At 43.5% G+C, this 112,254-nt stretch overlaps 1 protein-coding gene across 2 annotated transcripts; it reads right to left on the reverse strand.

Moving 5' to 3' along the window:
* Window positions 1-8,546: 8,546 nt before the first annotated feature.
* Window positions 8,547-105,347, reverse strand: LOC124031686 (FYVE, RhoGEF and PH domain-containing protein 3-like). Of its 2 annotated transcripts, none has more exons than XM_046343247.1 (19): window positions 104,995-105,347; window positions 33,352-33,516; window positions 32,157-32,364; window positions 31,130-31,781; window positions 28,841-28,930; window positions 26,689-26,825; window positions 24,477-24,633; window positions 24,197-24,335; window positions 23,341-23,399; window positions 22,539-22,685; window positions 22,299-22,403; window positions 22,087-22,166; window positions 21,908-21,938; window positions 20,813-20,917; window positions 19,903-19,956; window positions 19,051-19,146; window positions 18,750-18,884; window positions 16,973-17,113; window positions 8,547-10,686 (listed from the first exon to the last, which is right to left on the reverse strand). In XM_046343247.1, exons 1-19 carry the CDS (start codon window positions 105,017-105,019, stop codon window positions 10,441-10,443), a joined length of 2,772 nt encoding a protein of 923 aa, XP_046199203.1. In that variant the 5' UTR covers window positions 105,020-105,347; the 3' UTR covers window positions 8,547-10,440. The 2 variants fall into 2 exon arrangements, with proteins under 2 accessions (XP_046199203.1, XP_046199202.1); XM_046343246.1 differs by having other exon boundaries at window positions 31,121-31,781; window positions 104,995-105,346.
* Between the last annotated feature and the right edge of the window lie 6,907 nt (window positions 105,348-112,254).

Genomic DNA, 112,254 nt, shown 5'->3' on the forward strand with positions numbered 1-112,254 from the left:
ACCGTTCGCTGATCGATGATTTCCTCCGTTGCCGCCAGGTTTCCTCCTCGAGTGCGCCAGGAGGCGCTCGGTGAGTGGGGGGGTACTGTCATGTATTGTATCGTCATGTCTTGTCCCTATGCTTTCTCTTCTCTTCGTTTCCCCCTGCTGGTCTTATTAGGTTTCTTTCTCTCTCTCTATTCCTCTCTCTCTCTATCGTTCCGTTCCTGCTCCCAGCTGTTCCTCATTCTCCTAACAACCTCGTTTACTCTTTCACACCTGTCCCCTATTTTGCCCTCTGATTAAGTCTCTATTTCTCTCTCTGTTTCTGCTTCTGTCCTTGTCGGATTCTTGTTTGCCGTTTGCTGTACCCTTGTTCCGTTCTGTTGTATTCTGCCTCGTCTTCAGATACTGCGTGTGAGCAGGTGTCTCTATCCTCTACGGCCCGCGCCTACCCGTAGGGACCTGCAGTCTGTTGCCGCAAGCCCTGCAACTCTCCCCAACTATGAGGATTTATGTTTTCCCTGTTTGGACATTTCCTGTTAAGGACTGAGCATTATGTTTTCTCTGTTTGGACTTTAATAAACACAGTTTCTGTTAAGTCGCTTTTGGGTCCTCACTCACCTGCATAACACATATACAGTTGTGTCAGAAGTTTACATACACCTTAGCCAAATACATTTAAACTCAGTTTCTCACAGGTTGTTTTCAGGTTGCACACTCTCAAGGGGGAAGCTGATATCTGTTGTGAGATGTGTTAATGTCCCATGAAATTACTCTGGTTCTGTCCTGATAAATGTCTCCTCTACAGGGATAGGTTTTTAAGGGTGGAGAAAGACACACTTAGTCGATTTATCTTTCTTTAGTTGGAAAAATCGCAGTTGTTCTAGTTCCCTGCGCAGGGAAAACACTGGTCACTCTCTGAAACACACTCCCACAGTTAAATGAACCTTGCACTCATCAACATTACATTCAGCTTAAAGTAGAACTGACAGCGTTTTAACTATGCAGATATGAAACAAACAGACAATCATAATATCAGTCAAAATGTAAAATTCCCAGTTTATGTTACAAAAAAACACTTTATAAGAGGCTGTAAAAATAGGTTATACTCAACTCAGAGTTCCATGACATCGAGTAAGGTATAATTCTCCAATAAATGTCTTGGTATTCCAACAAATACTGTTTTCAGGTTTTAAACCACAGCTGGCCTGGTACATGGTTTGATTCCTCCAGCCATCCGTTTCAGTTTCAATTACTCAATATTTTGGACAAAACAGAAGAATGTAAATAAGGCTGGGAATGTCAATACAATGAAACTAGAAATAATCACAAGTCAGTCATATCATAGCTAATAGGCTATCTTATCTATTAATGTAGCTATTCCTTAACCAAGCTAAAAACAAGAAATGTGAATCACTTTGCTCAGACTGGTCTCACAGACTATTTGTATATACAAATAAACATAGTTCCTATGAATGTATGAAAATGTACAAAATGTGTCATATTCTTCTTGGCGGTGTGTATGAAAATATTTTAATAAGAGTTCATGTTCCTAAAACGTTGTCAGTTCAACAGCTTTAATTAGCGAGTAATGATGCAGTAATGATGCAATGTTAAGCCTCCTGCTTCTGGCTGTGAGTCTGTGAATGGGAATGCATGCTTTTTAAGATGTGGGATAGTATTGTATTGTGTTATTATGTTATCTAGTAAATGTATTTATACAGTATATTCAAACACAGGACCACCTTTCAGGGCTTGAGGTTACAGCTTGTGATTCCTAGATTTTGAAAGCTGTGAGTAAGACTGTAGCTGTTGAAGGACTGTTTAGATTAAAATTGTCAAGGCAAATCACCTGTGAAGCTTTGTCCTCTTTTGAGACTGACTTGTGACACAATACAAAACCGGATAAAGTTTGTTCCTTTACCACACAGGACAGATATGACAGGAACCTATGGCTTCTGAAACACAACCTCTGAGAAAACCAACTTCTGAGGACATTTACATCTCAACATGCTGTACCACGGAAATGCCAGGAAACCAAATGACAGTTGCAACCGACTTCCCCGACACAAATGAAGAAATGTCGACATAGTCTTGCCAAGCAGCGCAACAAAAGCTTTGCTGTGGGTGTGTCTGTCTGTGTGACAAACAGTCACTGGAAACGCTAGCTTTGTGTGTGAACCCACTCACAAACAGTCACTGGAAACGCTAGCTTTGTGTGTGAACCCACTCACAAACAGTCACTGGAAATGCTAGCTTTGTGTGTGAACCCACTCACAAACAGTCACTGGAAACGCTAGCTTTGTGTGTGAACCCACTCACAAACAGTCACTGGAAACGCTAGCTTTGTGTTTGAACCCACTCACAAACAGTCACTGAAAACGCTAGCTTTGTGTGTGAACCCACTCACAAACAGTCACTGGAAACGCTAGCTTTGTGTGTGAACCCACTCACAAACAGTCACTGGAAACGCTAGCTTTGTGTGTGAACCCACTCACAAACAGTCACTGGAAACGCTAGCTTTGTGTGTCAACCCACTCAAAAAACAGTCACTGGAAACACTAGCTTTGTGTGAGAACCCACTCACAAACAGTCACTGGTAAGAGCCTTTACATTCCAATGGCCTTAAAAAGCATCCACATCTACATTAAGAAAATTCTAATCAGCTGTGTTTGGGGAATATTAGACATCCAATCCCACCCTGCAGCCTGGTACCCAGGCTACCCTGGTACCCAGGCTACCCTGATCAGTGTGTAAAAATATTGCTTGGCACGGGGTGGTAAGATATCTCACAGCAGAACTAAGGCTGTATGGAAATGTGTGTTCTTTGACCTGACTTAAAGAGGTTCCCTATTGAGTTGCTGGCAATGATAGCAGCCATGTTGGACCTAACATGTCTGTTGTGTTGATGAAAGCAGGTTTGTGGCCGTGATGAATGAAGTCATTCGGACGAGCCTTGAGGCTCCTGGTAGAGGCCAAAGTAACACACCCTACGCTACCTTGGTGGATCTGACTGTACACAGAAGAACTGGGTTGGGTACTCTGTCTTTTTCTTTCTGTGCTATTTTCTAATGCACACACACACAAACACATGCGCACATACACATTTTATTAGCCAGTCAGCTGGTGCCTACAGAGAGGAGCAGGAGAGAAAGGATCCGTATGAAACAGAGTAGCAACCCTAATACACAAAAACAAAATATGGCATTATGAACAATTAGGGAAAGACAAAACAGTTTTGCTGCTCTACTTCAAAAGCCCCAGCCTCCAGATACTTGAAACTGCCTCTGCTGCCTGGGGAGATATGCTGCTCGAAATCTGGCTTTGCTACCAACCAAAAAGTTGGGGAAAAAATCCCATAGAAATGTAGTTTTCTTTTGAAAGGAAAAATGTGAAGAGTTTCTCAGCATGGTCTCTGTCTAGCAGTGACACAATGCACCCAGCACTCAGTTCTAACTGCATGTAAACTATGACAGGAAGTAACCGTCAGCATTTTAGGGACTATCTCTCTGCACCACAGCTCTCAGCTTGGGAGAGGGGCACATTTTTAATACATCACTTTGGCAGCTCAAATTGCTTTAAAAAGATGGGGTTCACACTATCTATAACTGTCCTTCTTTATCACACACAGCACACACACACACAACCATCACACACACATCCACAGACCCACACACAAATATGCAGGTGTTAACACACACAAACCTAAATGTTGTATCACAGAAGGTCATTGCATGGCTGGAAAACAAAGAGCTGAAAAAAGGTATAAGAGTTTGTGGAATGTGTGTTAGGGCCGCCCTGTTATTCCCCACTGCTCTCTTGCTGTGGTTTAACCCTCCTACTATACCTGGGTTTCGCCATTCCCCTCCTTTCTGAACAAACCAGATCAGATTTAAAAAAATCCAAGATGGCGTAGCAGTCGGATGTCTTGTCGTGTCGTGTCCATTGTATATATTGTTTTTTACATTTTGTAAATTAACATATTTAACATATTTTTCTTCGCAGATCTTTTAAAACATTTTGCTAAACCTCAACTTCTAAATACTCTCCTGCAACCCGCCTCACCCAATGTAGCTATTTTTTTCTAAAGTATTTATATCTACTTGGGATCCGGAACCCCCTCAACAGAAGCTAGCCAGCTAGCTACCAGCTATCAGTCAGCAAACCATTGCTAGCGGTCTTCAGCTTACCGGTCATCAGCTAACCTTTAGCTCGGAAAGCTCTCGCCAGTTCGAACAACGCGACTCTAACCAGAGCATAACGGACCTATTATTTTTTATCCCCGGATTCCCACCGCAAACGGAACATTTTCAGCTGGATTCTTCACAACTAGCTGGCTAGCGTTTCCACCCACTTAGCTTGAATCTAGCCCGGCCAGAGCTCCAGTGCTACCACCGAAGCATACTCCTGGGCTACAATATCCGGACCAACGACCGGTCTATCGATGTCACCGCATGAAGAGGAATAAACAGACTCGCCCCATCGCGACGTCCACCAAAGGCTAACTTTCTCCTTGCTTGCTAATTCGGACTGCTAACTACTAGCTTGTTTAGCCCCGGTCCGCTAACTGCTACCTTGTTTAGCCCTGGCCTACTAACTGTTAGCTTGTTAGCACAGGCCTGCTAACCGTCTGAATCACCGCGTCCCAAACACTCACTGGAACCATATTTACTTTCTATCTCTTTTCGATTTTTTATTTGTTTATACCTTCCGGTAACCTGCCTCATCCAATGTGATACGGAATCGCTATTATTTTTAATTTGTAGAACACACTCAAGAACCTCCAGAAGCTAACCAGCTAACTAGCTACAAGCTATTTAGTCATTGTTAGCCACTGCTAGCGGCTTTTACCTTTTGCACAGCCAGACAGTTTTAAAAAAACATGGATAACACTCGCCAGTCCAGCTTCCCTGCCCCATCCACCGCTGCCCCCCTGGACACTGATCACTTGGCTACATAGCTGATGCATGCTGGACTGTCCATTTAATCACGGTACTCCATTCTGCTTGTTTATGTTTTATCTGTCGGCCCCAGCCGCACTCGGGCTCTGTGTGTAGTTAATCCGACCCTCCCTGCCTAGTCAACACCATTTTACCTGCTGTTGTTGTGCTAGCTGATTAGCTGTTGTTGTCTCACCTACTGTTTTAGCTACTGTTTTAGCTAGCTCTCCCAATTCAACACCTGTGATTACTGTATGCCTCGCTGTATGTCTCTCTCAAATGTCAATATGCCTTGTATACTGTTGTTCAGGTTAGTTATCATTGTTTTAGTTTACAATGGAGCCCCTAGTTCCACTCTTCATACCCCTGATACCTCCTTTGTCCCACCTCCCACACATGCGGTGATCTCACCCATTACAACCAGCATGTCCAGAGATACAACCTCTCTCATCATCACCCAGTGCCTGGGCTTACCTCCGCTGTACCCGCACCCCACCATACCCCTGTCTGCGCATTATGCCCTGAATATATTCTACCATGCCCAGAAATCTGCTCCTTTTATTCTCTGTCCCCAACACTCTAGGCAACCAGTTTTAATAGCCTTTAGCCGCACCCTCATACTACTCCTCCTCTGTCCGCGGGTGATGTGGAGGTAAACCCAGGCCTGCATGTCCCCAGGCACCCTCATTTGTTGACTTCTGTGATTGAAAAAGCCTTGGTTTCATGCATGTCAACATCAGAAGCCTCCTCCCTAAGTTTGTTTTACTCACTGCTTTAGCACACTCTGCTAACCCTGATGTCCTTGCCGTGTCTGAATCCTGGCTCAGGAAGGCCACCAAAAATTCTGAGATTTCCATACCCAACTATAACATCTTCCGTCAAGATAGAACTGCCAAAGGGGGAGGAGTTGCAGTCTACTGCAGATATAGCCTGCAAAGTAATGTCATACCCAAACAGTTCGAACTACAACTGTTCAGGGAAGTCAGGAACCAATACACACAGTCAGCCAGGAAAGCTAAGGCCAGCTTCTTCAGGCAGAAGTTTGCATCCTGTAGCTCCAACTCCAAAAAGTTCTGGGACACTGTGAAGTCCATGGAGAACAAGAACACCTCCTCCCAGCTGCCCACTGCACTGAGGCTAGGTAACACAGTCACCACCGATAAATCCATGATTATCGAAAACTTCAACAAGCATTTCTCAACGGCTGGCCATGCCTTCCGCCTGGCTACTCCAACCTCGGCCAACAGCTCCGCCCCCCCGCAGCTACTCGCCCAAGCCTCTCCAGGTTCTCCTTTACCCAAATCCAGATAGCAGATGTTCTGAAAGAGCTGCAAAACCTGGACCCGTACAAATCAGCTGGGCTTGACAATCTGGACCCTCTATAACTATCCGCCACCATTGTCGCAACTCCTATTACCAGCCTGTTCAACCTCTCTTTCATATCGTCTGAGATCCCCAAGGATTGGAAAGCTGCCGCAATCATCCCCCTCTTCAAAGGGGGAGACACCCTGGACCCGACTCGGTCAATCACCATATTCTTATCGGCAGAATCAGTAGCCTCGGTTTTTCGGATGACTGCCTTGCCTGGTTCACCAATTACTTTGCAGACAGAGTTCAGTGTGCTTCCAACACTCTACTCAGCAAACTGGATGCAGTTTATCACAGTGCCATCCGTTTTGTCACTAAAGCACCTTATACCACCCACCACTGCGACTTGTATGCTCTAGACGGCTGGCCCTCACTACATATTCATCGCCAGACCCACTGGCTCCAGGTCATCTACAAGTCCATGCTAGGTAAAGCTCTGCCTTATCTCAGTTCACTGGTCACGATGGCAACACCCATCCGTAGCACGCGCTCCAGCAGGTGTATCTCACTGATCATCCCTAAAGCCAACACCTCATTTGGCCGCCTTTCATTCCAGTTCTCTGCTGCCCGTGACTGGAACGAATTGCAAAAATCGCTGAAGTTGGAGACTTTTATCTCCCTCACCAACTTCAAACATCTGCTATCTGAGCAGCTAACCGATCGCTGCAGCTGTACATAGTCTATCGGTAAATAGCCCACACATTTTTACCTACCTCATCCCCATACTGTTTTTATTTATTTATTTACTTTTCTGCTCTTTTGCACACCAATATCTCTACCTGTACATGACCATCTGATCATTTATCACTCCAGTGTTAATCTGCAAAATTGTAATTATTCGCCTACCTCATGCCTTTTGCACACAATGTATATAGACTCCCCTTTTTTTCTACTGTGTTATTGACTTGTTAATTGTTTACTCCATGTGTAACTCTGTGTTGTCTGTTCACACTGCTATGCTTTATCTTGGCCAGGTCGCAGTTGCAAATGAGAACTTGTTCTCAACTAGCCTACCTGGTTAAATAAAGGTGAAATATATATATATTTTTTTTAATCAGTCTGTGTAGTTTCAGACACAGACACTTGACCTCTGGTACGAAGGCAGAAGCACGTACGTCCTGGAGACACCCAGCGAGACAGTCAAAGACATTATAGAATCACTGACCATCACATACAAGTACTGTAATACAACGACCAAAGGACATGTCAAAAGCACACAGACAAAAATTCACATGATCAGTGATGTCATTTGTAACGTTCTACTCTCTAGTACACATAACCCTTCTCAGGGACACACTCACACTGTGGCTTAGATAAGCTCAAAGGCTTTATGACTACTTGTGTTGTATTACAAAATGTTCTGGCTTACCAACCCGAGAGGCTTTTGTTTTCATAATGTAAAGTAGATACGTATTGTTCTGTTCTCATGGAGAGATGCGACTGGGGAATGACGGTATAAAATTGTCCCACAGCACCATAGGCCTTCTGTTAATTCAGATAGGAAACCTATCTTCATCAAGGCCAGTTATTCATCCTGACTATCTATCTCTCTCTCTCTCTCGCGCACGCACACACACACCCTTAATCCATATGCACCCTATCCAAAGATAAGGTCAAATATCTGCTGGCATTTTATATCTGATGGATGTTTGATGTATGATATCACTGTGAGGAGAGACTGTCAACCCAGTCAATGGAGGATCTAATTTCAGTTACATGGTAACATTCCAAGACGATTGGTCCATCACTTTACATTCATGATAAACTAAATCCTAAATCCATAGACGTTGCATTTACATTTTATCCAGAGTGACTTAAAGTTAGCACATTCATCTTAAGATAGCTAGGTTAGACAACCACATATTATGCTCACAATAAGTAAATGTTTTCCTCAATAAATTAGCTATCAGCAAATTCGTCGCTATTAAGAAAAGACAAGTTCAAGAAGTCACTTACACATCAGGTTTGCATAGTTTGCAAGTAAGCATTCAGTACCTCTCTCCATCTATTAGTGTAGTGTAGGGCTACTTGACAAACATAGCATGAGATCCAATATTCATACTTGATCAAACATTGCCTCAACTTGGGGAATGGAAATGACATAAGAAAGAGACCCATTTACAGAGAGATAGGAGGAAGGAGACAATGAGAGAGAGAGAGAGAGAGAGAGAGAGAGAGAGAGAGAGAGAGAGAGAGAGAGAGAGAGAGAGAGAGAGAGAACACTAGAGGGATCATGTTGGACAGTATGACACTGAGTGAGCCATTCGTCTCTTTATTGATGGTATGCTTGACTGCTTGTCCACAGTGCACAAGCCAGGGTTAAAACACGCAATACAGAGTCTGCTCACTTTACAGTACGACAAAGAGGAAATAGGGGCACTGGGGTTTTCAGAGTACGGTACATAAATATGAGTGAGTTTATACATGCACATAGAGAGCCACTGAACAGTCCTCTGGTTATTTACAAGCTGGTGCCAGGGGGATTGGGGGGTAGAGGGGGACAAGGCAAAAAACACTGTCTTAAAGGCTTTGCATGGTCAATCCGAGATCTAAAGTGACTGCCTCTGCGATGCAGCCTCCGTCTTGCGTTTAGCGGAGCAGGGCAGAGCTATTGTGAAGGAAGTTGTCAAGAAAGTGAGTTTGTATTTATACAGGATGTACCGCCCCCACCTACCATCAACCAATCATGTCAATGTGGAGCTATACAGAGCCCTCCACATTGTTACAAAATTTGAGAGGTGCATGGCGATGTGGTAGGAAGATTGATTTGGCTTCTACGAAGCCTCTGACCACATTTTTGGATCAAGCTTAAATTAGCTTAGCCAGTACTTGTATTGTGGATATGGTTTCTATCACGTGACCAGAAGGGGCAGAGCAGGTGAGCAGTAGAAACAGGAAGTGGGAGTATATTTCTGGCCGCTGAGGGCAGAGTTGATAGAGAGGGGAGGGCGGGAGCAAGACCATACAGGAGCCAGGGACTAGCTAAATTGTCTGTAGAAGCTGATGTAAGGCCAGTTGTGCATTGTTTCCCAACATGGTGATTTGGGGAGGGGAAGCTGATCTTAGATCTGTGGTAAGTAATGTCCTAATCCTTTACAGTGGCTTCCTCTCTTCAGTTACTGGACAGGTCAAAACAACATTGGCAGGAACTCCACCCAGTCTACTAGTGGAAGAGGAACAAAATCCACCATATTGAATCGACTATCCAGTCAGATTAAGTGGCTTACAAAGGAGAGCAAAGAAAGAACATCATTTTTAAAAGAATGGGACACAGCAAGGGAGTAGGGTGTGTTTGGGGTGTGAGGAGTTTGGGAGGCTGATTGTGGGAGCTTCAGGTGGCCAGCCACAAGCGTTCGTTCACATCTCTTAAGTTAAAATTTAGTTATTTTAGTTAATGACACACGATAGTATACACACTGTACAATCACCACTGAGCTGCCACTGGGTCCACAGTGGTGGGGAGAGGGGGTATCTGCATGTGGGGTTCAATACGCTAACATTGAATACTGAAATAAAACACAGGGGCAACACACACACACATACAGACAGACCGACAGGGGTTAATGGTTCACAGTCACACAATGTACAAGGAACTTCACCTTTTTACAAAATCATACAGGATCCATTTAATAAATGCCTTCGGCTATAATTCTAAACATTAAATCAAAGAGTTCTGTTCTTCTTGAACTGCAGAGAACACCGAGAGAAATATAACATAACCACGCATACAATGGTGGCGGAGTTGGTGAAACAGGTGTGTATGTGTAATGTGTGTGTGTGTGTGTGTGTGTGTGTGTGTGTGTGTGTGTGTGTGTGTGTGTGTGTGTGTGTGTGTGTGTGTGTGTGTGTGTGTGTGTGTGTGTGTGTGTGTGTGTGTGTGTGTGTGTGTGTGTGTGTGTGTGTGTGTGTGTGTGAGAGAGAGAGAGAGAGAGAGTGTGCGAATGAAAGAGAGAGCAAGTCTGTGTGTAAATGAAAGTGTGTCTGGTGGAGGAAAGGGTGAAGTGGCAGCAGAGGGGGGTAGGGAATCTTCCCTCCCTTCAAAGAAAATAAAAAGTGCAAAGGAAAAGTGAATTCAAGTAACTTGTATTCTGTCCACAGGAGAGGGGTGAAAGGTGGGATGGGGGGGTCATGTGGTTTCAGCGGAGCCGCCCTATTGACTTTCCCTGTGCTCCGTCAGGCTGAACGGCGTGTCTGTGGGCGTTTCCCCGCGGGCGGCTCTAGAGAGAAGCTCCACCCACTTGGCCTGGACTTCTGTATCCTGGGCGCTGAACAGCAAAGCCTGCTGGGAGTGACTCAGCTGGAATGCGTGCTTAAGCTCAGACTTCTCTGTTGCCGATGGCGCTGCCACGCTCACCTCAAACCCCGGAAGGGGTATGGCCCGTGCCCCGCGAGAGTCCTGAAGAGACACAACAAACATGCCAATCAGAGTCAAAAGGAAGCATAACAGTGTAGTTTTCCCCTCCTTTAATGCAGGGGGATAGATTTTATTTCATAAGGCACATGCATACAGTGCATTCGGAAAGTATTCAGACCCACATTTTATTACGTTACAGCCTTTTTCTAAAATGTATTAAATTAAATATTTTCCTCATCAATCTACACACAATACCCCATAATGACAAAGCAAAAAATATTTTTTGACATTTTTGCAAATTTATTAAAAATAAAAAACTGAAATACATTATTTATATAAGTATTCACACCCTGCTATGAGACTCAAAATTGAGCTCAGGTGCATGCTGTTTCACTTCTACAGCTTGATTGGAGTCCACCTGTGATAAATTCAATTGATTGGACATGATTTGGAAAGGCACACACCTGTCTATATAAGGTCCTACAGTTGACAGTGCATGTCAGAGCAAAAACCAAGCCATGATGTCAAAGGAACTGTCAGTAGAGCTCCCAGACAGGATTGTGTTGAGGCACAGATCTGGGGAAGGGTACCAAAAAATGTTCTGCAGCAGTGAAGGTCCCCAAGAACACATTGGCCTCCATCATTCTTAAATGGAAGAAGTTTATAACCACCAAGAGTTCCTAGAGCTGGCTGCCCAGCCAGATTGAGCAATCAGGGGAGAAGGGCCTTGGTCAGGGAAGTGACCTACAACTCAATGGTCACTCTAACAGAGCTCCAGAGTTCCTCTGTGGAGTTGGAAGAACCTTCCAGAAGGACAACCATCTCTGCAGCACCCCACCAATCAGGTCTTTATGGTAGAGTGGCCAGACGGAAGCCACATCTCAGTAAAAAGGCACATGACAGCCCGCTTGGTGTTTGCCAAAAGGCACCTAAAGGACTCTCAAACCATGAGAAGCAAGATTCTCTGGTCTGATGAAACCAAGATTGAACTCTTTGGCCTGAATGCCAAGAGTCTCGTCTGGAGGAAACCTGGCAGCATCCCTACGGTGAAGCATGGTAGTGGCAGCATCTTGCTGTGGGGATGTTTTTCAGCAGCAGGGACAGGGAAACTAGTCAGGATCGAGGGGAAGATGAACGGAGCAATGAGATCCTTGATGAAAACCTGTTCCAGAGCGCTCAGGACCTCAGACTGGGGCAAAGGTTCACCTTCCAACTGGACAATGACCCTAAGCACACAACCAAGACAACGCAGGACTGGCTTCGGGACAAGTCTCTGAATTTCCTTGAGTGGCCCAGCCAGAGCCCGGACTTGAACCGGATCGAACATCTCTGGAGAGACCTGAAAATAGCTGTGCAGAGACGCTCCCCATCCAACATGACAGAACTTGAGAGGATCTGCAGAGCAGAATAGGAGAAACTCCCCAAATATAGGCAGTGGTGTAACAATTACATTAAGAACTACTTTCATGTATTTTTACTTAAGTTGTTTTTTTGTGTATCTGCACTTTACTATTTATATTTTTTACAACTTTTACTTCACTACATTCCTAAAGAAAATAATGTACTTTTTACTCCATACATTTTCCCTGACACTCAAAAGTACTGTTACATTTTCTTTGGTGAGCAGGACAGAAAAATTGTCTAATTCACACAAGATAACATTGCTGGTCATCCCTACTGTCACTGATCTGGCGGACTCACCAAACACATGCTTTGTTTGTAAATTATCTCTGATTGTTGGAGCATGACCCTGGATATCGATACATTTAAAATGAAAGAAAATGGTGCTGTCTGTCTGGTTTGCTTAATATAAGGAATTTTAAAATATTTATATTTTTACTTTTGATACTTTCAGTATGTTTCAGTAATTACATTTACTTTGATACATAAGTATATTTAAAACAATAATACTTTTAGATTTCTACTCAAGTAGTACTTTACTGGGTTACTTTCACTTTTACTTGAGTTATTTTCTATTAAGGTATCTTTACTTTTACTCCAGTATGACAATTGGGTACTTTTGCCACCACTGAATATAGGTTTGCCAATCTTTTAATGTCATACCTAAGAAGACTTGATGCTGTAATCGCTGCCAAAGGTGCTTCAACAAAGTACTGAGTAAAGGGTCTGAATATTTCATAGATTTTTTTTATACATTTGTAAACATTTCTAAAAACATGTTTTTGTTTTGTCATTATGAGGAATTGTGTGTAGATTGATGATGAAAAAAAAACAGTTAAATTAATTTTAGAATAAGGCTGTAACCGTAACAAAATGTGGAAAAAGTCAAGGTGTCTGAAGAGAGTACTTTCCGAATGCACTGTAAGCTTCCTCCCTCCCCCTCCTCTTTCCACAGTTTCTATCGAATCATACAAAAATGCTCATCTAACAAACACTAATCTTAATCTTTTGCCAGGGGATGTCAGCTTTCTGTCTGCCTGGGATTGTCGCAGAGAAAGGATTTTGTTGGGATTTTGGACTGTAAAACGGAATGGGCAGAGGCTACAGTGACTGGTTTTCAGTAGCTTTTGGGGCTTTTACAAATTGTGCCGGAAAAACGTTCACTATGCTGAGCTTTTAACACAATGCACATTAGTGACATCTACTGGTCGGCAAAAACATTGTTTTATGTTCAAATAGACTACAATATTCAGCAAATCTCTGTGGCGTGGAGGTTAGTTGCAGGTCTAGTAGCCTACTATCAGTTACAATACAGGTTCGCAACCTTCCATCACGCTTCCATTTTTTGCTGTCAAAAACTGTAAATCTATGGCATTATTTAGGATGCTTAAGACAGAAGCTTACACTTCACTAAATAAAACTAATTGTTTGCACAACAATGTGCAGAAAGTATGGTTTCACATAAAACAATTTTCTAAATAATATGACTTTGCCAGTATTCGACCCCATTCCCTGTCGTAGGGTGTCAAGTAGAGGTCGGTGTTTGAAAGCAGCTTGGAATCGAAGAAAGCACCGGAACCACAGCGAAATCATTGGGGTCTCGCATTTGGCAACACACAGTTTGAAAAACCACGTGATCAAACGAAGCTTCGTACTTCATTGATGTCAAAGTAATGTTACTTTGAAACGAGCATCGGTACATTGTTTCGGATCAGTAGTGCTTTGGAAACTGCATTGGAGCATTGGTGGTCCGGTATCGTCTCATTGCGAGTTTTCAGCCCCGGTTATGTCTGCATACTGTACCTATACTATACAGTGGTGGACAGTGGGGAAGCACCCTGAGGAGAGGGAAGAAGGTTTCCCCTAACAGTTATTTTTCATTCCATCAATGGTTAGAATTCCACCTAGCAAGTCCCCGCCACCTTTAAGAAGAGGCCCCAGAGTGCCACCACTGGTCACACAGTGAAATAATAAGAGTAATGCCGCCATGGTAATTACTGTATAATAATAAAGTAATAACGCCATGGTAATTACAGTGAAATAATAGAGTAATAACACAATGGTAATAACAGAGTAATAGCACCATGGTAATTATTGTAATAGAGTAACACTGTGATATGTAAGGTGTAATAGAGTAATAACACTATGGGAATTAGTGTAATAACAGTAATAACGCCATGGTAATTACAGTGAAATAATAGAGTAATAACACAATGGTAATAACAGAGTAATAGCACCATGGTAATTAGTGTAATAGAGTAACACAGTGATATTTACAGTGTAATAGAGTAATAACACTATGGGAATTAGTGTAATAACAGTAATAACGCCATGGTAATTACAGTGAAATAGAGTAATAACACAATGGTAATAACAAAGTAATAGCACCATGGTAATTATTGTAATAGAGTAACACAGTGATATTTACAGTGTAATAGAGTAATAACACTATGGGAATTAGTGTAATAACAGTAATAACGCCATGGTAATTACAGTGAAATAATAGAGTAATAACACAATGGTAGTAACAGAGTAATAGCACCATCATAATTATTGTAATAGAGTAACACCGTGATATTTACAGTGTAATAGAGTAATAACACTATGGGAATTAGAATGTAATAGAGTAATAACACCATGAAAATTACAGTCTAATAACGGAGTAATACCGCCATGGTAATTGCAGTGTAATAATAGAGTTATAACACCATGGTAATTACAGCTTAGAGTAATAACACCATGTTAATTACAGTGTAATAATAGAGTAATAACACCATGGTAAATACAGTTTATTAGAGTAATAACACAATGGTAATTACTGTTTATTACAGTAATGACGCCATGATAATTACAGTGTAACAAATTAATACCGCCATGTAATTAGTGTAATAATAGAGTAATAACACAATGGTAAATAGTTTATTAGAGTAATAACACCATGGTAATTACAGTTTATTGGAGTAATAACTTCATGGTAATTACAGTTTATCAGAGAGTAACACCATGGTAATTACAGTGTAATAACAGAGTCATAACACCATGGTAATTACAGTTCATTTGAGTCATAACACCATGATAATTAGATTTTTTAGAGTAATAACACCATGGTAATTACAGTTTATTAAAGTAATACCACCATGTTAATTGGTTTATTAGAGTAATAACACCATGACAACAAGTGTAATAATAGAGTAATAACACCATGGTAACTGGTTTATTAGAGTAATAACACCATGGTAATTACAGTTTATTAAAGTAATACCACCATGTTAATTGGTTTATTAGAGTAATAACACCATGACAACTAGTTTAATAATAGAGTAATACCACCATGGTAACTGGTTTATTAGAGTAATAACACCATGGTAATTACAGTTTATTAAAGTAATACCACCATGTTAATTGGTTTATTATAGTAATAACACCATGACAACTAGTTTAATAATAGAGTAATAACACCATGGTAACTGGTTTATTAGAGTAATAACACCATGGTAATTACAGTTTATTAGAGTAATACCACCATGACAACAAGTTTAATAATAGAGTAATAACACCATGGTAACTGGTTTATTAGAGTAAAAACACCATGGTAATTACAGTGTATTAACAGAGTAATAACATCATGGTAATTACAGTTAATTTGAGTAATAACACCATGGTAATTAGTTTATTAGAGTAAAAACACCATGGTAATTACAGTGTATTAAGAGTAATAACATCATGGTAATTACAGTGTAATAGAGTAATACCACCATGGAAATAAGATTAATACCATCGTGGTAATTTGTTTATTAGACTAATAACACCATGCAAATTGGGGTAATAATAGAATAATAACACCATGGCAATTGCAGTTTATAAGAGTAATAACTACATGGTAATTACAATGTAACAGATGAATAAAGCTATGGTAATTACAGCTTATTAGAATAATAACACCATGGTAATTGCAGTTTATAAGAGTAATAACACCACGGCAATTACAATGTAACAGATGAATAAAGCTATGGTAATTACAGTTTATTAGAGTATTAACACCATGGTAATTTGTTTATTAGAGTAATAATACCATGGTAATTAGTGTGGTAATAGAGTAATACCACCATTGTAATTAGTTTAATAACACCTTGGTAATTACAGTGTAATAACAGAATAACACCATGGTAATTAGTTTATTAGGGTAAACACACCATGGTAATTACATTTTACTAGAGTAATAACACCATGGTAATTACAATGTAACAGAGTAATAACACCATGGTAATTACAGATTATTAGAGTAATAACATGGTAATTACAGTTTATTAGAGTAATAACACCATGGTAATTACATTTTACTAGAGTAATAACACCATGGTAATTACAGATTATTAGAGTAATGACACCATGGTAATTAGTTTATTAGAGTAAACACGCCATTGTAATTACAGTGTAATAAGAGTAATATCACTATTGTAATTATAGCGTAGAATGAGTAATATCGTCATGGTAATTCAAGTGTAGTAATAGAGTAATAATGACATGGTAATAACAGTGTAATAATCGAGTAATAACACCATGGTATTAACAGTCTGACAGTCAGCCAGCTGAGCAGCAGAAGCTCCATCTGATGTCAGATTGAGGACAGACAAATCCCCCTGACCCAAATCTACTGAGTACAGACAGTGGGAACACATGACAAGGACACAGACTTTACAGTACAGGAGGTGTAAAGCACATTGACACACAAAATATCATTGATGGGATGAAAAATCACTGACCCTGTGTCAGTTGTTAGGGGAAACCTCTACCTACATATACAGGTGACCTGGGCATGGAGACAGGATGTAGACAAGACAGCGGTACAAAGACACTAACAAACAGACAGACAGACAGGAACACAGACACAGATAAAGACAGACGTGTGTGTGAGTTTAACCCTTACCTGTCCGCTGGTCTGCAGGTAGAGCACCAGTGGTTCAGTCTTGGTGATGGCCACCCAGGTCTTGGTCCAGCTCTTGCCCTTCTCCTGCACCTGCAGCTGAGCACACAGCAGACAGTTGTCCCCCGACAGAGACACCTGCTTCTGGAGAGACAGAGACACACACGGGAGGCAGAGTTAAAGGCCCAGTCCCAAAGTTGATCTACTGCAGTGGGTGCCAATACTCAAATAATATTCTATAGTTCAACACAATTACAGTAGCTCTTTCCCCCATGCACAAACCAACGTTTGGATTTGGAATTCACCTTCCTCCTAGTTTTAATTCAAAGTGATAATCAGCCTGGACGTTTAAGGGGCACTCAAGGATAAAGGTCTGGGACATTCGCTTACATAACAAACCTGGTGTCCAGCATATACGAAACATTTATTGGGAGATTTGGACATGGACAGGTGTTCATGCTGCTGCCCCACTGTTACTGATATGGTGCTGTAGCCCCCCCTTGATGGGAAATAATACCACTGCAGATCACTGTCATTATGGTACTGCTACTGTGAAAGATCTAGTTTGTGCGTGTGAGACAGTATAACCCCAAGACAGACAGATTAGACTGCTCAGTTGCTGCATCATAGGCACGAAGTATAGAGACTACTTACTCAGCAGGGTCTGCTGCTTTCCACTAAGCCCCTTAACTAGTCATGGTACTTGTTCTCAAATAGAGGTTACTTAATATTGCTGTGTGTGTGTGTGTGTGTGTGTGTGTGTGTGTGTGTGTGTGTGTGTGTGTGTGTGTGTGTGTGTGTGTGTGTGTGTGTGTGTGTGTGTGTGTGTGTGTGTGAGTGAGTGAGTGAGTGAGTGAGTGAGTGAGTGAGTGAGTGAGTGAGTGAGTGAGTGAGTGAGTGAGTGAGTGAGTGAGTGAGTGAGTGAGTGAGTGAGTTTCTTAGCAGTTTATTTTACAGCAGCACTGTGGGCTTGATAGACATGGATAATGATACTGCAATAAAACAAAGATATTACAGTATATTAGAGATATTGTTCAGGATTGCTTACCGGCTTTAAGACACAACAATCTGCTTCATCCAGTTTCTGTTATACGCTGTGCTCTACACAAGCAGTCTATTGAACACTAGTTCACCTTGACTCCTGGTACACACACAGAGATGGATCTTATTGAGCCGTGCAGGCTATAGACTGTTCTATTTCTCTAGTGTGTGTGTGTGTGTGTGTGTGTGTGTGTGTGTGTGTGTGTGTGTGTGTGTGTGTGTGTGTGTGTGTGTGTGTGTGTGTGTGTGTGTGTGTGTGTGTGTGTGTGTGTGTGTGTGTGTGTGTGTGTGTGTGTGTGTGTGTAGGCCCAAATACCCATAAAAAACACCTGAGTTTAGACAGCCTGAAACTGACACAGATAAGAATATGTGTGTTTGATTGATAGAGGTGCATGATGCTCTGTGGGCCTGTCTGGGCTGGGCTCTGTCTTCTCTGTCCTGCTGGTGCAACTAACGTGCTTATGCCGCTCTCTCCAGAGGCTGCAACTGAGATAGTGTGCCCGCTGCTAACCTCCATACTCCAACTCCCTTCCTCAGACCTGCTCTGCTGGGAGTCCACTCTGTGCAGCCTGTCCATGCTAGCATCTCAACAACACTGTGCATTATACAATAAGTATGATGTTTGATTGTCTTATGTTGTTTGTGAGGGGAAGCCAAAAGGAAGTCTCTGGATGGATTTTTTTTTCTAAATTAAGTTATATTCTCTTTTCTAGAGTATAAGCTGAGAGTCGGTCCTCACCTCGGCTGTAGCTTTCCTCTTCAGCTCTACTGGGGCCCCTGCAGGCCCCTCAGGGCCCTGGCTAGTCTCGAAGCACTCGGGACACACACGACACGTCTTATTCTCCAACATCTTAGAGCATTTACCACAGATGGCCTGCAGAGGGAGGGGAAGTGTGAAAGAGGAAGAGAGAGGAATGGTGAGAGAAAAATACATATTTAGACAACTGAAAATCAATTATACAGGACATCAACTGATGAAAATGCAGCATCCTGGCACCAACTGTTCCAGGCCCCAACCTCCTCTCCCTCTCTGTGCTCACCGCTCCACAGGCTTTGCAGTGGTGCTTGCGCTTGGTAAAGTTGAAGCTCTCGTTGCAGCCTTTACATGTCTCCTTTTCCTTCTTCTTGGAACTTTTCTGGAAAACAGAGAAACACATACAAACAATGTATCAAGATCTGTCCAATTACAAGGGTCATCTTGTCTCAATACATCTTGGTGTTACCTAAGTAACCCTGCCCTGAAATAGTTGGATGAAGGGGACTATGAGGGCCCTTTCTCTCTCTATCTTGCCATTTCCCCACTCGCTCTGTCATCTACCCTATTCTTTCTCTCCCACTCCCAACATCTTCCTCTATAAACAAAAAGTGAAAATAGAAGCCCCTCCCTCTGCTCTCTCAGACTGGGGCATAGATAGACCCACCAGCCGTTTAGCACATTTGCATTGTGGTAGCGAGTGTGAAATTCACCCCCTGATCGTGTCTCATCTCTCCACAGCCACCCCCCACCGCTACTAGAGAGTGAGCTAGTGATGCTATCCCCATAGAGAAGACAACTTGCTATTTATACCTCTCTGCAGCCTACTGTGTGGATTATAGATCCACTACCATTGTAACACTACCATTGTCTTGCTACCTCAAACACAGACAGACATCCAGGCTTTAGAATAGGAGAGATCAATGTACTTCTTGTTATGAACTCAGTCATTCGTGGTACAATGTATTCACATTTTATTGCCCATTGTATGGTTTCTATTACTATGTGGGGGCGATGCCATTCATGCTGTAGCAAGGAAAGATACTGACTCTGCGTTCGATTTGAAGAGCATGTAACACAACAGCATCAGGCAATAGAGCCTGAGGAAATGTATTGTGTTAGGACGTTTGACACCTACCCTTTCTTGCAGTCTTTCACTGTCTGAGTCTACGGATGTGCTGCTCCAGGGACCCTGAGAAGAGAAGAACATGAATACCTGATCAGAGTGACATATTTAACCCTGGGAGAGATGTATGAGTTACATTGAAAGTACATCCAGTGTTATTACATGGCTAGCACTTCATTTCAGGTGTCAACAAAGCTCTCTCACACATTGCCAGAGAATGGGACCATCAACCTCTGAATATTACTTAAAGCTGCTGTGTGTGTTTGTCCCCTGACTAGATGGCAGCCATGCCTCAGAGACAGACAACAGGCCTGGCATGTGTTCCTACTTTGGCCTGTGTCCAGGTCCAGCCAGCCCAAAGTGGGTCAGTGGAGATTCAGAAGAGATTTTTGTACAGCGTGCATGAGGGCTTCCCCTATTAGGTCATGAGAGAGTGCCGGGGAACTAAAGACAGACCCTGATAGTGTGTGTGTTCGTTTGTGTGGATGTGCAACGGATTAAAGAGCGCCTTCATAAGTATACATGTTTGTGTGTTTGTGTGTGTATGTGTGAGTTAAGTAAGAGCTTCTTTGTGTGTCTATCAGTGTCTGCAGTGAGGGACACGTGACACACACGGCTGTGTGTGTGTGTGTGTGTGTGTGTGTGTGTGTGTGTGTGTGTGTGTGTGTGTGTGTGTGTGTGTGTGTGTGTGTGTGTGTGTGTGTGTGTGTGTGTGTGTGTGTGTGTGTGTGTGTGTGTGTGTGTGTGTGTGTGTGTGTGTGTGTGTGTGTGTGTGTATAGGTGCTTTGTCAGACAAAGACCTGACGGTGACACACTTTCTGACAAAGCCATAGTGCTTTCTTATTGATATATACGTGCATAGAGATGGTTAACGCATGGCTTGACAGACAGAAAAGAAAGAAACACAGACAGACTGACTGACCGGTGAGTCTGGCAGGTGGTCTTCGTCCCTGGAGAAGGAGCTATTGAAGGCTTTGTTAAAGGTCTCACTGTTCTGCTTGTGCTTCTCTATGGTGGCCAGGATCACCTGGAAGTGGAAGGGATGGGGGAGAGGGAAACAGGAGAAGGTGGAGGGGAGAGAAGGAGATAAGGAGATAAGCCGTTAACAGTTTCAGACCGTTAAAATAGTCTTCACTGGTTTACCGTAAAAGTGAAGAGGCAGACAAGTCACAGATTTTACAATGGGAGAAATTCTACAACAATCTACAGCCCCTTAGGAGACAGACAGAGAGAGACAGAGGGAGAGACAGGGAGAGAGAGGGCCTCTGCCTGTCTGAGTTAAAGACAGCTAATATTAATAATATGCATGTCAGTCTCTCCTGGCTGAAAGAGATTGACTTCATCACTACTTTTATTTATGAGGTATTGACATGTTGAATGTACCGAGCTGTCTGTCTAAACTACTGGCACACAGAACAGACTATGGGAGGCACACAGTACTACATAGAGCCATGACTACATGGAACTCTATTCCATATCAAGCAACTGACGCAAGCAGTAAAATGACATCAGCCATGACATCAGAGGGACAAATGTATCAGGGACCTCTGATCCAGCCTAGTGGTCTGTGTCAGAGACTGGCCTCTCTATTGCACTAACAGAGAGTGTGTATGTGTGGGTGTGTGTATGTCTGTGTGTGTAGTGAGCACTGTATTCATGTGTGAATAATAGACCGTGTATGCACAATCTTTGTGCAGCCCTCTCCAAAGTCTCGAGACACCACACGTTCCTCTGTGTCCTTCAGAATGCCGAAGGGCCCTTCCACTCCTTTCCACACACTCCCAGATCCCCTGCCTGGCACACACTCATCCCCTCCAGCCTACGAGCCCTTTTAACCAGCTTTAGTTAGCTGTAATGGGCTAAATGAGCTTTAATGAGCAGCTTAACGAGAGGAAACAATTTCCCAACTCAGTATGGCAGTGTGGAGGAAAGATGCAGTAACACGAATACTGTTCCTAATACACAAATCCCTTATTAAAAAAACATTCCATGTTAGTGTTGGTCTGGTATTCCTGACCTGTATCCAGTCTTCCTTTTCTTCAGCCGTCCTGAAAAACAGAGGGAATGTTTCAACAACAGCCCTCTAGCTATTAATACTTCTATGAGTTCCCGCTGTGCCTGCGATGTTGTGTTTCTGTTACAAACAAAAAGGCACAGTTCTACAGTTCTCCGATGTAATTGCTCCATAGTTCTTACCTGGCCTGTAGCTCTAGTGAGCGCTGCTTGCCGATGATGGCGAACGTGTGAGGGAGGTTCTGCTTCACGTTCTCTTGCACCTGAAGCCGCAGAGGAGAACAGTGCCACTTTACCTGTGAGATACTCAAGAGCAATGGCCCTTCTACGCGTCACCCATTCAGAATGGAAGGAAATTAGGAGCAAGAGAAGAGAAGATGAGTGGCTTCCGTTACCTCTTTCCTGACCTCCATCCCAGCGATGTCGATCCTCTCTCTCACACTGAACTTCTGCCCCATCAGCCTCAGCTTGGGAACGCAGTACAGCACCATGTTGTTGAACTGCAGCACGGACACACAGAGAGAAGGGACAACGGATGAGAATACACAGTAAATAGACACATGAATACACACACACACTTTGATGTAGTCCAATTCCTACACATTCTCTTCATTCCAACTCCTTCTGCCACTCACCAGGTAGAGGTATCGGTCCTGGGCCGTCCCATTCTTGGCAGACATCTTCTTGATGTGTCCTTCTTTGATGAGCTCGTTGGCTGGGTTCACGATGTCCTCCTCTCCCCCCAGTCTCTCATAGACCTGCAGCAGTTTGTTCATCTTCTCCTGAGGAACACCAAGGATATGGAACAATGTGAAACACACACATACAGAGCAAAATTATACATTGATTTAAGTCAGGGGAACTAAAACTGTTGAGACAGAATAAGACACGATAAGTCACACCAGAGGGCAGAAGTGTGACTGTGTGTGTGTGTCATAGAGACAGAATTCACTCTTCTGCAGGCTGTGAAACTAGTGGCAGGAAACGGCAGCTTCCTGTCTGCACTGAAGCACCCTCCCTCCCCGCAAGTCGTCGCATCCAACGCAGTTTGGACAGCTGGCTGGCTAGTTCTGCGAGCTATTCCCAAGGAGAGTAACCACTGTCATCTGGGGAACTATTTAAAATGTGTTGTGTTTAGGTCTTTGCACAGTCGTTTCATTATTCAGGCCATGTGATGTTTATTGCACTTTTCCTTTCTTTTTTTTAATCATCAACACATGTTTTAAGTGCATTGTATCTACGTTGGTGGTTGTATTGTGTTTTTAAATTGTCAAATAAAAATCAAAACTCTCTCCCTCCTCCCCACACTGTTGTGAACTACAACACCACCATCACGAAAACCATGAAAAGTAGGAGAAGTATGTCAGAGAGATTCACAGATGGAGGGAACTGAGAGGGGAGGGAGGGCTCCAAGCAGGGAAAAAAACACAATCTTACCATTTTCCTGATGGCAGCATTGGAGTGGTTGGCTGCTGTGGATATGAGCTCCAGTGCTTCTATAAAACACACACACAGACAGTGTTACACCGGTCTGCAGCAACTCTACATAACCATGCATCAGCCCTACACACTGGAAACACTCATTGTTCATACACTAAGTGCATAAAACATTAGGAGTTGCATCCCCCCCCTTTTGCCCTCAGAACAGCCTCAATTCATTGGGGCGCGGACTCTTACAAGGCGTTGAAAGCGTTCCACGAGGATTGTTGACTCCAAAGCTTGGCCCATGTCGACTCCAAAGCATCCCACATTTGTGTCAAGTTGGTGGGATGTACTTTTGGTGGTTGACCATTCTTGATTCATGTGGGAAACTGCTGAGCGTGAAAAACCCAGCAGTGTTGCAGTTCTTGAGACACTCAAACCGGTGTCCCTGGCACCTACTACCATACCCCGTTCAAAGGCACTTAAATATTTTGTCTTGCCCATCCACCCTCTGAATAACAACATCATTAAGGGATCATAGCTTTCACCTGGATTCACCTGGTCAGTCTATGTCATGGAAAGAGCAGGTGTTCCTAATGTTTTGTATCCTCATTGTATATACGACTCTTAGTAATTGAATTGAATACTGTGACAAATGGGTCAGTGTCCAACCTTTCACTGCAGCCAGCCTGTGCATCATCAGACTGTGGGCCAACTGTAAATTACCATACAAGCTTGTAGAGTGGCTAGTATGGGTCCTAGTTTAGGAAGGGTAGTGAGGACAGACAGACAGACAGACAGACAGGTAATGAGTGGGTGAGCAGTGTGTAGGTACAGACAAACAGACGGACGGACGGGCAGACAGACATACTCTCCGTGTCCTTCCTGTCCAGTGCATCATCAGGCAGTTTCTTTAGATAGTCCTTGAGCAGGAGTTCATAGCGTGGAATCCTCTGCACAGGCTCCAACATGTGGTGCTGGAGAGTCAGGTTCCCACACACATCCTGCTTCTGCAGGGATAGAACACACAGCAACACAGTTACGCATACAGTACTGTAAACATACTGTAGGTACACCACACTTCAATTCACAGATAACAACAGCATACATTACCATATATACACATTGATTCTGTGGGAGATGCCACCTACTTGTATGTTCTGGACCACACTCTTGAACTGTGATGACCGCTGGCTCCAGGTGTTGACCAGGTCCATAGCACGGTCAAAGTTCTTCACGTACTCTCCGTACATCTTCATAAATGGAGCCAGCTTCTGGAGGATGTCTCCAATACGTGGGTTTGAGTCCCTAACACACAGAACACACACCCGTCCATAGGGCTTAATACTCTCAAAAAATATATGTTTTAAAACACTCATGGTCGATTTCCATGTGTATTTTTGTACTGTACTCTGAACTTAGAGTATACTTGCAGTACACATTCCATTCAATGCAAAATTACAATATGGAATTCATAGAAAGAGTAACCTACAATACATTTACTGTTTAATGTGCGCAGAAGGGGACAGGTGGAATCCCTCTACATCATTTCTATGAAACAATAATCTCTAGACAGAGAGAGACTAGCGTTGGCACACACACTTTTGGTAAATTTACTCCCAGCAGATGAATGACCCCATTCTACCAGCCTGCCCCCCCCCCCCCCCCATTGACTCAGTACCGGTACCACCTGTATAGAGCCTCATTATTGTTATTTTATTGTGTTACGTTTTTATTCAAATAATTATTTTACCCCTTTTTCTCCCCAATTGGTAGTTACAGTCTTGTCCCATCGCTGCAACTCCCGTACAGACTCAGGAGAGGTCACGGTCAAGAGCCATGAGTCCTCCGAAACACAACCCAGCCAAGCCACACTGCTTCTTGACACAATGCCCGCTTAATCTGGAAGCCAGCCGCATCAACATGTTGGAGGAAACACTGTACACCTGGTGACCATGTCAGCGTGCATTGCACCCAACCAACCACAGGAGTCACTAGTGTGGGATGGGACAAGAACATCCCTGCCGGCCAAAACCTCCCCTAAGCCGGACGACGCTGGGCCAATTGTGCGCCACCCCATGGGTCTCCTGGTCGCGGCAGGCTGCGACAGAGCCTGGACTCGAACCCAGAATCTCTAGTGGCACAGATAGCACTGCGATGCAGTGCCTTTGGCTATGGTGTCAATTTTTTACAATTCCTGACATTTAATCCTAGTAAAAACTCCCTGTTTTAGGTCCGCTAGGATCACCACTTTATTGGGCTGGTGTTCTTTGGCTTGTAAGCCTCCCCTTTTTTCTCCAAACATAACAATGGTCATTATGGCCAAACAGTTCTATTTTTGTTTCATCAGAACAGAGGACATTTCTCCAAAAGTACAATCTTCGTCCCCGTGTGCAGTTGCAAACCGTAGTCTGGCTTTTTTATGGCGGTTTTGGAGCGGTGGCTTCTGCCTTGCTGAGCGGCTTTTCAGGTTATGTTGATATAGGACTCGTTTAACTGTGGATATAGATACTTTTGTACCTGTTTCCTCCAGTATCTTCACATGGTCCTTTGCTGTTCTTATGGGATTGATTTGCACTATTCGCACCACAGTACATTCATCTCTAGGAGACAGAATGGCTGTGTTGTCCCATGGTGTTCATACTTGCGTATTATTGTTTGTACAGATGAACGTGGTACCTTCAGGCGTTTGGAAATTGCTCCCAAGGATGAACCAGACTTGTGGAGGTCTACAATTTATTTTCTGAGGTCTTGGCTGATTTCTTTTGATTTTCCCTTGATGTCAAGCAAAGAGGTACTGAGTTTGAAGGTTGTGCTTGAAATACATCCACAGGTACACCTCCAATGGACTCAAATGATGTCAATTAGCCTATCAGAAGCTTCTAAAGCCATGACAACATTTTCGGGATTTTTCCCAGCTGTTTAAAGGCACAGTCAACTTAGTGTATGTAAACTTCTGACCCACTGGAATTGTGATACACTGAATTCCAAGTGAAATAATCTGTCTGTAAACAATTGTTGGAAAAATGACTTGTGTCATGCACAAAGTAGATGTCCTAACCGACTTGCCAAAACTATAGTTTGTTAAGTGGTTAAAAAACAAGTTTTAATGACTCCAACTCAAGTGTATGTAAACTTCCGACTTCAACTGTATATATATATAAAACATTTTTTACTTTAGTTTATTTAGTAAATATTTCCTTAACTCTTATTTTCTTTAATCTGCATTGTTGGTTAAGGGCTTGTAAAGTAAGCATTTCAAGGTAAGGTCTACCGTGCATGTGATAAATAACATTTGATTTGCTAATAGAACCAAATAATGTTAAGGAAACACTATTACAACATTGTCCCTGGTCTCCTCACCATTCTCCAGTGATGCGTGTCTTGAGCTCAGGGAGCAGAAACTTGTGGTGAAAGCAGTAGATGGAGGAGATGTTGGAGAAGATCCCCGTTATCACGTCCTGAGGGATTCCAGCTTCAGTCAGCTTTGTGCAAAATACCTACAAACAACAGGAGAACTATGATAGAAATTATATCAAACACACAGTAACATTACTAACTACATTACTATAAATTATATAACAAACCATGGGCTCCTTGATCGAATAATATTTTTTATAGGGGGATGTGTATGATGGTTAGATCTGTCTGTTATCATCAGGTCCGTGACCTTTCACCTCCCTGTCAGTCACCCAACCACAGGCCTGCGTGCACCTGAGTTTCCGTGACAAACGGTACCAATGTGAGGGAGCAGAGGCTTGACAAAAACAGGAAGCAGCTCTGAGATTAGCCTACTGTCTGTGCCAGCACATATCCTTTTGTCTGTAGTCATGTAATTGACGGACAACTTCAACAACAAATATGTATATCTCACACCAGATATAAAACAATATGAATATGGCCTAATATGGGAGGAGTAGGCCTTCATTAAGGACAGTGAATTCAGAAAGTATTCAGACCCCTTGACTTTTTCACTATTGTTTTATGTTACAGCTTTATTCTAAAATGGATTAAATAGTGATTTCCCCTCATAAATCTACACACTCAATAATGACAAAGAAAAACAAGATTTTCTTTTGTGCAAATGTATAAAAAATACAAAACTGAAATATCACATTTATATTAGCATTCAGACCATTTACTCAGAACTTTGTTGAAGCACCTTTGGCAGCGATTACAGCCATGGAGTCGTCTTGGGTATGACGCTACAAGCTTGATACACCTGTATTTGGGGAGTTTCTCCCATTCTTCCCTGCAGATCCTCTCAAGCTCTGTCAGGTTGGATTGGGAGCGTAGCTGCCCAGCTATTTTCAGGTCTCTCCAGAGATGTCCGATCGGGTTCAAGTCCGGGCTCTGGCTGGGCCACTCAAGGACATTCAGAGACTTGTCCCAAAGCCACTCCTTTGTTGTCTTGGCTGTGTGCTTAGGGTTGTTGATCTGTTGGAAGGTGAACCTTCACCCCAGTCTGAGGTCCTCAGTGCTCTAGAACAGGTTTTCATCATCAAGAATCTCTCTGTACTTTGCTCCGTTCATCTTCCCCTTGATCCTGACTTGTCACCCAGTCCCTACAGCTGAAAACCCCCACAGAATGCTGCCACCACTAGGCTTCACTGTAGGGATGGTGCCAGGTTTCCTCCAGACGTGACGCTTGGCATTCAGGCCAAAATGTTCAATGTTCGTTTCATCAGACCTGAGAAGCAAGATTCTCTGCTCTGATGAAACGAACATTGAACTTTTTGAGAGTCCTTTAGGTGCCTTTCGGGCAAACTCCTAGCGGGCTGTCATGTGCCTTTTACTGAGGAGTGTCTTCCGTCGACCATAAAGGCCTGATTGGTGGAGTGCTGCAGTGATGGTTGTCCTTCTGGAAGGTTCTCCCATCTCCACAGAGAAACTCTGGAGCTCTGTCAGAGTGGCCATCGGGTTCTTGGTCAACCTTCTCCCACGATTTCTCAGTTTGGTCGGGCGGCCAGCTCTAGGAAGAGTTGGTGGTTCCAAACTTCTTCCATTTAAGAATGATGAAGACTATTGTGTTCTTGTGGACCGTCAATGTTGCAGAAATGTTATATATGTTTTATGTTATAATTCCAAAAATGTCCAAAAACCTGTTTTCACTTTGTCTTTATGGGGCATTGTGTGTTGATTGATGAGGAAAAAAATAATTGAATCAATTTTAGAACAAGGCTGTAACGTAACAAAATGTGGAGAAAGGGAAGGGGTCTGAATACTTTCCGAATGCACTGTATGTGTTTTACCATGACTTGGTGTGTATGTGTAGCACATGGAGATGTGTGAAACTTACTCCTCAGCCTTAAGTGTCCACATTTGCACTAGCGACAGGTAGAGGCACTTGAGGGAGAACGGTAACGTGTGTTCATGAAGCTGAGGCCCCAGGTTCAAGCCAAGTATGTGCCGAATCGGGAAGAAGTGGTACTCTCTAAGCAAGCAGTCTGACGTCCTTTGCATGCGGTTGTGTTTTTCAGAGTACACAACCCACTGTGTGTGAGTGTGTGCATACCTGGTCTAGGAGGTTGAGTCTTTTGACGTAGGCCTCCTCAGTGTGAAGGAGCTCTCTGGCGATGTTCAGTAACCTCTGTGTCTCTGAGTACTGAGGGAGAGAAGTGGACACAAACAGTCAGAGCCATAGCATACCATATAGAATACACTCCCTACACTTACCTACATTATACCTGTATGATACAATAAACATATGCCTCTGAGCCTATGACCTTTGAGAGAGAATATCAGCAACATTAACACAAAACCTATTAGGTGAAAGCAAGCAAACTCTAACCAGTGATTACATGTAAGATAAAAGTGGTCTGAAATGGGGATGTCCGCAGGTGCTCTTTTCATCTCGGTTGTTGTGCATGTTGTAACAATCGGCAGTCAGTGCTGCTTCACTGAGAGCTGAGTTAGTCACCAAGACTGTGTTTACTACCGGAGCTGAGATGACATGTAAATGTGCTGCGGATGTGCATTCAGTTTGACTACTTCAGGAACAGGAATTAACTTATGACGTGTGACTGAGACCCGTCCTCAGAAAGGGAGGGTGTGCGACATTGTGACATTGTGTTTTGCAACAGCTGTCCGGTACACAATCACATGCACGCACAAAATTGGGAAATTGGTGGAAATTGTGAAACATACACTCTTAGACAAAAAGGTGCTATGTAGAACCTAAAAGGGTTCTTCACCTGTCCCCATAGAGGGACCATTTAAAGAACCCTTTTAGGTTCCAGGTAGAACCCTTTTCTCTTTCAAGTATTTCAAGTATGTCACCTGGTGGCAGAAAAGCCTCACAACATTAGTAAACAACAAATTCATACAATAAAAAAAAAACAACTCTGACAAACAATTGACAGAAAAAACGAAAGCAATTACAAGTGAAAAAGTTTGGGTCCTTTTGGTTCCAGGTGCAACCCTTTTGGGTTCCATATAGAACCCTTTCCACAGAGGGTTCTACCCAAAAGGGTTCTACCTGGAACCAAAAAGGGTTCTACCTGGAACCAAAAGGGGTTCTCCTATGGGGACAGCTGAATAACCCTTTTGGAATGTACAGTAGAGATATGTCCACAAACAAACGCACACTCACATCCTTTAAGCATGACACACACACTTGAACACACTCACATACACATTCAAACACAAACAACATATCTAATCTATTTCTGTAGCAGACGATGCTAAACACTGAAAGAAGAGAAATACATTTCTTTCTTTTCCTGTTTCAATGTGCATCCCCAAAACCCACATCCTCTGCGACAGCAGCGTCATTAAAAAGCTATCAACTTGTCAGCTATTAGTGTCAGAGAGAAGTGGCACTGTTCCCTCACACCCATCCACACACACCTTTCCTCTGGGCAGTAAATGCTGATATCAGGAAACACAGGATACCAGAGATCCCTTCCACATGAGGCAAAGGGTGTTGGCTGCCAATACAGGGCGTGTGTGTGTCTGTGTGTGCTCTTGTGTGTTTGGTGTGGTGCCTAGGTACAGGGTGTGTCGGGCTTTGCCCCATTATAACAATGCTGAGGTGATAAAAACTGACTGTACTGTGCCAACACACAACAACTCGAACCAGAGTTCCAGCTCCCACTCACACACCCCTCCTTGTCTCTTTCTCTTTCACAGACTAATTTTCATTACACGCTCTCACTTTTCTGCCTCTCTATTTTTTCTCTACCTCCTTTTCTCCCTCTCCCTATTTATGTCTGATGTTTCTTGACCTTCCCGCCATCCTTTTATTTCAATAAATAGACAGTATTTTTCTGTCAGGGGATTCATGAATACCGGTATGATGCAAAGTTCTCTTTTGGAGGTGTCGGTAACACTCACACACAGATCAATGGTGGAAACAGTAGCTGAGCTGAGAGCTCTTTTGTTTCTGTCTGTCCTCTAGCAGTAGCAGTCACAAGCTCCCGTTTACAGCCCTGGGCAGGTACTCTTTCCTCCACACCCCACAGCACATCCATTTTTAGATACAGCAAAGACGCTTGTGACCACCACACACACTTGAGCGTCTGAAATAGTGTGTCTGTTTGTTTGTGTGTGTGTGTGTGTGTGTGTGTGTGTGTGTGTGTGTGTGTGTGTGTGTGTGTGTGTGTGTGTGTGTGTGTGTGTGTGTGTGTGTGTGTGTGTGTGTGTGTGTGTGTGTGTGTGTGTGTTTAGGCCCAAATACCCATAAAAAAACACCTGAGTCTAGACAGCCTGAAACTGACACAGATAAGAATAGAAAGACAAGTTACAGCTGCTGAACTGAAGGAGATTGATAAGAATGTGTGTGTGTGTGACTCACCCTGTGTACCTCTGTGTGTGTGTCCGCCTTCTCCCCTCCCTCTGTCTCGCCACTGCTGACCTCATCCAGGTCACTGTCCTCGTCCTGCGTGGAGTCACGCTTGTTGCCCAGTGTTACGCAGCAGGACACGCTAGTCTCTGTCTCCGTGACGCTGTCGTAGCGCTCCTCCTCGTCGATGGCGTCTTCGTTGGGGAACACCTCGCCCTCTGCTGCGCACGATGGGCTGTCAATCCCGCTGTCCCGGTTGGGAATCTTCCCGTTTCCGTTCTGCTCCGAGGACTGTGAGTCCGGATTGTCCTGGAGCTCATGGGAAGAGTCTCTCTCCTCCCTCTCCGTGTTGTCAAGGCAACCAACTCGATCGCCGTGGACGATGTTGAGGTCTTCCTCTGTAGGGTCCAAAGGAATGCCGCCGGGGCCGTCAATGCGGAGTGAGGCCAGGCACGAAAGCTCCGTCAGCTCGGTGAACTCATCAGTCTGCTCCGAGACGAGAAGAGCAAGTTTGTCGGCGGGGGAGGGTTCCCCAGAGTCCTTTGCTCCTGCTGACCCTGAAGGGGCGTGTGCTATGGGGTCTGGGGCAGAACGAGCTGTGGTTTCGGATGTCGCGTCCATACTCAGGCACAAGTGGAGCTGATTCCTTGGAGGGACACCAAGAATTGGAACCCTGGGATATAAAAAACAATCACTTGTGAAATTAAACCTTTCTCAGTTTCAGCCTTGATTGGGCTGAAACCACAACACACCATCAGAGCCTAACATTCCCACAGACAGAAGTGTGAAACACAGGTTGGGTAACATCATAAAAACAGAGTGCGTATTACGAGACAGAGGGTAAGAGAGTGTGTATTCCGTGCAAAACATTCAAAGTCCTACTCATAGTGTATAACAATACCCACATCATAAATCATCAAACGAAATATATGTCTCATCCCTCCAGTTTTTTTTACACACAAACACATGCACAAAACACTCATCTGATGCGTCAACAGGGCAAGAGCACCTTGTGGAATACCCTACCCCCTGCAGGACAGTACAGTACCTGGAGTTCTCAAACCTTTCGATGAGCAGCCCCACGCTCTGGGCCTCTGGGCCTCTCTGAGGCTGTGTGGCCAGGCCAGGTGGTGTCTGACTGGGCCGCGGTTTGGGTGGAGGTGGAGGGGCAGGCAGAGGCCTGGAGGGAGCTGGGGGAATCCTCTTGGGCTTCTTGTCCTGTCCGAGGACCAGCAGGAAGGGGGGTTTAGGGGGCACTGCAGGTCCAGGTTCAGGAAGAGGGGTGATGGAGGGAGGAAGAAGGAAAGAGAGAAAAAGAGAGAGACGAAGTCAGGTCACTGGCGTAACCACGGAAAGAGTCCTGTTTCAAGTGCCCCGTGGAGTTCCGAGGGAGAAAGCCTCCATTACTGTATCCCAGATGGCTGCTGCTGCTACCTACTACAGATGACAAAACCACAGTCCAAATACCGCCACAAAACACAACATATAATCGCTAAACTCTGAGAGTAGGTTCTCGAACGCAGCGCAGGAGACGGTTCTGATCGTGCTTCACAGAGCTAAGACAGCTTCCTGATTTCAGAACAGGATGTGGAGATGAGTGTGTCTAAGTCACTGTGGTTTCACAGACAGAGAAAGAAAAAAAAAACATGCACACGCAGTCGCACAAATTACAGGCCGAGAGTGGTCCAGAAACCGACTGCACAAATGGCCGCCCACGCTATCAGAAGCTAAAATACTACTGTTTGGCTACCGACATGTTCTTAAAACATGGTTACTGCAGAATGCATTTAGAGGACAGTAGGCTTTCTCCATATATTTTATGTGGACCAGTCTTTGCTGTGTTCTTGGCATTGCATTAGGGCTGAATGAGGAAGCAGGTATCTCTGCCTCAGCTCTCTCTGTGTGAGGTGCCTCTGCTTCCTTCCTCTCTGATTGTGTGTGTGCAGCTACAGCACTGCAGAGAATGGCAGGGTGTATTGTATGGAAATTAAACTCATGCATCAACAGGCAGATAGCATGAGTCTATAGTAGGATTAACAAGGAGTTTTTTTAGAGCCATCCATGTGTCTATCTGACTGATGTGTTTGTGGGATAAATACTGTACGCAGGTAAAACTCTGGGGTTAGGCTGATAAACACAAGGTTTTATATTGTAACCAACACTCTTAGTCAATGATAATGACATTATTGATATTATAAACAACAAGTAGTAGTGCTTAAATTAGTGATAAACCAACAGTGTACCTTGAGGTTTCTGAGAGGTGGGTGTGGCTGTGGGCTGGGGGCGGGGCTTGACTGCAGGCCGGACGTGACATTGTCTGGGAGGGGGCAGGGCTTTCTTTGCCAGCCGCGGGGAACACAGGAAGTCCACCGATCCACACTGGCACTGTAGAGAAGAGGGAGGGAGGTCTGAGAGAGAGAGAGAATATATTAGATTGACTGAGTGGATTACTTCCATTCACACAACATGCAGGAACGCAACCTGTTTGGAAGGTTGCGTTAGATTTCAAAAAGGAGAACCCTTTTGGTTCCAGGTAGAACTCTTTGTGTAAAGGGTTCTACCTGGAACCAAAAGGGGTTCTTCAAAGGGTTCTCCTGTTGGGACACCCAAATAACCCTTTTTGGTTCTAGATAGCATAGTTTTTTTCTAAGAGTGCAGTGTGCAGTTTTTTTTCTAAGAGTGCAGTGTTGGGTATTTGGCTGAGACCAAATACCCAACAGCTTCAGCCCCAGTCCAAACAATCAAACAAAGAGAGGAACCATAGATGGAGCAGAGATGAACCAGAGAGGAACCAGAGATGGAGCAGAGAGGAACCAGAGAGGAACCAGAGATGGAGCAGAGATGGAGCAGAGAGGAACCAGAGAGGAACCAGAGATGGAACCAGAGAGGAACCAGAGATGGAACCAGAGAGGAACCAGAGATGAACCAGAGATGAACCGGAGATGGAGCAGAGAGGAACCAGAGAGGAACCAGAGATGGAGCAGAGAGGAACCATAGATGGAGCAGAGATGAACCAGAGAGGACCAGAGATGGAGCAGAGAGGAACCAGAGAGGAACCAGAGATGGAGCAGAGATGGAGCAGAGATGAACCAGAGAGGAACCAGAGATGGAGCAGAGTGGAAGCAAAGATGAACCAGAGAGGAACCAGAGATGGAGCAGAGAGGAACCATAGAAGGAGCAGAGATGAACCAGAGAGGAACCAGAGATGGAGCAGAGAGGAACCAGAGATGAACCAGAGAGGAACCAGAGATGGAGCAGAGAGGACCCATAGATGGAGCAGAGATGAACCAGAGAGGAACCAGAGATGGAGCAGAGAGGAACCAGAGAGGAACCAGAGATGGAGCAGAGAGGAACCATAGATGGAGCAGAGATGGAGCAGAGATGAACCAGAGAGGAACCAGAGATGGAGCAGAGAGGAACCAGAGAGGAACCAGAGATGGAGCAGAGAGGAACCAGAGATGGAGCAGAGATGGAGCAGAGATGAACCAGAGAGGAACCAGAGATGGAGCAGAGAGGAACCATAGATGGAGCAGAGATGAACCAGAGAGGAACCAGAGATGGAGCAGGGAGGAACCAGAGAGGAACCAGAGATGGAGCAGAGATGGAGCAGAGATGAACCAGAGAGGAACCAGAGATGCAGCAGAGATGAACCAGAGAGGAACCAGAGATGGAGCAGATATGAACCAGAGAGGAACCAGAGGTGGAGCAGAGAGGATCCAGAGAGGGAGCAGAGATGAACCAGAGATGAACCAGAGAGGAACCAGAGATGAACCAGAGATGAACCGGAGATGGAGCAGAGAGGAACCAGAGAGGAACCAGAGATGAACCAGAGAGGAACCAGAGAGGAACCAGAGAGGAACCAGAGAGGAACCAGAGAGGAACCATAGATGGAGCAGAGATGAACCAGAGAGGAACCAGAGATGGAGCAGAGAGGAACCAGAGAGGAACCAGAGATGGAGCAGAGATGGAGCAGAGAGGAACCAGAGAGGAACCAGAGATGGAACCAGAGAGGAACCAGAGATGAACCAGAGAGGAACCAGAGATGAACCAGAGATGAACCGGAGATGGAGCAGAGAGGAACCAGAGAGGAACCAGAGATGGAGCAGAGAGGAACCATAGATGGAGCAGAGATGAACCAGAGAGGAACCAGAGATGGAGCAGAGAGGAACCAGAGAGGAACCAGAGATGGAGCAGAGATGGAGCAGAGATGAACCAGAGAGGAACCAGAGATGGAGCAGAGTGGAAGCAAAGATGAACCAGAGAGGAACCAGAGATGGAGCAGAGAGGAACCATAGAAGGAGCAGAGATGAACCAGAGAGGAACCAGAGATGGAGCAGAGAGGAACCAGAGATGAACCAGAGAGGAACCAGAGATGGAGCAGAGAGGACCCATAGATGGAGCAGAGATTAACCAGAGAGGAACCAGAGATGGAGCAGAGAGGAACCAGAGAGGAACCAGAGATGGAGCAGAGAGGAACCATAGATGGAGCAGAGATGGAGCAGAGATGAACCAGAGAGGAACCAGAGATGGAGCAGAGAGGAACCAGAGAGGAACCAGAGATGGAGCAGAGAGGAACCAGAGATGGAGCAGAGATGGAGCAGAGATGAACCAGAGAGGAACCAGAGATGGAGCAGAGAGGAACCATAGATGGAGCAGAGATGAACCAGAGAGGAACCAGAGATGGAGCAGAGAGGAACCAGAGAGGAACCAGAGATGGAGCAGAGATGGAGCAGAGATGAACCAGAGAGGAACCAGAGATGAACCAGAGAGGAACCAGAGATGGAGCAGATATGAACCAGAGAGGAACCAGAGGTGGAGCAGAGAGGATCCAGAGAGGGAGCAGAGATGAACCAGAGATGAACCAGAGAGGAACCAGAGATGAACCAGAGATGAACCGGAGATGGAGCAGAGAGGAACCAGAGAGGAACCAGAGATGAACCAGAGAGGAACCAGAGAGGAACCAGAGAGGAACCAGAGAGGAACCAGAGATGGAGCAGAGAGGGAGCAGAGAAGAACCAGAGATGGAGCAGAGAGGAACCAGAGATGGAGCAGAGAGGAACCAGAGATGGAGCAGAGAGGAACCAGAGAGGGACAAGAGAGGGAGCAGAGAGGAACCAGAGATCAACCAGAAAGGAACCAGAAAGGGAGCAGAGATGAACCAGAGAGGAACCAGATATGGAGCAGAGAGGAACCAGAGATGGAGCAGAGAGGACCAGAGAGGAACCAGAGAGGAAGCAGAGAGGAACCAGCGAGGAACCATAGAGGGAGCAGAGATGAACCAGAGAGGGAGCAGACAGCCCCTGCATCAATCCTGACACCAGGCCAGGGGAGAGAGAGGTGAGGCTTCTGCCTCATTGCGTCTTCAGAGAGCTCTTTGATAGGCCTGCCTATATTTAATACATCTCTATATCCTGATCCTCCATCCATTCAGACTGTCTGGGAGTGATACTGGCCTGTGTATGTGTGTGTCTTACTTTCTCTCTGTATGTCTGTGATATCAGGCTTTTTGAGAAAGTGTGTGTGTGTGTGTGTTCCTGTAAAAGCGCATCACAACCCACTCAACATAACTACAAACACTGGGACAATGAGACCTTTAGCAGCTAGCTAGTTACATCAGGGAATTAATTGTATGTCAGTGAGTCCAATCATGTGATGCCTATAGGGGCTCTTTGAAATCCAGTCAAGTGAATTGAAGTGTGGACTTTGTAATGAGTGCTGTTTTGTGCAATATGTTGGTATGGTCACATAATATATGGTTTGTGTTTGCATTGAAAGATGGGGAAGTGTGTGTTTACAGTATATACACAGTATACGAGTTTACAGTTTAGCAGACGCTCTTATCCAAAGCGACTTACAGGAGAAATTAGGGTTAAGGACTCATCGGCAGATTTTTCACCGAATTGGCTCTGGGATTCGAACCAGTAATTTTTCGGTTAATGGACGAAAAATTGTGCGTTTGTGTGTACGCCTGTGTGTGTGTGTGTGTGTGTGTGTGTGTGTGTGTGTGTGTGTGTGTGTGTGTGTGTGTGTGTGTGTGTGTGTGTGTGTGTGTGTGTGTGTGTGTGTGTGTGTGTGTGTGTGTGTGTGTGTGTACTTATGTATTACTGTGCCTATGTGTGTGTTCCTGTGTACTGTATGTGTGTCTATGTGTGTGCGCCTGTGTGTGTGTCTAAGTGCTGCTGTCTTTGTTCCAAGGGCCCTTATCACAGCCTTTGTTTAGACTGGCTGTGTGTTATCGGATGTGGTTGTCCATTAGACGTCAACGATAACCCCCGCAGTACATTATGATAATCGCTATGTAAACTAACATCCACACTGCTCTATCTCATGCAGGCTTGGGGGCAGTATCTATTCACGCCACACGCATCTCCAAGGATTAGTCCGGAGATGGTTGTGAGACCCCTGAGGAGTGCTTCCATGTGTAATTTGCTGTTTTCCAGCCCAGCTCCAGCCTGCAGCTTCAGGCACTGGAGAAAGAGCTCTGTGAGTCTGCAATAAGTCCTGCTACGCTGTCTGCCCCCATGACGCCCTGCTTGAAAGGCTGGCTTTCCCACCCTGTTATACAGTTTTACCAAACCACAGAGGGAGACGGAGAGAGAGACTTTACATGCATCTGTGAAAGACACATATTTTCACTTCAGACATAAACAGTATCTGTATTACACAGCCAATAGTGTGTGCAGCTGCTGGGTCAATAGATGTACAGTAGCAAATCGTAAAATATATAGCCCAGTTCCAGCTCTCACCTTACCACTGTTGCAACAGAAATGGACTATACACTGTAAAGGGGTTACCGTGAATTTGACAGTAATTTACAGGCAGCTGTACATCTACTGTAATATACATACGGTACCAAAGCAAGTACTGTGTAATGACGCACAGTAAAATACTGTATTATATCATGTAAAAAAGCAAATTCTACCGTAATCTGAATTCATGAATGAAATTCATTGAGGGGAGGGGTATGCATTTCACAGTATTTTACAAGGGACGGTGCAAGCAAGATGGATGCTAGGTAAAGTGTTCACACACTACGGGATATGAATTCATGTATGGTGTTTTATATTACTTGCATTTCTAGAGGCCGTAACAAAGGCTTCCAAACTGGCATTGACTTAAGGGTTAAAAAATACCAAAACGGCATGGCAAAATGTAGTTGCCCCTTCCAATCTGTCCCCTCTACATTTTAAATTGATGGGGCACTTTAACCACATAGAAGTTAAATAAGTACAGAATTCTCACTCACGGGCGCAACAAATATAGCCTCGTACAAGGCATGGCTGAAACTATGTTGATGAGCCAGAAACAACAATACTATGAACCCACTATTGGTCAAAAGGATTTTTCACTCTCCAAGGATACGTTACTGTATTCTGTGGGGTAGAATTACAGTACCATTTGAAATACAGCACTTTTCCCACAATGCACAGTAATTTACAGTATGCTGCAGTAAAACATTTCAGTTCTTTTAAATGTTGATAATACCTAAAATGACCGTATAAATGCCAGTTTTCTGTTACAGTGGTGAGGAAAAAGCAGTCTACAGTCTCCGATAGAGGAAAGCTGATTTCCGCCATTCATCAAAAATAATTGGTGTCTTGAACATCGTAAAACAGACTCTGGGATCAGCTTTTCGACACTCGATCCTAACCTTAACCATTAGGGGGATGAAATTAGAGCAAGTGGTTAGGGGCAACATCTATCTACTCTGACGATGTCCAGCTAAACCACTGAGAAAGTCTTTGACTCTAGACACAGGTCAGGTCTTGGGAAAAACAAACAGTCTATAGCCGACAGACACTAATGAGACCGATGGTGCCATAGGGGTCTGGCATATGGAAACATTCCATAGTCATGGTTACCTAAGACAGTGAAATCTGGCCCGCAGATCAAACATCCTAACAGTAAACTGGAACTTGATGACACAGCACCGAGAGAGGAACTACATCTACTTAACTCAACTCTACATAACACTCAACTCACCTTTATACAACTCTATACAACTTCATACCACTGTATACAACTCTACACAACTATACAACTCTACACAACACTCACAACTCTACACAACACTCACAATTATACTACGCCTCTGTACGATACTGAAAACTCAAACGTTTCCAAAGGTCTTAAAGACTAAAGGTTGTTCAATTGAACAACGACCTAAATCTGATAGCCAGACTGTGCTTATTTTAGGAGTGTCAAAGACAAGAAAAGACAAGAACAAGAAAGAAAAAGCTACCGTCTCGTTGAATATTCTGCCTTTCCTTAGATACCAAGAATCCAGTGAACCATTTCAATAGGAAAATCCAACACACCTTCCTTGGCCAACAAGGTAACTCACAATCTCCCAGTGTGTGTGTGTGTGTGTGTGTGTGTGTGTGTGTGTGTGTGTGTGTGTGTGTGTGTGTGTGTGTGTGTGTGTGTGTGTGTGTGTGTGTGTGTGTGTGTGTGTGTGTGTGTGTGTGTGTGTGTGTGTGTGTGTGTGTGTGTGTGTGTGTGTGTGTGTGTGTGTGTGTGTGTGTGTAAGACCGGAAAGCTCTCTGTGCCAGCTCCCTGCACACACACACCCTGGAGCAAAAACTAAAACTCAGTCCTGCACAACACACATCTGTAGTTAGGTGTGCTTTAGTCTAACTGCACCTGCCAAACCTGCCTTATACACACCTGTCCCCGTGCCCAGCTGTCGTGTGTGTATGTGTGTGTGTGTCTGCACTTCACAGAAACAGACACATTTGAATAGTAACCACACACATGCAGATTGACAGTTATGGCAACAGGAGGTAAACAGATTTCCTGATGAGATTAACATTCTGTAATTATGAGAATCTATTTAACCGCAATTTAATAAACACACACGAGAGAATAGAGAAGTGGATTTCCTCTTCTAAACTCCAATCATGATGAGGAACAAGAGAAATAGAACAACTTGCTTCCAAGGACAACCATCGCCACGGTGCTCTGGGGATCAGCGGGTTGCCAGGACGACCTGACTTCGAAGGCCAACTCATCAATGACCATACACCATCATTATGGACAGGCAAAGGACTGCGTCTCTTAGGCAAGCTGTTGCCTGTTCCTTGAGAGTGGAGATGGCGATGTCATCGCCACACACTCTAGTCAGAAGAGAACAGGAGAGAGTGAGACGGACTCAGAGAGAACAGAACAACACTAGAGAGAGCAGTAAACGGAAAGACAGCAGTACTGCTAGCGCTAAGACAGTGGAAAGGTAGTGTGTGTTCGGATACACTGAGTTATTCTGATACTCTAAAGTCATTTGGACTGCGGATATGGAAGCATAAAGGCATCGTGTGTGTATTGTGTATTGTGTGTGTGTGTGTGTGTGTGTGTGTGTGTGTGTGTGTGTGTGTGTGTGTGTGTGTGTGTGTGTGTGTGTGTGTGTGTGTGTGTGTGTGTGTGTGTGTGTGTGTGTGTGTGTGTGTGTGTGTGTGTGTGTGTGTGTGTGTGAGACCTTGGTCTCAGTCTGAAATAAAGGTATGGTAATTTATACTACTGCAGAGAGTAGCGAGAGTGGAGAGGGCGGCATTTAAATAAATAAATAAATAAAATATATCCTTGGCCATTCAGACTTGACCTCTAATGACAATCCTTACCCATCTCCTGCATGCACATGTACACACAGGCATTCACATGCACTAAGTACATACACACACAATATTCACTCTTCCCCTCCCCCTTTCTCTCGCTGAACATTGAATGTTGAACACACACACACACACACACAAACACACACACACACACACACACACACACACACACACACACACACACACACACACACACACACACACACACACACACACACACACACACACACACACACACACACACACACACACACACACACACACACACACACACACACACACACACACACACACACACACACTGCTGCCAATCACTGCCAGGCCTGAGGCGACCCTGTTGGAGTTGTTTATTACCCACCATCCCTAGAGTAAAGTCTTCCTGCCCCAGTGCTGTCTGGGAGATGGATCACTCCCGACGTGGGAGCGTCTTGTCCGTCAGTCACCACTCCCCCCCCCCCCCCCCCCCAAGCCCCATCTCCCAATCACACAGCTACCCCCACACCTACCAGCACTCTCTCTCTCCCCTTCACTCAGTAAGTCAGTATGCCCTTCTCTGTGCGTCTCTCTCTCTCTCTTTCTCACAATCTCCCTCTTACGCTCTCTTATCTGCCTCTTCTTCTCTATTAGACAGTCCTTCTATCCGTCTTTCCCTCTCTCTGTCCACCTTTCCCCCAACTTCTCTTTCTCTACAACTCATCCCTACCTCCCTTTCTCTCTGACCGTGGCCTCCGCTGTTTGTTGTCCTGACATATCGAGACAGACTGGAACAGACTCTCATCTAATGGCACTTGATTTATAATGGTCAATGATCAGAGCAGTGTTACACACGCAGACTAACAAAGAGACACACAGAGACACACATACACACAGTGGATTGCATCCAATCTACTTCTCCATACTGCCACACTACACTGACAGAGGCATCCAATGGGTTTCTCTTACTCTCCATACATCTCTCTCAATCCATCTCTCTTTCCTTTCTGCAACTCTGAGACAGTAACGAGTGCTCTGGCCTTGAAGTGTTTCTGATATTTATCCCCTGACGGTCAAACTCCCGTAATTACACACAGAGCTCCATAAAGGAGCTCCACAGGAGACATGTACACAGAGAGAGAGAGAGAGAGAGAGACAGACTGGAAAACACATGGAAATACACACACAGAGACATATACAAAGGCCCACAGAGACAACACAGAGATACACATAATAGACAATGGAAAACACATTGATTGAATTACTGTAAATACACAAATCAGACATATAAATGCAACATGTAACAATTTAAAAGCGTTAAAAGTTCATATTAGGAAGTAAGTCAATTGTAATGAATTAATTAGGCCATAATGTATTGATTTCACATGACTGGGAATACAGATATGCATCTGTTGGTCACATATACCTTAAAAGAAAAGTAGGGGCGTGGATCAGAAAACCAGTCAGTATCAGGTATGACCAACATTTGCCTTGTGCAGTGCGACACATCTCCTTTGCATAGAGTTGATCAGGCTTGTCCCAACGCTCTTCAATGGCTGCCCGAAGTTGCTGGACATTGTCGGGATCTGGAACACGCTGTCGTACACGTCAATACAGAGCATCCCAAACATGCTCAATAGGTGACATGACTGGTGAGCATGCAGGCCATGGAATAACTGGGACATTCTCAAGAATTGTGTAAAGATCCTTGCTACATGTGGCCTTGTATTATCATGCTGAAACACAAGGTGATGGTGGAGCAAGAATGGCACAACAATGGGCCTCAGGATCAGAGTGTATCTGTGCATGGTTACACGTGGTCTGTGGTTGGGAGGCCGGTTCGACCTACTGCCAAATTCTCTAAAACAACGTTGGAGGTGGCTTATGGTAGAGAAATTAACTTCTCTGGCAACAGCTCTGGTGTACAGTCCTGCAGTCAGCATGCCAATTACACACTCCATCAAAACTTGGGACATCTGTTACATTGTGTTGTGTGACAAAACTGCAAATTTCAGTGGCCTTTTATTGTCCACAGCACAAAGTGCACCTGTGTAATTATTATGCTGTTTAATCAGCTTCTTGATATTCCACACCTGTCAGGGAGATGGATTATCTTGGCAAAGGAGAAATGCTCACCAACAGGGATGCAAACACATTTGTGCACACATTTTTGAGAAATAAGCTTTTTTTGTGAGTATGGAACATTTCTGGGATCTTTTATTTCAGCTCATGAAACATGGGACCGACACTTTACATGTTGCGTCTATGTTTTTGTTCAGTACAGTTTGAAACCACAGAGATCGATAAACACAGCCTGGCACCTGTACTGTACAAGTCAGACTAGCCTAGATCTACAGGGTAAGGTCCGGCATGGTTTGCTGTTGGACTGACGTCTACCTAGAACCAGAGGTGTACTGCTTAGAACTAAAGGACAGGATTCATATTTGCTAACTAGAGCAGATCTCTACAGCTCTAACAGCTCAAAAAAAGGATCCCTATTTTCTACACAGGGGAAAGGCTCAACAGTGGAAATGCAGTACAACAGCTGTTCTAGGGACACAAGGTATATAGAATAGAGGTTAGAGCTCTTCGTAATCGATGGCAACTCAGCAGATTTCTCAGTCAGGTACAGTAGGCTACAGTACATTAGAGTGATACTGCAGCGTGCCTAGTTCAATCTGTGGATAATCCATACACATACAGAGGGATAAGGATCTCATCCAATCACACAGGCAAAAGTACAGTAACAGCTGGCCTCCCTCATTCAGATTACTACTCTACTACTACACATCCATTCATTTATCTCCTCCTATCTGTTTGATTTAACCAGACAACATCAGACAGCGCCTCTCTCAGACATTTAGACCTAAAACCAGGCAGCGTTTCTCCTAGGAAAGAGCCATGCCTCAAAGCCTCCATGGTATCATGGCTCCCCAAGCTACGCTACAGACGGAAAGGGAACGGGGTAAGAGAGGGATCAGGGATAAGTCATCCTGCTCCTGCCCCTGTCGGTCCTAAATCAGGTCAGTGGGCACAGCAGTAGAGTGAATCAACCCAGCTCACACACTAAGTAGGAGTATTTCACCAGCTCCCACAGAATAAGACGGAAGGATTTTGGGGGGGATGAGAAAGAGGAGAGAGAGGATAGAGGATGAGACAGAAGGAAGGGGGGAGAGAAAGAAATAGAGAGTATGTTTAGAAGGGAGAACAAGGGAAGTGATAGAGGAGAACATTCAAGGGAGGCAAAGCTGTAGTTATTAGAGAGGTCTAAATGACATGTGGACAATAATAAGCAAAGAGAGTGCTGACGCGTGCACACACACACACACACACACACACACACACACACACACACACACACACACACACACACACACACACACACACACACACACACACACACACACACACACACACACACACACACACACACACACACACACACACACACACACACACACACACACACACACACACAGTAAGCAGTATGTAGGGTGCAGGCAGACAAAAAGCTAGCACCAACAAGGCCTGATGAGTTAATGCCAGAGAGACATCCTGCCTGTGGAGTCGGAGGCTAAATGAAGCAATGCCAGAGTGAATATGCTCTGGAGCAGGGGAAACCAGTGGAACAGGGCATTGTCATGGCAACAGGCCAGTTGATCCATATTGGTAAGATAGCAGGTGGGTCAGGGAGACTGGGACTACTACCACAGCTGCCCAGTTTCACACTTAGCCTATATATACACTGTTCATTTTCAGCAGGCACTTTTTCAAAAGGACTACATACTCTGAAAACCATGCCTAAACCGTCTGAGCTGACCAGAAGCAAACACTTCTACCCAAAGGTGTGTAGAAATCAAGTTTATCTGTTTGCCATTTAATGAGCTGTCCAGTCTTCTTCTCCTTCTACAAGAGAGCAGTGTGGCGTGCAGACACCAGGTACTATGACAAAGCACTCTGTCAAACCAGTAACACACAGCCTCACACGCATGCACACACATGTACACAGGCAAACCGCAAGGGGGAGAAACGTCTCAGGGGGAGAAAGTGTAAACATAAAGCCCATAAAGTCAGCGTACTGTTCATGTCGTGTGGTGTACAGGAGAGGTCAGATGTATGGGAGGATACAGATCCACTGTGGTGAGCTGATCCTCGTCAACAATGGCTAAAGTGCATCACAGCCGAACACACTCACCAAACACACTTGTACCATACGTGATGTAATATCAGAGCACTTAGAAGGTTACGGTGAGTCCACTGTTGCTTCCACTAACTGAGGATGTTAAGAGAAAAAGAGTGGGTGGTTGAACACAGAGCTGAATCATCATGCATGCTGCTCACCAACCATGGCGGATGGATATTACTGGGACTGGAAAACAAGCCCTTTATCTTCGGCTGGATCACTTTCTTATGTTCTAAAATACATGTCACCAAGACAAATAGGATTGCTCATGTTCTGAATCGTTCAGCGGGGTTCTTTCTCTAACACATCATTAACATGACATCCAAAAAGTCCGATTTCGTAACCCAGTACATCCCATAATAATCACCAAGCTTTGTCTACAGAGCGGTGTGCTTTCTCAAAGCGACTTTCGAGGATTTGACACGTTGTGGTGGTTATCTGAAAAGTTGTTGACACGTGGGTCGCAAAAAGTTAAACTAACCTGACACGAACGGAATAAAATGAGCTCAGGGGCTCTGTGTCATTTCGCAAAACACGCTTGTTGTGATAAATCTTCAAAATAAGAGCAGGAACATCGCATACCAAAATGTCATGTCTCAAAATCGATATCTATCGATATCGTTTTGTGCTCCGGATTCGAGAAGAAAGATGGCGAAATCAACGGCCGGACCTGGCGTCTGGTATAATGCATTTAGACAGAGAGTTAGGTTAAGTTGACTGCACAAATGGATTGATTGCACAAATCAGTTGACCACATGTGTGGGTAGGATGTGGGGTATGCAGACCCGCAAACCACTGTGGCCCCTCATGATGCGTTCAGATTTTTTTGTGGCCCTCACCCCCATCAAAGATGCCCCATCACTGATCTACAGCTACTCAGACAGACACACAGCCTCTCATCGGAAAAGAGACCACACACATACAGTAGCTGGTTGAAAACGACAGTCCCACCCTGACCACTGTCACTAGGGGGTGTTGGTTGCACTACAGTAAACATGAGTCATGGCCCTACCAACAACTAGCCTACTATAAAGAGATTTAACTTGGTATTCCTTGATTATGTAGATTCTGAGACTTGATTCCCTCTAGATTACAGGTCAATACTCTGTCTGCTATCTTCTACTGACTAAAGGCTTCTGATGTGTGAAAGTAGTGATTATCTTAATTAATATTGACTGTTCTGATTTCATCAATCACTATGACGGACAGGACCGGCTTACTGAATGACCAGCAGGTGACAGCATGATTGATTAATTGCTGATTTTAAATGTGATTTTGAATGTTAATTATTATGTATTAAAGTCCACCCCCATATTCCCGCACCCAATGCTACTGGTTACACACGTACAAATGCCAGCACAAACACGCTGAACACACACTCTCAGCTCAGTGTGGGTCCACTACTACTCATTGCTTCTGCAGGTAAGCCACATCCTCTAAAATGTCAAGCACTAAACTGAGAGAGACCACAGCATTCCTGTGACACGTAACTCATTACATTCCCACGGACACATTTTACATCTCTTACTAACAGTCCCACCGCTACCACAAAATAACATTCTACCGAGACCAAAAACATAGCCCTACAAAAGCAAACATTTCCCACCGCTACCGCACAATAACATTCTACCGAGACCAAAAACATAGCCCTACAAAAGCAAACATTTCACACACCGCCCGCAAAAAACACACACTCCACACTTACAACAATCTTGACACCTCTCACTGCCGCAAAATAACATTTCACACAAACCCTAAATTCTCTCCCACACTGTAATTTACTGGCTATGTAACAGTACAGACAGTAGGGAGAGAGAAACACCCTGTGTGCTTGTGTGTGTGTAGTACAGCCTGCAGTATCACTTGGAGACAGTTTATCAAGAGACCAGCAGCAGGAAGTGGCATTTAAAGAGGCAGTGTGTGTGTGTGTGCGTTTATTTAGTGTGGTTTGCTATCACTGACAGGGAGGGATGAGACCAGCTTCCCCCTCATCCTCACCCCTAACCTCTCTCCAGCCTGGCTTCATACCCCTCCTCCCTCTCTTTTCCTTCACACGTGTGGTGGGGTCCTCCGTAGGACCGGACGGGTGTGTGCCTGTAGAGGGGAGTGTCACCCTGTTTGTTGACAGTCAGAGTGGTCCTGTGGGGGAAGATAGATACAGTACTGCCTGGGTCTGGGGTTGGGATTGGGCTATCGCCCAGGACAGGACAGGCCGTGTCCAGACCACACCAGTACACTGATGGAAGGGGATGAGAGGAGTGGAGATGGAGGAGAGAGAGGTGAAAGGGGTGTGGACAGAACAGAAGAGACCAGGGAGAGGATGTGTGCTAGAGGTGGGATAGGTGGAGAAAAGAGAAGTGGAGGTGAGAGAAGAGGAGATGGAAGGGGTGAGGGTGGGTGTGCTGAGGGCATGACAGGGGGTGACACCCCCCACTGATCTCCTGTGCTGATACACGACTCTACCCAACAAACAGACAAAGGTCACTGCATATTAACTGGGCTTTAGTATCTTAATTTGATGTCAGTACCTGTTTTATAAAGTCACTCAGGGTTTTGGGCCTCAAAATGGCAGCGTCAGCATGGGAACGTTCCAAACTTTGAAGAGCTCTCGCCAATCATGCTCCTGTTTTCAAAACTATGTGGGGAATAATATGTGAGACTCAGGACTCAGAGAGAAAGGTTTAAGATTTCATGTGACTCTTGTACTTGAAACAATAACAAAACGGGACATGGTCATGTGATATCCCTGGAAAAGACAACAACTGCTGACCTTCTCTCAAAACACCTCAAACCGTAGTCTACAGTCTTCAGCAGAGCCTCCCATCAAAAAAAGAGTAATGTTGTGTTGCTACCATGCTGTGTTGTCATGTGTTGCTGCCATGCTATGTTGTTGTCTTATAGGTCTTTCTTTATGTAGTGTTGTGGTGTCTCGCTTGTCGTGATGTGATTTTGTCCTATATTTTCATTTTATTTGGTATTTTTCATCCCAGCTCCTGTCCCCGCAGAAAGCCTTTTGGTAGGCCGTCATTGTAAATCAGAATTAGTTCTTAACTGACTGGCCTACTTAAACAAAGGTTAAATAAAAACAATATATATATTTTTAAATCCCTCAGTTCATCGTGATAGCTAGCAAACACACACACAAACACAGTGGAGAGTGGGAAAACGTGGCCTTGGTTATAGAGCACAGAGTGTTGCTCTGCTATAGGGGGAAACTCTGGAGCCATTAGAGAGGAAATAAGGTCCTTTATTACCCTGTCTACTCTACACCTGAGGCATGTTAGCAAGCCCACAGGAGACATGCCACTTTCCTGTTCACTCAGTTAAATCATGTAAACTGGCCAGGCCAGTGGGCTCTTAATGAGAGGGCTGTCACCAGGGTCTGTTCTTGCCTCTCTGGCGCCCAAGGCAAGACCAAAAAATGCTGCCACCACAAAACTAAAATAGTTCCAGTAAGCAAAATTACTTTGAAAAGACATCTAAAAGATACATTTTCCAGAATTTGAAGTTAGGTTCAATTTAGGTTCGGGATGAAAGGTGAAAGGACGTATTTTCTGAACGTATAAAATACACATCCTCCAGGATGTTGAAAAGGCACCAAAGATGTTGAAAAATATGTATTTTCCAGACTTTGAAATCAGGTTCATTTTTGGTTCTGAATTAAAGTTGAAAATACTTATTTTTTTCCAGAGGTTGAAAATATGTTTTTTCTGGACGTTGAAATTAGGTTTATTTTTTTGTTCTGAACGAAAGTTGAAAATACGTCATTTATAGACGTCTATGTTGGACTGGTCCAAACCGGACCAAATCTGAACCAAACATAGACATCTATGATCATTTCAGATTTGGTTCGGACCGTGACAAAAATGTGGATATGGAAATCAAGGCAGGTATGGGCTACACCAAAAAAAGTCCAAAAGGCATCAGCATCTGTCCGTGCTTACTGAGGTGTAGCCTGAAATAGAGTTTTATGAACACCCATCTACGTGATAAGCCTACTGTTTGTAAAACACCAAAAGAAGACGTCCCAAGGACGTTGGCTCCTGCTTACTGAAGTGTAGCCTTCCATGTCAGCCAGCAATGGAATGTTATGAATGCCCATCCATGTGGTAGGCCCACCATTTCTAAAACAGGCTATTGAACTGACTTTATTAGTCCTGATTCCTGTGACCAATTCAATTTGGCTATTTAAACTCTGAATATCAGCTGCACAATTATTGGGGGAGATATCGTGAGCCTATTTACAATGTGTTTACACAGCAGGAAATGCAGGAGTATTTTATTTTTCGCTGTGATCAGCTTGTCAACAATCACTGAATCACGAAAACAGTTGTAATTGACACCGCATGTTAATTTTGTTGATTGGGCGTGATTTAGCTTAGCCTATTTGAGCGGAAAAACCTGCATGGATGATGTAGAAAGTGTCGATCTCAATAAATTGTCATACATTTTGTCTCCAGCCTGTAAGCCACATACTATTTTGTACCATATCCTGTATCATCTACATGATTTTTGTTAGATGTTTTTTTGTTTACGGAACGTTGGTGGAGCACCACAGCGATGCATCTCTCCAACAGCATCCTGGAAAGGTGGGCTGGGAATGGACAAGCTAAATATGTTGCCTTTGACAAAGTGGGCACTGCTTATCACAGGGCCGCATCAGGTGTATAAAATTCAAGCACACCGCCATGCAATCTCCATAGACAAACATTGGCAGTAGAATGGCCTTACTGTAGAGCTCAGTGACGTTCAACGTGGCACCGTCATAGGATGCCACCTTTCCATCAAGACAGTTTGTGAAATGTTTGACCTGCTAGAGCTGCCCCGATCAACTGTAAGTGCTGTTATTGTGAAATGGAAAGGTCTAGGAGCAACAATGGCTCAGTCGCAAAGTGGTAGGCCACACAAGCTCACAGAATGGGACCGCTGAGTGCTGAAGCGCATTAAAAATTGCCTGTCCTCAATTGCAACACTCACTACTGAGTTCCAAACTGCCTCTGGAAGAAACGTCAGCACTGTTTGTCGGAAGCTTCAGCAAATGGGTCTCCATGGCCGAGCAGCCATAAGCCGAAGATCACCATGCACAATGCCAAGCGTTGGCTGGAGTGGTGTAAAGCTCGCCGCCATTGGAATCTGGAGCAGTGGCAAGTACAAATGGCAAGTCTAAATGTGCAAGGAAGGCAAATTGAAAGTGCAAGGAGGCATGCAACTGAAATGCAGGGATAGCAGCAATGAGGTTACCGAGGTAGACATGTACATGTACAACTGAATAATGTCCTTAATCAGACTTTGCAAAGCAATGTCAGAGTCCAGTAGTACCATAAAGAGTGCAAAGAGAGTACTGCAACAAGGTCCCTGAGAGACAGTACTAGGATGTGAGCGGGTGGAGATGGCTAGTGCCGTATCACAGATTCAGCGGGGTTACAGTAGCTGGAAAGAAACTGTTCTTGAGGCTGCTAGTGTGGGAATGTAGAGACCTGTACTGCCTGCCTGATGGTAGGAGGGCAAACAGTTTGTGGCATGGACGTGAAGGGTCCCTGATGATACCGCGCACCCTACGCAGACACCGCTTGTGTTTGAGATCTATGATGGCAGGGAGCTGAGCACCAGTGATGTGCTGGGCGGTTTTCACCACCCGTTGCAGGGCCTTCCAGTCGGCCACGGAGTATACCCCAAACTACACTGTGGCACAGTTAGTCAGAATGCTCTCAACCGTGCAGCGGTAAAAGTTCACCAGGATCTTGGGAGACAGGCGGACCTTCTTCAGCCTCCTCAAAAAGTACAGGCGCTGCTGCACCTTTTTGACCAGGGTTGAGGTGTTGATGGTCCAGGAGAGGTCATCAGAGATGTAGACATCCAGGAATTTGAAGCTGGGCACATGCTCCAACTCAGTGCCATCAATGAGAACTGGGGCGTGGCTGCAGCTTTTAGACTTCCTGTAATCCACAATGAGCTCCTGGGTTTTATTTGCATTGAGGGCCAGGTTGTTGTCAGATCACCATGCAACCAGGTGCTTGACCTCCTCCCTGTAGGCTGACTCGTCATTGTCACTGATCAGGCCTACCACTGTGGTGTCGTCTGCAAACTTGATGATGGTGTTGGAAGCGTGTACAGGAACGCAGTCATAGGTGAAGAGGGAGTGCAGGAGGGGACTCAGCACGCAGCCCTGTGGCACACCGGTGTTCAGGTTCAGGGTTGAGGAAGTGAAGTTGTCTACCCTGACAGACAGGAAGTCCAAAGTCCAGTTACAGAGAGAGGGACTGATCCCTAGGTCATGGAGTTTGGTGATCAGCCTATAGGGAATGATCGTATTGAATGCTGAGCTAAAGTCTATGAACAGCATTCTCACATAGGTGTTGGTTTTGTCCAGGTGTGTCAGTGCAGAGTGTAAAGCTGTGGAGATGGCGTCCTCTGTAGACCTGTTTGGTCGGTATGCAAACTGGTGGGGATCCAGTGGTGGAGGGAGGCAGAACTTAAGGTAGGCCAAAACCAGTCTTTCGAAGCACTTAATGATCGTGGAGGTGAGTGCAACAGGTCGGAGGTCATTCAGGCTTGATGCGGTAGACTGCTTCGGCACTGGCATAATGGCTGCGGTCTTGAAGCACGTGGGGACAACCGCCTGGGCCAGTGACAGGTTGAAAATGTCAGTGAAGACCTCGGCCAGCTGCCCAGCACATGCTCTGAGCAGACGACCGGGGACGCCATCAGGGCCAGCAGGCTTGCGTGCATTCACCCTACTCAGTGCAGACAACACATCTGCAATGGATAGTCTGAGGGGGAGGTCGTCTGGGGGGAGCTCAGCTTTGATGGCTGGATCTTTGTTGTCCCTGTTGAAGCCAGCATAGAACCTATTTAACTCGTCGGCGATGGAGACGTCGCTGGCTGTGGGGGTAGGGTTTTTTGGTCGGTAGTCTGTGATGGCTTAGATGCCCTGGCACATTCGTCGAGGGTCGGAGTTGTTGTTGAAGTGCTCCTAAATCTGCAATTTGTGGTCATGTTTAGCCATCTTGATGCCCTTTTTCTAGGTTGACCCTGGATGAGGGTCACCAGATCTAAAAGCCTTTAGCCTTTACTGCCTTTAGCAGTAGTCGGATCTCTCTGTTCATCCAAGGCTTCTGGTTGGGGAAGGTCTTTATTAGTTCATGGGTGATGACATTGGTTATGCAGATGTTGATGTAATCCATAATGGAAGAAGCATATGTTTCAATGTCCGTATGGGAGTCAAGGGTGGCCTGTGTGGCAACCAATCTCCAGTCTGTGTGTTGAAACTGGTGCTGTAGCAATGAGTCTGACCCCTCTGGCCACACTTTGATTGTCCTCACTGATGGTTTCACGCCTTTAACGAGGGGTAAATACTTGGTGAGCAGGAACAGTGAAAGGTGATCAGACTGTCCAAGGTGGGGGAGGGGAACGGCTTTGCAAGCCTGTTTGTATACACGTGGTCTAGTGTATTGTCTCCTCTAGTGGGGCAGGTGACAATTGTGGAATTTAGGAACAACACTTTTCAGATTTGAGTGACTAAAATCCCCTGCAACAATAAAAGCATGAACAGGATGTGCAGTTTGCTGTTTGCTAATAGCAACCTGCAGTTCTTTCATTGCTAGTTTAGCATTAGCATCCGGAGGTACAGTATATAGGCTGCAGTAACAACAATGGATTTAAGCTCCAGAGGCAAGTAGAAAGGCCTGCACCTAATCATCAGGTACTCCGGATTGGTTGAGCAGTGACTCTATTACTGTCTGTACTAGAGGTCGACCGATTATGATTTTTCAACGCCGATACCGATTAGTGGGGGACCAAAAAAAAAACCCTGATACCGATTAATCAGCCGATGTTTTTTATATATATATATTTATATATATTTATATATTTTTGGAGAAGAAAGTAAAAGTGCAAAATGTGCCATGTAAAAAAAAGCTAACGTTTAAGTTCCTTGCTCAGAACATGATTACATATGAAAGCTGGGGGTTCCTTTTAACATGAGTCTTCAATATTCCCACTTAAGAAGTTTTAGGTTGTAGTTATTATAGGAATTATATGGCTATTTCTCTCTATACCATTTTGTATTTCATATACCTTTGACTATTGGATGTTCTTATAGGCACTATAGTATTGCCAGCCTAATCTCAGGAGTTTATAGGCTTGAAGTCATAAACTGCGCTGTGCTTCAAGCATTTTGAAGAGCTGCTGTTAAACGCAGGAAATGTTTGAATGAATGCTTAATAGCCTTCTGCTGCCTAACACCGCTCAGTCAGACTGGTCTATCAAATATTAAATCATAGACTTAATTATAATAAACACACAGAACACGAGCCTTAGGTCATTAATATGATCAAATCCGGAAACTATAATTTCAAAACAAAAAATGTATTCTTTCAGGGAAATACGGAATTGTAACATATTTTATCGAACAGGTGGCATCCATAAGTCTAAATATTGCTGTTACATTGCACAACCTTCAATGTCTTGACTTTGGATAAAACAATTCTGCTAAGATAAATTACCACATTAGCCAAAGCCAGGCCAATGATATGAGGAGGATGTACATTTGTGGAGCTTTAGTCTGGGTGGAGAGAATTCCTGAAGGTAAATTCATAAAAGGTAAGTAAAAAATGCAGTGTTCTTCAGGAAATTGCATCACAAAACAAATGTGGTACCCATAAAAGCATTTAACATTCATATACTGCGGTAACCCTGGTGGAAAAACAGAACAACAATACTGTTTCCCCATTTCTATTCCTGCAACAGTAGTACCCACTAGCCTAACTAGTAACCGAGCACAGCAGCATCATATGCACCAACTACAGTTCTTTGTGATGCATTTATGAGTATCTATAAAACATCATATGACAGCTGAAGGTATTCCTGTCACATGCCCATTGGTGAGTATAAGCACGGAGTTTCCAGCTTTAAAGCAGCCTTTAAAATTGCCTCCTGATGTTAGTCTAGAGGGCCTTGACTCCAGGGTCTTACATCCTCACACACATACACACAACGTGGCCTACGGCGGAGAGAGGGGCTCTTTGGGTTTGTTAAATATCCTGCAACTCATCCCTCTTCTTGAGACTAGAGGAGGGCACTACAAAGGCACAGCTCCAGCATCACTGATACCTCACGGCTCCTGCTTCCTTTTGAAGTAATGAAGCGCTTTAAAACAGGAGACGCAAATGGCCTCCCCTCCAAGAGATGTTAAATATCATCCTGGCTGCTAGCACTACAGAGACTTGACTCTCAAACCCCGTGTGCGTGTGTGTGTGTCTGGACATGTTTAAAAACAACAACAAAAATTCACCAACTGGGGACATTTTGTTAGTCCCCACAAGGTCAAATGCTATTTCTAGGGGGTTTAGGGTTAAGGTTAGAATTAGTGTTAGAATCAGGTTTAGGGTTAAGGTTAGAAGTTAGGGTTAGTTTTACAGTTAGGGTAAGGAGCTAGGGTTAGGTTTAGGGTTAAGGTTATGGTAAGAGTATGGGTTAGGGGTAGGTCCGCTAAAACACCTCTTTCGACATCCAACAATATTTAAACCCTCAGCCAAATCCTAAAATGACACACTGCAGGCAGGGAGGTAATGGAAGTTCTCCAGTGAAGGACCCCAGGTGCCCTGTATCAACTAGCCCAGGATAATTACAGCTGTGATACAGCAGCCTGATCATGCTGACTGTTCAACCTGGTATTTGGATGTGTGGTGTGGTGTAGCCAGCCAATCAGATCTACTCCTCCTGTCCCTCCAGACTTACCAAGGACAGGAGATCAGACAACCACCATCTGACACTCAAGGAGAGGTTCAATCAATCTTCATATTCATCATGGTTAGAATCTTTAGTCATAGTTATGCTTAATAGCCCAAAATGTAACGATAACATATAATATATATAAACAAATCTGACTTAATAGTTGGTTTCATCTTTGCAGCAGCTGTAGATATTAAAGGCTGTAGATATTGAAGGTTGTCGATATTGAACGCTGTACATATTGAAGGCTGTAGATATTGAATGCTGTAGATAGTGAAGGATGTAGATATTGAAGGCTGTAGATATTGAAGGTTATATATATTGAAGGCTGTAGATATTGAACGCCGTAGATATTGAACAATGTAGATATTGAAGGCTGTAGATATTGAATGTTACAGATATTAAAGGATGAAAATATTGAAAGTTGTAGAAATTGAAGGCTGTAGATAGTGAAGGCTGTAGATAGTGAAGACTGTAGATAGTGAAGGTTGTAGATAGTGAAAACTGTAGATAGCGAAGATTGTAGATATTGATGGTTGTAGATATTGAAGACTGTAAATAGTGAAAGCTGTAGATAGTGAAGGCTGTAGATATTGAAGGCTGTAGATATTGAAGGCTGTAGATAGTGAACGCTGTAGATATTGAACGCTGTAGATATTGAAGGCTGTAGATATTGAATGTTGTAGATATTAAAGGATGTAAATATTAAAAGTTGCACATAGTGAAGATTGTAGATAGTGAAAGATGTGGATATTGAAGGCTGTTGATAGTGAAGGCTGTAGAAAGTGAAGGTTGTAGATATTGAAGGGTGTAGATAGTGAAGGCTGTAGATAGTGAAGGTTGTAGATAGTGGAGGCTGTGGATATTGAAGGCTGTGGATATTGAAGGCTGTTGATAGTGAAGGCTGTAGATAGTGAAGGTTGTAGATAGTGAAGGCTGTAGATAGTGAAGGCTGTAGATAGTGAAGGCTGTGGATATTGAAGGTTGTAGCTATTGAAGGTTGTAGCTATTGAAGGTTGTAGATATTGAAGGTTGTAGATATTGAAGGGTATAGATAGTGAAGGCTGTAGATAGTGAAGGTTGTAGATTTTGAAGGCTGTAGATATTTAATCCTTGAGAGCTTTACTCCTGGATTGATCCCCGGTCACAAGGTCGGTGAGTACACAAACACAACAGTCCCCTGCCTCGCACAGCTGGCGCCGGTTGTCATGGAAACACTACGACTCCAAACGACTCAAGATAACACCCTTTGTCAGCTGAAGGATGGTGTGGCGAAATACAAAGAGTGAATAGACACATGATAGTAAAATACCTCCAAAATAGTAATAATAGTGGTTCAATTAGCTTGATGTTATAGCTGAGTAATCTTTGGGGATAGTGTGGGATGTGGTCATGCCCTAGATGATATTGGACAGTTGACTGAGGTCACTGGTGTGTCACCTTGTTTCAACATGACCTCTTCCTCCTGCTGATGGGACCGAGCGTTGTCAAATCATCAGAAGGACATTTGAAAACCCCCATAAATGATCTAAACAGCGGGAGGAAGGGGCAACTCTTACTCACCTCATCAGTCAAACACCCAGTAATATAGACAAACTGAGCAGGAATGTAAAGCAGTTAACGTAGTTCACACACTCATTCCCACACTGCTCGGCTAACATCACTCTTTCAAGGAGTAAAAATACACCCAGCACTGTAGTATTCACTGAAATAACACCAGCGGGGAGACTGAAGGCAGCATAAATTGTCCCCAATGTTAGTCTCTCAATAAAACATGCAGGCTCGCATGAATATTTCAACAGGCTAAAAGAATTAGGCCACATTCAGCAGACAGCTTCTACCCCATACATCCCTGCACACCCCCTCGACCCAGACAGAGGTTCAGAGAAAACTCATATACACACACATACTTAGACGGTCTGAGACGAACGTTACAGACATTACTACAACTGGCTACGGCTGCACAGATGAGCAATGTGCATAAACAGAGAATATGAAAACACAAGTCAATGATATAACCACATACACATATTTATCATAAATGAGAGTGTTAAAACATTTCTACTTTTGCAAAAACAGACACACACACACACACAGATACGCACATGCACACACACACACTGGAACTCACCAGCTAAGCATAGGCTGCCATCTGCACTATATGTTTTTCCTGTTCTCTCTCTCTCCCTGAAATCTCTGTAGGGTCACTCTTCTCCAGTCCGACACACATCACACACACACTAACACCAATCACAAGGGTCCAGTTTAGTCCAGCAGCATGTCGTTACAGCCACAGGGTTGTTGTGAGAGAAACCTGGAAGGGTTTATTACAGTAGTAATGTGGATCTTCAGTCAGTCAGTCAGGCAGCATGACTCTCCTACTCCAGGCTCTCTCTCTCTCTCTCTCTCTTCCCTCCTCCTTCTCCTCCTTCCCCCACTCTACAAACACACCCAGTGTTTGTAGAGCCCCAAAAGTGTGCTCCTGTCCTCCTCCTCGCTCTCCCTGTCCTGATCCCTCTCTCCCATTCAGCAGAGCGCTGGTGAACAATGCCCCAACCGCCGCAACTCTCAAAGCCGTTCTCAGCTGGCAATAATGCCTTTCCACCGTCACTATGGAAACTAATGAAGGCCCAGCCGGGTGGGGGAGAGGGAGGGCAAGCAAGAGAGAGAGAATGAGGAGGAGCGATAGAGAATGGAGAGGACTGGTTGAATGAAAGATGGGGAAGTGTGTGATTGAATGAGCGATAGGGGGAAGGTTTGAGAATTCTAGTTTCAGGCGGTGATGATATACAGTACATATTTTATTGTTCAAGGGGCAATCCTAAAATAGAACTCCATAAATTCCATACCTCCAGAGAGCTAGTTACTCCACAGCGGATCACTAGAGTCTAGGGTGCAGCATACCCCAAGTGACTTCAACCAGACGCGCCCAAGCCTTCTTCATATGCACAGACTATTATACCTCTTTTTTTCTCTCCCTTTCCCCTCCTTCCCTCAATGGGCCAAGTATCTGTCAGGGTAACGGGCGAGGGGCTTGTTTGAAAGAAGCAGGTGACATCGCCTGACGCCCGCATGGAACCCACCACGAATAGTTGTGATTTCCATGGAAATGGCGTCGAAGTAATCACTGTTCCCTAAATCATGACGTTGAATTAGAAAAGAGGAAGAGTGGGGGATGGGTGAAATTTTGTCAAGAGACGCACGTGCAAATTTAGGAAAGAGAGTCAAAAAGCTAGCATGAGAGCTTGTTCATTTTGTGTTGATCCTGCCTTTGCCTTACGAGGCTGTAAATGTACTGTGGCATATAGGGAGGTAACCTGTATTAATTCACATGCCTCAGCATTTACTGCACTGTTGCTGTCTGAAGCATGCATGGTGGTTGATATTCTCTGCTGTCGATCAGCTGCTCCTCTCCATTGTACTAAAGCAGGGTGCTGAACCGAACACAACTGCTCAGGTAAAATCAATCTGAGGAAAAACACAAGGAGGGCAGCAGACCTAATCTTCTACTTAGGAGTAGATAGCAGGGGAGCGATATGGAAAGGATTGATGAAGAGACACTTTTACTCTTCACACGGACGAGAGGAATTTGGGACACTGTGAAACAGAAAGGAATTCAAAAACTTCCCCATCATCCTTCCTGCTACATCCCTTTGGCTTATGCAACACTGGAGAACAGGGACGGTGTGTGTGTGTGTGTCTTGGGAAAGTAGGGCTGAGTTAAGTTGGTCAACTCTCCCTGGCCTATACGTGTGCCCTCTTTCCTTATGTCCTACATCCAGGTCATTCTCACCATCTAAACTGCTTGTACTCTACTCTCATCTACGACTTTAGTCAGATTCATTATATCTTCACAGTACAGTGTAGGGGTTTATTCTGATCAAGTCACCGAGATGCAAACGCACACACTGAAGGATGCACACACACATTGACATATACACACTGCGAAGAACACCAGTCTAAATCTCCTGTTCTTCATGCATATGCTCCACTGACCTGAGCACAGCATCTGTCTCACAGCTGCCTGAGGGGGTCAACACACATATGCATGGAATAGCACTCGTTTTGACCAACAGTGCTCAAATAACACTAGAACACACACTTGCATACACAGACAGACACACAGAGACAGATGGAAGACACTATTTGGAGATGTTTTCTAATTTGAGGGAAGGTTATATTCCTTTGGCAAGGTCTGACACTGAAAAAGTCAAGGTCGGCCAACTTGACTGCCTGTGCGTGTGTGTCTGCGTGGGTGTGTGTGTGTTTTTATGTGTGTCTGTGTGTGTGCTCTCGCAGAGAACAAGGCACATGAAGTCCTGCAGCAAACCATTCCCCATTACAACCTGACTAACTACCCCCTACCTACACACACACACACTCTCACACACACTACCCCCTCACCCACTCACATGCAGACAAAAACATTTAAACAACATTTCTTACGAAAGCCTGCCATAGTCTTGCCAAAGCCTTCAAAGACTATGTCTGCATTTGCCTCACAAACCCCCCCCCCGAGGACATTACCTGCTTCCATATCAGGGGACATGATACTGAATTCTACAGATACTTCAACTAAAATGATTGTTTAATAGTTAATATAAATCGATGAGATGTCGCCATGGTGAGGGTCAGTGCACCCTACGGGTGTGAGTCGGAAGGAGGACACTGGGCTGTTGTCATGGAGACCACGCGCACAGTTCACTCACAACTACAAATACATAACGTGAATGCAGGACGCACATGCACGTGCAAGCATGCCCCATACCCTATCCTGTGAGGACAGACCGCGTTTCAGTGATCTCAGGCTTATCTCTGAAGGTCTGTGTGTGTGAATATCGCCAATGTCAGAGACACAACATGCTGCCTGGCTTCTATTCTGTAGGGGGAAGAGGTCGCGAAAGGACACTGGCATCGCAACAGAAGGGCCCTCTACAGCTACTAAGACACACTCTTTATACACACTAACCATCAAAGAGATTCTGGTCTAATTCTATTGCTAAGCTACTAACATAATGTAATTGAATGAGAGTTTGGTAATAACAAATAGGAAAAGAATGGATGGAGCATTGTAGGCTTTGCACAAGTGTGTATACCTACTCAGATCGGTCTCCAGATGATCAAATACACTGAGTGTTCTAATGTTGACACTGACAATCCCGTCCAAAACAGTTCAGACAAGTTTCTGCTTACAGTATATTATGTTTTTATTCAATTTGATCTTCGTCAAGGTTTTTTTGGGCTCTTCATGTACACAAAACAAATTCTCGAGGCAAGCTGAAGTTTGGTAGCCAAAGTCTACAGCCCTTCATCGGTGATTGATCAACAGTAGGGATTCTTCAATAAAGCGTTTGATGTCATTCAATGAGACGACTCGTTTTCATGTCATTTTTTTTCACGAGAAATACTGCACCAAACATCTTAGTTAGATGTACAATTGTGTGACTAAGATTTCGTCGGCCAAAATGTCAAAATTAATTACAGATTTCTTGAGTTATCCCAAGATAAAATCTGCCTATTTTGAGGAAGCGTATACTGGCAACGGCATCTCAAGATGAAAAACAGTACTAATGCCGCTTTTTCTTGTTTTTCAAGCAAAGGTCTTTTAAGGGAGTATACGAGCATACTCATTCAGTTCACCTAAGGCGCCACCTGAACCAAAGCACGCGGAAGGCTTTACTTAGCTCCTCAAATATTCAGTAGCCCAAATCACAATGGGGTTTAAAACCCTCTGATCTGCTCATCTCTTTCACCCATTATCATCAGCCACAGTGTATCTTTAAAGGAGCAAAGCCATTAATATTTCACCCAGCTAGAGGAGCCTTTAATTTATTATTACAATTAAAACAGATCTGGTGGAGTGAAGAAGAAACAGAATAACAAAGTGGGCAAACCACTGTATAATCCCTGTAGTGCCCTCTAGATAGAGTTACTAGACCTGCTCTCCCAATGAGAGCAGAGGTCAGGCATGTCAGTGGACTAGAGTGGAATGATCTGGCGACTGTATATCTATGCTTGTCACGCTGTTTGAGGTTGACTGGCCCTGGGGCTGAGAGAGAGATAGAGTCACATGATCTGTTAGCGTGTGTAACAGATGACACTGCCCCAGGGGGTGACAGTTAGAGGTGCTGGACCATGGAGACCCAGTAATGAGGCACTGCCCCCCCAGAGTACCCCTCAACACCCGCTGAGCCCGTCTCATGACCCCCTTTCCCTGGGGCATGGAATCCACTGTGGCCTGAACATAGACTCAGTCATATTAGAGCTTTTTTTATCTATCTAAAATAAGACTACTACAAGTTGATAGTTGCAAAAGAGTGCAGTTTGTATTGACTTAACTTCTATGTGGGTATCGATTAACTTGAACTTCAAAGAGCAGAGACATTATACGTGTTGTAGTTTATTATGTTGTAATGGTGGTGGCGGGAACTCTGACTGTGCTTTATAATATTGAAATGGTGTAGTTTAGTGAGGTGTAATACTATAGTAGCAGTAGCTGCAATATGACTCCGAACCAGAAGTGAAATAATGATACATCATTAAGCTCATAGTGTTGCGTTCAATCAGTGTGACTGCATAATGACAGGAAGCAGAGTGGGACTACAACACTGTGGGATTACAACCCCAAACAGGCCCCAGGCCAGGATGGACAGAGATATGACAAGGGAGCTAGAATATTACTAACTACATTTATATTAGCTTCATCAGGAACTTTACTTAATCATCCTACAGTAATATACTGAGAAATACCAGGTAATATACAGTACACTGTACACAATTGTTATTGGGCAGACACACTGGCTGTAGACTTGTTTACGTGTTGCTGTGCGTTTTGTTGCCAACCTTACTTTGCTACCTGACAACTTTATGGTTTTTACTTTTTAATGACCGTTTATATTTTGTTTTTTTTCCTCAACTTTTTCACTCCCGACGCTTTATCTGGACATGGTTCGTCAGGACCTCCAACAGCCGAAGCTAAGTAGTAACATTAACATGATGCCTTCTAATTGCAGTCGCCGTACTCATAATATAGAGGAGAACGATCGCCTTACGGCGAGGATAGCTGTGCTACAAGCCCAGCTTCAGACGCAATCGCTAGGCAAGGGTAATTTCAGTGTAGGAAAGGATGAAACAGCATCTGTGCCACCAGTAAGTACAGATAGTAACGTTAGTATAAATCCCCTCTCACGGTCCCCGCAGCCGGACAACTTTCTCATGGTTTCTGGAGGGAAATGCTGTAGGAATGCTCAACCAGTGTCGCTCATTCAGCCGACAGAAACTTTCAACCGGTTTTCCCCATTAAGCAACGAGTCGGAGTCAGAGGCCGAGCCTTCTCCTGTCTCTACTCCTCCCATTACGGGGTCTGAGACGCCGAAGCTTCCCACCATTAGCTCTGACAAATTGAAAACTCTAGTCATTGGCGACTCCATTACCCGCAGTATTAGACTTCAAACGAATCATCCAGCGATCATACACTGTTTACCAGGGGGCAGGGCTACTGACATTAAGGCTAATCTGAAGATGGTGCTGGCTAAAGATAAAACTGGCGAGTGTAGAGAGTATAGATATTGTTATCCACGTCGGCACCAACGATGTTAGGATGAAACAGTCAGAGATTACTAAACCCAACATAGCTTCAGCGTGTAAATCAGCTAGAAAGATGTGTCGGCATCGAGTAATTGTCTCTGGCCCCCTCCCAGTTAGGGGGAGTGATGAGCTCTACAGCAGAGTCTCACAACTCAATCGCTGGTTGACAACTGTTTTCTGCCCCTCCCAAAAGATAGAATTTGTAGATAATTCTGGGACTCACCCACAAACAGGACCAAGCCTGACCTACTGAGGAGTGACGAACTCCATCCTAGCTGGAGGTGTGCTCTCATCTTATCTACCAACATAGACAGGGCTCTAACTCCTCTAGCTCCACAATGAAATAGGGTGCAGGCCAGGCAGCAGGCTGTTAGCCAGCCTGCAAGCATAGTGAAGTCTGCCACTAGCACAGTCAGTGTAGTCAGCTCAGCTATCCCCATTGAGACCGTGCCTGTGCCTCGACCTAGGTTGGGCAAAACTAAACATGGCGGTGTTCGCCTTAGCAATCTCACTAGGATAAAGACGTCCTCCATTCCTGTCATTATTGAAAGAGATCATGATACCTCACATCTCAAAATCGGGCTACTTAATGTTAGATCCCTTACTTCAAAGGCAATTATAGTCAATGAACTGATCATAATCTTGATGTGATTGGCCTGACTGAAACATGAGGCCTCACCTCCTGGCTACACTAGTGACCATATCCCCCGTGCATCCTGCAAAGGCAGAGGTGTTGCAAACATTTACGATAGCAAATTTAAATTTACACAAAAAAATGACATTTTCGTCTTTTGAGCTTCTAGTCATGAAATCTATGCAGCCTTATCAATCACTTTTTATAGCTACTGTTTTACAGGCCTCCTGGGCCATATACAGCGTTCCTCATTGAGTTCCCCGAATTCCTATCGGACCTTGTAGTCATAGCAGATAATAATCTAATCTTTGGTGACTTTAATATTCACATGGAAAAGTCCACAGACCCACTCCAAAAGGATTTCGGAGCCATCATCGACTCAGTGGGTTTTGTCCAACATGTCTCTGGACCTACTCACTGTCAGTCATACTCTGGACCTAGTTTTGTCCCATGGAATAAATGTTGTGGATCTTAATGTTTTTCCTCATAATCCTGGACTATCGGACCACCATTTTATTACGTTTGCAATTGCAACAAATAATCTGCTCAGACCCCAGCCAAGGAACATCAAAAGTCGTGCTATAAATTCACAGACAAAACAAAGATTCCTTGGTGTCCTTCCAGACTCCCTCTGTCTACCCAAGGACGTCAGAGGACAAAATCAGTTAACTACCTAACTGAGGAACTCAATTTAACCTTGCGCAATACCCTAAACGCAGTTGCACCCCTAAAAACTAAAAACATTTCTCATAAGAAACTAGCTCCCTGGTATACAGAAAATACCCGAGCTCTGAAGCAAGCTTCCAGAAAATTGGAACGGAAATGGCGCCACACCAAACTGGAAGTCTTCCGACTAGCTTGGAAAGACAGCACCGTGCAGTATCGAAGAGCCCTTACTGCTTGCTCGATCATCCTATTTTTCCAACTTAATTGAGGAAAATAAGAACAATCCGAAATTCCTTTTTGATACTGTCGCAAAGCTAACTAAAAAGCAGCATTCCCCAAGAGAGGATGGCTTTCACTTCAGCAGTAATAAATTAATGAACGTCAATGAGGAAAAGATCACGATTATTAGAAAGCAAATTATGGACTCCTCTTTAAATTTGCATTTTCCTTCAAAGCTCAGTTGTTCTGAGTCTGCACAACTCTGCCAGGACGTAGGATCAAGAGAGGCACTAAAGTGTTTTAGTACTATATCTCTTGATGAAAATAATCATGGCCTCCAAACCTTCAAGCTGCACACTGGACCCTATTCCAACTAAACTACTGAAAGAGCTGCTTCCTGTGCTTGGCCCTCCTATGTTGAACATAATAAACGGCTCTCTATCCACCAGATGTGTACCAAACTCTCTAAAAGTGTCAGTAATAAAGCTCTCTTGAAAAAGCCAAACCTTGACCCAGAAAATATAAAAAACTATCGGCTATATCGAATCTTCCATTCCTCTCAAATGTTTTAGAAAAGCCTGTTTCTGTAACGGCGTTCGTCTGTTGAATGAAGAGAGTCAGACCGAAATGCAGCGTGTAGGTTAGTCATGACTTTAATGAAAGTATCGCGGTACATGAAATAACTGAACTAAATACAAAAACAACAGAACGGAACGTGAAACTAATTACAGCCTATCTGGTGACTACAACACAGAGACAGGAATAAACACCCACAAAATACAAAGCGAACTCAGGCTACCTAAATACGGTTCCCAATCAGAGACAACGATAAGCACCTGACTCTAATTGAGAATCGCCTCAGGCAGCCAAGCGTATACCACACCCCTAATCAGCCGCGATCCCAAATATTACAAACCCCAGTACGAATACAACATATAAACCCATGTCACACCCTGGCCTACCCAAACATATAACAAAACCACAAAATACAATGACCAAGGCGTGACAGTTGCACAGCAACTCACTGCCTTCCTGAAGACAAACAATGTATACAAAATCTTCAGTCTGGTTTTAGACCCCATCATAGCACTGAGACTGCACTTTTGATGGTGGTAAATTACATTTTAATGGCATCAGACCGAGGCTCTGCATCTGTCCTTGTGCTCCTAAACCTTAGTGCTGCTTTTGATACCATCGATCACCACATTCTTTTGGAGAGATTGGAAACCCAAATTGGTCTACATGGACAAGTTCTGGCCTGGTTTAGATCTTATCTGTCGGAAAGATTTCGGTGTTCCTCAAGGTTCCGTTTTAGGACCACTATTGTTTTCACTATATATTTTACCTCTTGGGGGATGTCATTCAAAAACATAATGTTAACTTCCACTGCTATGCGGATGACACACAGCTAGACATTTCAATGAAACATGGTGAAGCCCCAAAATTGCCCTCACTAGAAGCCTGTGTTTCAGACATAAGGAAGTGGATGGCTGCAAAAAAAACAGAGATGCTTGTTCTAGGTCCCAAGAAACAAAGAGATCTTCTGTTGAATCTGACAATTAATCTTAATGGTTGTACAGTCGTCTCAAATAAAACTGTGAAGGACCTCGGCGTTACTCTAGACCCTGATCTCTCTTTTGGCGAACATATCAAGACTGTTTCAAGGACTTTTTTCCATCTACGTAACATTGCAAAAATCAGAAACTTTCTGTCCAAAAATTATGCAGAAAAATTCAGCCATGCTTTTGGTACTTATAGGTTAGACTACTGCAATGTTCTCCTTTCCGGCTACCCAGATAAAGCACTAAATAAACTTCAGTTAGTGCTAAATACGGCTGCTAGAATCCTGACTAGAACCCCCAAAAATTGATCATATTACTCCAGTGCTAGCCTCCCTACACTGGCAAGGGCTGATTTCAAAGTTTTACTGCTAACCTACAAAGCATTACATGGGCTTGCTCCTACCTATCTCTCTGATTTGGTCCTGCCGTACATACCTACACGTACGCTACGGTCACAAGTCGCAGGCCTCCTAATTGTCCCTAGAATTTCTAAGCAAACAGGTGGAGGCAGGGCTTTCTCCTATATAGCTCCATTCTTATGGAATGGTCTGCCTACCCATGTGAGAGACGCAAACTCGGTCTCAACCTTTAAGTCTTTACTGAAGACTCAACTCTACAGTGGGTCAAATGATTGAGTGTAGTCTGGCCCAGGAGTGTGAAGGTGAACGGAAAGGCTCTGGAGCAACGAACCGCCCTTGCTGTCTCTGCCTGGCCGGTTCCCCTCTCTCCAATGGGATTCCCTAGCTCTAACCCTATTACAGGGGCTGAGTCACTGGCTTACTGGTGCTCTTTCATGCCATCCCTAGGAGGGGTGCGTCACTTGAGTGGGTTGAGTCACTGATGTGATCTTCCTGTCTGGATTGGCACCCCCCCTTGGGTTGTGCCGTGGCGGAGATCTTTGTGGGCTATACTCAGCCTTGTCTCAGGATGGTAAGTTGGTGGTTGAATATATCCCTCTCGTGGTGTGGGGGCTGTGCTTTGGCAAAGTGGGTGGGGTTATATCCTTCCTGTTTGGCCCTGTCCGGGGGTATCATCGGATGGAGCCACAGTGTCTCCTAACCCCTCCTGTCTCAGCCTCCAGTATTTATGCTGCAGTAGTTTATGTGTCGGGGGGCTAGGGTCAGTTTGTTATATCTGGAGTACTTCTCCTGTCCTATCGGGTGTCCTGTGTGAATTTAAGTATGCTCTCTCTAATTATCTCTTGCTCTCTTTCTTTCTCTCTCAGAGGACCTGAGCCCTAGGACCATGCCTCAGGACTACCTGGCATGATGACTCCTTGCTGTCCCCAGTCCACCTGGCCATGCTGCTGCTCCAGATTCAACTGTTCTGACTGTGATTATTATTTTTGATCATGCTGGTCATTTATGAACATTTGAACATCTTGGCAATGTTATGTTATAATCTCCACCCGGCACAGCCAGAAGAGGACTGGCCACCCCACATAGCCTGGTTCCTCTCTAGGTTTCTTCCTTGGTTTTGGCCTTTCTAGGGAGTTTTTCCTAGCCACCGTGCTTCACACCTGCATTGCTTGCTGTTTGGGGTTTTAGGCTGGGTTTCTGTACAGCACTTTGAGATATCAGCTGATGTACGAAGGGCTTCATGAATAAATTTGATTTTGATTTGATTGGGATTGGAAAAGGCTGGAGAGGTCAGATATGTGACATCTGTGCAGTGAGGAGATTGTATACACCAAATCAAATAATGCACAGCTCGAATTTCAGAGCTCTGCCGTTTTTACATTAGGGTGCAGAGAGCAGAACTGAAGAGAGCAGAACCACAAATATGCAACTTTTCAGGGAAGTCAGGAACCAATATACTCAGTCAGATAGGAAAGCTAGGGCTAGCTTTTTCAAACAGAAATGTGCTTCCTGTAGCACTAATTCCAAAAAGTTTTGGGACACTGTAAAGTCCATGGAGAATAAGAGCAACTCCTCCCAGCTGCCCACTGCACTGAGGAGAGGTAACACTGTCACCACCGATAAATCTACAATAATCGATAATTTCAAGAAGCATTTTCCATGGCTGGCCACGCTTTCCACCTGGCTACCCCTACCCTGGCTAACATCTCAGCACCCCCAGCAGCAACTTGCCCAACCCCACCCCTTCGCTTCACCTTCACTCAAAACCAGACTGCTGATGTTCTGGAAGAACTGCAAAATCTGGATCCCTACATATCAGCTGGGCTAGACAATCTGGACCCTCTCTTTCTAAAATAATCTGCCGAAATTGTTGCAACCCCTACTACTAGCCTGTTAAACCTCTATTTCGTATTGTCTGAGATCCCCAAAGATTGGAAAGCTGCAGTGGTCATCCCCCACTTCAAAAGGGGGAGACACTCTAGACCAAAACTGTTATAGACCTACAGTATATCCATCCTGCCTTTCCTTTCTAAAATCTTTGAAAGCCAAGTTAATAAACAGATCACCGACCATTTCGAAACCCACCGTACCTTCTCCACTATGCAATCTGGTTTCCGAGCTGGTCATGGGTGCACCTCAGCCACGCTCAAGGTCCTAAAAGATATCATAACCGTCATCGATAAAATACAGTACTGTGCAGCCGTCTTCTTCGAGTCTGGCCAAGGCTTCGACTGTGTCAATCACAGCATTCTTACTGCAGGCTCAATAGCTTTGGCTTCTCAAATGATTGCCTCGCCTGGTTCACCAACTAATTCTCAGATAGAGTTCAGTGTGTCAAATCAGAGGGCCTGGAATTCTCTATGGGGATCCCACAGGGTTCAATTCTCGGGCTGACTCTTTTCTCTGTATATATCAATGATGTCACTCTTGCTGCTGGTGATTCTTTGTATACATCTTGCCCTTCTCTGGACACTGTGCTAACAAACCTCCAAATGAGCGTCAACGCCATACAACACTCCTTCCATGGCCTCCAACTGCTTTTAAATACTCGTAAAACTAAGTGCATGCTCTTCAACCGATTGCTGCCAACACCCTCCCGCCCAACTAGCATAACTACTCTGGATGGTTCAGGTCATCTATAAGTCTTTGCTAGGTAAAACCCCGCCTTATCTCAGGTCACTGGTCACCATAGCAACACCCACCTGTAGCACGCGCTCCAGCAGGTATATTGCACTGGTCATCCCCAAAGCCAACACTTCATTTGGCCACCTTTCCTTCCAGTTCTCTGCTGTCAATGACTGGAACGAATTGCAAAAATCTCTGAAACTGGAGTCTTATATCTCCCTCTCTAACCATCAGCTGTCTGAGCAGCTCACTGTACCTGTACACAGCCAATCTGTATATAGCACACCCGACTACCTCATCCCCATATATTACTTACCCTCTTGCTCTTTTGCACCCCAGTATCTCTATTTGCACATCATCATCTGCACATCTATCACTCAAGTATTAATGCTAAATTGTAATTATTTTCACCTCTATGGCCTATTTATTGCCTACCTCTCTACTCTTCTACATTTGCACACACTGTACATAGATTTTTAAATTTGTATTTTATTTGTGTAATTGTTTGTGTAACTCTGTGTTGTTGTTTTTGTTGCACTGCTTTGCTTAGTCTTGGCCAGGTCACAGTTGTAAATGAGAACTTGTTCTTGACTGGCTTACCTGGTTAAACAAAAGGTGAAATAAAACTTGTTTTTTTAATGACCGATATCATTAATATTGGCATATCACATGCTCTTTTCAGTGGGGTTTGACAGAGAGTAATTAAGGTGTGATATCCCGCTCTTTTGTTTCTATCCCTTTGTGCCAGAGCATGTGTGATGTTCTGTGTTTGAGAGACCGTGGCTTTATCCTGGTCCACTAGAAAAGGTGTGATATTATTTAAAGTGCTTCTGTGCATACTGTTCATTTTCCGCTTCTAGTAAAGGTGTGATATTTTGTGTATTGCCAAGCTTGTTAGAATCTTTTTCTGCCCGCTGTGTTTAGTACCCAGTATACTGTGTGTGATTGTATTTATCTATGCAAGTTATATTGTGTAAATATGTATATTCCTGTGTGATGTAAGTTTAGGGGTGATTTTGTGTCTGTGCATTGTATGGTGCTATTGTTAAAGGTGTGATTGTGTGTGTAGTGAGCAGGATCCTCGGTGGTGTTTGTTCATCTGACAAGCTGCCGGCTCATCTCATCTCCCCAACAAGCCCAGATGGCCTGTTATTACACACGGCTCAGCAGAGATTAACACAGGGAGAGAGAGGGAGAGAGAGGAGGAGGGAGGAAGGGAGCAGGAGTTGGAGGAAACGAGAGGGAGGGAGAGAGAGAGGTAGTGGCAGTAGGATGCAGCAGGGTAGGACACCTGGCATAGAGCAGAGGATTGACAATGCTACGTCATTCCCACATCCTTTCCCATAACTGACTATCTCAACCGTATTCTAACCATAGCCATTAAAACCAGTAGATAGTGATGGAGCTGACATCATCCATGTATTCCTATGGAAAACTCCTGATGGAGCATGAAGCTGGAAGTATTTGAATTTGAAGATCACCATATTGCTGAAGGCGGCTGAATGGCACCAAAAAAAAGGGTCATGGTGAAAGTGGCCATAACTAGAAAAGGATCATGGTCGATGTAGTCATTTTCATCCTGCCTGAGTCAACCTTAATGTCTATGGCATGAGGGCGTGAGCGACCTCGTAGCCTGCTGGCTAGTGATTGGTTTGTGTCAGTACGTGGTCCTGTGTGACGAAAAATGTACTATTTAATTAAATATCTCGATTTGAAGCAAAGTTCAAAATAATTCACTGTGGGGATAGAACTAGCTCATTATAAACTCATTTTACAGCCCAGAATGGCCATCAACATTTTTGTTGCTTGGCCGTTCTGGCTATCATACTTTACATATAGGCTTTCTAGGGCAGACCAGGACTTTTGGCTTGTGACTTCACGCTCTAGACCGGACACAGGGGGCCTGATTCTAATACAGACTCCCTAAATCTCATCATCATCCCTCAACATGCAACCAACATTCCCTAACTAAAATGTCACCTCAACATTTCTCTGACACACAGATGTGGAGGCTGTCAATGTGATAACTGAATAGAGCTCCTATCTACATTCTGTGAGGTGATACGCACACGGCAGCAGCAGTTGATGGATTGGGGCCTATTCCAGTGTGACTCTGTCAGCCCAGAGTTCCACATGAGGACTTTCGTCACTAGACTCCAGGGTGACATGATGGATCACACCATTGCTCATGAAGCACACCGACATAGCCCACAAAAATAAGTACCGCCTCACCTTTCCAAAATACCAAGTTTAAGTTATACAGTTTATGTTAGAAGCTGGAGGCTGATTCTGGAGTGGCTTTGAAAGGTTTATGTTAAATATGAAGGGACATTCCAAGTGAAAGTATCTGCAGACTCAGTTTATAGAGCTAAATGTATGATGTGGTTAGAAAAACAGACTTATACAACAGTAGAGATTTACAGATTTTATAAACATATATGTACAGTATACGTACTGTACGTAGTACAGTGGGGCAAAAAAGTATTTAGTCAGCCACCAATTGTGCAAGTATTTGGTCACCTACAAACAAGCAAGATTTCTGGCTCTCACAGACCTGTAACTTCTTCTTTAAGAGGCTCCTCTGTCCTCCACTCGTTACCTGTATTAATGGCACCTGTTTGAACTTGTTATCAGTATAAAATACACATGTCCACAACTGTGGGAGCAATTATTAGGAAATGGAAGACATACAAGACCACTGATAATCTCCCTCGATCTGGGGCTCCACATAAGATCTCACCCCGTGGGGTCAAAATGATCACAAGAACGGTGAGCAAAAATCCCAGAACCACACGGGGGGACCTAGTGAATGACCTGCAGAGAGGTGGGACCAAAGTAACAAAGCCTACCATCAGTAACACACTATGCCCCCAGGGACTCAAATCCTGCAGTGCCAGACGTGTCCCCCTGCTTAAGCCAGTACATGTCCAGGCCCGTCTGAAGTTTGCTAGAGAGCATTTGGATGATCCAGAAGAAGATTGGGAGAATGTCAAATGGTCAGATGAAACCAAAATATAACTTTTTGGTAAAAATTCAACTCGTGTTTGGAGGACAAAGAATGCTGAGTTGCATCCAAAGAACACCATACCTACTGTGAAGCATGGGGGTGGAAACATCATGCTTTAGGGCTGTTTTTCTGCAAAGGGACCAGGACGACTGATCCGTGTAAAGGAAAGAATGAATGGGGCCATGTATCGTGAGATTTTGAGTGAAAACCTCCTTCCATCAGCAAGGGCATTGAAGATGAAAAGTGGCTGGGTCTTTCAGCATGACAATGATCCCAAACACACCGCCCGGGCAACGAAGGAGTGGCTTCGTAAGAAGCATTTCAAGGTCCTGGAGTGGCCTAGCCAGTCTCCAGATCTCATCCCCATAGAAAATCTTTGGAGGGAGTTGAAAGTCCGTGTTGCCCAGCAACAGCCCCAAAACATCACTGCTCTAGAGGAGATCTGCATGGAGGAATGGGCCAAAATACCAGCAACAGTGTGTGAAAACCTTGTGAAGACTGACAGAAAACGTTTGACCTCTGTCATTGCCAACAAAGTGTATATAACAAAGTATTGAGATAAACTTTTGTTATTGACCAAATAATTATTTTCCACCATAATTTGCAAATAAATTCATTAAAAATCCTACAATGTGATTATTGAAGAACGCAATCCATGCAGAGATCCTGTTTGTGGTTATGACAGTACTACCAGGCTCCAATTAGTTGTCAGTGTGACTGGTTCACCTCTGAGTGTGTTGCTGGCACGTCCTGGCTGTCAAAATAGTTGAAAGACAGTAGCGTGCTGTTGTTACTATTATGAGTCGAGAAACAGTAACAACGTAGACCAGACATATGCTATAGCAGGGGAGTCATGTTAGCTGGAAGGCAGATTGAATTGTGTGAGTGTTCTCTAGAGTTGGGCGGTATCCAAATTTGTATACTGACATACCATTTCTGTACCATACTGGGTTATATGGTATTGCCCAAAAGGGACTCTATAAAATAATTAGCAAAGTATATGGTGCTTGCCTACGGAGCTGTGAGGGGAACGGCACCTCAGTACCTCCAGGCTCTGATCAGGCCCTACACCCAAACAAGGGCACTGCGTTCATCCACCTCTGGCCTGCTCGCCTCCCTACCACTGAGGAAGTACAGTTCCCGCTCAGCCCAGTCAAAACTGTTCGCTGCTCTGGCCCCCCAATGGTGGAACAAACTCCCTCACGACGTCAGGACAGCGGAGTCAATCACCACCTTCCGGAGACACCTGAAACCCCACCTCTTTAAGGAATACCTAGGATAGGATAAAGTAATCCCCCCCCCCTTAAAAGATTTAGATGCACTATTGTAAAGTGGCTGTTCCACTGGATGTCATAAGGTGAATGCACCAATTTGTAAGTCGCTCTGGATAAGAGCGTCTGCTAACTGACTTAAATGTAATGTAATGTAAATTTATATGTACAGTACCAGTCAAAAGTTTGGAAACAGCTACTCTTTCAAGGGTTTTTATTTATTTTTTACTATTTTCTACATTGTAGAATAATAGTGAAGACATCAAAACTATGAAATAACACATATGGAATCATGTAGTAACCAAAAAAGAACAGTACCAAAGTAGCCACCTTCTGCCTTGATGACAGCTAAGCACACTCTTGCCATACTCTCAACCAGCTTCATGAGGTAGTCACCTGGAATGCATTTCAATTAACAGGTGTTCCATGTTACCCTAACAGGTTTGGGTTAGGGTAATTTGTGGAATTTACTTCCTTCTTAATGCTTTTGAGACAATCAGTTGTGTTGTGACAAAGTAGGGGTGGTATACAGGAGATACAGGAGCCCTATTTGATACAGTTGAAGTCGGAAGTTTACATACACCCTAGCCGAATACATTTAAACTCAATTCCTGACATTTAATCCTCGTAAAAAGATCTGTCATAGGTCAGTTAGGATCACCACTTCATTTTAAGAATGTGAAATGTCAGAATAATACTAGAGAGAATGACTTATTTCAGCTTTTATTTATTTGATCACATTCCCAGTGGGTCAAACATTTCAGGTAGCCTTCCACAACAATAAGTTGGGTGAATTTGGACCATTCCTCTTGACAGAGCTGGTGTAACTGAGTCAGGTTTGTAGGCCTCCATGCTCACACACGCTTTTTCAGTTCTGCCCACACATTTTCTATAGGATTGAGGCCAGGGCTTTGTGTTGGCCACACCAATACCTTGACTTTGTTGTCCTTAAGCCATTTTGCCACAACTTTGGAAGTATGCTTGGGTCATTGTCCATTTGGAAGACCCATTTGCGATCAAGCTTAACTTCCTGACTGATATCTTGAGATGTTGCTTCAATATATCCACATAATTTTCCTACCTCATGATGCTATCTATTTGTGAAGAGCACCAGTCCCTCCTGCAGCAAAGCACACCCACAACATGATGCTGCCACCCCCATGCTTCATGATTGGGATGGTGTTCTTCGGCTTGCAAGCCTCCCCTTTTTCCTCCAAGCATAATGATGCTCATTATGGCCAAACTGTTATATTTTGTTTCATCAGAACAGAGGACATTTCTCCAAAAAGTACGATATTTGTCCCCATGTGCTGTTGCAAACAGTAACCTGGCTTTTTTTATGGCCGTTTTTGAGCAGTGGCTTCTTCCTTGCTGAGTGGCCTTTCAGGTTATGTCGATATAGGACTCGTTGTACTGTGGATATATATACTTTTGTACCTGTTTCCCCCAGCATCTCCACAAGGTCATTTTCTGTTGTTCTGGGATTGATTTGCACTTTTCGCACCAAAGCACGTTCATCTCTAGGAGACCCAATGAGTCTCCTTCCTGAGCGGTATGATGGCTGCGTGGGCCCATGGTGTTTATACTTGCGTACTATTGTTTGTACAGATTAATGTGGTACCTTCAGGCGTTTGGAAATTGCTCCCAAGGAGGAACCAGACTTGTGGTCTACCATTTTTTTTCTGAGGTCTTGGCTGATCTATTTTGATTTTCCCATGATGTCAAGCAGAGGCACTGAGTTTGAAGGTAGGCCTCAAATTATGTCAAATAGCCTATCAGAAGCTTCTAAAGCCATGACATAATTTTCTGGAATTTTCCAAGCTGTTTAAAGGCACAGTCAACTTAGTGTATGTAAACTTCTGACCTACTGGAATTGTGATACAGTGAATCATAAGTGAAATAATCTGTCTGTAAACAAATGTTGGAAAAATGACTTGTGTCATGCACAAAGTAGATGTCAGAACTGACTTGCCAAAACTATAGTTTGTTAACAAGAAATGTGTGGAGTGGTTGAAAAACGAGTTTTAATGACTCCAATCTAAGGTGTATGTAAACTTCCGACTTCAACTCTCTCTATATATATATATATATATATATATTTATTTTACGGTAAAGAAAACCATACCATTGGTTTTTCTTAAATATCCCGGTGTATGCTATTAATGGTTTACCCCAAGCCTAGTGTTCTCTATAATGAGCCCAATCATTCAGCTGTGTCTTGCTCCACATTGATAGATGGCAGCTGAAGAGGGTACATGCGCTTCATATTTCAGACATATTCCAATGAGGTAATTAATTACATCCATTTACCTGAGGGCATTTGGAACAGTAGAAACAGGAAGGAAGCCCTGCAAGCTCTCACGCTCTCTTTCACACACACACACACACACACACACACACACACACACACACACACACACACACACACACACACACACACACACACACACACACACACACACACACACACACACACACACACACACACACACACACACACACACACACACAGCTGCCAGTGTGCCCGAGGCGTGTTGTTGGTTTTTATTATATTTTGACGCGACTGGATTGTTGTTAATCTAATAAAGTGCTTGTTAGTGAATTAGAGCCTCAATGAGAAAATAAAACCTTAACTACAATAACTGAAGGAGGAAATGGATGTACAAAGACCAGAGTGACAGGATCCATCTGTTTGGGATGTAGCCCTCATCCCCTCATTAAGGCCTGGGTGTTGTATTGCTCCTGTGATGACAGCTAGAGCTGTCAAGGTGTGGTGATGTAGTGGTTAGTGAAGGGGACACGAGACCAAAGAGTTCCCGGTTCAAATCACACTGAACAGGAAGTAGCATTTATAGTGAATTAGTTAAAGGGATAGTTCCCCCAAAGTATTTGATTACATATTGGTTTCCTTACCCTGTAAGCAGTCAATAGACAAAGTACAATATGACAGTAATGAGTGGTTTGGTTTAGTTTTCCTGGCATTGTCACATGCTAACGTTTTAACATTTGTGGCACAAATCAAATTTAAGTCATACAGTGCACATATAATACCATTATAATTTATAATAAATCATCTATAAGTGACCTTGATGAGATTCACAATCAATTTTAGATAATTTCGGATGATTTGGAATTTGTGCTTAAAAAATGCTAATATCAGTCCCATGACTTGAATGGGATGTGTACCACAAACATGTCAGCATGTTGAAACAGTGCCAGGGAATCTTAACCAAAGCATTAATTGCTGTCATACCTTCTCCATAGACTGTTTACAGCGTAAGGAAACATTTACATTTACATTTAAGTCATTTAGCAGACGCTCTTATCCAGAGCGACTTACATTTTTTTTTTTTGGTTGACCTATGCCTTTAACATCTCACATCATAGCTCTGATAATGTGTGGTGTGGGGTGCTGTGGGAAAAGTGCAAATCACATTTGAGATATCTATATAATACACTGCTCAAAACAATAAAGGGAACACTTAGACAACACAATGTAACTCCAAGTCAATCACACTTCTGTGAAATCAAACTGTCCACTTAGGAAGCAACACTGATTAACAATAGATTTCATTATTCCATTTGTCCAAATGGTGGAAATTATAGGCAATTAGCAAGACACCCCAATAAAGGAGTGGTTCTGCAGGTGGTGACCACAGACCACTTCTCAGTTCCTATGCTTCCTGGCTGATGTTTTTGTCACTTTTGAATGCTGGCGGTGCTTTCACTCTAGTGGTAGCATGAGACGGAGTCTACAACCACACAAGTGGCTCAGGTAGTGCAGCTCATCCAGGATGGCACATCAATGCGAGCTGTGGAAAGAAGGTTTGCTGTGTCCGTCAGCGTAGTGTCCAGAGCAGACGTGGAGGAGGCCGTAGGAGGGACACAACCCAGCAGCAGGACCACTACCTCCGCCTTTGTGCAAGGAGTGGCAGGAGAAGCACTGGCAGAGCCCTGCAAAATGACCTCCAGCAGGCCACAAATGTCCACAGGTGATGGTTGTGCTTTACAGGCGAACACCGTGCAGGACGTTTGGCATTTGCCAGAGAGCACCAAGATTTGCAAATTCGCCACTGGCGCCCTGTGCTCTTCACAGATGAAAGCAGTTTCACACTGAGCACATGTGACAGACGTGACAGAGTCTGGAGACGCCGTGGAGAACGTTTTGCTGACTGCAACATCCTCCAGCATGACCGGTTTGGCGGTGAGTCACTCATGGTGTGGGGTGGCATTTTTTCCGGGGGCTGCACAGCCCTCCATGTGCTCACCAGAGGTATCCTGACTGCCATTAGGTACCGAGATGAGATCCTGAGACCATATGCTGGTGTGGTTGGCCCTGGGTTCCTCCTAATGCAAGACAATGCTAGACCTCATGTGGCTGGAGTGTGTCAGCAGTTCCTGCAAGAGGAAGGCATTGATGCTATGGACTGGCCCGCCCGTTCCCCAGACCTGAATCCAATTGAGCACATCTGGGACATCATGTCTCGCTCCATCCACTAACGCCACGTTGCACCACAGACTGTCCAGGAGTTGGCAGATGCTTTAGTCCAGGTCTGGGAGGAGATCCCTCAGGAGACCATCCGCCACCTCATCAGGAGCATGCCCAGGCATTGTAGGGAGGTCATACAGGCATGTGGAGGCCACACACACTACAGAGCCTCATTTTGACTTGTTTTAAGGACATTACATCAAAGTTGGATCAGCCTATAGTGTGGTTTTCCACTTTAATTTTGAGTGTGACTCCAAATCCAAACCTCCATAGGTTGATAAATTGGATTTCCATTGATCATTTTTGTGTGATTTTGTTGTCAGGACATTCAACTATGTAAAGAAAAAAGTATTTAATAAGAATATTTCATTCATTCAGATCCAAGATGTGTTATTTTAGTGTTCCCTTTATTTTTTTGAGCAGTGTATATATATACAGTTGAAGTCGGAAATAAGGCATTTAAAGCCATTTTGCCACAACTTTGGAAGTATGCTTGGGGTCATTGTCCATTTGGAAGACCCATTTGCGACCAAGCTTTAACTTCCTGACTGATGTCTTCAGATGTTGCTTCAATATATCCACATAATTCTCCGTCCTCATGATGCCATCTGTTTTGTGAAGTGCACCAGTCCCTCCTGCAACAAAGCACACCCACAACATCATCACGGTTGGGATGGTGTTCTTTGGCTTGCAAGCCTCCCCCTTTTTCCTCCAAACATAACGATGAACATTATGGCCAAACAGTTCTATTTTTGTTTCATCAGCCCATAGGACATTTCTCCAAAAGTACGATCTTTGTGCCCATGTGCAGTTGCAAACCATAGTCTGGCTTTTTTATGGCGGTTGGCTTCTTCCTTGCTGAGCGGCCTAACAGGTTATGTCGATATAGGACTTGTTTTACAGTAGATATAGATACTTTCCTACAGCATCTTCACAAGGTCCTTTGTTGTTTTTCTGGGATTTATTTGCACTTTACGCACCAAAGTATGTTCATCTCTAGGAGACAGAACGTGTCTCCTTCCTGAGCGATATGACGGCTGCGTGGTCCCATGGTGTTTATACTTGCGTACTATTGTTTGTACAGATGAATGTCGTAACTTCAGGCGTTTGGAAATTGCTCCCAAGGATGAACCAGACTTGTGGAGGTCTACCCTTTTTTTCTGAGGTCTTGGCTGATCTATTTTGATTTTCCCATGATGTCAAGCAGAGGCACTGTTTGAAGGTAGGCCTTGAAATACATCCACAGGTACATCTCCAATTGACTCAAATGATGTCAATTAGCCTCTACGAAGCTTCATTTTCTGGAATTTTCCAAACTGTTTAGAGGCACAGTCAACTTAGTGGATGTAAACTTCTGACCCACTGGAATTGTGATACAGTGAAGTATAAGTGAAATAATCTGTCTGTAAACATTTGGTGGAAATATTACTTGTGTCATGCACAGAGTAGATGTCCTAACAGACTTGCCAAAACTATAGTTTGTTAACAAGACATTTGTGGAATGGTTGAAAAACGAGTTTTAATGACTCCAACCTAAGTGTATGTAAACTTCCGACTTCAACTGTATAAACGAAGAAGGAGCGAGACAAAGAGAGATAGAAAGATTTCACTATTTGCACATCGTTACAACACTGTATATATACATCATATGACATTTGAAATGTCTTTATTCTTTTGGGACGTCTGAACGGACGTCTTTCTTTTGGGACGTTTGAATTTAATTGAATTCAGAGAGTATCCAGTTTTACAAAATCATTACTGCCTGAACCCAGAGAGGCAGAGAGAGGGAGGATAGAAGAAGAGAGTGACATGATATATGGCTCACAGTGTGTGCTGACTATAATAGGACAGAGAAAGAGAGGAAGAGCGGAGATGGGGAGAATCAGTCTGTCGTTGTCACGGTGACCTTCAGAGTCAAACATCTTGACAACAGCCAGAACGAGCCGAGTACCGCTGAGCACAATCTGGATGCCCTCAAACCCCAGAGGGCCCCAAACATAGGGCAAGACCAGTGAGTCAGCGAACACTAAGCAATCACAGTGTAACATGTCAGGTTGTAACTTTTCATATCTTAAAAGTCAAGGGGAGTCAGTTGAAATCTGCAGACTTCAAACCCAAATGAATGACAGATATATAGAATATATAGAGTTAGAGCGTTCTCATTTATGATGGTTTGAGGCAGGCAGAGCTAAACTTGTAGTAGGCAAGATTTGTTAAATCGAGAGTGCATTTGTACAAAACAGGCCAAAGAGACCATAGGAATCTACAATAAAGTTATGCAATGCCAAGCAACCTCATGTAAAATTGATACCAATTCATTCCCGTAATGAAATGCCATTGAGTATTCATCATTGGCTGAACACTGACTCAGAGTGGCCATGGCCTGTAGATGGTTCCTCTCCTGTGAAGGCAGGGTGTGTGCGACGGCTGAGAAAAGGCACCATTCAGGCTGTGTTACAGAGGCCTCTAGTGGTCAAACTGGAACGGTACAGGCAGAGATAGTACAGTAGAACAGTACCAGTAGGTCCTATGTGAAAAGGAACACATGACTCCCCTTCGTGTTATTACAAAACAATTAAAAACAAGCTGAGATGATTTTTATTCTCTCAAACACTCTCTCTCTCTCTCTCTCAAACTCTCTCTCAAACACTCTCTCTCTCTCTCTCTCTCTCTCAAACACTCTCTCACTCTCTCTCTCTCTCTCTCAAACACTCTCTCTCTCTCTCTCTCTCTCAAACACTCTCTCTCACTCTCTCTCTCTCTCTCTCTCTCTCTCTCTCTCTCTCTCTCTCTCTCTCTCTCTCTCTCTCTCTCTCTCTCTCTCTCTCTCTCTCATATAGTATTCTCTCTATAGTATTAATATGACTATTTCTCTCTATACCATTTGTATTTCATATACCTTTGACTATTGGATGTTCTTATAGGAACTATAGTATTGCCAGTGTAACAGTATAGCTTCCGTCCCCCTCCTTGCCCCTACCTGGGCTCGAACCAGGAACACATAGACAACAGCCACACCCGAAGCATCGTTACCCATCGCTCCACAAAAGCCGGCGGTCCTTTTCAGCGCAAGGGGAATAACTACTCCAAATCTAAAACCGAGTGACGTTTGAAACAGTATTAGCGCACACCCAGCTAACTAGCTAGCCATTTCACATTGGTTACACCAGCCATTAGGCTGATAGGCTTGAAGTCATAAACAGAGCTGTGCTTGCGAAGAGCTGCTGGCAAAACGCACGAAAATGCTGTTTGAATGAATGATTACGGGCCTGCTGCTTCTCAGTCAGACTGCTCTATCAAATCAGACTTAATTATAACATAATAACACACAGAAATACGAGCCTTTGGTTATTAATATGATCGAATCCGAAAACTATCATTTCGAAAACAAAACGTTTATTATTTCAGTGAAATACGGAACCGTTCGTTATTTTATCTAACTGGTGGCATCCCTAAGTCTAAATATTCTTGTTACATTGCACAACCTTCAATGTATGTTCATAATCACGTAAAATTCTGGCAAATTAGTTCGCAATGAGCCAGGCTGCCCAAACTGTTGCATATACCCTGACTCTGCGTGCAATGAAAGCAAGAGAAATTGTTATTGTTATTTATAAGATAATTTTAATGCTAGCTAGCAATTTACCTTGGCTTCTACTACATTCGCGTAACAGGCAGGCTACTCATGGAGTGCAATGCGTTGGACTAGTTAACTGTGCGGTTGCAAGATTGGAACCCCTGCCCCTGAACAAGGCAGTTAACCCACAGTTCCTAGGCAGTCATTGAAAATAAGAGTTTTTCCTAGCCACCGTGCTTCTACACCCGCTTCTACACCTGCATTGCTTGCGATTTCTGTACAGCACTTTATGAATACATTTGATTGAATTTGACAATTTCTTGAGCTCCTCAAATTCAGATTGCTCATTAACACTCCAGAGACAATGTGTGGGAGGAAAGATCAACAGACAGACTAAATTCAGCCATTATCACAAAGCCATACAAAGAGACAGTCGAGCATTTCCATAAGTACAACTGTAACAATGAACTAGTGTTAACAACTATTTACTGAACTGTTAACAATTCCACAGCATTGAGTAGTTGCAAATGGGGTCTCCAGGTCCTTCTTTCTCTGTATTCTGTATGATAAGCCAACAGGGGGCCTAGAGGGTCTTAAGATAACACACTTCCTTCATAAAGCCTTCCTCTCAAACACAGCATGGGCGCTAGAACCAAAGTTCCGCTGACACCAGCACACACCCTTCCCACCCCTATATCTCCTTTCCCTCTTTCTGTTATGCCTTTCACCTGCCCCCTCCCCCCCTTTTTTTGATTGTAATGGTTTATTTGTTGAAATTGTAGTATTTTAATTGTACCTTGTAGTTTTGTTATTCTTCTTGTTTTATTTTGAATGTTTGTACCCAGGGCACAAATGTGAATGAGACCCTGGTCTCAGGTGGGTTCCCCTTAATAACTAAAAGTTCAACAAAAAAATACAAATACATTATTACCTCCCTCTCTCTCCCCTCACAGTGAATTTGTAATAATGCCTTGAGAGTGTGCAGACAGGCAAGCTATTTAGTCTGGGGAGACATGGTGACAGGCTTGGGCAGGTGCTACAGAAAAGACAGATGACATGTGTTTGGTTTCCAACTGACTGATATGACCTGAGGGCTGAGGACATGGTCTTAGCTTAGCTTAGCATAGCCCATCAGGATGTATGGAGGGTTTGGCCTAGTTCATTATGTACAAGAATGTAATGTGTTAAAACTGTTCGATTTCTGTCGGGTAGGCTACACTCTTCAAAAAAGGGGTTCCAAAAGGCTTCTTCGACTGTCCCCATAGGAGAATCCTTTTTGGTTCGGTTCTACCTGCAACCAAAAAGGGTTCTTCAAAGGGTTCTCCTATGGGGACAGCCAAATAATTCTTTAAGCCTAGATAGCACCTTATTTGTATCTATTCTTCTAACCCTTGCCTTGTGTTCTATTTGGCTATACACTGTTATGTTCCGGGTCAATTTGACACAGTACAATAAGCACAGTAAACACAGAAAAGATGTACAGTTATCGAGTACAGTTATCGAAATGTTGCTGAGAATGTCCTCTTCCAAACACTCTTTTTTTCTGGGTTGATAGTCCGAAACTGATCTTTTTTTTTAGCCTAGCGTGTGATGCGTGTAAGATGATACGCAAACCCTCTGAACGTCATAGGGAAATCATACTTATATCTATGTGATCGTCATGGTCACGCCGTTCATGTGCAGGAAGCAGCTTGCTTCTAAGGCACACTGTTTAAGAGTTATAGATCAAATTGCAAGTCAAATTGACTTCAGATCAGTGTTTCTCACCCTCTGAGCATCATAGGGAAATCATACTTAAATCGCCGATGTGATTTCAAACTCAAATATGTGTAAAATTGACACAGGGTTATTTTATTTTCATGACAATCTTCATCCATAACCAAAGGTTACACGGTCATACGGTAATTGTGCCAGCCCAAAGTACCAATTTAGAACACATTGTTGTTGAGCTCCACAGCAGACTAACACAGGTGCTTCCTCGTCCTCTCTTCCACCCATGACCGACCACCCGTCACCTCCCTCTACCCCTCCTCCCTGTCTCTCTCCCTCCCATCTTCCCTCTCTTCTTCCATTTACATCAATCCTCTCTCCCCTCAATTATCTTCTCTCCTCCCTTGTTCTACCTCTCTCCCTCCTCTCCTATCTCTCTCCTCTACTCCTCCTCATCCTGTCTTCTTCCTCCTTCCCTCCGGATCCCTCAGCCTCACCCCTGTGTGTGCAGGAAGCTTCCATTCCATAGAGTGGGCTTCTTTGATGATCAGAGGGGAAAAACACAATTCCGACAGTGTGCTAGAAGGAGCACAACTCATAAAACACACATACACACAAGCATGCACGCACAAACACAGAGAAATCCAATGGCACGTGCATTTAATATTACACTTTTTTTCTTTCCATATGACTTTCCCAGTAAATTCCCCCTCATCAGTGTAGGTCCAACCCAGTCAGACAGCCCTGAGCCTGGGGAGGACAGACAAAGAAGGAGCATGGAGAGTCTCTATCACTCTCCTATACCTATAGCCCAGATACAGTAGTTGTTTGAGTGAGCATGGAGGCTCCACAATGTCCATAGGTTTTATACTGGTTCACAGATACAATATTACTGCATCAGTGTTTAGTATCTAGACCAAGATAAGCTACTAGTGATAGTCAATATGTCAAAGCTATACATTATTTCCAAGTCACTGAGCATATCAGCTCTATATTGGATGACATTGAGTAAAAAAAACAATTCAGTCCATTTCTGGAAGACTCCAACAGTTGGTACCATTTAGCAAATCTAGGTCACTTCCGCCTTCTGTAAAACTGTGTGTGTCCGTGCGTGTAGCAGGATGTGTGTCTCAGCCAGACCCTACTCTGAGAGACCTGCAATATAAACACATGGTACTCCCGACAGAAACATCCTTCTATCTCTCTTTATCACACAACTGTCTCACCATCACTATCTCTCTATCTATCCCTCTTTCAACCTCAGCTTTATTCCTACATGTGTGAAGAGGGCACGGCAGCGCCTCTTCAGGAAGCTGGAAAGATTTGGATCCTCAAAAAGTTATACAGCTGCACCAACGAGAGCATCTTGACTTGCTATGGCAAATACACCGCCCTTGACAGCAAAGCGCTACAGAGGGTGGTGCGGACAGCCCAGTATATCATTGGGGCCGAGCTCCCTGCCACCCAAGACTTCTATATCAGGTGGTGTCAGAGGAAAGCCAAAAATATTGCCAAAGATTCCAGCCACCCAAGCCATAGACTCTGTTACCGTCCAGCAAACGGTACTGGGGTATCGGCTCTTGGCCATAAGACTGTTAAATAGTCAGGTGGTGCCAGGTTTCCTCCAGATGTGACGCTTGGCATTCAGGCCAAAGAGTTCAATCATGGTTTCATCAGATGAGAGAATCTTGTTTCTCATGGTCTGAGAGTCCTTTAACTTCATTGGGATAGGGCGCAGCATTTTCACTTTTGGATGAAAAGCGTGCCCAGAGTAAACTGCCTGCTACTCAGTCCCAGATGCTAATATATGCATTTTCTCCAGACAAAGGAATTCTCCGGTTGGGACATTATTGAAGATTTATGTTAAAAACATCCTAAAGATTGATTCTATACTTCATTTGATAAAACATACATGTATTGTGTAACATGAAGTCCTATGAGTGTCATCTGATGAAGATCATCAAAGGTTAGTGATTAATTGTATCTATATTTCTGCTTTTTGTGACTCCTCTCTTTGTCTGGAAAAATGTTTTTCTGTGATTTGGTGGTGACCTAACATAATTGTTTGTGGAGCATTCACTGTAAAGCCATTTTGAAATCAGACACTGTGGCTGGATTAACGAGAATTGTATCTTAAAATGGTGCCAAATACTTGTATGTTTGAGAATTTTGATTTATGAGATTTCTGTTGTTTGAATTTGGCACCCTGAAATTTTAGTGGCTGTTGGTGAGGGGTTCCGCTAGCGGAACTAGCGGAACCCCTCGTTCCCAGACAGGTTAAGTGCCTTTTGGCAAACTCCAAGTGAGCTGTCATGTGTCTTTTACTAAGGTATGGCTTCTGTCTGACCACTCTACCATAAAGGCCTGTTTGGTAGACTGCTGCAGATATGTTTATCCTTATCCACAGAGGAACTGTGGAGCTCTGTCAGAGTGACCATCGGGTCTTGGTCACCTCCCTGACCAAAGCCCTTCTCCCCTGATTTCTCAGCTTGGCCAGGTGGCCAACTCTAGGAAGAGTCTTGGTTGATCCAAACTTTTTCCATTTAAGAATGATGAGGCCACTGTGTTCTTGGGGACCTTCAATGCTGCAGACATTTTTTGGTAACCTTCCCCAGATCTGTGCATCAACACAATCCTGTCTCAGAGCTCTACGGACAATTCCTTTGACCTCATGGCTTGGTTTTTGCTCTGACATGCACCGTCAACTGTGGGACGTTATATAGACAGTGGTATGCCTTTCCCAATCATGTCCAATCAATTTAATTTACTACAGGTGGACTCCAAGTTATAGAAACATCTCAATGATGATCAATTTAAATCAAATCCACTGAATGTGTTTCAGACATAAGGAAGTGGATGGCGCCAAATGTTCTACATTTAAACTTGGAGAGAGATTCTAGTTTTAGGTCCCAAGAAACAAAGAGATCTTCGGTTGAAACTGACAATTAATCTTGTTGGTTGTATAGTCGTCTCAAATAAAACTGTGAAGGACCTCAGCATTACTCTGGACCCTGATCTCACTTTTGACAAATATATCAGGACTGTTTCAAGGACAGTGTTTTCCATCTACGTAACACTGCAAAAATCTGAAACTTTCTGTCCAAAAATTATGCAGAAAAATGAATCCATGCTTTTGTCACTTCTAGGTTAGACTACTGCAATACTCTACTTTCTGGCTACCCGGATAAAGCACTAAATAAACTTCAGTCAGTGCTAAACACGGCTGCTAGAATCTTGACTAGAACCAATTTGATCATATTACTCCAGTGCTAGCCTCGCTACACTGGCTTATGTTAAGGCAAGGGCTGATTTCAAGGTTTTACTGCTAAGGGACAAAGCATTACATGGGCTTGCTCTTACCTATCTTTCTGATTTGGTCCTGCCGTACATACCTACACGTACGCTACGGTAACAATACGCAGGCCTCCATACTGTCCCTAGAATTTCTAAGCAAACAGGTGGAGGCAGGGCTTTCTCCTATAAGAGCTCCATTTTTATGGAATGGTCTGCCAATCCATGTGAGAGACGTAGACTCGGTCTTGACCTTTAAGTATTTATTGAAGACTCATCTCTTCAGTACGTCCTACGATTGTTTGTAGTCTGGCCCAGGAGTGTAAAGTGAACGGAAAGGCACTGGAGCAACGAACCGCCCTTGCTGTCTAGGCCTGGCCGGTTCCCCTCTCTCCACTGGGATTATCTCCTAAGAAACCCAATTACAGGGACTGAGTCACTGGTTTACTGGTGCTCTTCCATGCCGTCCCTAGGAGGGTTGAGTCACTTGAGTGGGTTGAGTCACTGAAGTGATCTTCCTGTCCGGGTTGGCGCTCCATATTGGGTGTGTGTCGTGGGGGGAAATCTTTGTGGTCTATACGGCCTTGTCTCAGGATGGTAAGTTGGTGGTTGAAGGTATCCCTCTAGTGGTGTGGGGGCTGTGCTTTGGCAAAGTGGGTGGGGTTATCTACTGTTTGGCCCTGTCCGGGGGTATCGCCGGACGGGGCCACAGTGTCTCCCGACCCCTCAGCCTCCAGTATTTATGCTGCAATAGTTTATGTGTTGGGGGGCTAGGGTCAGTCTGTTATATCTGGATTATTTATCCTGTCTTATCCGGTGTCCTGTGTGAATTGAAGTATGCTCTAATTCTCTCTCTCCACAGTGACTGTACGTACATACCCCAACCAGAAGCCATGGATTACAGGCAACATTCGCACTGAGCTAAAGGGTAGAGCTGCTACTTTCAGGGTGCGGGACTCTAACCCGGAAGCTTATAAGAAATCCTTCTATGCCCTGCGATGAACCATCAAACAGGCAAAGTGTCAATACAGGGCTAAGATTGAATCATACTACACCAGCTCCGACGCTCGTCTTGTGGCAAGGCTTGCAAACTATTACAGACTACAAAGGGAAGCACAGCCGCGAGCTGCCCAGTGACACGAGCCGACCAGAAGAGCTAAAATCACTTCTATGCTCGCTTCAAGGCAAGCAACACTGAGGCATGCATGAGAGCATCAGCTGTTCCGGACGACTGTGTGATCATGCTCTCTGTAGCCGACGTGAGTAAGACCTTTAAACAGATCAACATTCACAAGGCTGCGGGGCCAGATGGATTACCAGGACATGTGGTAAGTGTCTTTTGCTACGCTGATCTGCCACGCTGATCCTCAACACTGGTGCTGCCCTCTCCAGTCGTGAAGAGGGCACGACAAAGCCTATTCCCCCTCAGGAAACTAAAAAGACTTGGCCTGGGTCCTGAGTTGCATCACTGCCTGGTACGGCAAATGCTCTGCCTCTGACCGCAAGGCCCTACAAAGGGTAGGGCGTACGGCCCAGTACATCACTGAGGCTAAGCTGGCTGCCATCCAGGACCTCTACACCAGGCAGACTCAGAGGAAGGCCCTAAAAATTGTCAAAGACCCTAGCCACCCCAGTCCTAGACTGTTCTCTCTACTACCGCATGGCAATCGGTACCGGAGTGCCAAGTCTAGGACAAAAAGGCTTCCAACAGTTTTTACCCCCAAGCCATAAGACTCCTGAACAGGTAATCAAATGGCTACCCGGACTATTTGCATTGTGTCCCACCCACCACCCGCCAACCCCCCTTTTACGCTACTGCTACTTTCTGTTAATCATCTATGCATAGACACTTTAACCATATCTACATGTACATACTACCTCAAATCAGCTTGACTAACTGGTGTCTGTATGTAGCCTCGCTACTTTTTTAGCCTCGCTACTGTATATTACCATTTCAGTGTAAGGTTGTACTCGGCGCATGTGACAAATAAACTTTGATTGGATTTGATTTGGAATTTACTGCTGCTACTCTGTTCTTTATTTTACTTCTATTATTATCTACCCTAGATTCCTTGTGTTACTATTTCATGCCTCATTGGGAAGGGCAGTAAGCAAGCATTTCAAGGTAAAGTCGTGTCTTTTGCATCATTAAAGTGAAGACTTATTTTATCAAATCAATTCTCTGTAATTATTATTACGTGATTAAACTAATCATGTAAATGTAATTAACCAGGAAGTCGGGGCACCAAAGAAAACCTTAAGATTAAAGTTATAATTTTCCTAATATAACTTTTCAGATATTTTAATATCTGACCAATTAGTCTTCTAATTAATAGTCTTCTAATTAATTAATCATTCTTTACCTCACGCTAGTCTCAATCCAAACGTCGAAAATGGTTGGTTATCTGCACAAACCCAGTCTTTGCTCTGAATCATCCATACATCAATTGTCTTAATAATTTATTTACTAACTAACTAGATAATCACAGAAATGCATAAACAAACAAACATTAGATACGGTTACAAGGAAATTATAGGGGATGTGCCCTAGTGGGCTAAACAGATATGGCGGCATGGTAGACAAAGGGACTGAGCAGGGCGCGAAAGACAAAACACATTACACAGTTGATAATTATAATAATTTAAATGCTAATCCTTTGCACAAGAACACACACTCATTCGGGAATAATTGCAATCAATATATATATTTACGCTCAGTGTGTCGCCATGATCTCTGTTGGAATCGTCCGTCTTTCGGTTGGAAAGTTAATCTGAACTTCTCTTTGCGTCCCTGGAGTCTTTTGTGGTTAGAATGGATACTTCAGAGTCCCATTCAGAAATATTCGTATAGTATAGATGTTTCGGCGGTTGTCGGTCTTCGCACTCAGTCAACATAAATTCTAGCGGCAGACTAGTAATTCGTATCGAAGATTTTCTCTTATTCTGTCGGTATCGATAGTCTCAGAGATTAACCATTTCCACCAGTGTAGCCAATGCTCCATGTGGTTTGGTTAGGAATTCAACAACCGAGGAATGCATGGTCTCTACTCAAACCTTAGCCCTCTCGGTAATCGAGGTACACATGGTCTCAAGTGGGCTTCTCCATGTGTGGTTTATATTCGGAACAGCAGAAAAGGGCTGTCCAATGACGCCAGATCAATGTCTGTGCTCATGGGGTGGGCCAATGCCTTAGTTAAATTTGAAAGGGAATTGGATAATCTTTCATTAAGCCTATGTATAACACTTGTATCTTTCATCAATGTTTATGATGAGTATTTCTGTCATTTGATTTGGCTCTCTACAATTTCCCTGGATGTTTGTTTGAGACAATGCATTATTGAACATAACACGCCAATTTAAACAGAGGTTTTTGGACATAAAGATTAACTGTATCGAATAAAACAAACATTTATTGTGTAACATGGAGTCCTGGGAGTGCCACCAGATGAAGATCATCAAAGGTTAGTGTTTAATGTTAAAGCTATGTCACTTTTGTGACACCTCTCCTTGGCTGGAAAATGTCTGTATTTTTTTGTGGCTATGTGCTGTCCTAACATAATCGCATGGTGTGTTTTCGCCGTAAAGCCTTTTTGAAATCGGACACTGTGGTTGGTTTAACAAGACATTTATCTTTAAAATGGTGTATAATACTTGTATGTTTGAGGAATTTTAATTATGAGATTTCTGTGGTTTGAATTTGGTACCCTGCAATTTCACTGGCTGTAGGCCAGGTGTTCTGGAACACCCTTCCCAGAAAGGTTAAACAGTTTAAAATCACATTACATAATTTCATAAATAGTTTCATCTTTACTCATTCATTTTATACAATAATTAGATGCAAATCTCATAACGGAGACTCTTGTATAAACAGAGTTATGGTAATGTGGCTGTATTGTCTCTCATGATGTCATAAACATTAGACAAAATGGACCGGTCGTAGCTGGATTCTCCACCGACCATTTATACATTCTCCAAACATGGATATTGTTCAGTTCTCAAGTTCTGTGAGGAAGAAGTTTCTTTGTTCTACTGTGAACCATCTGTCTATACTGCATGAGGGAGAGAGTCTCCTTCCAGAATTTACCACCTGAGATAACAGAACCTGGGTGTAAGAGGAAGAGAGGGGGAAGGCACACAATATACCCAAAGAGGGCCACGTCATGACAGTCTACACTAGTTGTTTTCGGCGCATGTGACAAATACAATTTGATTTGTTTAACTTAGCATCCCATTCATTTGGATGTAAATGTAAAGGGCAGGAACCACTATGTCTTTCAACATTATAGACCGAGACTGCATCGCTGGAGGCGCCAAGCCCATAACCGCTTTAAGATGAAGATTAAGTTTACACTTGGTGTTAAGCCATTTCTCTCCAAGAAAATTAGTAGAAAGATGAATCTTAATGTGTGTAAACAACCATAACCCCAGTAGTACACGGTAGATGCATTCAGCTACAAACAGGGGTGTCAAACTCATCTTCCCTGTCGGCTGAATTCAATCTTCACGAGGTCCGGAGAGCAGCACTTAACTTGGGTCAAACGTTTCAGGTAGCCATCCTCATGATGCCATCTATTTTGTGAAGTGCACCAGTCGATCCTGCATCAATGCACCCCCACAACATGATGCTGTCACTCCCGTGCTTCACGGTTGGGATGGTGTTCTTCGGCTTGCAAGCCTCCCCCTTTTTCCTCCAAACATAACGATGGTCATTATGGCCAAACAGTTATATTTTTGTTTCATCAGACCAGAGGACATTTCTCCAAAAAGTGCAATCTTTGTCCCCATGTGCAGTTGTGGCTTTTTTTATGGCGGTTTTGGAGTAGTGGCTTATTCCTTGCTGAGTGGCCTTTCAGGTTATGTCGATATAGGACTCGTTTTACTGTGGATATAGATACTCGTATACCTGTTTCCTCCAGCATCTTCACAAGGTCCTTTGCTGTTGTTATGAGATTGATATACAGTTTTTGCACCAACGTACATTCATCTCTAGGAGACAGAACGCGTCTCCTTCCTGAGCGGTATGATGGCTGCGTGGTCCCATGGTGTTAATACTTGCATACTATTGTTTGTACAGATGAAGGTGGTACCTTCAGGCATTTGGAAATTGCTTCCAAGGATGAACCAGACTTGTGGAGGTCTGCAATTTCTTTTCTGAGGTGATTTCTTTAGATTTTCCAATGATGTCAAGCAAAGAGGCAATACGTTTGAAGGTAGGCCTTGAAATACATCCACAGGTACACCTCCAATTGACTCAAATAATGTCAATTAGCCTATCAGAAGCTTCTGAAGCCATGACATCATTTTCTGGAATTTTCCAAGCTATTTAAAGGCACAGTCAACTTAGTGTATGTCAACTTCTGGCCCACTGGAATTGTGATACAGTGTGTGAAATGTGAAACAATCTGTCTGTAAACAATCAATGTAAAAACTACTTGTGTCATGCACAAAGTAGATGTCCTAACTTACTTGCCAAAACTGTAGTTTGCTCACAAGAAATTTGTGGAGTGGTTGAAAAATGAGTTTTAATGACTCCAAACTAAGTGTATGTAAACTTCAGACTTCAACTGTATATGTGCTGTGTGCAAAAGCCTGAGGACGAGGTTAGGGTGTCAGTAACAGACCACACCAGCATTCCTCTCTGCACCTCTGGGAGGATAATACCATCACTGTTCACCAGTTTACAGTCCCTGTGTTCTCTGTCATTATGGCAAATGTTTAACACAACATAAACACATATCATCAGAACAGTTGGAGTGCAAGATTCAAACAATGGGCTTTAGGACTGAAAATGTGAATAGAATAGTAGACTGTAGTGAATGTTCCCTACACTGAATGTCACAAATGAATGTCATGTCACCAATAGTCAAGCAGCATCATCTGAGGGAAACAGTTACACACTGCATGGCACGCGAACACAAGCACACACATTCCTACAGTCCATTCAAACAGCGAGTCCAGGCAAGGGCTTCCGTTCCTTCCGGACATCCAGCAAAAACATAACTTTTTTTTTAAATGGCCTCGATCTCATCTTACATAGAGATGGACACGCACGCACGCAGGCACACATGCACACACAACAATCACACTTTCTCTCTCTCTTGCTTTCTGCAGGCTCCGTGACGTGCCTCCAACAGCGAGTGTGTCCCAAGCAGGAACACAATTAGAGAAATCAATGTGACACACATGCAGGGAAGAAACCTGGGGCTTCTATAGGTCTTTAGTACTTAGTCATGCTGTCTCAGAGGGAGGGAGGGAGGGAGGGAGGGAGGGAGGGAGGGAGGGAGGGAGGGAGGGAGGGAGGGAGGGAGGGAGGGAGGGAGGGAGGGAGGGGTAGAAAGAATTATAACACAGAGTGCTGAAAGAAGCAGGGACAGTTTGAGACATTGAGTGTGAAAGAGCTACAGTACAGAAACAGCATGTGTGTGAGAGTTGGGGACTGGGGAGTGAGATTAAAAGAGGGTGTTGGATGGGAGAAATTTCTAAATGTTCCCCATCCTCCTCCGCCTCCTCTCTTCTCCCGTGTTCAGTGTTTATTTAACACATAGGGGCGATGTTTACAGAGTCTAGGTTAAACACAGCCGGAGCCAATCACTTTTGTTAATAATAAATAACATAAGCTGCAATATGCCGCAAAGCATGCTGGGATGGCTGGTGTGCCAGGGACATTGTCCTGTATCTGGATCTGATCCACTAACAGACAGAGAGACAGCACCCACATTCACATTTACCCACTTCCCTGGTTGAGAAAGAGAGAGGGAAAGTTGAGAGAGAGTCACAGAGTGGAATAGTGTGTGTGGTTATGTAGAAAAGAAGATAAAACAGGGACAAATTCATCTGTACAGTAGAGGGAATGTGACAAGGACTCAGTTATATTTTGTCTGAGGAGTAGAACCTTTAAGGAGGCTAAAACCTGTAGGGGGCTGCAATCAACACATCAATGGAGGAAGGAACTATAGTACTACATATTATAGAATTCTTTAGCAAACTGTAGTATACTCTAGAATACTTAAGCAATAAGGAATGAGAACCCGGGGATTATCGTGTGAATAACTTCCGAACAGAGGGCTGTTCTTAGGCCCGGCTGGGGAAGCAGCCCTAAGAAGGGATAATTCCTGGGTACGAGGGCTTTATTGCGTTTACAAAACATTTACCAACATTTTTTTTTAATATAAACAACGTGATTTCATTAAAAACTTTATTTTAATGAGTAAATTGGTTTTATTTCATCCTTCTACCAGACAATATATTCCAGGCAAAAGCCAGTTGTTAGATCTGATATTCTGAAGCTTCTAGCGAAACAAGCTGGTCATCCATTCTCTTAGCATGGTTGCTATAGAGGTCGACCGATTATGATTTTTAAACGCCGATACCGATAGCAATTATTGGAGGACCAAAAAAGAAACGATACCGATTAATCGGACAATATTTATTTATTTATTTGTAATAATGACAATTACAACAATAGTGAATGAACACTTATTTTAACTTAAAATAATACATCAATGAAAATCCATTTAGCCTAAAATAAATAATGAAACATCCATTTGGTTTAAATAATGCAAAAGAAGAAAGTAAAAGTGCAATATGTGCCATGTAAAAAAGCTCAGAACATGAGCTCAGAACATGACAACATATGAAAGCTGGTGGTTCCTTTCAACATGAGACTTCAATATTCCACGGTAAGAAGTTTTAGGTTGCAGTTATAGTATTTATAGGACTATTTCTATCTATACCATTTGTATTTCATATACCTTTGACTATTGGATGTTCTTATTGGCACTTTAGTATTGCCACTGTAACAGTATAGCTTCCGTCCCTCTCCTCGCCCCTAACTGGGCTCGAACCAGGAACACATTCGCAACAGCTACCCTCGAATCATCGTTACCCATCACTCCACAAAATCGGCGGCCCTTGCAGAGCAAGGGGAACAACTACTACAAGTCTCAGAGCGGGTGACGTTTGAAACGCTATTATCACGCACCCCGCTAACTAGCTAGCCATTTAACATTGGTTACACCAGACTAATCTCGGGAGTTGATAGGCTTGAAGTCATAAACAGCTCAATGCTTGAAGCATTGCGAAGAGCTGCTGGAAAATCGCACAAAAATGCTGTTTGAATGAATGCTTACGAGCCTGCTGCTGCCTACCATCGCTCAGTCAGACTGCTCTATCAAATATCAAATCATAAACTTAGTTATAACATAATAACACACAGAAATACGAGCATTTGGTCATTAATATGGTCGAAAACGTTCATTATTTCAGTGAAATAAGGAACCGTTCTGTATTTTATCTAACGGGTGGCATCCCTAAGTCTAAATATTGCTTTTACATTGTACAACCTTCAATGTTATGTCATAATTATGTATAATTCTGGCAAATTAGTTCGCAATGAGCCAGGCGGCCCAAACTGTTGCATATACCCTGACTCTGCGTGCAATGAACGCAAGAGAAGTAACACAATTTCACCTGGTTAATATTGCCTGGTAATATGGATTCCTTTCAGCTAAATATGCAGGTTTAAAAATATGTACTGAATTGAATTAAGAAAGGCATTGATGTTTATGGTTAGGTACAGTCGTGCAACGATTGGGCTTTTTTCGCAACTGCGCTTTTGTTAAATCATCCCCCGTTTGGCGAAGTTGGCTATTTTTGTTAGGAAGAAATAATCTTCACACAGTTCGCAACGAGCCAGGCGGCCCAAACTGCTGCATATATCCTGACTCTGTTGCAAGAGAAGTGACACAATTTACAGAATTAAAAGAAATTAATGTTAGCAGGCAATATTAACTAAATATGCAGGTTTAAAAATATATACTTGTATTGATTTTAAGAAAGGCATTGATGTTTATGTTTAGGTACACGTTGGAGCAACGACAGTCCTTTTTCACAAATGCGCACCTCATCGATTATATGCAACGCAGGACACGCTAGATAAACTAGTAATATCATCAACCATGTGTTGTTAACTAGTGATTATGATTGATTGATTGTTTTGTAATGCTAGCTAGCAACTTACCTTGGTTTCTTACTGCATTCGCGTAACAGGCAGGCTCCTCGTGGAGTGCAATGAGAGGCAGGTGGTTAGAGCGTTGGACTAGTTAACTGTAAGGTTGCAAGATTGAATCCCCGAGCTGACAAGGTAAAAATCTGTCGCTCTGCCCCTGAACAAGGCAGTTAACCCACTGTTCCTTGGTGTCATTGAAAATAAGAACGTGTTCTTAACTGACTTGCCTAGTTAAATAAAGGTGTAAAACAAATAATAATATTTAAATCGGCCAAATCGGTGTCCAAAAATACCAATTTCTGATTGTTATGAAAACCTGAAAGCAGCCCTAATTAAAACCAGGTAAAGCTTACCCCCTACATTTTTGAACATTCTGTTAAAAATCGCGCAACATTTCAGCGTCCTGCTACTCATACCAGGAATGTAGTATATGCATATGATTAGTATGTGTGGATAGAAAACACTCTGGCGTTTCTAAAACTGGTTAAATCACGGCTGTGACTATAACAGAACGTGCGTTTCATCGAAAAGCGCAAGAAAATCTGATCACTGAAAACTGGAAAATATATCAATTTACCACTTGCATGTATTGTTGAATGGAAACCAAATTACATGGGGCTTAGATTGTAATAACAACAGCTTCCACACGATGTCGCCAGTCTTGTCATTTGCCTTGGCTTTGTTTCTTGGTCAAACGAGTAAGAGACAGCCGATTTCTTCCGCTCTCCGACAGGATATTTTGGATGAGAAATATCCGGACATGATTTCAAGACGTGGAGCTATTGAATACACATCGCCCCGTGATCGATTTGATAGATTATTAACGCTTACTAATACCTAAAGTTGCATTACAAAAGTATTTCGAAGTGATTTGTGAAAGTTTATCATCAACATTTTTCATTTAAAAAAATGACGTTGCGTTTTAAAACGCTGTTTTTTCCTTGATCACACAGTCTTCATAGATCGATATCTAGGGTATATATGGACCGATTTAATTGAAAAAAGACCCAATAGTGATGTTTATGGGACATCTAGGAGTGCCAACAAAGAAGATCGTCAAAGGTAATGAATGTTTTATATTTTATTTCTGCGTTTTGTGTAATGCCGGCTATGCTAATTATTTTGTTTACGTCCCCTTCGGATCTTTCGGGGTGTTGCATGCTATCAGATAATAGCTCCTCATGCTTTCGCCGAAAAGCATTTTAAAAATCTGACTTGTTGGCTGGATTCACAACGAGTGTAGCTTTAATTCAGTACCCTGCATGTGTGTTTTAATGAACGTTTGAGTTTTAACGAGTGCTATTAGCATTTACCGTAGCGCATTTGCATTTCCAGATGGCTAGATGGGACGTCTGCGTCTCGGGTGTGCTTAAGAAGTTAATCGGCCATTCCAATTAATTGGTTGATCTCTAGTTGCTATCCAAAGTTCTAAGCAAAAAAGGTTGGTTTGGAGGTTAGCTACTTCTCCTTTGCTAGCTAGCCAACTAACAATCACATCAAGCAGTTGAAATGACAGTAAACTATGTGCATTTTCATTTGTTTTGCCTTGATTTCTATTGTCATTTCTTTGGATATATCCATTGTAATGATCCTGATAAATGAATTTGGCTGGCTCAAAGAAGCTGTCAGTCTCGTCACGTTCATTCACTCTATGGTTTGGGGTAGCAGTTAGCCTAGTGGTTAGAGCATTGGACTAGCAAGATTGAATCCCTGAGCTGACAAGGTAAAAATCTGCTGTTCTACCCCTGAACAAGGCGCACTGTTCCTTGGTGTCACTGAAAATAAGATTTTGTTCTTAACTAACTTGCCTAGTCAAATAAAGGTAAAATAAATAAAAAATATGGCAAAGTGGAGATTGCAACAAAAAAAATAGCAACACTGTTGCACATGGTCAGAGAGGCAGGCAGCAATGTTTAAACAAATCCCAACTGTTGCAAACCAAATGCTAGCCTAGTAGCATGGGGAAATAATGTCTAGACACTTTTTTTCCGGGGGAGATTAAGTTTATGAATTGCCAGGCTGGGCTGTGGAACAGTAGATGCACATTGATACATCAAATGGAACTGTTAAAGGGGAATGGAAACACTTTGGGCAGTAGAGGTGTATTCAATCCACTAATACTAAACATGCACATTTAACATAGAAACATCTCTATTTTTAAGACTTTAATCTTGAACAACATTTATTAGAGGTATAGGCAGGCCATCTTGAATTGCCAAAGCATTGATGCCAATGTGTCATCGGCAGGGTTGATCACTAATAATATGCATGTCAGACAGCTCGGTGTATTCAGCATGTCAATACCTCTCATTAATAAAAGTAGTGATGAAGTCAATCTCTCCTCCACTTTCAGCCAGGAGAGATTGACTTCATCACTACTTTTATTTATGAGAGGTATTGACATGCTGAATACACCGAGCTGTCCGTCTAAACTACTGGCACATAGCTCAGACACTCATACATGCCACAAGAGGTCTCTGCACAGTTCCCAAGTCCAGAACAGACTATGGGAGGCACACAGTACTATATAGAGCCATGACTACATGGAACTCTATTCCACATCAAGTAACTGACGCAAGCAGTAAAATTAGATTTAAAAAAACAGATAAAAATCACCTGATGGAACAGCGGGGACTGTGAAGCAACACAAACATTGGCACAGACACATGCATACACACACGCGCACGATAACATACGCACTATACATACATACACATGGATTTAGTAATGTAGATATGTGGTCGTGGTGGAGTAGGGGCCTGAGTACACACAGTGTGTTGTGAAATCTGTGAATGTAGTGAAATATTTAAAAATTGTATAAACTGACTTAAGAGTAATGGGGATCGGTAATAAAAAACAAACACAAATACAGTGGTAGGCTTGATTACCAACAATGACATGACGGCCTACAGAGAGGAGGTGAGGACCCTTGGAGTGTGGTGTCAGGAAAATAACCTCTCACTCAATGTCAACAAAACAAAGGAGATGATTGTGGACTTCAGGAAACAGCAGAGGGAGCAGCCCCCCATCCATAACGACGGGACAGTAGTGGAGAAGGTGGAAAGTTTTAAGTTTCTCGGCATACACATCACGGACCAACTGAAAGGGTCCACCCACAAAGACAGCGTGGTGAAGAAGGCGCAACAGCTGAAGAAATGTGGCTTGTCCCCGAAAACACTCACAAACTTTGACAGATGCACAACAGAGAGCATCCTGCCGGGCTGTATCACCGCCTGGTACGGCAACTGCTCCGCCCTCAACCGCAAGGCTTTTCAGAGGGTAGTGCCGCCTGCACAACGCATCACCGGGGGCAAACTACTTGCCCCCCAGGACACCTACGGCATCCGATGTCACAGGAAGGCCAAAAAGATCATCAAGGACAACAACCACCCGAGCCACTGCCTGTTCACCCCACTAACATCCAGAAGGCAAGGTCAGTACAGGTGCATCAGAGCTGAGACTGAGAGACTGGAAAAACAGCTTCTATCTCAAGGCCATCAGACTGCTAAACAGCCATTACTAACAAAGAGTGGCTTCTGCCAGCACACAGACTCAAATCTCTGGCCACTTTAATACATTTAATAAATTGATTTCATAAAGGTATCACCAGTCACTTTAAATAACAGCACTTTAATCATGTCTACATATCCTACATTACTAATCTCATATGTATATACTGTATTCTATATCATCTACTGCATCTTGCCTATGCCACACGGCCATCACTCATCCATATATTTATATGTACATATTCTTATTCATCCCTTTACATTTGAGTGTATAAGGTAGTCGTTGTGAATTTGTTTGATTACTTGTTAGATATTACTGCACTGTCCGAACTTGAAGCACAAGCATTTCGCTACACTCGCATTAACATCTGCTAACCATGTGGATGTGACCCATAAAATTTGATATGATTTGATAGCAACCATTTTTGTTAGAACGGATAACCAGTCTTTTTCCATAGCTACTCTGCAAAAATAATTAACGTCTGTAGAAACATGACCAAAATAACTAACGACCAGATGTCTGTCCGGACTATGAAATTGTATGAATTTACTTTATTAAAATAAAGTTTTTTTTAATGAAAATGTGTCATTAATTATTGCTCGCCACTGGGCTGAACAAGGCCATTTTACATATGACTGCCTCTTGTGCCTTACTGCTTACATTTACATTTACATTTAAGTCATTTAGCAGACGCTCTTATCCAGAGCGACTTACAAATTGGTGCATTCACCTTATGCTTAAATATACAACGGGGGGAGATCTGGGGGAGAGAGGTCTGGCAAAGAGAATGTCTGGAGGTCTGAGAGAGGGAGAGAGAGATATGTAGAATGGAGAGAACTGTAGGAGAAAGAAGACAGACTGGCGGAAGGCAGCCGGGAGGAGAGCCAATCGATCCGTCCCCAGAGACCACCAACAAACACACTCTCTACAGTTCACCACCCCAACAACCTTTGTTATTGTCCAATCAACACCATCACTCTCTCTCCATCTTTCTTTCCATCCATCTCTCTCTGACTGTCTCCCATTTTGTACATATCTTTCTAAGACCTACAGTATATCGTTTCATCTCTATGACTATGCAAAGATTTTGTTTTCTAATATTATGTTATGGTTCTCCAACTCTTTGTGGTTTAGTGTGCACTTTGACCCAATGATTGACACTCTTAAAGGCAAAATGACCAAGATATTTTAAAATAAACCAATGCAAAAGATCTTAATAGGTAAAGGACATTGCATTTAACTGTTAAGTCAGTGGCAGTCTGGGTACCTGTTGCAAATGTGTGATCACACCACTGTAGTTAACTCTCTACACAAGTAACACAACTCTAGATTAATAGACTGAGAACAAATGTCTCACACGTACATTGACATGCGCATACACACACAAACTCAGCAAAAAAAGAAACGTCCCTTTTTCAGGTCACTGTTTTTCATAGATAATTCGTAAAAATCCAAATAACTTCACAGATCTTCATTGTAAAGGGTTAAACACTGTTTCCCATGCTTGTTTGATGAATCATAAACAATTAATGAACATGCACGTGTGGAACGGTCGTTAAGACACTAACAGCTTACAGACGGTAGGCAATTAAGGTCACAGTTATGAACTCTTAGGACACTAAAGAGGCCTTTCTAATGACTCTGAAAAACGCCAAAAGAAAGATGCCCAGGGTCCCTGCTCATCTGCGTGAACGTACCTTAGGCATGCTGCAAGGAAGCATGAGGACTGCAGATGTGGCCAGGGCAATAATTGCAATGTCCGTACTGTGAGACGCCTAAGACAGGGCTAGAGGGAGACAGGACGGACAGCTGATCGCCCTCGCAGTGGCAGACCATGTGTAACAACACCTGCACAGGATCGGTACATCCGAACATCATACCTGCGGGACAGGTACAGAATGGCAACAACAACTGCCCGAGTTAGACCAGGAACGCACAATACCTCCATCAGTGCTCAGACTGTCTGCAATAGGCTGAGAGAGGCTGGACTGAGGGCTAGTAGGCCTGTTGTAAGGCAGGTCCTCACCAGAAATCACTGGCAACAACGTTGCCTATGGGCACAAACCCACCGTTGCTGAACCAGACAGGACTGGCAAAAAGTTATCTTCAATGACGAGTCGCGGTTTTGCCTCACCAGGGGTGATGGTCGGATTTGCGTTTATCGTCGAAGGAATGAGCGTTACATCGAGGCCTGTACTCTGGAGCGGGATCGATTTGGAGGTGGAGGGTCCGTTATGGTCTGGGGCAATGTGTCACAGTACAGTAGACTGAGCTTGTTGTCATTGCAGGCAATCTCAACGCTGTGCGTTACAGGGAAGACGTCCTCCTCCCTCATGTGGTACCCTTCCTGCAGGCTCATCCTGACATGACCCTCCAGCATGACAATGCCACCAGCCATACTGCTCGTTCTGTGCGTGATTTCCTGTAAGACAGGAATGTCAGTGTTCTGCCATGGCCATCGAAGAGCCCGGATCTCAATCCCATTGAGCACATCTGGGACCTGTTGGATTGGAGGGTGAGGGCTAGGGCCATTCCCCCCAGAAATGTCCGGGACTGCAGTACTTAATGCAGCTGGTGGCCACACCAGATACTGACTGTTACTTTTGATTTTGATCCCCCCTTTGTTCAGGGACACATTACTCAATTTATGTTAGTCACATGTCTGTGGGACTTCAGTTTATGTCTCAGTTGTTGAATCTTGTTATGTTCATACAAATATTTACACATGTTAAGTTTGCTGAAAATAAACGCAGTTGACATTGAGAGGACATTTATTTTTTTGCTGAGTTTACATACTCACTCTTGCTCTCTCTCTCCCACTCCCTCCCTCCCTCTTGCTCCCTCTCCCTTTCCCTCTCCTATCTAGTCATCTCATTCCTGAGGACAGGCGATCCTGAGGCCAGGCGATTCTCTCCTAGATCCTGTCTGCAGACACTCTCCTCCAGTCTAATCATATTCCTCACCATGAGGAATTCACATGGAGAAGAGCATTAGAACACGAGTCTTTATACACACACCATGTATCAGCCTCAGCCTCTGACTCCCCTCTGTTTACATCCTGCACACCAGATAGCAGCCTGCATATCATTGAATGTGATCATGGTCATCATTATTATAATTAATTGTGATCATTATTATCACCCCTGTTCACTGGCTTCATAATCTTCAGCAGAACACATCAGAAACTAACTCCTCTCTACAAGTATCAGTTATTGGCCTCTCATGATCACCATCTTCATCACAATTGTCATATCTCTGTCTATAACTCCACTCAACATCCTGTCCCCCAGTTACATGTCATATAAACATCCTCAAATCAAACATCCTCCTCCTCCCTCCATTCAATACTAACTATTTCCCTGTAGCCTAATAATCATCATCAGACAAAACACATAGGATAAATGAGGAGGGGACTTTACAACAAAGAACATATTAATGTCTTGGCAGGGGCGGACTGGGACAAGAATTCAGCCCTGGCATTTTATCCACACCAGCCACATCACTGAGTGTGCCCGTGACACAATACTCCATTATAGCAAAGTGAAAACTTTCAAATTTATAGGAAATTAAATACAGAACTCTCTCGTTTACATATGTATTCACATAAATATTCACACGCCTGAGTCAATACTTTGTAGAACCACCTTTGGCGGCGATTACGGTTATGAGTCGTCTTGGGTATGTCTGTATCAGCTTTGCACATCTGGATTTGTGGATTTGCTCCCATCTGCTTCCTTGCAGATTTTCTCAAGCTCTGTTAAGTTAGATGGGGAGCGGCAGAGAACAGCAATCTTAAAGTCTTGTCACATATTTTCAATGGGACTCAAGTCTGGGCTTTGACTGGGCAACTCAAGGACTTTCACATTCTTGTTCTGAAGCCATTCAAGTGTTGCTTTGGCTGTATGCTTGGGGTCATTGACCTGTTGGAAAGTAACTCTTTGGCCCAGTCTAAGGTCATTTGCACTCTGAAGCAGGTCCTCATCAAGGATGTACCTGTATTTAGCTGCATTCATTGTTCCCTCTAACCTTGCCAGTCTCCCGGTCCCTGTCACTGAAAAGCATCCCAATAGCATAATGCTGCCACCACCATGCTTCACGGTAAGGATGGTATTAGATGGGAGATGAGCTATGCCTTAATTTTCTCCAGACATATAATTGTTATCTCATCAGACCACAGAATATTTTGCCGTATGATCTCATAGTCTTTCACATCCCGATTTTGCAAACTCCAGGTGTACTGCCATGTGTTTTTTTCTCAGGACTGGCTTCTGTCTGGCCACTCTCCTATAAAGCCCAGATTGGTGAAGTGCTGTAGAGATTATTGTACATCTGGCAGGTTATTCTCAGCAAAGGAACTCTGTAGTTCTGTCAGACTGGTCATTGGGTTCTTGGTCACCTCCCTGACCAACGCCCGGTTGCTCAGTTTGGTTGGATGGCAGCTCAAGGCAGTCTGGGTAGTTCTATATTTTTTTCAATTTCCCAATGATAGAGACCACTGTGCTCTTGGAAACTTTCAACACTAGAAATGATTTTATACCTATCCCCAGATATATGCCTCATCACAACATCTCAGAGATCTATGGATAGTTCCTTGGACTTTTTAGTATAGTTTCTGCTCTGACATGCACTGTCAACTGTGGGACCTTATAGTGTTTATTTCTAAATCATGTCCAAACAACTAAATTGGCAACAGGTGGACTCAAATCAAGGATGATCAAAGGATATTGGATGCACCTGAGATCAATTTGGAGTGTCATAGTAAAGGGGTGGGAATACTTATGTAAATAAGGTATTTCTGTTGTTGTTGTTTTTAACATTTGCAAAAATGTCTAAAAACCTGTTTTCGCTTTGTCATTATGAGGTTTTGTGTGTAGATTGATGAGATGGAAAAAAATATTGAATCCATTTTAGAATAAAGCTGTAACGTAACAAAATGTGGAAAATGGGAAGGTCTGAATACTTTCTGAAAGCACTGTATAACACAGAATCTTCGCCTACCTAGTAATTTTACGATCACCTAAATCTGGTAGCCTATGCTGTTGTATGCATTTTCTGGACATGGGCATGGTTGCTCATGCGGTGGTTACAATGTATCACTGGTCAAATGTTCTCATAAAAGGTTGTGGTATCAAAAGAGTTTGGTACAGGGATAGACATCACTTTTATATGCAAATCTCATTGGATACATCGTTTGATTATTGAGATATCGGCCTCAATTTAACTTCAGAGTTGCTTTTTCTTCTGAGGGCTAATCTGGGCCATTTTCGGGGACAGCTCCAGCCGGGCACAGGCCACGTAAATCGGGGACTGTCTCCGGAAATCGGGGACTGTCTCCGGATGTCTGGTCACCCTAGTCAAAATAGCACTCCAGAATCTCCTTTTTTCCCCCATAGAGATTAATTACATACATTGTTATGTGCACTAACTAATGTTGGCTAATTGATTTGGGGTTCATCACCTGAGGAAGTGGAAACTCAACACAAATTAACTAGATCTCCAACTCTAAATATAATACCCACTGCTAGTAGCCATGTATTCATCCAATAGTAAATGTAATGTCCTAACAAACTTTGCAGTTGCAAGCACGAGATCTATCGGCCTATGCCCTTGCTGGTGTGCATATCTCAAACCCATATCAAATATCTTGGTTGTAAAATAGCTGCTATTGAGCTGAAAATTGAAAGTTTTCTGTACCTACAGAAAACGGAGACCCTTCTCACTTCGACAGCGACAAGAGACGAAGCTTCGAAAGCATTTCCCCCCAATTGCTTTTTGAAATGTCATGGGGGAGATGAGAGTGGCTTGCCCATCACAGCAGCAGGCCCTATCTAGGGCACAGGCACAGCGGCAGGGTAGACACTTTTATTACAGGGATCACGAGGATAATACACTTTACTGTTTGACCAAAGCATGGTTTTACGACGTTTTGAATGAGATGATGATGTAGAATGTGCTCTTTCTGCATGTACAGGCACCCTTTCCGTTTTTTACGATCCATGATCTTGGATGTCGATCTGATCACGAGTCGGGGGAGGTCTCTTTGCTGATACAGCATTTGACTTTGAATGTGTATTTGCGTTAACTCAGCTCAGAAAAGCCATCTTGGTAAGTGCCAGCTGTTGCCCAATGATCAGCCAAAGGCTCATTATAGATTAGTATGGCCATGTCACCTTTATATATTTTTGTGTGTGAATTTCAACCAGCCCACCAAACAAGAAAATTGTGTAGCCCATCTGGCATTTGCCAGAATTGCCAGATGGCCATCCCACCAATGTCTAGAGAGCTGAGCTGTGTGTGTGTGTGTGTGTGTGTGTGTGTGTGTGTGTGTGTGTGTGTGTGTGTGTGTGTGTGTGTGTGTGTGTGTGTGTGTGTGTGTGTGTGTGTGTGTGTGTGTGTGTGTGTGTGTGTGTGTGTGTGTGTGTGTGTAAGAGAAAGACTGAGAGAAGCATATGCCTTATAATGCGTGGCACAGGGGCAATGGTGAAGTCAGAGCTGCTGCCACTTGGGGTTTGGTGACGATTTTCCCTCTTCTCCCCAAGGACCTTGACGTTTTTTGTGATGTGTGTGACATTTGATTGAAAGGTAAATGTCCTGTTATGTAGGCCTATGAATAATGATAATCCGTTTGTTGAAGTTTGTCTTTCTCGCCCGCATAAACTGCATTCGTTAGACTTGAATCGGGGAACAATAGAAAGGACAAGTTTGCCCCATAAATTTGCGCCATAAAGGAGATCGTTTTTGCTACATGTAGCCTCCCCTGTTGTAACTTTGTGCCACGATACTGCCACTAGAAATGGATACTTCAAGACAAACCCCCCAAAACAAGAAAGAGAACAATTCAGAGCTGTAAAATGTGTAGCCTAAGCGTTGGCTTACCAGTTGTTGCTGAAACCCCCTGCATCTTGCCTACAGTTGTTGTCCTGCTTGGCTGAATCCCCCCTCTCCGACGCTAGGCTCACAGGAGATTGGAAACAGTGCACAGGCGAACTATCGTTACAGTCAACTCAAACGAAGGAGTGTCCCGACTTCAGAGTCCTCTGCGTTTTCCCTTCTCTTGGCAAAAATCTCTAGCCTCCGCGGCCGGGCATAACGGGCATGTAGGGTTTCTTTCACGGATATAAGAGGGTGTCCAATGAGCGCGTTTGATGCATTGGAGCACTGATCCATTCACTCCTCCCGGCTCTGTCCTCCTTATAGCAAAACTATTCTTCTCTATGCGTTGAGTGCGCTCAACTCCGCCACTGGAGAAAGGAGTTGCGAGTTCACGCTGATGCGCGGTCACGACAACCATGGTCATTCATTGAGGACAGTAGAATAAAGTAAACCATGGGACTATTATGTTTGTATACATTGTTGTTTATTGCATGTCTTTTGCTTAGTTATTTTACACAATAACCTACAAAATGTTTATGTTTTCTCAATTACATCAAATTCAGCATTTAAACTGGTGCAAGTTGAAGTCTGTTCCACCTGAGCACGTCAGAGAACACTATGATGACACACCAAATGTGGTTGATGGATGCCTTTTGTCTTCTTCTAATGCCTCTAAAGGGGAAAGTAATTCAAAAGTAACGTTAATGAGTTGGGTAATCCAAAAGTTACCTTACTGATTACAGTTTTGGACAGACAATTAGTAAGTGATTACATTTATAAAGTAACCTACCCAACCCTGAACCTATTACCGTAGGATTTTACCATATTATAACCCCAAATCAAATATTTCCAATGATTATGTATTTGAGTCCGTAAACAGTGCTTCAAAATATGTTTAAACAAACTATCACGTCAGTCTCATGGACTGTCAGTTCCCACCCAGCCTCATCCTTCTACCAAACAAAGTGGCAGGATCAGGCCTTGGAAAACACAAATTGTTTTACCTTTAATATTGACCATTTAGCAGGGTCATTATAACAGAACATATGTTGAAATGAGCACCACTGTAGGCCTAAATCGATGCCCCATTTCACCATTTGTATAAGGGTCGCTGGGTGCTTCCATCACTGCATTAATCGTTATCATTGGGCTTGGCTTCCTCCTTGGTCCTTTGACTACAAAACACAAATATTAACTGGCATTTCTATGTCACTGCTCAGGCCCTCTCCCTCCCATAGATGAGCAGTGTTGATTCATCTTGAATTCCCAGCACGCTGAATAAACCTTGTCAGCTGTCCCTGTGAGTTAGTTTTCAGAGGAACAAGGAATTGATTGAGGCAGAGAGCAAAATTGCTTGCAAAAATATGAAATACTTTGCTATTTCTGTATCATAACCAACTGTTAATTCGCCCCTCAGAATAAAAATGCAAAGTTTGAGGTGACGGTATGACTCCCTGAGTTATATTTCATTTTAATGTCTATTGCCAAGTTAAATAAAGGTTCAATACAAATTTTTTTATAATGTCAACGAACATGTGATATTGTGTAGAGCTACTGTCTGTAGCCACCCTCTGCCATCAATAACCATATGATTGTAAAGTATGTTTGTGGCATGTTGTAATGCTATCTAACTTGAATAGACATATCAAGGCCTACTGTTTGGCTAACTGTGTTACCATTTTGAGCCAATCATGTGGGTAATGGTCGACTGTGGTAGGTCCTTCTCTCTCCTGTCTCTCTCTCCCTCCCTCTCGCTCCCTCTGAGTTAACCCATGTCAATTTAGCTATGCGCAATTAACCCCTTTTGTGCCTCGTTTTGTAGTTGCACGTTCCTCGTCTGCCCTTGATCAACACAGACAAAGTGTTGGAGTCTGTAGTGACATGCCCACTGGCTGGCTGGCTGGCTGCCATTCACTTGTTCATTCACTGACACTCTGCAGTCTGTGATAGTCTGTGTCTGGCTACTGTAGCTAGCCATAGCAGGCACGAAGGACAAGCACAGAAAAAAAGTTGTAGGCTACATTATTGTAGGCTGCAGGTAGCCTAGCGGTTAAGGCATTGGGTTAGTAAACAAATATTTGCTGGTTCAAATACCCAAGGTGAAATGTCTGTTTATATGCCCTTGTCATACAAAATGAGTACGGCACTTAACAGTGTTGTGTTCGAGACCATCTAAAGGGAGACTGGAGCAAATCGAGTCAAGACCAAGACCAGAGGAGGGTTGAGACCTGGAGGGGTCAAAACCGAGACCAGAAAAATGCGAGTTCAATTCTAGACCACGATCAACATTTTGTCAAATCGCCACCATAATAAGAGTTCAAAATGTCCAGTATTTCTATGTTCATATTTCTGAGGGAAAATAGAGCCACTCTACAAATTATTACTAACCCCAACATAGTGGGGAACAAGGATGACCTTCAACCCCTTCAGAGAAGGGCTAAGGATTTATAAAATAATTATAATAAAAATTATAATTATAATTACATTATTATTTTCAATGATGTTCTGATTTAATCGCTTCAGTTTTGTTGGAAAGGAAAGGGTTAACATTGAAGCGAAAGAAGATCCAATCAGGATTTTTATTTTGTGCTATCTGGGGAGATAAATCTAGCTAGCCAAGTCAGCCATTGGCTAAGCCTTCAGAAGCTAGATAGAAGGTGCTGTTCTATCTGCTGTTCAACTGTAGGAGGGCAACATTTTGGAGTGACAGTGGAATCAACTAGCTGGGACCATTTTGACAAAAAACGTATGGAAGCTTCTGCCTTCTCAAAAGCCAAAAAAGGTCACTGCGAAATAGCAAGCATTCATTTTCTGACGGTCTAGCTAGCTATTTTTTGTTATAGGCTAGTTTGCAGCGGCTGCAGCAGGTATTATCAAAGTGGATGTTGTTGCTTGTTTGTTATCTTCTCCCTTTTCAAGAATAACTTTCAACAAGAAGTTACGTTTCAAATTATCATCTGGTGAGTGGAACTGTGTTGTGTATTGCAACGCCTTCGCTGTTGTTGGCCATCTCGTTGAAAATAACTGATGTGTGAAACATTGTTTAATCTTTAGGTCGTCAGTTACTTTGTGTGCTAAACGTGAAAGGTTTTTTGCCATGGGAAGCAATTGCTGTACATTTTTATTTGGAATGCTTAGCCTAATGGTTGTGTTTTTGTATTCTTATGATTGGGACCTACTGGCTAATGTCCAAGTGAATGGACTGCCTAACCTTTAACATCATTCTGTGTGTGACTGCTGATTTTCCATCGGCACTATGCAGTGGTGTACTGGAGCCTGGAGAAGTGTGTATACTCATATTTTGCTAAACAAATCCCAAATGGCTTTCCCAGCAAAGGAAAGGCACCCACTGTGAAAAAGCCTATCTTTTCTATGGCAAATCAAATACGTTTCAGATTTGCACTCACTAAATCACATCTTGTGGAGGTCTGAGGACTATTGTTATAATAATAATGTATAATGTATAATTATAACAACATCCTCTAATCACCTGGGGGCTCCCACAGTCAAAGCCACAGATCAGTGCTGAATAGAACCAGTTACTGAAAGAGAGAGAGATACACACATTTATTTCCATGGTGACGGAGGGTGAGACAGGGATGCAGTTTAAGCCCCACACTCTTCAACATATATCAATGAATTGGCGAAGGCACTAGAACAGTCTGCAGCACCCGGCCTCACCCTATTAGAATCTTAAGTCAAATGTCTACTGTTTGCTGATGATCTGATGCTTCTGTCCCCAACCACGGAGGACCTACAGTGGCACCTAGATCTTCGGCACAGATTCTGTCAGACCTGGGCCCTGACAGTAAATCTCAGTAAGACAAAAATAATGGTGTTCCAAAAAAGGTCCAGTTCCCAGGAACACAAATACAAATTCCGTCTAGACACCGTTGCCCTAGAGCACACAAAAAAACTATATATACCTCGGCTTAAACATCAGCACCACAGGTAACTTCCACAAAGCTGTGAACGATCTGAGAAACAAGGCAAGAAGGGCCTTCTATTCCATCAAAGGAACATAAAATGCGATATACCAATTTGGATCTGGCTAAAAAAACTTGTATCAGTTATAGAACCCATTGCCCTTTATGGTTGTGAGGTCTGGGATCTGCTCACCAACCAAGAATTCACAAAATGGGATAAACACCAAATTGAGACTCTGCATGCAGAATTCTGCAAAAACATCCTCTGTGTACAACATAAAACACCAAATAATGCATGCAGAGCAGAATTAGGCTGATACCCACTAATTATCAAAATCCAGAAAATAGACGTCCTAACCTCCTGCCAAATGTATAACCATATTAGAGAGGCATATTTCCCTCAGATTACACAGACTCACAAAAAATGTGAAAACATATCCAATTTTGATAAACTCCCATACAACCACCTAAAAGGAAGCGATTCCCAAACCCTCTATAACAAAGCCATCACCTACAGAGAAATGAACCCGGAGAAGAACCCCCTAAGCACGCTGGTCTTGGGGCTCTGTTCACAAACACAAACAGATCCCACAGAGCCCCAGGACAGCAACACAATTAGACCCAACCAAATCATGAGAAAACAAAAAGATAATTACTTGACACATTGGAAAGAATTTACAAAAAAACAGAGCAAACTAGAATGCTATCTGGCCCTAAACAGAGCGTACACAGTGGCAGAATACCTGAACACTGTGCCTGACCCAAAATTAAGGAAATCTCTGACTATGTACAGACTCAGTGAGCATAGCCTTGCTATTGAGAAAGGCTGCCGAAGAGAGAAGAGAAGACAGGCTATGTGCACACTGCCAACAAAATGAGGTGGAAACTGAGCTGCACTTCCTAACCTCCTGCCAAATGTATGACCATATTAGAGATGCATATTTCCCTCAGATTACACAGACGCACAAAAAATGTGAAAACATATCCAATTTTGATAAACTCCCATATCTATTGGGTGAAATACCACAGCGTGCCATCACAGCAGCAATATTAGTGATCTGTTGCCACAAGAAAAGGGCAACTAGTGAAGAACTGACACCATTTTAAAATGAACCTATATTTATGTTATTTTCTCTTTGGTACTTTAACTATTTGCACATCATTACAACACTGTATATATATATAATATGACATTTGAAATGTATCTATTCTTTTGGAACTTTTGGGAGTGTAATGTTTACTGTTCATTTTGTATTGTTTATTTCACTTTTGTTTTATCTATTTCACTTGCTTTGGCAATGTATACATATGTTTCCCATGCCAATAAAGCCCCTTAAATTGAATTGAAATTGAGAGTGAAGTGAGAGATGGCGAGAGATAGTCAGAGGGAGGGAAATGGATAAAGGAGAGAGGATGGGAGGACAGAAAGAAGCAGAGTGAAAATGGGGGGAGGGAGTCAGAGAAGCGCAGAGAATTGGAGGAAAAAGGAAGGTAGGCAGAGAGATAAGAGAGATGTGGGGGAAAGGAGGGAAGGTGTGAGTTAGGCCATCCACTTCTTTCACACCAATTTCAAATCACACCTCCTCTGCTGTTATCAAACCACCTCACTCATCAAAGAGTGTGAACTGAAAATAAAGTGAACATTTTGCACGACATGTTTTGTCATGATTTCAATGAGAACAAGGGTAGAGGCACACACCTACAGATTACAGAGAGATAGATCTCTGTTGGAGTATCCATTTATCTCATGAGCATAAGGGAGAAGACACATCCCTGTCCAGCCGGAATGTTTGGTGTATGATGAGGATGAGGTCACACAGTTCGTCAGACCTGCTGTGTGTGTGTGTGGTGTAACTGTGTGTGTGTGTGTTCTGTGCACCACCTGATGCATTCAATGCTCCTTCAGGGTCCTCATGTGTTCAGCTCATCACATGACAGGAGTGGCTGAGAAAGAGAGAGGGCTCTTTGTGTTAGATTACGGTTTAGTAGCCCCACTCCACTGACAGCAGCACACTCACCATTGCGTACACACTCACACTCAACATTGCGTACACACCCACACACACACACACACACACACACACACACACACACACACATACAAAACACGCTTGTGCACAAACACATACCCATATATCACTCAAAAAAGAGTGAAGAATCTCATTGGATTCAGACAGACACTGGATACCACTGTATTTGTCAGTGTTATGGTGACCCCAATTGGTCAGAGAGGATACTGCACCAACCACTGTGAGACGACGCTGCATGCTACTTCAGGTACAATCATACCACCTGAATTTGGAATGGAGCAGTGGGATAGATCATATTCCACTGACCCATATTCCATATGGCATAATGAACAGGAAATGAGGGAAATGCCATGACGACAAAGCGTCCACTGTGGGGGATAGTGATGTCATAGACTGCCAATGGAGTGACCTCCCACCTTTCTTTCATACAGTATCCTGATTCTGCAAATTGGGACTTTTTCAGTTGGGGCAGTCTCTGTTATTTAGTGTGGTTGGTAAATGGTACACTGTAGCCTCGTTGAATGTGATTCTTTGTGTGTGAATGGTGTGTATTATAGTTTTTATGTTTCAGCCCTGCATGCAAACCATTGATTGTCTTGATTAGAGCACTTCTTCCATCACTCAGACATCACACTCATTGTTGGCCATACACACACATTGCTTTTCAATGTCACCAGATTTGGAACAGAATTTGTTCTGTACTTGTGGGGTTTCAGAGACACAAAGCCAGCCATCCTCATCAGCCCCCCTTTACAGAGAGGACTAGAGGAGGAAATCAGGCATTTAGAGCAGAGCCCTGCTTGCAGAACTTTCGCATCTCTACCACCATCTCTCGCTGGGATAGATTATTTAAAAACTCAATGAATGGTCCTTTTGTTTCCATTCTACTTCTGTAAGATGGTTATTCATCAAAATTGTACGGTGGTCTAAAAATGCGATTTATAAACTTTGGACATTAGAATACAATAAATCCTTATATTTGTAGAATGACACCTTCTGAACGGGACCGATTATTTTATCACTTGTATTGTTCATGTGTTTCTGTATTTTGTATCCATTTTTTTTCTTCTGAAAATCAATAGCGCTCTACATATTCTTGCCATATAAAACCATCCACGTGGTATAAAACTGTTGCATGAGACAAACGGGGCAAGTCGTTATGACTCATGGAAACTGGTCCTAACGGAGCATGGACAGGAAGTTACTGGGGGTGGAGAGGTCAAGAGTCACCCGGTTTGTTTGTATGTGGGAGTTTTTTGTTTAATACACAGCAGCAAATTATGGATAAAAGAGAGGGAAAGGACAGA

Source organism: Oncorhynchus gorbuscha, linkage group LG03, assembly GCF_021184085.1.
Source record: "Oncorhynchus gorbuscha isolate QuinsamMale2020 ecotype Even-year linkage group LG03, OgorEven_v1.0, whole genome shotgun sequence".
Classification (NCBI taxonomy): domain Eukaryota; kingdom Metazoa; phylum Chordata; class Actinopteri; order Salmoniformes; family Salmonidae; genus Oncorhynchus; species Oncorhynchus gorbuscha.

Excerpts from the sequence above, each read along its gene's own strand:
- LOC124031686 (XM_046343246.1), bottom strand. The coding sequence starts at position 105,019 with ATGCAGGGGGTTTCAGCAACAACTG. Across the intron at positions 33,517-104,994 it reads GGGGGTTTCAGCAACAACTG|ACCTCCCTCCCTCTTCTCTA; the intron begins GTAAGCCAACGC and ends TCTCTCTCTCAG. Across the intron at positions 32,365-33,351 it reads CACCTCTCAGAAACCTCAAG|TGCCCCCTAAACCCCCCTTC; the intron begins GTACACTGTTGG and ends CTGGACCTGCAG.